The sequence below is a fragment of the Chrysemys picta genome, chromosome 1 (genome assembly GCF_011386835.1).
Source record: "Chrysemys picta bellii isolate R12L10 chromosome 1, ASM1138683v2, whole genome shotgun sequence".
NCBI lineage: Eukaryota > Metazoa > Chordata > Testudines > Emydidae > Chrysemys > Chrysemys picta.
This window is the reverse complement of record NC_088791.1, coordinates 149,671,798-149,815,976: the sequence shown is the minus strand read 5'-3', so window position 1 is coordinate 149,815,976 and position 144,179 is coordinate 149,671,798. Positions and strand designations below refer to the sequence as shown.

Below are 144,179 nucleotides of genomic sequence, written 5' to 3'. Positions count from 1 at the left end.
TCACCTGGTGCTACGGAGTCTCAAAATTTATTACTATTTTCGAAATATTCCTTCATCTGTCTTTTCGTCTGAATTACTTCCTAATTGTCCAAATAGCTTGTCCTTAATTTTTTTTCTTAAAGACAGGGTTTTAAAAATTGAGGTCAGTATTTCAGCCAGTTTTCAGTCATCATTAATTTTCTCCTACTTTGCACTTATTTAAGGACCTACTTGCAGGGCCGGCTCCAGGCACCAGCCGAGCAAGCTGGTGCTTGGGGCGCCAGCTTGTAGGAGGCGGCATTCCGCCCAATCCTAGGGGGCACGGCCGCTTTTTTTTTTTTTGTGTGGTGGTGTTCTGCTCTGGCCGCCCTGTAGGGGGCGGTGGCGCGGAGGACGGGAGCGCCCTGCAGCAAGCCCGGCAGGGCAGCCCGCGTCCTTCCTGCCCAGCCAACCAGAGCAGCGCAGAGCCCTCCCGGCAGGTGGCGGGGCCGCCCCCCTTTTCTCTCTCTCCCCCCTCGCTCGCCTGGGCACATCTGCAGCGCAGGGAGTCTCCCTGCACCCTGGCTCTGGCCACGCTGCAGTTTTTTTTTTTTTTTTTTTTTTGCTTTGCCATTCTGGCCGCCCCGTTTTTGTTTTTTTTTGCTTGGGGCGGCTAAAAAGCCAGAGCCGGCCCTGCCTACTTGATCCCTAGTCTTTCTTTCTTTCCATCCTGTTCACTACAGTTTCAGAGGCCCTGGCCCTCAAAAGTATGAAGGTACCTAGCGCTCATTGAAATCAGTGGGAGTTAGGTGGCTGAACACTTGAAGATCTGAGGTTGAGTACATACATTTGTGTGTTCTTATTGGCTTGCCTCCTCTCTTTTCCAGCACAGATTTTATTTTGTTTCGCCCTCAGAGAAATTCAGAAAAACAAAAGTTTTCCCTTGGCGGTGAAGAGAATCAAAGCAAGCATTGGGCTTGAAACTTCTGCAACGAGATATTCCACCCCCTGGAGAAATCAGTTTAAAATGAGGGGATCCATTTGCCAAAATAAGAGGGGTAGTTGGCAGGCTAAGTAAGTCTAGCTAGCCAGGGCAGGATCAGGTGACCTGCGGCTGCTGCTGCAGTCCAGTAGAACAAGATGGAATTAGCATGATCTTCTGGAAATGTGGAACGATGATATGAAACAAGACTGTTTTGTCTGTATCTGCTTGTTGCTATCCGGATGAGCTCTGGATTTCAGGATGTGATTCAAATAACACGCAAGGGGCTTGAGGACCTAGGGCACTGGGGATGGACTTCACAGTCTGTCCTGTCCAGTTCAAACCAAGCCCAGGCAGGTAGTGACAGGGCCGGCTCCAGGCACCAGCTTGGCAAGCAGGTACTTGGGGCGGCCACTCGGGAGAGGGGCGGCACCTCCAGCTATTCGGCGGCAATTCTGTGGACGGTCCCTCACTCCCGCTCGGAGCGAAGGACCTTCCGCTGAATTGCCGCCACAGATCGCAATCACAGCTTTTTTTTTTTGGCTGCTTGGGGCGACCAAAACCCTGGAGCCGGCCCTGGGTAGTGACTGAATTGTAATAATTTGCCTGACCTACCACCTTCTCTCCAAGGATTTCATTACAAACAGTTAACAAAACATTTCTCTATCCTTGGGTCTGCTAACGCTGCTACTACCTACACCTAACTCCCACTGAAAATCCTACTGAGCCCACTCCGTGATGTACACTAGTATTATTCTCATCTCATCGATAAGGAAACTGAGGAAGGGTGCTCAAATCCCTGAGTCATTGACAGCTCAGGGAAGAGGGCTCAAATCTCCCAATTCCTAGATCTGTGCCTTAGCCATAAATTCATCCTTCCCAGGATAAGATCCTCATTTCTTTCTAGGAGCTGCTTGCAATGGCTGACGTGTAATGAGCTGTTAGTCCTCCTCCGTCCATTTTTCTGGCAGACAGGTGCCCACATCACAAAAGCACAAGTATAACTACACATTAGGAACTCCATTGGGAGGGACAAACCTGCCATAGCAGGGGGGCAGATTAGATGCAATTTAACAGGCTATTTCCAACTCTAATTTCTGTTATTCTTATCGGGCTTCTTGTAATCAGTCTCAGTGGAGAAGCCAAGGAGCTTGAACTTGTTATATTCATGGCATACTTACAGAGAAATTACATAAATAAATACTTTCAATGGAAGGGTGCAAGACTATTCTGTCTTAGAGTTCAGAATGCTAACACACAAGAAAACAGAGAGAGACCAAGCAGGCTGCCCCCTAAGGCAAAATTCACCCCACCTTGCTTTAAGCTGGCTCTGTCCAGGCTGATTCTGATTGCACTCTTTGCTACAGAGCCTCCTAGCAGGACCAGGAAGCCCTCCACTCTTAGCGTGATAATGTGTAATCCCAGCACAGTCCTCAATATACCACAGAACTCCCCTTTCACGGTCTCTTTAGTACATGGCTACAGATATACCTGGATACGTTAGTTATTTATATGGACCCCATCACCATCATACCGGGAGCACCACGCCGTCATTAATGTATTTGCCCTCACAACATCCCTGTTGCAGTGCTATTACCCCCACACTCCAGATGTGGAACCATGGTACAGAGAAACTGAGAGACTTCCATTAGGACTTAGGTGCCTAAATACCTTTTTGGATCTGGGCCCAAGGGATGTGGCAGAGCATGGAATTAAAGCCAGGCCTCCTATGACCCAGACTAGTGCCCTAGCCACTGGACCATTCTTCCTCTCTACTTACAGATCTAATCTGTATGGGAGCACCCCATCCTCAGAAGGCTCTCGAATGTATTCCCACAAGGGGTTAGGTGTAACACAGAGCAAGCCCAAATCACTGTCCCACTCCATCAGCAATGGGATCTGAGCAGGAAACCAGAAGAAACAGGCCCTGGAGAGAATACAGCCTGTTTGAGAGCTGACAGCAGATCTAAGGAGCCGAAACAATTGGCAGGCGCGCCCTCCCCAAATACATCCCGTGGACCCTCCCACTTTGCATTGCCCGTTGGTCCCAACCCAAGTTCTTAGCTGCAGTGAGCTGAAGAATTAATCCCTCCTGCCCACCCCCACTTTCCTGGGGGGAGGCACCTGGTGGTTGCATTAAGCAGATTAAAAACTCTTCCTCCTAATGTTTTGCGCCCATTTAGTGCTAATGTTTTTTGTGAGAGCGAGGCAATTGGCAGGGGAAAGCAGCACTTTCCAAAGCACTCGGGAGAAGCAGGGGCGGCTCTAACTTTTTTGCCGCCCCAAGCACGACAGTCAGGCTGCCTTCAGCGGCATGCCTGCGGGAGGTCCGCCGGTTCCGCGGCTCCGGCGTACCCGCCGCCGAATTGCCACTGAAGCCGCGGTATCGGCGGACCTCCCGCAGGCAAGCCGCTGAAAGCAGCCTGACTGCCGCCCTCATGGCGACCGGCAGGCCGCCCCCCCCCGTCGCTTGCCGCCCCAGGCACGCGCTTGGTGCGCTGGTGCCTGGAGCCACCGCTGGGGAGAAGGGGAGATTGTTAACACCAAACCTAGGCCTGGGCTACACCTAAAACTTAAGTCGACCTAGCCACATTGCTCAAGGCTGTGAAACTGAGGTTGACCTAACCTCCCCTGTAGATTCAACTTGGTTGATGGAAGAATTCTACTACTCCTCTCAAGGGGGTGGATTTTCTATAGCTACAGAAAAAACCCTTCCCTCGCTGTAGCAAGTGTCTGTGCTACAGTGAGATAGCAGAAGTGTTGCAGCCATGCCACTGTAGGGCTTGCAGTGTAGACGTACCCCTAGCTTCCCATTTACAGTGACAGTGTGAAGAGGGAGTGAGTATGAGGAGTCCATGCCCTGACTAGTCCCTTAGTACTGGGCCTGGGCAGCAAGGACTGGATATGGATTTGATAGGGTTACCATTCATCCGGATTTACCCGGACATGTCCTCCTTTTTGTTCTAAAAATAGCGTCCGGGGGGAATTTGTAAAGCACTCAAAATGTCCGGGATTTCCCCCCTCCCCCGGCAGAGCAGAGCGAGCAGCTGGGAGGGCTGCAGGAAAGTCCCGGGCTGGACTCCGGAGCAGCTGTAGAGGAGCCGGATCCGCCCTGCATTCTGAGCCGGCAGCTCTCCCCTGCAGCCCGGTCCAGCAGCACTGTGCAGGGCCAGGGACCGGGTTTTGTTGTGCTGGGGAGCGCAGCCACGTGTCCGGCTCGGCTCGCACAGACCCCAACACCCTGTTCTGAGCAGCAGGGTAAGGGGGCCAGGGGGCAGGAGAAGGGGCAGGGAGGTTCTGGAGGGGGCAGTCAAGAAAGGGGGGGGGTCGGAAGTTCAGGGGGGGGCTTTTGGGGGGGAGTGGAGAAAGTTTTGGGCAGTCAGGGTACAGGTAGGGGGTAGGGTCCTGGGGGGCAGTTGTGGGGGGTCTTAGGAGGGGGCAGTTAGGGGACAAGGAACAGGGAGTCTTAATGGCTCTCTTAATGGCTCTCCATGCGTCTCTGGACCCTCTCAGCTGTCGGGCTTGGACGGAAACATTGCCTGAGGGTAGTGAGAGAATGGGTTATCGGTGAGGTGGGGGTGGGCGTGAGCCCGGTCAATAGGGGCAACCCCTACCAAGATCTGAGCCTTTTCTCACACGCCCGTTAGAGCTCGACATTATGCTGTTTGGGACCCCTCTTTGAGGAAAGCCTCTGGATTGCAAGTCCAACCGCTACCTCCTCGTGGTGAGAGTCGGTAACTGGCTTGGATAGCCAGGCGGATTGCGGAGGACGAACCCACATCCCACATTCAGTGGGGTGTGGGACGGGGTTGGGCAGCCCCATATGGTGCCACATGGATGCCCCCCTGGTAAGGGTAGCCTCCCCCAGGTACGGGTTGACTCCCCCTGGTAAGGGTTAGATTCCCCCTGGTAAGGGTAGTCTCCCCCAGGCACGGGTTAGTTTCCCCCTGGAAAGGGTAAGTTTCCCCCAGGTACGGGTTAGTTTCCCCCTGGAAAGGGTTAGTTTCCCCCTGAGAAGGGTAAATCTTTTAGCTATGGAAAAAAGTAATTTATATTTTTATACCGGATTGGCGCTGGACCGGGTTAATAACGCCCCCGCTGTTGGCTTTGATGCCCCGGCTGACAGTGTTAAATATATTAGGGGTGTGATCAGGGTCGCTGGACCAATGGATAAAATGGTGTGGACTATAATGAAGTCTCATGAGAATGAGAGTGAGAATCAAGTCCTCCCAGTGGAGCATGGAGAGGAGGTAGAGGAGAATGTTTGTGATGATCATGGTGAGGAGATTTTATCTATCTTACCGATGGTTTTTACAAGGGACACTTTTAATGATTTAACTATGGACAGTTTTAATCCAGATTTTAAGTATTTAAGTACATTTGATGATCCATATGTTAGGGAATCAAGTACTGATTTTAATAGGGATCGTAATAAGGATCTTAACAGTATTGGTAGTAATATAAATATATTAGAAAGTAGTTCGTGGAAGGATGGGGTTTTTTATTTAGAGTATCCCGTTGATAGTTTTAATTGTCCAATATGTCCCCAGATATTACCAACATTTGGTAAATGGGCCAAACATATTAATGTGGTTCATAAAAGTAAAGCCATACGAGTTGTATGTAGTAAATGTGGAAAATCTTCTCAATATCATAATATAGCTTGCCACTACCCCAAGTGCATACCCAAGAAGGCGGATACCCCAATGAAGAGCCATACGTGCTCGGTCTGTGGGCTTGGTTTTCATACTAGATCTGGATTGAGCCAACACTGTAGACATAGACACCCTGCTGTGAGGAATGAGCAAAGAAAAGAAGATATGGCTGCTAAAAGTAAGATCAAAGAGGGATCGACTAGATCTCGTATATGGACTAAAGATGAGGTTGCGCAGCTTATACAGTTGGAAAGGAAATATATTGGGAAAAGGAATATAAATAAATGTATTGAGAACGAGATGAGGACCAAAACGAATAAACAAATATCAGATAAAAGACGAGAATTAGCAAAGAAGAAGTTAGTGGTAACAGGAGATAGGGAGGAAGTGACTGAGGTAGAGGACATTAGAGTAAATATATTAGAAATTCCGCCCCCAAGAGAGAGGATTTTCCCACTAAAAGGACATCCAGAAGTGGATTTAGTGGAGAAAATATGTAAACGGGGAAAACAAAGTAGGGAGGGAAGAGAAATAATAAATAGTTTAGGGGAAATTGAAGGATTATTAAAGGAGGATTTAACAAAAGCTCTCGGATGGGCAATGTTGGAAAAATTATGTTATTCATTAGTAGAGGGACAGGACCCTAGAAATGAAAGTCAAATAGAGTTGAGGAATAAAGGAAAAGGGAAGATTAGAAAGGAGGGGAGAAGGAAGCAATTTAATGCAATTAGGAGATATGCTACAAAGAAAGCTAAGTATAAATTCTATCAACAATTATTTGATAAGGATAGAAGAAGATTGACTCGCATTATAATGGGAGATCCAGATAAGGCTAAGTGTGCTATCCCTATGAAAGAAATTGAGGAATACTATGTAAATATTTTGGGAACAATTGGACATGGTAATCTGATAGGGTGGCCATCATCCACAGAGAATGCGGATAATGATATATTAATGAGTCCGATCTCTGTGGATGAGATTAGAATAGCTTTAACAGAAATAAGAAAAGATAGTGCTCCTGGCCCAGATAAAGTAAAAGTGAGCAATTTGTGGGATATTTTTAATTTAGACTCCTTAATACTTACAACAATTTTTAATATATGGTTTCTAAATAGACAGGTACCAGATGAATTTAAGAAAAATAGAACGATTTTAATACCAAAGACACAAGATGAGGAGGAAATGAAGAAGTTAACATCTTGGAGACCATTGACAATTGGGTCAGTTTGGATTAGAATCTATACCAAAATATTAGCAAAAAGACTGGTGGAAACAGTTAAGATATGTAGTAGACAAAAAGGGTTTATATCCGCCCCTGGGTGTGAGGAAAATATTGCTATATTAGATAATGTGATTAAAGGGGCTAAACGAAATGGGAATGAAATTGCAATAGTGTTCGTAGATCTGGCTAAAGCATTTGATTCTGTGGGACACGGACATATAATAGCCGGGTTGAGAAGATTTGGTATAGATGAACATTTTATAGATATTATTAGGGACCTTTATGATAATTGCACAACTAGGGTATGGGTGGGTGATGAAGCTACTGAGTCTATTTTAATTAGGAGGGGGGTCAAGCAGGGTGACCCGTTGTCCCCAATTTTGTTTAATATTGCTATGGATCCCCTTTTAACTAGATTAGAAGTAGAAGGAAGTGGTTTTTATGTTAAGGGTAATAGTGTCACGTCATTGGCTTTTGCCGATGATGTGGCAATTTTAAGTAGCTCATATAAAGGAATGATCAAAAATTTGGGTATCTTAGAGGAGTTTTGTAAAAATACTAATCTCTCTGTTAATGTGAAGAAAACGAAAGGCTTTCATATTTTAACTAAACATAAAACCTATGTAGTTAATCCTAAGGATAATTGGCAGATAGGGTCAGAGAAGATTGAATATGTTCAACCAGGGGATTTTGAAAAATATTTAGGGGCTAGAATAGATCCCTGGATAGGTGTAGGGGGACCAGTACTTAAAGAAAAATTGAAAGAATGGAGTGAGAATTTAATTAAGGCCCCATTAAAACCGGCCCAAAAAATATTAATTTTACAGACCTACATCTTACCGAAGCTATTTTATAATCTTCTTTTAATAGAACCCCCTTTTAATCTTTTAGACGATCTTGATGTGTTAGTTAGAAAAATAGTTAAAGAGATTTTACATTTACCTCAGTGTACCACAGATGGGATATTTTATTCTAGAGGTAGGGATGGTGGTTTAGCTCTCACTAAGTTTAGTGTGCAAATCCCAAATATGTTAATTCGTAAATGGAGGAGACATATTGTCTCGAGAGATGATTGGATGGACCTATCTTATCTATATGCAGGAGAAAATCTTGTGGATAAAATATTGTCATTTAGTGCAGTAACATCTCATCCCAAGAAATGGAGGGAAGAGGAATTTTTAAGATGGTCGGAACTGAGATGTCAGGGAATAGGGATAAAATATTTTAAAAATGATTTAATTAGTAATTCGATTTTTAGAAACTCTAGTAAAGTTAAATCGTCAGCGTATATCGCAGCATTGCAGCTTAGGGCAAATATTTATCCTACTAGGGAGACATTAGCAAGAGGAAGAGGAGGTGTGAATGCTCTTTGTAGATGGTGCGGTAAAGTGCGGGAGACTGTTCCCCATATCTCAGGACAATGTTATAAGACTAAGAATGTTAGGATAAAAAGGCATAATAGAGTAGTGTCTGCAGTTGTGGATAAGGTTGGTAAATTAGGGTGGAAGGCAATGATAGAGCCCCATTTGAGAAATAGTAAGGGTGAGTTAAGAAAGCCGGATATTATATTTATAAAAGGAGATACAGCAGTGGTGGTTGATGTTACAGTGCGATGGGAGGATAATGCCGGAAGTTTGGAACAAGCCCACAGTGAGAAGGTGGCTTATTATCTTGAGTTAGAGGAAGAAATTAAAAACTTAACGGGAGGTAAAAATATCCACTTCTTTGGTTTTGTGCTTGGGGCACGTGGCAAGTGGAGTGAAGGTAATAATGATTTGTTACAATTATTGGGAATGGACAGAAGTAAAAATTTTAAGGAGAGTATATGTAGACTTGTTTTATATTCCACTATTGGTATGATGGCTATATTCAGTGACAGGTAAAGATCCCGGAGTTTCCATTCCGTGTATCTTGCCAAAACTAAATTTTAGCTATTTTGGTTTCCATGCTCTAAATTTTCAAATTTTTAATATTGTTTTGAACATTAACATATTTAGTGTTATTTAATATCTGCCCTTCAATAGAATGGTTTTAACTATATAATAAATACTTATTAATGGATGAAATTCCAATTTAAATTATTAGTTTATTTATTTAATTTATTTTAACTACTGGATGTGGATGCGGACTGGCCGCGTATAGTAACCAGGAAAGGGCAGGTAGTCACGCCTGTACATAAATAGGGGGTGGGGTTCTGGAGGGCAGTTAGGAGCAGGGGTCCCAGGAGGGGGCAGTCAGGGGACAAGGAGCGGGGGGTAGGGGGCTGGGAGTTCTGGGGGGGGCTGTCAGGGGGCAGGAGTGTGGAGAGGGATCGGAGCAGTCAGGGGACAGGGAGCAGAGGGGTTTAGATGGGTTGGGAGTTCTGGGGGGGGCTGTCAGGGGGCAGGAGTGGGGAGAGGGATCGGAGCAGTCAGGGGACAGGGAGCAGAGGGGTTTAGATGTGTTGGGAGTTCTGGGGGGGGCTATCAGGGGGTGGGGAGTGGTTGGATGGGGCGTGGGAGTCCCAGGGGTCTGTCTGGGGGTGGGGGTGTGGATAAGGGTTGGGGCAGTCAGGGGACAAGAGGCAGGGAGGCTTAGATAGGGAGTGGAGTCCTGGGGGGCAGTTAGGGGCAGGGGTCCCAGGAGGGGGCAGTCAGGGGACAAGGAACGGGGGGAGGGTTGGGGGTTCTGGGGGGGCGGGAAGTGGGAGGGGCGGGGCTAGGGCGGGGCTCCTCCCGTCCTCTTTTTTGCTTGCTGAAATATGGTAACCCTAGATTTGAATGTTCCTAAATCTGCACTGCTCTTCTGGGCAGGGGCGCTGGACCGGGGTGTGGAGGCAGGGGGCCATGGCCACATCGCTTTTTACTGGCCGTAAGGGAGAGTGATGGAGGGGGAAGGGGCGGAGAGGAGTGGGCGGGGGGGGGGGGGGCAGGGGCTTGGTGGGAAGGGGCGTCACAGGGGAGGACCTCAGGGGAAGGGGCAGTTTGAGGGCGGGGGCTCAGGGAGACAGGGCAGCATGGCGGCGGGGACTCAGGGGGCATCAAAGGGCCTCGGGGATGTGGTGGCGCAGGGGCGGGGCCATGGTTCAGGCGCCGGTGGGCCCTCCATTTTTAAGGAGCTTCCGCCACTCCTGCTTCTGGGCCCAGCTCTATAATTCATTCCTACTTGTTCAGCACATCCAGACCCTTATCCCATGTCTGCAAACATAACGACTCATGTGCATTGTCTGTGTTCTGATGGTGTTAAGTCTCCTGGGCTTCCCCCTTACCATCTATGAATCTAGTCACACAACCCTGCATGTTGTAGGTCAGGATTGTTAGCAGATCTCAGAGCCAGGGCTTTTTGCTTACACTAATTAAAGAGATGCTCCCTTGAGCACCGCAAAGCGCTCACTGTCTAAATGAGACAAAGACCCAACATGACAGCTCAGGACAGAGGAGAGGCTGGGCTCCTAAGGATAAGGGGGAGACAGGACAGGAGTGCTTGAAGGAGGAGAGAGGGGGCACTTGGTCTCTTGCCCCTTTCACGGCATGCGCGGGCAGAGAGCGCGCAACGAAGGTGCTTGTTGTGGTCCCTACTACAACAGGCTCTAATTTAATTAGGGGGATGCATCCTGCATTAGAGTCTCATATGAGGCAAGCCATTTGGCCTCCTTGCGTTCCAGTCGCTCCACCTATAAACCTAGCAGTGCTACACTGCAGCGATCTACCCAGGCTCCATCTACCCATGGAGCTTTTGTGCTCACCATGTATTGTTGAATCCTTCTAATACTTCCCAAGTGTCCACAGGCCCCTTGGACACTGGCCAGCCTGCAGCAGTTAAAGCAGAGCCCACCTACCCAAGCGGACAGATGAAGAAGGAACTGATAAGGATCGCAATGGAAAGAGCTTGAGCCAGGACTAGTCGCTTGCCTGAAGGCTTTACACTGTCTGCAGCACCTTTCATGTGCAAAGCGCTGCCGAGGGCCAGTCAGCGGGGATGGCTGGACAGGGCCGCCCAGAGGATTCAGGGGGCCAGGGGCAAAGCAATTTCAGGGGCACCTTCCATAAAAAAAAGTTGCAATACTACAGAATACTATATTCTCATGGGGGTCCCAGCGGGGCACAGGGCCTGGGGCAAATTGCCCCACTTGCCCCCCCCCCCCCCTTTGGGCGGCCCCGTGGCTGGATTAGATCAGATTACTACCATCATTACATGGATTCTTTATTTCTACCTGCTATGCTCACTCACCCTTTGTACTACTTGTGGAGAGAGCCACAACACAGTTTTCCTCTGGGACCCAGGCACGACTAGCTGTAAATCATGCCCCCACTGCCTGACAACTTTTAGCTGGCCAGTTCCTGCCACCTCCAGCTGCTGCAGGGTTCCTGCATTTTTCACTCTTGGCTCCTCCCCCAAAACTCTTTGGGAAGGTTGGTATCACTTCTGCTATGGGTCCCACTGGCTTCCGGGCCCTCTGCTGTGACTCATCCCATGGAACTCTTGAGAGCAGCCATGGGCTTTGTTCTTGCCATAAATGGCCTTGCCCTGCTGCTCCAAATGCCTTGTCATCATCTAGGCTGCGCATGGGGGCTCGAGCGATCAGATGGGCTCTCAGAGAGAAGTCTTTGTAGACACGGGAGGTCAATAGAGAAGCGATTGATGAGAGACGCGTTAGACAGAGGGGAAGGCAGCCGACTGTTCTGTTACTGACTTCCCCGGCAGAGCGCCGGCCGTCAGGTGAAAGGGGTGCATGGCACAGAGTGTTCTCGGCATTTTGCTTCAGTCTGTGGCAGTTCAGCCCTTATCAGATCTCTCCATGGCAAATGATTTTCACGATGCAGAACATTGCCAAGCCATACAGAAAAGACTCATAAACTGAACTAATGGGCAGCCAAGCAGAATGTTCCCTGCCTGGTACACGGGGTGTGGTTTTGCTTTTTTAACAATTCTCCCTGGAACATGTTTGCTGTCCTCTACATTGACTGATGTGACCTGCTGTGAACTTCATACTGCACCTGAAGAGGAGTAAACTCAGTCTGTGTCCCTCTAATAGTCGTACTCCATGCACTGAAGCTCATTCTAAACCCTGCCCCCACGAACCTTTCTCAAGCCTTCTTGCAACCTGCCCCCACGCTTCACAAAGAACCCCAGTCTGACCCCTTCTCCCTGGGCTTAGTCCTTCCCTTTCCTTGCCCACCTTGTACCTGCTTTAGCCAAGCACAAGTTATTGAGGTGTCAAGTCATGGGTAACTGGGTGAAATGTAATGGCCTGTGACATACAGGCGATCAGACTAGATGAGCTAATGATCCTTTCCGGCCTATAACTATGAATCTATGATTTTGCCACCAGCCTGTCTCTTGGGGAACGTTGACAGTGCAATCAGAGGTGTGACTCACCCCAAGGAACACTTGAGAGCAGCCCACGGGCTTTGTCCTTGCCATAAATGGCCTTGCACTGCTGCTCCAAATGCCCTGTCATCATCCAGGCTGCGCATGGGGGCTCAAGTGATCAGATGGGCTCTCAGAGAGAAGTCTTTGCAGACACAGGAGGTCAATAGAGACGCAACTGATGGGAGGAGCGTTAGACAGAGGGGAAGGCAGCCGACTGTTCTGTTACTAACTTCCCCGGCTGAGGGCCTGCCATCTGGTGAAAGGGGTGCATGGCACAGAGCATTCTTGGCATTTTGCTCCAGTCTGTGGCAGTTCAGCCCTTATCAGATCTCTCCATGGCAAATGATTTTTCACGGCGCAGAACGTTGCCAAGCCATACAAACAAGACTCATAAACTGAACTAATGGGCAGCCGAACAGAATGTTCCCTGCCTGGTACACGGGGTGTGGTTTTGCTTTTTTAACAATTCTCCCTGGAACATGTTTGCTGTCCTCTACATTGACTGATGTGACCTGCTGTGAACTTCACGCTGCACCTGAAGAGGAGTAAACTCAGTCTGTGTCCCTCTAACATTTCTCCTCCATGCACTGAAGCTCATTGTAAACCCTGTCCCCACGAACCTTTCTCAAGCCTTCGTGCAACCTGCCCCCATGCTCCACAAAGAACCCCAGTCTGACCCCTTCTCCCTGGGCTCAGTCCTTCCCTCTCCTTGCCCACCTTGTACCTGCTTTAGCCAAGCACAAGTTATTGGATTCCATACAGGGCTAAATGGGTGAAATATAGGGGCCTGTGACAAACAGGAGGTCAGACTAGATGACCCAATGGTCACTGCTGGCCTAAAACTCTATAAAGCTATGAATAAGCCACCAGCCTGCCTCTTGGAGACATCTACACTGCTGTTGGAGATGTGATTGCAGCGTGGGTTGGCATAGCTTTAATCTAGCTAACATGGCTAAAAATAACAGTGAAGACATGGCAGCACGGGTCTCAGCACAGGCTGGGAAGAAGAGTACATACCCAGAGGAATGGGGTGGACTTGTACAGCCCAAATCTCTGCAGGTTCATTTAGCTACTTTTAGCCACGCTTGCTAGATTAAAGCTAGCGCAGGTATGGCTCCCCAGGGTACAACCACACCTCCGATTGCAGTGTAGATGCACTCTTCCTTGACACCCGCAGATGTGTGCTCCTGGTTTCCACACTTCAATGGCAGGAAATAGAAAAGTTAAGGCTGAACATGTGATCTTAATGCTTCCTGTAGGTGTGCATACCTTGTGACAATCTTTCAGTATGAACAACGAAGAGTCGTTGTGGCACTTTAGAGACTAACAAATTTATTTGGGCATAAGCTTTTGTGAGCTATAACCCACTTCATCAGATGCATGGAGTGAAAAATACAGTAGGTAAGTAAGCTTATGCCCAAATAAATTTGCTAGTCTCTAAAGTGCCACAAGGACTCCTCATTGTTTTTGCTGATACAGACTAACAGGGCTACCCCTCTGAAATCTTTCAGTATGCAATCACACTTTAAAAAAAAAAAAAAAAAAAAAAAAAAAAAAAAACTTTACTGCAGCTAGGATCTAAAATAATTGGTGATCTCTTAATTAGAGCCAGCAGGCTACTGCCTGGTCACCCACTGGCAGACACAACAAACATCCCAGGGGAGATTCTGTTTGAGTTCCCTGGGATCAGTGCTCTCAGCTGGCAGCCATTCTAATTCCACAAAGAAAATCTGATTAAAACTCTCTAGGCAGCACCAGCCACAACCTGCTCCTTTCATCTCAGTAGGGAGAGGCAAGGGGGGTAGCCAAGTTTCACACCCCTGCCAAAACTCCCTCTTGGATCAGTGTCCCCAAGACCCAGCGTTCCCACAGGTGCACTGAGCGTTGGAGATGAAAGGACTGCAAAATGCAGACAGCAGTCCCTTCCATGATTGCTGACAGTAGGCCAGGATTTAGGGTGACAGCACAGGCTGTGTTAGTCAATCTGGGAGCTAAAGAGCTAGAAAGATCTGCAGGGTCTGTCTGTGTCCAGTGGCCTCAGTGAAGGATCTCCTCTGTATTCATCACACCCAAGTTCTGCCTCTTCTCTACCCCACAGGATGCTACCACACTAAACAACATCAGGGAAGCTGCTGCCTCCTGAAACTGGGCAGGTCAAGATCTTGAGGAGTCTGGGGAGATGCTCCCTGGGAGCTGGCTAGCAATTTTTGATCCCCCATCCCTTATTTCATAATTGTGTGATTAGTTTTTTATGGAAAGAAACAGTCCATAAACCAGACAACAAGGGACAATGTCTCATGGCTTGTGTATATTCTCAAATACACACCCGCATTGCTAAGACTACTCGTGACAAAACAGTGCCCTTATTTTTAATAGTGCTCCCCTCTTGCCTAAGCACTTGTGTCTTTTTAGTTCCTCCCCGTGCTTTCCATAGCCTGATTCTCTCAGATTAGGCTTGTGTGAGCCTTTATTCCAAGCTGACCTTGTAGAGAGGGCTTTGCTGCTCCCCAGGCCTTCCCTGGTACATGGGAGGTGCCCTGTGCTGCTGCAGGTGGTTCTGCAACCAGTGCATGGTCAGAGGCAAAACAGGACCAGGATCAGGTTGTGGGCTTTCCTCCTGGACACATGAAAAAACCCAGGGCACAGAGCGCATAAGAGGTTAGTGGTCTATTACAGGAGTGAGTGACGTTCTGTGGCCTGCGATGTGATGTGCAGGAGGTCAGACTAGATGATCATGATGGTCCCTTCTGGCTTTAAAGTCTATGAGTCTGAGAAAGAGAAAGCAGGGCAGTGCTGCTTTAGAGAGCACCCCTTGCAGTTCAGGCACAGAAACCGTAGCTCCAGGGAAAGTCGCTATGGAGACACCCAGGGATGTTGTCTGCACAGTGGCCTGTTGCTTCTGGAAATCAGTTTATATGTCTGCAGGGGCCAGCTGGGGCAGTTAAGCTTGGCACAGAGAATTACACAACCCCTATACTATCTGGATAGAGAGGGGTCTTGGCATTGGTGTCTCACCTTGAACCAGCCTGTTGGGGAGTCTCTTTCATTCAGTAGGAGGTACAAGCACCCATCCCACCTGTTCATCCAGCTATTGCAAACTCGCCAGACCTCCTACACCACAGTCGTTCTGTGGGCCACCATCTCAGACTAGAAATAGTGTTATGACAACACCTTCACTAGTCATATGCGTGGGAAATAGGGTTGTGGGGGGTGCTGCAGCACCCCCAGGTTTCATGCAGGGCTCCGCTCCCAACTCTCAGGAGGGGTCCTGGCTGCCGGCCCCGCACCTGGGCTCCACTTATGGCCCCCCATATGGGTTTCCAGCTGCCGGCCCCACGCCCACCCCAAGCTGTGGCCCCAGCCTCGGCCGCCTTACTCCTGTCTGGGTACCCCCCTCCTGGAGACATGGCCCTGCTCCTTTCAGCCACTCTTAACACCCTGCATAGCCCAATGTCACCCTGTGCTTCCTCTCACCCCAGGCTCTGCCATTAAGGATCTGATTTGATAGCTATTCAGTTCCTACAGCCCAGATGTCAATGGGGAAATCAATGGAAAATGAATCAGGCACATAATCCTATAATTCAGTTCCTACAGCCTCTGATGTCAATGGGGAAGTCAATGGAAAATGAATCAGGCACATAATCCTTATCTGCACCCAGAGAGTGCTCTGCTAACTCTATGCAATGCAGCTTCTGCTCATGAATCTGCACATCCAGACCAGATTAAGGCATGTGCATTACAGGCCCAGACCTAGAGCACCAGCTGCTGGAGTCATGTGATGAGATCAGGATCTCAGGTCTCAGTTAAAAATACAATTATGTTTCTATCCCTGCAAAGAAAATCTTGAAAATGTGACCCAAGTGTGTATAATTCCTGCCTGAGTCTGTCCACAGCCTGAAGCAATGTCTCCAAGAGGTGTGAACTTCCCAATTCATCTTATTCACCAGGAAACCTTCTGCCACCACAAGGTGGGGCAGGATAACAGTACGGGGAAGGGTCATAAGATGAGGGTACAACCATGGTGCCACCATCTGGGGAGTGCCTGGTGCCCCACGTTATCTTAATTCAGCCCTGTGAGCAGCATAGTTTCGGATGGGAATGGAGAACAGGCAGCAGAAATGATCTCATGCTGCTTTGCTGCAACACACTGTGGGGTGCATCTTGTTTCCTGTCCTGTCTTCAGGCCTAATGGGTGAGAGCCTGGAGATGCACCATGCTGGCAGTTCTCCACCAGCCCCTGAATTAAACCTTCTGGAAGGGGCCTATCTGCCCAAGTCTACAGCTTGACGGCTTGAAGCACTAGCACAGAGAGAGGCAAAAGCTGCCCCATTCATCTCAATGGGCATCACCTCCGAAGCTTAACGATGACCATGTGAACCATTTAATGTCAACGTTGCTTCGGGACTGTGGCCGGTTCAGGTTGAAGAGAGGCCACTGCTTTTTTCTGCCACTTTGACCCCTGCAAGTAAGGAACAGTGGATGAGAAGGAGAGAAAAAGAGAGAATGAGGATGAGCCTAAGTGCAAAATGGGGGAAGCAGAAGCAAACGAAACAAAACACAGACATCACCCCCGTTGAAAGGGACTCAAGTGCAGCATCTCGGCTGCCACTTGCTGAGCGTACGGTGTCATTGAATCCCGTGCCCGGCCGGGGGAAAGCAGCCCTGTAACTGTGCATTGTGATGGTGAAGGAGGATAGAAGGGCAGCTGATCCCGGTTGGGTCAGTATTGCCCAAACGCTCACAGGCAGGCCATTGTTCCCGCCGCTGGGACAAAGAGCTCTGTTCTTGCCTTACTGGAGTCAAGTTGTTCATTGACATGCCGTCACAGCACATTGCCAAAGAATAAATCAATTACAGCTCAGATGACATGGCCTTTCCCCTCCTGCCCCCACCTCATCTCCTGCCCCCTTTGAAGCATGCTTGTACTGTGCTGGAAAGTCATGGATCCCAGCTCTGACCTCCCTGGAGAGTCTCAGGCTAAGGTGTATCTTGTTATCGTGGAGTAAGGCTGCTCTGTGTTTGGAGCCCATTGTTACTAAAAGGCAGGTTGCAAACCCTGCACTGACACTGGATCCCCTATAAGGGTTTCATGCGCCGAGCTCTGAGCATATAAAATGTTAATCCAGACACACTGCAATTTCTTGTTTCTCTGCTTTCTCCTCTATGATCTCCTACATCAGCTCTCTAGATAAGTGGATTTACTTGCCCCTACCAGCAGGTGGCTATGAAGAAGGGAGGGGGAATCACAGACTTCTGCTGATGTGAGCCCTTCTTCCCACATAAGACTTTACAAAGCTACAGCATTGCCTCTGCCAGCAAGGGAGCCAGCGTTGCAGCTACTTATTAACTCCAGTTTAAAGTGCTCACCTTTCAAGATGGCATCAGAAGAGGCAGCTATGTCCAACCTCAGGAAGATGTTTGTGCGAATGAGTGTAGGGGAGACCCAGGTGGCTGCTCCAGCCCTCTGCTCTCTCTGCCCACAAAACGGCAACTGCCTGGCTGAAATGCACATTCACCACCGTGTGGGGGAGCGTGGTGACTCGTGTCTAAGCTGGCCTGTGTAATGTAATTGCCTTCTTCCAGCCAGAGAGAGGCCATGCCCTTCCATGGCCCCTGAGTCCATCTTGGAAGTCCTCAAAGAGGACAAATAGGTGGCTCAGTCCTTCAGAGCCTCTCACATCAAGCTGCTTCTCCTCATTCTGGGCATCTGGGACTGACCACAGAGGAGCTTGCTAAGTGGGCCCAGTTAAGGTGGCACAGAGATCCGGACCTGACCTGTGGGGTGGAGGCTGGTTCTAATGGCTAAGCGGCCCTGTAACCCACCTAAGGGAGCTCCTGAAGGACAATGCCTGAGTTTGCTCCCTACTTCTGGCAGAAGAACAGGCTATTCGGGAGGCAGTATATTCTTGTGCTTAGGGCACATGACTGAAAGTCAGCATTCCAGAGTCCTGGCTTGTTCTTTGGCCTTGGAAAAGTCACCTAACTCTTGTTGCCTCAGTTACCTCGTCTGTATTAAGGGACACCTATTTCAGGAGCAGTGTGTTGAAGCTTATTTCAATAAATGCTTGTAAGAAGTGCTTTGAGAGCCCCAGAGGAGAGGTGCCATGAATTACTGTCATTATTTCAGAGTCTGACATATCCTCATGGCACAAGATTAGAGCCTGAAGTGAACACTGTACTGAAGGCCAGCCACCTCCCTGGCACCACCTTCAAATCCTCTTTTGGCACATCTGCTAAAGGAGACTATCATAAAGTGAGAGCGGCTGCCCTGCTGTGGGGGCGCCATGGCAACAGAGCCAGAATCCAAGGCCTGGCATGAGAGCTCTTCATTTCCTTGTGGCTCACAGCTGAGGCTTCGCATCCTGCATTGTGAACCCTGCTGGGACCCACAGTCAACACACAAGTGTGAACCTGGAATTTTGGTCATTTGCCAACAGCTGAGTGGAATGATTTTCTCAGGAAGGCAATAGCAGAAGAGGGGAGTAAATGTTATTGCTGCACTATGGGGACCTTGCTGGGATCTGGTATTCAGACCAAACCTTGGAACAGGGAGATTTTGCTGCTTGATTGAGGTTGGCAGCTAATGAACCCATCGCTGCACATACAGTTACATGGAGAACATGGTCAATGTGTCAAAATTTGACTAATTAAAGGAACATTTACAGACCTATTTTATATTATCCCAGCCATTTTACAAGTACCATTGTTTTGTGCTTAGGGGAGGAAGGGAAACTGCACAGCTCTGATTCGTCTGAGGACAGACAGGATTGTTCCAGCCACATTTGTCATAGTCTTAAATTTGGCAGATTGATGGCGTGGAATCAAAGAGGAAGGAGGAATAGAAGAATTAAAACTATTTATTACACTTAGCTGTATAATACAGATCTGCAAACACATGTGCCCCCAAATGCACACAGGAACCAAAGTATACATGCCCAGAAAGACTGCTCAGAGATGCATATACAGAGGCACACAAAGTTGCCTGCTCAGAGATGCATATGCAGCATGTATGCACAGACACATGTGTACACAGGCCCACACATACATGTACCCGCACAGCAAGAGGCATACATACACACACACAGACCCACCCATACAGAGCGGCACTTGCACCAAAACACATACTCATATGGGGTCACACTGACAGAGACAGACAGGCACACATGGCGCTCACTGGGATCTCAAAGAAGTCTTGGGTCTGTTGTTACTCCAGGGTGGAATGGTATGAGTGCAGTCCAGAATGTTAGGCAGCGCATTTCAGGATTTTGCCAAGACTTCCTGGAAAGGGACAGCCCCTTTTAAAATATTTGAAAGCAGCGGAGGGACTGCCATGGTGGACTGGTCTGAGTGTGCCATTTGGGGGGTGGCATGTGTTTGGACAAGCTTAGAACAGACATTAAGCCGAGCCTGCTCTGGCCTTGAACCCTGACCAGCACTCAGTGCTAACACCACACCCAAGAGATATTCAATCAAGACAAACCACCATCAATGCGTGAGACTGGTTTCCCCTCTGAAATGCACCCAGACCCATCCCCGGAACCTGCATCTCCATGCCCCAGTCCAGTCAGAGACATTACGACACCAATGCAAGGAGTCTCCTGTCCCGAATAGAGTAGGAAGCTTAAGGGACAGAGGCAGGACAGGCCACATTCCCTGGTTGCCAGCAGGAAACAGCTGCTGCCGACTTGACCACATCATACAGACCCAGAGCTCCGAGCCCCTCCTCTCTCTAGAGCTGCCTCAGAACCATCATTTTTCTTGGGTTGTATCTGTGAGGCCAGAAGACCCAACCCACTTTAAGTGCTGCAGGCACATGCATGTGCATAGCAGGATGACTCAGCTTCTGCCCTGAAGCCTTTGTAGGAAACCCTGGCACCCATGGCACAATAGCTCCTTCTCTCCTCCTCCCAAGGTTATAGTGGGGGCCAGGAGGAGAGAAGGAGCTCCCTTTTCCCTGTCCTTTGAGTCACCGGTCTGGGGATGGGCAAGGTGTATATGTACAGAGCATTTTGTCCAAAAAGCAAACCTGGGAGAACATTGAGAGAGAGAGGCAGAAAGGAGGGAGAGAAGGTATTTAGTGAAGCAATAGCTCCTGCTCTGGAAATTACCCAGGCATGTTCATTTCACCCACCTCTGTTATGCTGGCAGGCTGGGCTGGCCAGCGCCTCATCAGAAGCTGTAATAACATGTCCACTTGCATCCAAGAATGCACAGATGTGCCAGCTGCAACTGGCGGTGCTGAAAGGATATGTTTCCTGGAGGGATCTGCCATAGCCTGCAGAATTTACTGGTCCAGGAAGAGCAAGAGAAGCCTCCACTTCTTGTTTACTCTCCTTCTAGACATAGGTCTGAACCAAGCTAGAACTCCAGAAATAGTCAGACCAGGGTCTGTATTCTGCAGCACTGTCTGCACCAGGCCAAACAAAAATCAGCAATCTGCCCCTCCCCACCATATCGTGGGGAGTTTGGATCTGGAGCCTGTCTGGGATGGAGGATCATCTACAGCATGGCTGGGCTAATTTAGTTGTCTGCAAGGAGTGCTGTAAAGCTGGTTGTAATCTCAGTGAGGACGAGGGGTACAGGTATGGGGGAAAGGTATGTTTTGGGGGTGGTTACTGGGAGATGGGCCGGAGGAGATACAGGTGTGACCCAGAGAGGGTATTTATAGCAATGGGCTGGGGAGAGTTTACACAGCTCCAGGTCGTCCTCTTACTAGTGAAAAGGTGCAGGAAGGGAGAATTTACTTGCCTGCCTCCGTTCTGCCATATTGTCCCCTCTCAGAGGCTGTGGCAGTGCAGATCTGAGAAGGATCTTGGGCTGCCGATTGCACAGAGACCAAGAATCTGTGGGATTAAGAAGGCTAAAGCTTATGGATCTTGCCCCGTCCACCTGCTAGGAGCCTGACTCCATACATGCACCCTGGCCTGTCAGAAGTGCCTACCAGCTGCAGCACATACAAGCCCACCGAGTCTCCCCAGCTAGGTACTGGCATTTCTAGCCCATGCTGACCTCTGTGCCACCCCAGCTTCACTGCTATTTTGAGCTGTGCTAGCTGGATTAAAGCTAGGGTGGGTGTTCCGCCCCAGGCTGCAATCCCATCGCCAACTGCAGTGTAGATGTACCCAGAGACAAGGCTGGGAACAGAACCCAGGAGTGTTAGCTCCCAGTCTTCTGTCCTAGCCTACGTGACATCCCCCCTCCTACCTTCCAACCTAGGAATGGAATCCTATCTCCCAGTGCCCTCCTCTAGCCAATACCCACAAAATCCATCCAAACAGCCATAACATCTAGCATTAGGTACAACTAAGACCGGCTCTTAGGTGGTTCTAGCTGTATAGCTCAGGTTTTCACACCCCCGAGAGACATAGTTAAACTGACCTAAGCCCCAATATAGGCACTGTGAGGTTGCAGAAGAGTTTTTTCATTTGTGACCCTGGCAGACCAGGTGCCAGCTCATGCCAAAGCCACTGGGCCTTTCTGAACACTGACAAATTCATAGCTGGAAACCAGTCTGGCTCACCTGTGTGTTAGTGTTGTTAAAATAGATTTTAGAGTTATAAGAATGTGTTTAGACTTTATGAAATGCTTGTAGGATGCTGCATGTATTGATCTTACTTCCAATACCTGTATCCCATGGTATAAGGTATAAGGGTTTGCTCTGTAACTATTAAAGTGTTTGCTAAAACTCTAAAACCACCCCCAGCAAGGAGAAAAGCATTACCAAGTGTAAAATACTAGTTTACCACAAGAGGCATCATCTCCTCCCCAACAAAAGAAGGCCTACAGCCACCAGACAAACCACTGTGGAACATCAGTGGATAAAAGACGTTGTGGATTGGTCCCCACACACCTATGAAGAAGGGACCTGCACAAGCGCTCATCCCGTCACAGCTTGAATGCTGGGGGAAGGGAATAAAAATCCCTGATAAGGAGAAATTGTATCCCGATGCTGCTTGAACTCAGAGGGGTGAAGATTTCTAAGCATAAGCAAGGGGTCCCTAGAGGTTTAGCTTGGATTATCTTTAAAGGACATATAAAGCATATATACCAGCTACTATCATCTTTTGGAACCTAAGACTGTAAATCATTTGTGTGTGTATGTTTACCTGCTTTAACCTTGTAAATAACTCTAGTTCTTCTTCCTAGTTAATAAACCTTTAGTTAGTTTATTATAGGATTGTCTTTGGCGAGAGATCTAGGTTGCACTTGACTGGGGTAAGCGACTGGTCCTTTGGGACTGGGAGTAACCTGAATATTAGTGTGCTTTTTGGTGTAAGGGACTCTCTATTACAAAGGCAGGCTCACCTGGGTGTCAAGACAGACTGGACTGTCTCTGACTCCATGTTAATGCTGTTATAGCCCTTGAGAAGTTCACAGACGATACTTGGTTGGTGAAATCTAAATAGAGAACTCACAACCAGTTTGGGGTTCATGCCCTGTTTCTTAACAGTCTGCCTGGAGGTTGGCACTCATGGTCATGAGCCATTCCAGACAGTGTGACACCATTGACCTAGCTACCGCCTCTTAAGTGGGTGGATTTACTACAGTGATGAAAAAAAAAAACCCTCCATCACTATCACAGGTTTCTAGATGACAGCAGCATAACTGCAGCTGTCTAGACATAGCCTTAGTCCAAGCACAGGTTAACAGTCACAATAAAACCCACAGCTAAATTTACACTAGACAGCTCAAGGTGCCAGCGCTACATATTAAAGCCCTGGGGACATGCCATGCTGTAAACCCCAGAGTCCCATTCACGTGCTTTTCTACTCCTTCAGTGTAAAACTGTCAGTTCCTTTTCATGAATGCAAATCACAGTAGCAAGGAACATGCTGCAGACTGACCGTATTCCAGCTACATCAGGAGAACAAAGCCCAACTAGACGGACAGTGCCCAGATTGGATTATTACCTAACCCATTTATAAACACTGCGACAAGCCCGTATGTGTGTCTCTCTGTATGTTCTATGTCTCTAGCACAGCTGAAAGGCTTCCTATATTGACAGCCTGGAAGATTAGCAACCTGCCCTTAGCCACAGAAAGGGGACAGAATGGGCAGTAGCAAGGCAATCTCCCCATACACACCATCCCCGCCCCGCAGCGAGCCTCCCTGGAGGGGATCCTCTGTCGGGTGAGGGGGAGCTCACTCTCCACAGCCCTTTTCAGTCCTGGTTGGAGACCTGATTCCTGGGGGGGCTATTGGTTGTAGGGTGTTTTTGTGATGTGGATCCCTGGCCACTGGGTATTGAACTGATTTTATTTCATTCAATCCAGTGAAACAGGCTATACTCAGAGTGCCATTGGCTAATTAGGAATGTGTCAGGGCACTGAGTCAGTCCCTGATCTCTCCTACTAACGAGTGACAGAAGGTCGCTTTGTCCTCAGAGAGGGCAAAGACCACTGAGCCTGCCCGCCTGGAAGCATTTATTTTTAATCTTTGCTGGTCCAGGGGTGTATCCGTGCCTTATTCATTGCCCAGGAGCCTGCCTGGCCCCTGGTGCTAGTCAGTTTTTTTTCATTTGAAGAAAATAAAAAGATGAAAAAGGGCTATTTTATGGAAATGAATTTTTTTTAATAGAAAATCATCATTTTGGCCCACATTTTCCAGGTTTTTGACAAAAAATAAACAAATTTTATCTGTTTTTCCAACAACAACCCAAAAAATTGCCATGAAAATGTTAAGGGGAATAAAACCTCCACACATTTTTAAAAAATAATTTCTTATAGATATTTTCGAGGAAAATAGTTACCATTTTCCAACCATGCTCTGACGGCCCATATCGGCGCTGACTTTCACCGGTGTAAGTTCCGTGTCAATTGATTGACCTCAGTGGATTTAGTCCAGGGTTATATGATGGTAATTACAAACAGAATTTGCCCCAAACTAAGGCAGGGCTGATGCTGTGTCAACAGGCCTGGGTGCCAGCAGAGAAGCTGTTTACATATGCAGATTCCCACTGGGACTTATTTACAGCGTGCTACCAAGAGCCATCCAACTAGCTCTACAGCTCTGGAGACCATCCATATCCACCTCCCCAGACCAGCAATTAACGGATTATGGAGAGAATAAAATACTGAGCTTTCAAAACAAGGGCCTCTGATCTTGAGCTGAACAAACAATTCCCCTTGTCTATGTCAGCTCCTCCTCCACTTTGATTTCTACCACAGGGGCCGATGGCTCTAGTAACGACACCCACACTGCTAAATTGTCTTCCTGCTTGCCAGCAGCAGCTCCCCAATGCTTGCAGTCCTGCCCTCTCAGTCAAGTCACAGTGAAAGTGCCTTTGGCAAGTAGTAAACACAGAGAGAACTCAGAGGTGGGTCTCCCTGCTCCGATCTCATAACCTCACAATTAATCCTTACATACACACAATGATACATCTTCGTGGTTGGAACGTGTGATCGGAAGGAAGGGCGCTGACCGTCGAGGCAGCTGACCGGAACTCAGTTGCGTAATGTGACAGCAATGTTTAAAACACCACAGAAGCCAGAACTGGGTTTTCTCACAATGGGAAAGGGCCTCTAGATGGAGGCAGGTTAGTTGCATTTATCTGTACGTTTTTCAGGCTTCTTCATGAGTCAACCATGCAACTGCTGCCCACGCAAGCAGCACACAGGGATCTCATGATATACCAGCTGTAGGGGCATTCTGTATGGAGTGCCCTCTAGTGGTAGTTCTAATTACAGTACTTCTTAGTACAGGAAATGCCTACTGCACTATGAACAAGGAGTACTTGTGGCACCTTAGAGACTAACAAATTTATCTGAGCATAAGCTTTTGTGGGCTAAAGCCCACTTCATCAGATGCATGCAGTGAAAAATACAGAAGGAAGATATATATATATATAGATATATATATATACAGAGAACATGAAAAAATGGGTGTTGCCATACCAACTCTAATGAGACTAATTGATTAAGGTGGGCTATTATCAGCAGGAGAAAAAAAAACTTTTGTAGTGATAATCAGGGTGGCCCATTTCAAACAGCTGACAAGAAGGTGTAAGTAACAGTAGGGGGAAAATTAACATGGGGAAATAGTTTTTATTTGTGCACTATGTCACCCAGAATCCTGGGAGTGCAGCTGGGCGCGTCCGTAGACTGAAAGCATAAAGCACAGTGGATGGTTAAAACTCTGTGTCTTTCTCTATACAAATAAAATCGCACCCATAGCCAATATATATCACTCCATGCAGCCCCCAACCCCACCCCCAGGGCTCCATTCACAAATGATGAAATCTCGCTGAAAAGCCTTCTCAGCGGAGCCCTTAATTTGGGTGCATTCTTGCGTAGCTGAGTTCACCAGAGCCCGTATGCCACTCCAGCCTCTGCAGCGGCCGGTGGTTCATAAGCTCCCTGCCGTTGGGAGAGCAAAGTCCTGTTGAGCGGGGCACTGGCTCTTTCTTCCTTCGCTGATAGCAAGAGATCGACAGGAGCGAAACTTGGCAGCCCTCCAGGAGCCAGCAGGAAGCTGGAACGGCAGGGCTCTGAGCCTGTGAGGCATGGCATTGTTGCAAGTACAGTGCACTGCTCACAGTGAGATGAAGACATTCATAATCAGCTCAAACTAATATTTGTTCCTGTCCTTTCTGGCTAGTGAAAGAACCACATTAGAGGGTCACTGGGCAGGATTCATCACTGCAGTGACCTCAAAGATGTCACGGGAGTAACACTGTGGCTAACTTTGGCCCATTATATTTGCAAGCCAGAACAAACCACTGTTCCCATCGCCCATTCAGGGTATGTCTATACTGTGACAAAACCCATGGCACGGGAGTCTCAGAGCCCAAGCCCCACCCCGAGCCTGAACATCCACACTGCAATTTGATAGCCCACAGCTCGAGCCCTGCACGCCCGAGTCAGCTGACCAGGGTCAGCCAAGGCCGTGCTGCGGGTCTTTTATTGCAGTGTAGATGTTTCCTGTCTACTTGGGCTGAATCAACAGGGCGCGTACAGTGCCCGAAGCTAAGGAATTCTAGAGACCATAAATAAAGAGGAAGGGGAGCCCAAGTGCACACAGTTTTATTCCACTCTGTTCCGTTTGCATACTGAATAGCATCACTGCATCCCAACGCAATGTCCAACATTTGCCATATGAAACCTTATGGGGCCCCTGGATCCACTACAGCTGGGAGGATTAGAGGCCAGATCTGTTAAGCTCTCCTCTCTCTCTCACGCTCTGGGGATGTCTACACTTGAATTCCCAGCTCGAGGAGACATACCCCAACGAGCCAGCGCATTAAAAATAGAGCGCAGCCATGAGGAGTGAGCGGTGAGAGCGGCTAACCACCCTGACTATCTACCTGGTGTTTTGGAATTTACATCTCCAGCTTGGAATGTAGACATACAATGGTTAGTGGACAGAGGTAATATTACTACTGGCTTGTCTACTCCTCAGTCCCGTTCCTGGACTCCACCATGGTGCAGCATTTAGGAAAGGCAGGCTCATTCACTCTCCTTTGCTTCTGCCGTTTCCACTCTTTGGTGAGAGTCATAGCTCTGGTCAAATGCCCCGATAAAGCTAAGAACCTTGCCCTGGCGAGCAGGGAAACAGGGCACGTACAGTGCTTTGTGCCCGGGCTCACTCCATCATACTGCTGGGGAAGGAGAAACAAAAGGAGGAACAGATGAACAGAACAGGTGACTCCGCAGAGCCTGGAAAAGCCTGTGTAGTCTGCCATGCTCCAGGCCCTGTTCCATACCTTCCTTCTACACTCCCCCCCCCCACCCAATCTGTGACCCAGCATAGCCCATCCAGTCTTGCAGATGGGCCCCGGGTCAGTAACGCCATCAGCTAATTTGCTCTGTACACTCCCCTTTGCTCGTATCATCTACTGTCTGCTCAGCCTTTTTCATTGCTTCTGTGCAGTGGATTGGTAGTTTCAGTGTCCACACTGTAATAACTCCGTCAACCATTGAGGCATACAGCTTGTACCCAAAGCACTACTCAAACTTACCATGTGCTGTATTGTATTCACCACATATCCCCTAGACATTAATCCCTTGCCCACAGGCTATTTACTTACTATTGGTCTAGGCTGAACTGTATTTTTCATATGCTGCTTAATCCTCCAAACAGCCCAAATCCTTTGGAATCCGATTGTAGTGTCTGTCCCTCATTATGTGCTTTGTCACCAAGTTTAGCATTACCTCCGGGCCTTGTTTTTAATATCTCCCTATACTCCCATTTCCAGCATAAACAATTTGGTTTTCCTCTGCCCTGTGCTCGTAAAACAGTTCTCTCTCCAAACTAGGGTGACCAGACAGTAAATGTGAAAAATCGGGATGGGGGTGGGAGGCCTATATAAGAAAAAGGCCCAAAAATCGGGACTGGCCTTATGAAATCGGGACATCTGGTCACCCTACCCCAAACCAACACCCTGTCCCATCCAAGGCTCTTCACCTCAGCTGCTGATCTCATTTACCTGTCATTCGCTTGTGGAAATTCTAAGTCTACAAGATTCATCAAATTGAGTTTATAACCTCACAGCAGGCGTATCTTTGAAGCCACGGGGAGGTGTAGTTCCCAGCTTGGGTAGACATATACACGCTAGGTGCTAGCTAGCACAGGGCTAAAAATACCCACGTGTCTGCGGCGGCACAGGCAGTGGTTTGGGCAGGCAGCCAGAGGACAATCCTGCTCAGCTTCCTGGGTATGTAGTCAGGTGGCTAGCCCAGCCCACCGTCGGGCTGGCTTGGCCACATGGCTATTTTTATGTGCTAGCTAGAGCAGAGGTAAAGCAGGTACATCTACTTGAGATGGGAATGACACCTCCCAGAGGCTGTGTAGACATATCCCTGAAGTTCTGGCCCTCCCATCTCTAACCACCAACCAGCACTCCCTCCTTTTAGACAGTGTGTTAAATGTCCATTAAAGATTAACCGATTTTGTTATTCTCCTTTTGTGGGTGGGGGTTACCAGGACGTGGTGCTTTGTCCACTTTCAGTGCAGCGAACCTGTTTAGAACCAGCTCGGGTGTTTGTTCACTGCTGAGCTTGCCAGTTAGTGACTTCCCTGAGGAAGCGCTCCACTGCTGCCTCCTTAAAGACGGGAACAAGGTAACCATTGAATAACTCATCCCCCAGTATAAACTCTCTGCACTCATTTTCAAGAGGCCCAATGGGCTTCCTTTGAACCTGTAGGGGTGCCCGGCTAGCTGAGCAGTAGGTCAGTACCTGCGAATTAGATCTGTATCCAACACTAGCGGTTGAAATTCACATTGAACAAAGGCTGGTTCTTAATGGCAGCCGAGCCGTCGTGAAGGCGCTGTGGGGCACCAATGAATCAGTGGGGAACACTTTCAATCAAGGTTCACAGAAAGCCCTCAGAGCCAAACACAGCCCAGACTTAGTGTCCCCAGAGCTCTCCTCCCAGCATCGATAAAAACCAGCTTCAAGCGCATGCTGTGTATTGGCTATTTCCATAACATTCAGAGAAGCAGCCAGTCTCGTGGTTAGATCAAGGGACTTGGGAGTCAGGACTCCTGGGTTCCATGCTGAGTTCTGCCACTGGCTCACTGTGTGACCTTGCCCAAGTAACATCGCCTCTCTGTGCTTCTGTTTCCCTTCTGTGACACCAGGCTGGTAGTAACCCCGGCCCAGCTCAGAAGGCACTCGTGAGGTTTGCTATACAGAAGCGCAGTGTCAGTCGGGATATAATTGAGGTTACCTCCATGACCCTCCCAGCCTCACAACACAGAGTCTCTTCAGTTTGGCATCACCCATAGGATATCCCTCTGCTTTGAGAACACCAGCACAGGGCCACTTCAGTTTGGCATTAGTCAACTCGGTATCCTGGGGATCTCAGTTTTGTGTCACTCATCTATGATTCTTCCACCCACCTCAGATTATAGGCACAGGGCTAGTTAAGCTTGGCATTATCTACCAAAAAAAAACCCCAGGAAGCCCAGCACAATAATTCTGCAGGTGCAAAGAGCCGGTCATCCAAGGATCTCATAACACAAGCCCTAAGGAATTAAATCCTCCCCAGAAAGGGCCACCCTAGGTGGGTATCTCCCATCTGTGACCTCTCACCCCTGCCGACACAGAGAAAAGAAAATGCCCAAGACCTTAAACTGGATTGAAAGCTGCTGGCCCCTGTGCAGCCTCTCCCTTTCTCCACCCTGCAGCCAGGCTTCTCATTCTCCCTGCAAGGTTGCTGCTTTACAGCCTGCCGGGGCCTTTGTACCCAATACAGAAGTTAATATTTCATCTTGAGACTAGGAGAAATTGAGTTAGCCTTGAAATGCCAAAGGTAGGTTTAAAATATTCCCTGGTTGGCTCATAAAGGCTCCTATTAGGAATGTACTTTCTGATAAGGAAATGGCTCTGTACCCGGAATAACAGCTCGGGAGGCTAGTTGTGAAAATCAATGTCATTTGCATATCTGTATCATTTTCATCTGGCTGCTCCAGTCTCTGCTTTTATGGAGAGTAATCTGGTTACTCAATCAGATGCAGGGAGCGGCAAAGTGCAAACTGTCCCAGCTCAGGGCAGCTTCCCAGCAGGAGGAAATCAGGTCACGGTAAATGGACTTGCTTGTTCCTATTGCACACGGATCCCATCTCTGCTCCCCAGCAGATTTATACGGAGATCAAATTATAAGGATGGGATGAATAATTAAATCTCCCTGTAAAATAATTAAGCACAACCTGTTCATTTACCGAGCAGCGTTCATTCAGGAGAACCCGGAAGGACTCTACTGAGTATTAGGCAGTGGGAGTTAGAAAGGTAAGCACAGAACAGGGAGTCAGGAAGTCCCAGCTTCTAATCCTGGCTCTTCGGCTGACTTGCTGCGTGCCCTTGGCCAAGACACTTTGCCCCTGCCTCAGTTTCTCCATCAATAACATTGGATTGATAGTAACACCTGCCTGCCTCGTGAAGAAATATTTGTACAGTGCTTTGAACGTGTAAAGCACTACATATGTTCGGAGTATTATCTTACAGAACCACTCAGCATCCAAATGCAGCCACCTTTGGGCTGCGTCTGTATCCAGAGGACTCCACAGGAGGAGTTTTAGAGAAGAATTCAATCAGCCAAATAGGAATCTTGCAAGAAAACCAGGACTAAATACCCCTACTCTTGCCCAAAACTCCATAGCACCTTTAATGACCCTTGTGACCATTGTCTTAGTATCTTATCTTATCTGAACGAATGTGCTTCCAGCGGCACCAGCACCCCTGGGGGCCACCAGTTTTCTACTGAATTAGAGTGACCACCATGGGGTCTTCCAGCAAAGTACTAACCAGGCCCAGGCCTGTTTAGCTTACAAAATCAGAGATGATTACACATCCAGAGGAACAACCTAGCAGCAAGGCCCTATGCTACAAGTACTGCAGGCAATTCCTCCAGCTGCGGTGATGCTCTCTGGTTAAGGAGAGCGGATGTGTTTGACCTCTGTCATCTGCACATCTCCCCATCACCACCCTCACCAAAAATATAGTCTGACAGCCCATCCTGCCAGTAATGTAATTCCACATGGGAATTGTCCATTCAGTCCAACAGATTTTCTACTGAGTTACTGCCACTGGGAAACAAAGAAACAATCCAAGCAGATACCAACTGGCACCTCTGTCAATACTGCTCACGTATCACAAGCAGGGTGTGCTATAGGGGCATCATTGATCGTGCTGATTCTAAACCCACCCCAAACCCGGGTGTATTTGTAGTTCTGTGGCAACCTCAAAACTCAACCCAGATCAATGAATGTGGAATGAACTTGGGCTGATGCTGCTCACACAGCCCGCACCCGATCTCATTCTCCAAGCACTGGTTCCCCCAGCCAACCCCTGCCACTTACATTTTTTTCTCTTTCGTGGGGCCTACTAGCTAGATCCCTCATCTCTGCTAATTCCCTGGCCCTTGGGTCCCCCTCACTGTTTGTCAGGGGTGCCGGATAGCTGGTCCCTATATCTTGAGGCTTCTGGGGTGCAGCCAGGTAAACATCACGGCCCTACCAAACAAGCTCAATAGACTGAAGCAGGTTATTCTGTGTCTAGGTTTGGAAGCCTGGTGGATGAATGGTAAAAAGTGAAAGTGAAATTGGGACTGTTTGGGGTTCATTCTGCTAAACCTCATCAGCTGGGGTTTCGTTTCACACCCCCCCAAACCAGGAATGATGTAAAGCCAGGACCCAAAATTCCAGTGTTTTTTGGAGAGGTCAGAGAAATGATTCCAGTTCAGGCTCAGATAAGGAGGGACAGAACCAAAGATCAGTTTGATTCTGTTACTGCAAAATGTCTTTGGTGGGGGGTTTAGTTTTGGGGCCAGATCAGGATCCTACTTTCACTAAACTACAGGGGGAGCGGTGGCAGCCGGAATGAGAAGAGAACTGCAGGAAGTGCCCTAGAAAAGAAGGACCCCCCTAAGCCTCACCCCCAACCCACTGGCCTGCTGCAGGTTTTATTCTCCATGTGACTGCTGCATATTGCCAAAGAGCCGCCTCTATTTATCAACCATGTAACCTTCCAAGGCCAATCCATAAAGCTGACACCGCAGGCCCACGCACTACTGGCAGGGCATTAAGGTTTTATGGCTAAACCTTTTCTGGTTAAGTCCTAGAACAAGCAAAGGTTTCAGGACCTTTTTCTCCCAGGCCCGTCAAGTTCAGTGATGCGCGTCTAACCCCTTCATTGAGTGAAGGCCGCCCGCATTCCTGCCTCCCTCATGGGACCCTTACATAACTGCCATCTCTTTAGTTAATGAGTGGCGCTTGAGAAATTTCCACTGCCTGGGGCCCTGGGAAGCTCACGTGAGCACAGTCTCCGCCTCTCGTGTGCTGGCGTGGGATTGGCCTGAGGATTAGCACAGCACAATGGAATATATTTTTGCTGCTCAAGAAGTTAATAAATGAAATTCTATTGTGGCAGCGCAAGGAATAAAAGAGAGCCGGAGGACACAGGAAAATCACCTGGCTGCCTATTAAGAATGAGGAGAGAGCAGACTGGTTTGATCAGGCTGGGCTCTCATCTGCGCCTACGAGCGGAGCAGGCTCAGGCTCATTCAGCCCTTGGACGTGAGGTTGCTCTGAGAAGCCCAGGGGGTTACAAAAAGTGACGCTGGTTACTCAGTAAGTTCATAGAATGATGATTCTATGATAAACACCTGTACCATGTCTACCTTAGGCCTTCAGTAGCTATGCTGGGGCTAGTGCAACAGTCAGAGATGTCCTACACAAAGTGCTTTTGCAAGCACTGGGTTTGTGGAAGCTGGAAATGCCAGATTACTAGGAATGCAGCACTTGCTGGTCCTTGAAAATGTACATTGGAACCAAGGTGTTTGCATGGGGTGCCAAGGTGAGCGTCTTAAAGGAGGAACCAGAAAGCTTATAGATTTGGGGCCAGATCCTCATCTGGTGTGAATTGGTGCAGTTCCAGTGAAGTAATGGCACTATGCTGATTTACACTAGCTGACGATCTTGCCCTTGGGCTATCATGGCAGACAGAGTTTGGAGGTTAATATTTGCTGGGCACCCTCCAGTGCCTGGCTGCAGCTGGTTTGTGGTGTCATTTTTACTTGTGTTTGATGTGAGAGAAAATCCAGTTTACATGCACCGGTAGCCTGGCTGGCTGTCATTGCTATTCTGTATGCAATGGGGAGTGAATATTTAACCGCTGGAGGAACATTTCCTTCCAGGGATGGAAGCTGCCAAGTTAATCAGTTTCCACAATACAGTAAAGACGCAGATTACAGGAGGATAAAAGTTCAAAACCTTGAGGATGTTCAAAGTCTTCCACCACCACGTCTGGAGCAGTGATGGGTATGACAGCTGAGCGCTAAAAGAAGGCACAAACCACTGGTATAGAAATGATGACGATTGACTGTCCCAGCGGTACATGTCAGAGAATGGAGGGGCAGGAAAAGGACTCACCTGATGGCCAGTTCAAAAGTCCTCCCTGCCACCCTCACTGGTCACTCATCACATCCCACTGGATCCCTATGACAACCAGTGAGGTTCTTCTGATCCCATGACATATACAATGAGGGTTATTAGCCACTGGGACTGTTTGCCAAGGGTCGGGGTGGATTCTCCATCACTGACGTGCACTAGTAAATAGGGAATTATTTGGGGGAAGTTCTATGGCCTATGTTCTACAGGAGGTCAGACTAGATGCTCAGAATGGTCCCTTCTGGCCTTGGAAGATTCAGTCTTCGGTTCCTCGCCAGGACTTTGGACAATCTAAAGTAGAGAGAGATGCTGAAGAAGCAACAAGTTGGGACAGGCCACTTTGACAGCACTTAGCCAGTTCTGTGTAGGCATCCAGCCAGGCAGTTCTTTACCTTAATATATATTCAAGATCTCCTATAGTCATTGAGATCCTTGGGCAGAAGGTATGATTGGCTGCAGATCTCTTTGCATGTGCAGGGGTGTTCAACTTCTTTTGTTACACAATCGCGTATTTATTATTTAGATCCAATATTATTAAATTGTCTGTGTCTTTCTTTAGCTCACAGAGCTGATCTAATTCCCATTAAACACCATGAAACAGATGGGAGCAGGCCAGGGTTATATATGTCAGACATTTACATTGAATCAGACTCCTCCAGGGAGATATCCTGGACCCACAGGAAGGCCTATGGCACAGAAGTCTGCTTTAGATGGTGTACTTAGTGTCTAGCATTTATATAAGTCTGTGTTGGGGTCTGCTCCCTAGCAGCTCCAGTTTGGAGAAGGGTTGTACCACTGAGTATGAGATGCCCTGCTTCAACTTGAGGAACGGGTTGACTTGCCAACCTGAAAGGGGCACCACTTAAGTGATATTTGGATAGAAGAAATTACATGATTTAGGAATTATGCTGCCCATGGCCCTTCTGTCAAACCACACTCCATTCCCTAACGCACGTGTCCTTTGGAAGTATGGGAGAAACATGCAGCTGCACTTAAGCATATTTGGATTGCGATTCGTCAGTAATGAGCATCACTTAAATGTTTCAGCCGAGAACACTGCATTTACTGTAAGTCATTTTTACAGGTAGGAAGGTAAAGATTTTGCTACCTCCTAGCGTATTGGCCGAGGCTAAACCCCTCATCCAGCAAGGACAGACTGGAAACCATGGCATGGATACCATAGACAGAAATCGCTGTTGTTACTATTTCTCTTTAGATTTAGGTACATAAGATACTATGGACAGAACAGTCATAGGCAGGGTCAGAGCAAGATGCTCAGGTGCTGTGTAAAGTTGTTCCTGAAATAAGAGGAGTGAGGTCAAAGGCCCAAGATAATCTGACTGACATGGAGTTGCTGCTTTACACTGCTACAATGGGAACGTATGGGTGATCAGTGAGGCTTCCTGCAGGGGAATGGGGATGGGGGAATGACCGGAGAAGCCAGACAAAGTAGGTTAGCATTGATGCAACCAAAGGAAGAATTTTAACTCCTGGAGCTGCACTGGATGCTTCTAGTGGAGATACAAGATCAAATACAATTTTAATTCAGTATTTCTCCTCGAACACCATTTTCAGTCGGCTCCACCCATAAATACATTCTGGGCCACTGATCCAGCTGGTTCACCACTTCGGAGGGAGTTCTGGCCACCTTCAGAGCTCATAGCACTTCCTTAACGAGGTGCTAATGGGCAATCTTATCTTCACTGAGCCTGTTATCTTCCTGAAATTGAGGGCATGTTTACACTACAATCTTAAATCAAGTTACGTTATTATATTAGGTAATTACTGCGGTGGCAGATGTCCACTCTACCCTCCTGTCAGTGGTGTGTGTCCTCACTAAGAGTTCAGAGTGGTAGCCGTGTTAGTCTGTATCAGCAAAAAGAACGAGGAGTCCTTATGGCACCTTAGAGACTCACATATGTATTTGGGCATAAGCTTTCGTGGGCTAAAACCCTTCACTAAGAGCTTCCACAGACTGAAGAGGGGCAGTGTGGGGTGCTGAGTGTCAGGGCTTTCAGTTCCGTGCAGCTCCCCACCAGGAGCCCAGCTACACCCCGGGCTTCTGACCTTCCCCCTCCCAGCCAGGAGCTGGGGGAAGCCACTCTCTGGTGGGGAGATCTGCACCTGGAGTCCTGTCAGCTGCCGTGCTCCTGGTGGGGAGTGGGGAGCCAAGAGCTCAGGGGTGCAGCCAGGGACGGTGCAAGGAAGTTTCGCGCCTTACCCCCCCCCCCCGCCCTGCGGCAGCTCCCCGCCCCCCCCGCCATGAGGCCCCCCCCCATGGCAGCTCCCCCTCCCCCGGGGAGCTGTGCGGCAGCTCCCCACCCCAGTTCACCTCTGCTCCGCCTCCTCCCCGAGCACGCCGCCCCCGCTCTAATTCTCCTCCCCTCCCAGGCTTGTGGCGCCAAACAGCTGATTGGCGCTGCAAGCCTGGGAGGCGGGAGAATTGAAGCGGCGACCACGCGCTCGGGAGGGGGCGTAGGAACGCGGTAAAAAAAAATTGGGGGCATCACTTTTTGGCACCCCCAAATCTTGTGCCCTAGGCAACCGCCTAGTTTGTCTTAATGGTAGAACCGGCCCTGGGTGCAGCTGGGCTCCCAGCCAGGAGTCCAGAACCTCAGTGCAGCAGGACTCCCAGCATAGAGCCAGGACCCTGGGAGGCAGCAGGATTCCCTGTGGGGAGCCTGGGTGGCAGCCAGGCTTGGAGTGGAGACCTGGCAGCAGCCCAGATGGGGAGCTGGGAGCCGATGTAAGGATCCCAGTGTCTACACAGACACTGCGTTGCCCTAACTATGCCAACATAAGCCCTATGCCTCTCGTGGAGGTGGAGTTATTATGTCAGAGTAGTGGGGCACTTACATAGGCGGGAGGAAGGCTGTAGTGCAGACACTGATGTAATTAGGTTGACATAAGCGGCCTTATGTCAACCTAACTGTGTAGTGTAGACCAGGCCTGAATACCACTATCTCAGGCCTGGTCTACCAGTATAATTAAAGTGGTACAACTCTCCTAGTGAAGATGCAGTTACATAGGAATAAAGGTGCTTATGTTGGTAGAGCTATTCCTGTAAGGGAAGGAGAATCACTACTGGTAGAAAGCACCTTGATACCTGTATAACTGCACCCATATTAAGGCTTTTACCAGTATAATTGTATGAGTAAAAACCACCCCCTCAGGGGACACAGATATACTGGTGTAACTTAAGTGCAGACCAGCCCGCAGAAATTACATCCAACCTGCCTCAAATCAACCGAACACTGGATTCTGGTAACTCATTCAGAGGATTCATCTGGCATCTGGCTGCTCAATTCACTCAACCAGCTTCTGTGATTTTCAGCTCCACGTGGTTATTCAGCAGACAGCAACTGCATCAGTTCAAATAGCAATCCCGCCCTTGTCCTAATCCATCTAGTGACCTTAGGGCCCTGCCTCAAGCCTCCTGGCTGTGACGCTCAGCATGATAAGAGTGCAGAGCCACGGGCTAAGGTACATTCCCCTACCCGTGCAGCGTGAGTTAGGAAGGATGTTAACAATACTACACAAGCAAACATGCCTCATGCACACGGGAAGCACAACTCATTCTACATAGTCGTGTGCCTGCATTAGACTCTCTCAGGAAACCTGCTGGGGATGCAGCTGCACCAGTGGTAGCTATGGTGGAGGAACTAATCGTACACAGACATTTTGTGCCATCATGTCACCAGAGCAGGGTTAGGCACTGGTGATGCTGGTAAAAACATCAATGGCTGCAAATGTCTGGTCTACAGTGACCCTCTACAACTGGGGCTGCATCAGATAGGCCGTGAAAAAGGCTAGTGCAGACAAGGGCGGCCTCTGGGACGTCCAGCTACTGACTGCGGCAGGAAAGCAGGAGTGGCCGACCTGAGTGACTGGCCCAGCTGATGGAAGTGTTTCTAAAAAAAGCCATCGTCTCATCGGTGGACAAGGCTCACAGTTACACAGCTTGTGTGTATAGTTAGCTGGTGAACAGAGACAAGGCTGGCTTTGTTGATGTTTCCTCACTCCTGTGCCAAAGCAATGGGAAAGCCACAGTGTCAGCAGGTCCCACAGGCGTAAACTGCACTGGGCTGCTCAGTGGCTAGTCTCCCTTCCAGTGCGTTGCTAAGGACTTTGCCCAGCTAAAGCCCTTCCCCGCTGAGGGTCTGACGGCAGGACAGGCTTTAATTAAACTTCACAACCTCCTGTAGAGGGAGGTTGTTATTGTTTCCTGTTAGCAGCTGGGGAACCCAAAGCAGAGAGAAGTGATGTGATTTGCTCTAGGTCACACAGCAAGACAGCTAAGGATCAAACCGAGAAGCCTGTGATCCCACTCTCTTTGCTCTAACTACCAGACTGCACTCCTTCCCAGAGCCAGAAAACAAGATCTGGATTCCTAGTCCTAATCCCTTAGATATTCTGCATCTACCTGCCACCAGGGTGGCTAGTCTCCTTCTCTAACCACTAGGCCACATTTCCTTGTGCCAAGAGAAGGGAAAGAGAAAACTAACCAGGATTCCAGCAGGACCCTCTGTCTGGGCCTGTTATTTATGATCCTCAGCTCCCAGTTGCAAGGTTAAACCATAAAGGGACCATCAGCACAGAGGTGGGAGGGATGACAGCAGCTCCAGCCCACTTTAATCTCACAGCCTCATTTTTCCACCCCCTCCCCTGATTCACTGATCTCATCGGGGCAGAGAGCACGTGACAGGGACTGGGCTCTGACTCAGTTGCTAATCTGGGAGGACAGAAATGGTATTGTTCACACAAAGATTCAGGCAGCCAAGCATCCGTGGTGAGGTATGTGGCTGGCTGATGGCCCTCTCTAGCAAACTAACTAACGGGGTCACTTGATAATCACAAAGTACTGGTCAAGAACCCAGAGAATCAACTAAGGCCTGGGAGGCAGAACTGGTTTCTATTCCTAGCTCTGCCACTGATTCGCAGTGAGCTTGAGGGAGTGCAGCAGGGCGGACTCACCCCCGGGGCACCTCCTGCTGGTCTCTCAGGGAATTAGCTCGATTTCCAGCCCAGAGCACCCTCTGCAGGCCAGTGATCCACTACCGCTTGCCCCCCGTGCCCTTCCCTGGACTCCGGTGCCCTGTTAGCTGGGGTGCTGCCCCCTAGCAGTAACCCCTCAGCCTCAGGGTTTCCCCACCCAGGGGAACCCCCACCCCCTATCACCACCTTGCCTCAGTGTAAGGCTACTGCCAGTCACAACAGTCACCCTGTTCCCTGGGGCAGATGGCAGTGTACAAGCCACTCATCACTGGCAAGGGGGGTTTGGCCTGCTGCCTTCTTCCACCCTCAGTACCTCTATGGGCCTAGAACCCGGCCCTACAGCCTGGGGAGTCACCAGCCTGGAGCTCCCCTGCTCCTCTGGCTTTTCCCCAGCCCTGCCTCACTCCCAGGTACCTCTCAACCAGCAGCCAGGCCTGTCTCCCTCCACAGCTAGAGGAGAGACTGCTGAGCATCTGGTTGCCCTGGCCTTCTTATAAGGCCCGGTCAGTCTGTTTGGGGCATGGCCCCAGCTGCAGCCACTTCCCCCAATCTGCCGGGGTTTCGCTCCCTTCCCCAGCCCCAGCCCTCTGCAGGGCTTTTCCAACCCCTTCCGGGCTACAGCAGGTGCCCACTTCCCGGAACCCAGTAGGTACAGGGAGTCATTGTAATCTGTCTGTGCCTCTGTTTCCCCATCTGTGAGTGCTAGCAGTCTGTGCTTTACCTACCCATGGGCTGTAGAAATGATGTAAATCAGTGTCAGCTCAGCCACTGTAATGAGACTGATAGGCCCTGTTCATCCACTGGAAAGTGGCTCTGGGCTTGTCTTCACAGCAACAGTTAGCTTGAGTTAATTACACTTGAATTAGCTCAAGTGGGAATGAAAACACTGCAGAGCAACATTCCAGCTTGGCAGGCTGACTAGCTTAGAGGCTGACCAGTTGTAATCTGAGCTGCAGCATCCCCACTGCATCACTAGCTCCAGGATCAACAACAGCTGAGGTCCAACCCAGCCTCTCCCGACAGGCCAGCTAGCTGCCGTTTAAAGCAGCAACTTAACTCGAGGTAGAGATTTCGGCAAGTACATTTACACTGCAGCTGAGAACGTGCTTCCCTGCTCAGACAGACAGACAGGCACTAGAGTGCTAAAACTAGGGTTACCATATTTAAACAATCTAAAAAGAGGACAGGAGGAGCCCCGCCCCATCCTGCCCTAGCCCCACCCCTGCCCCTTCCACTCCCTCCCACTTCCCCGCCCCTCAGAAACCCCAACCCTCCCCCCCACTCCTTGTCCCCTGACTGCCCCCTCCTGAGACCCTCCCCCCATCCTAACTGCCCCCCTAGGACCCTACCCCCTACCTGTCCCATGACTGCCTCAACCCTTATCCACACCCCCACCCCCAGACAGACACCATGGACTCCCACGCCCCAACCACTCCCCACCCCCGACAGCCCCCCCTCAGAACTCCCAACCCATCTAAACCCCTCTGCTCCCTGTCTCCTGACTGCCCCCTCCTGGGACCCCTGCTCCTAACTGCCCTCCAGAACCCCACCCCCTACCTAAGCCTCCCTGTTCCTTGTCCCCTAACTGCCCCGTCCTGAGACCCCCCCCACCCTAACTGCCCCTCTAGGACCCTACCCCCTATCTGTCCCTTGACTGCCCAAAACCTTAAACCCCCAACCCCCAGACAGCCCCCCCAACTCCCGACCCATCCAACCCTGCTCCCTGTCTCTTGACTGCCCCCTCCAGAACCTCCCTGCCCCTTCTCCGACCCCCTGGTCCCCTTACCGTGCCGCTCAGAACAGAGTGCTGCGGAGCGGCGCACTGGGCAGCAGGGGAGGGGGAGCAGGGGGAGGAGCTCCAGACTGCCGGAGGCCCGAGGCGAACGGCCCCGGCGATCTGCGAATGCAGGGAGGGGGAGGGAGGGAGAGAGAGGAGGGGAGTGGTCTCAAGTTGCAGGGGAGAGGAGGGGAAAGCGGAGGAGTGGCTCTGGCTGCTGGAGCTCCGTGTGAGTGGCAGGATCCGGCCCCATGGAATTGGGCCTCATAAACGAGATTGTTCTCTGGGGCTTCAAAAGGGCAGGGTAACCATCAAGTGATCCATCCCCTGTCGTCCAGTTCCCGCATCCATCAAGTGATCCATCCCCTGCCATCTAGTTTAATATCAAAGAACAGAGATTCAAGAGACAATGAGTAAGAATACTGGAAACAAATGGTTATCTATATATAAAAATCATAACACACTTTCTAGAGACTAAACTAACAGGTTAACCTCCTGTCTAAAGAAGCTTATCTGAGCCAAAGTGCTCTGCAGCGTTTTCAACCAACCCCAGTTGAGGGGCCCTTTTTCAAAAAGCAAACTGGCTGTTCATTTACTTCCGCAGTGAAGAATGACGGGGCGTCTTCTTTGTCTCCCAAATATATGACAGCCAGCCTTTGATGTGCACCTCAAGCTAGGGCTCTCCCCTGCTGTTTGCTTCTGCCTGTTACTTTTTTTTTCTCTTTGAAGTTATCACAATCTTTCAGTAGAATTCAGTTCAGACTGGTGAGCTAGACAATACTTAATTTACATGTCAACACCCAGCCAGATAAACATTGCTAGTCTGACAGGAAACCTGTTTTTCACCTTTGCCCATGATCAGTCCCTAGAAACAGACTTTAAGAACATAAGTTTCAGTGTAGACACACAACTCCTTACACAAGGTATGTAATGTGTGTTTTGTGAGGATATCGATGACCAGTGTGACACCAGCTTTTATTAGAGACCTCACACAATGCTTTAGTGAGCTTGAAAGTACGTACTAGACCTGGGAGACCCCTGTAACCCCTCTGCACCCCCATGTGGTTGTCACTATGAGGTTCTTGGGTCACAAGAGGCATAGGTGCTGTCAAGGCTGATACCCCACTCTAGCACTTCGAGTGCGGAAGGTGGGGGCCTGCAAGGATTCTAAAAATTAATACTGGCCACTCCAGGCTTGTATTAAACTCCCAAGGTTACAGCTTCTCTCTGACCTCGGATGGGTAGATGCTGCCACCACCCAAGTGCAGAACCCCTTTGAGAGCCCAGGAAGGTGCACTTGGGAATTCCTTCATGTGGGGTACCCTCAAGCCCTTTCACCCCCCCTCGGGGAAGAGCTGGGGGGGTGGGGGGGGGGAGGAAAATCAGCTGTTGCCACCAGCTTATTAAACATGTGCACAAACCTCTTAAGACACAAAAATCCAATTCTGTTCTTAAAAAGGGTAAATTTTATTAATTAAAAAAAAGAAAGAAAATACATCTGGGAACTCAGGCTGTTGCTAGATTTTAAAAGAGCAACTACAAGGATTAAGCATCAAGAATAGCTTTCTTGAGGCCCAGCTTAAAGGTTTCAAACAAAACAAAAGCACCTGAGGTTAGCACAGGGGAATCCACAAGCTATAATGAAATAAAAGGGGTAAACCTAATTGCGTCTTCCTAGACATTTCCTGGTCTACTTACATATCTGGGGTTTTAAATGAGTAGTTTCTAGGTATGATTCTGATGATTTTTTCATACCTGGCCCAAGTTTCTTACAGCACAGTTCTGCCCTGTCCGTCTCTCCTGGGGAGAACAACAACAGACCGACAAAAGGGGAGTCTTGTTTCAATTTTAAACAGCTCTAGCCTTCCCATTGGCTCTTTTGGCCGGGTGCCCATTCACTTGCTTTTACCTATGCATAGCAGTGAGATTTTTTAACCCTTTACAGGTAGAGCAATTAGAGAACAGCTACTAAGAGGGATTTTATAGCTACTGGCTGGCTTGATGTCCATAAAAGGGAGCGACCTCCCCCACCCCCCTTTCCATTTATCACAGGCACCTAGGGAACTTTTACCCTGAAAACTGAGTTTAAGTGCCTACAGGGTTCAGCAGGAGTTTTTAACTGGGATTTAGGCACCTAAGCCCCTGATTTAGGTGCCTAGGTATCTTTGTGGATCTGCCAAAGTGACGTGCCAAAGGTCACACAGTTTGTGGCAGAGTTGGGATTAGAATCCAGGAATCCTGACTCCCTGCTTTAATGAGCTATGCTTCCTCATGGGTTAATCCACTCATGTTTGTAAAACACTATAAGGCCCATGGAAGAATACTCTGGCAGTGTAATAGTATCCAGTGTTTCTCGAAGCATCAGTGTCTCTTTAGTGCCTGTTCATGGCTGCATGAAGGCAGTTTCAAATTGCGGCTCACAGCCATCCTCATAATGCAGAGATGCAAGCTGCAGAGACGAAAGACCCAGCATGCAATGCTCCACCTTCATATGAGTGCTGCTTATCACTTTGTTTTGTGAAAGAAGAGAAACTCCCAGGCTCCTGGCAAGTGGCCAATGCCCCCCTCAGTTGAGCAAAGTTTGTGCATCATCCCAGAGCTAAAAGGAGGGGGTGATCTGAAGAGGGGATATGAGAAAGGACTAAAGTGCTGTAGTTTGGGAGCTGGGAAGCTGAGATTGGAGGCCAGTGTTCAGGGCTGGATTAAGTCTCATGAGGGCAGGGCCGGTGCTACCATTAAGGCAAAGTAGGCGGTTGCCTAGGGTGCCAAGATTTTTTTTTTTTAACCACGTTCCTACGCCCCCTCCCCGAGCACGCCGTCGCTGCTCCACTTCTCCCGCCTCCCAGGCTTGTGGCGCCAATCAGCTGTTTGGCGCCACAAGACTGGGAGGGGAGGAGAATTAGAGCGGGGGTGGCGTGCTCGGGGAGGAGGCGGAGCAGAGGTGAGCTGGGGTGGGGAGCTGCCACACAGCTCCCCGGGGGGGGAGCTGCCACGGGAGGGGGGCACCTCAGGGCACGGGGGGGGAGCTGTCGTGGGAGGGGTGCTTCATGGCGGGGGGGGGGGGGGGGGCGCAAGGTGGAAGTTTTGCCTAGGGCGCGAAACTTCCTTGCACCGGCCCTGCATGAGGGCCTGGGGCTGTCATAGTTTTGGGAACCCCTTTTTGCACATTCATTTCCTTCCCTTCGCTGTTTTACTGCCGCCCATGCCCAATGTCAAACCCACTATTGTTGAATTATTGCTTATTTCAATTCTGGTTTTTAAATGTGATGTGCCATTTGTAAAGCTGGATGCAAGTAAAACAAAGAACAGCATTTTAATTTGGGCACATAACTCGCGGTAATACACATAGTGATGGCATAGCTTTACATTTGCTGTCAGGCTGGATAAGGGAATGCCCAAATCTTAGCTCTCTCTAGGGCCAAAGGGGTGTTTGCTCTCTCGTGAGCCTGCCCCTGGTCAAAGGTCACAACCTTTCAAGAGTGGCGTGCTGGATTCTATTTATTAATCTAAAATAAGAAGTTGAGCGTGCCAGCAGACAACATTCCAGCAAATCTTGCAAACAAGTAATTATACAAATACACAGCACTGCTATTAAAACAGCATGCCATTAATATTAATCTAATAAAACTACATTAATGTCAGAAGTTAAACTCCCAGGAAATGAACAGACATCTAATTTCCCTTTCTAATTGTCTGAAATTTTGACTCTTGCTCACACTGCCTTTCCCCCCACCCCCACCGAAAAGTATTGCGCAGAACACAGTCAAGTTAACTAATGAAATCACTTCAATTGCTCATCGCTTTATGTTGCGTAAGCATGTGACTAAGTACCTGATTCAAAGGTTACCACTAGGGTGACCAGACAGCAAATGTGAAAAATCGGGACGGGAGTGGGGGGAATAGAAGCCTATATAAGAAAAAGACCCCAAAATCGGGACTGTCGCTATAAAATCAGGACATCTGGTCACCCTAGGTACCACTGTCAGTTGAAATGTACTCACACAGTCTAGCGCAGAGGTTCTCACAACAAAGTTTTTGGTGGCCTCAGAGGGCGGCCATCAACTCTTGCTGGTGGCCACGCTCACAATTTTTCCTAAAATACTTAATGAACTTTTGGAAAAACAAACACATATGCACATCTACATGTCCAAATCATTGTAATTTATTTATGTAGGGGTTTTTTTTTTGCAGACTCAATATTAAAAATAATGTACAGTTGTCTTCATTCTTTACTGGACCTAAACAGCATAGAAACACAAATAAGGTGCTTCGCACGTTCTTGCCTTTTTTCTTGTTTCTTTTTCTTTTTTGGTTGCTTTTTTAAAGACTTGCTAATGTGTAAGTCTCTTGTGAAAAGTGCTATTAACAAACACACAAATATCACTTTTCACAGCAGACTTTTCACAGCAGTCTCGGCAAGCCTGGGGACAAATTAAGCCTGCCACCCAAGAGCTGAAGCCTGACCCCACTGCCCTGGGGAAGGTGAGGAACTCACTGGCTGCCTGCTTCTCCAGCTTTTGTCTCCAGAGGGGGGCAGGGCCCAACCACTACTGACGGCCCATGTGTCCCCCTCCCCCATCACTGTCCAGGAGGCTGTGGCCGCAAGAAAAGCCCCCGGTGGTCGTGTGCGGCCATGGTGGCTGCATTTTGAGAAACACTTTGTCAATGTAATTGAAGAGTTCCCAACTTAAATACGCAGTATGATGGAAACAGAAGGCAAATAAACTGCAGTTCTTCTGCCCAGCCCCCATCAATCCAGCCCCGCATCTGCCCAGCTCCCAGCCCCCCTTATCTGTGCCCTGCCCAGCCTCATATCTGCTCCTACAGAGGTTCTTCACCCCTGTCAGACTAGGGGGGTGGATCCCCTATCTCCCTTCCAGACAGGAGGGGGGAACCTCCAGGGGTTCTTCATTCCCCCCCCCCCCCCCCCCGCAGCCAGGTGTTACAGGGAGGGGTGGAGGGGGGAGGTGCCATCTCTGCTCACAGGAGGGGGGTGGGGAAGAGGGAATGGAGCCACCCTGAGCTCTTGGGCTCTTTCTGCTCCCTCCTCCCCTCTTGTGAGCAGGGACAGCTCCTCTGCTCCTCCCTCCTGCTGAGAACAGGCTGGACTTCCAAGGGGAGGGGAGAAAGCGCTGCTGCTTCCTGGACAGCTCTGATTGCCTGCTGCATCCCAGGAGTCAGGAAGGAAGAGCTGATGCCTAGCAGTGGGTCATGGCCTTTGCATGGGATCTGGCCCATGGGCGCCAAATGAAGAACATTGCAGTCATTTATATATGTATATATATATATATTATATATAAAATAAATGACTGCATTTTATATATATTGTGTATATATATATATATTGGCTGTCAAGCTATTAAAAAATTAATCACAGTTAATCGCACAATTAAAAAAAATTAATTGCACTATTAAACAATAATAGAATACCATTTATTTAAATATTTTTGGATGTTTTTTACATTTTCAAATATATTGATTTCAATTACAACTCAGAATACAAAGTGTACAGTGCTCACTTTATATTTATTTTTTATTACGAGTATTTGCACTGTAAAAAAACAAAAGAAATAGTATTTTTCAATTCACCGAATGCAAGTACTGTAGTGCAATCTCTTTATCATGAAAGTTGAAATTATAAATGTAGAATTATGTACAAAAAAACCTCTGTATTCAAAAATAAAACAGTGTAAAATTTTAGAGCCTGCAAGTCCACTCAGTCCTACTTCTTGTTCAGCCAATCAAGTTTGTTTACATTTCCAGGAGATAATGCTGCCTGCTTCTTGTTTACAATGTTACCTGAGAGTGAGAACAGGCGTTCTCACAGTACTGTTGTAGCTGGCATCGTAAGATATTTATGTGCCAGATGCGCTAAAGATTCATCTGTCCCTTCATGCTTCAACCACCATTCCAGAATACATGCGTCCATGCTGATGACGGGTTCTGCTCGATAACAGTCCAAAGCAGTACGGACCGATGCATGTTCATTTTAATCATCTCAGTCAGATGCCACCAGCAGAAGGTTGATTTTCTTTTTTGGTGATTCGGGTTCTGTAGTTTCTGCATCTGAGTGTTGCTCTTTTAAGACTGCTGAAAGCATGCTCCACACCTCATCCCTCTCAGATTTTGGAAGGCACTTCAGATTCAGAAATCTTGCGTTGAGTGCTGTAGCTATCTTTAGTATCAGAGGGGTAGCTGTGTTAGTCTGGATCTGTAAAAAGCAAGAGAGAGTCCTGTGGCACCTTTAAGACTAACAGATGCTATCTTTAGAAATCTCACATTGGTACCTTCTTTGCGTTTTGTCAAATCTGCAGAGAAAGTGTTCTTAAAACAAACAACATGTGCTAGGTCTTCATCCAAAACTACTATAACATGAAATATATGGCAGAATGCGGGTAAAACAGAGCAGGGGGCACACAATTCTCCTCCGAGTTCAGTCACAAATTTAATTAACGCAATATTCTTTTAATGAATGTCATCAGCATGGAAGCATGTCCTCTGGAGTGGGGCGAGTTATAGTCTGCACAGTTTTAGAGGCAGGCTGTGCACTTGTGTTGAGTATGGAGGTGCAGCCCTAAGCCACTACAGGTGCGAGATGCAATACTCTAGGCTGCATTGCATGCTGGAATCTGGAATCTTCCATAGCAAAACCTCTCTATTAAAGCCGAAGGGCTGCCACACTATTGGGCTGTGTGCAGCCTGTTGGCCATGCTCTGGGCACCTTTGCTTTAGCACTGTCAGGGTGTAAATCCCAGGTGATGCTCTGCTCTCAGTGCAACCCCACTGCACTCAGGAGGAATTGCACAAGCACAGCCCAGGGCAGACGGTGGCCCCGCATCTGTTGCTTGGCTGCACTGTTTTTCCATTGCGAGCACAGCGCCAGTCTGCCATTACCTGATGCTCCAGGCCTGCCAGATCCACCCAAGCCAATGCTTTTCCTGTATTGTGAAACACTCTAATGATGTCCCCTAGAATTGAAACAATGCTTATTTTGTTCAGCGGAGAGAACCTGGGGCCAATTAACTCTGCTATCAACAGCAAGTGTCTCAGATGGCAACAAAAAAACAGCATCAATAATGGATAGGACAGGGAATGAGATGCAATGAAGTGGGGAGAGGGAAGCCAATCAACTTAATGAAATAAGGAGCATGGGTAACGAAGGGCTATTTATAGACGGCCACTTGTTCAGCCTTGTGCACTTAGATTCTAGCTCAAACTGGCTCCTTAACAGCACTAATAATCATTAAAGAAAAGAAAGGGGGGGGCGGGGCGGTGAAAGCTTGGAAAAATTTACTGCCGGAGGTAAATCTTTAGAGCCAGGGCTGGCTGGAGTCAGCAGTAACTGCATTACAGAAAGATTGAAAGGTTAATAGGAAACCAGCTGACACTGAAAGAGAACAATTAGAGAGGTTAAGGGGCTTAATATTAGATTAATGGCTGCCTGGAGGAGAAAAATCAGAGATTCCAAGAAAATGGAGCTTGCGCAGAGAAAGCTTCTCATAGACAACCCTGTGTCTGCTGCTGTCACCACTCCGCAGGGCTGAGGTGGTTCTCCTCCTCTTATTCAGTCTCCCCAGTCCTCTTTCTCTCCTTTTCCTTCTGTCTCTCTCTGTCTCCCTCTGGGTTTCTTCTTCTCTCCTGCTCACTCTCCATCTTACTTTGCTTTCCTCTCTCTATCTTTCCCTTGTATTTTTCCCCATCTCTCAGTTTCTCACTCTTTCTTAGATAGGAATAAATAACAAAGTAACACTTAGCCCTTCTGTAACTCTTTCCATCCAGAGATCAGAGTGTCACTCTTCCAGGTGGGTCAGTATCACTCATCTCATATTACAGATGGGGGAAACTGAGGCACAGAGAGCAGGAGTGAATGGCCCAAGGTCAGTCAGTGGCAGGGCCAGGTCTCATCTCCCAGTTCTGTGTCCTAGCCTCTGCCTCCCTCTGTCTGGCTGTGCAGTACTGACATCATGCATCTCCAGAAGCCCTGAGTGTTGGGCTACCTGTAGTTGTTTCCGAAGGACCCTTAGCGGGAATGTGTTTGCCTATGGCCTGGGGCACTGCCTTAGGAGAGGAGAGGGAGAGAAGAAACCAGATAGCATATCCACACCAGGGGACGTTGGGATACTAAGGGGGGAACCTCAGTGCAGGGGTGGATGCAGAGAAGAGAGAGACCATGGGGCAGCCAGGGAAGCGATCACCAGGACAGGATTCAGATGGGGTATGCTCACATAAAAGGACAGAGTCTTGCTAGAGATGGGCCTATCTGCGTGCTGTCACTTGGCCCTAGCAGAGACACAAAGGAGACAAGGTGTTTAAATGGGCCTCATGGAGGCAGACAGCAATCTGAGGAGGGATTTTCATAAGGCTTCAAGATTTACTTTGGCAGCTTCTCTGAGACCCCCTCGTATCCCTTTGCTGTAGGAACCCTGGCTGACAACCTCATGGTAGATTTTGGTGTCTCTAGCACAGTCAGTCTTGCAGACAGTCTCTCTCCTAGTTTTGCATTACTGGTGCCATTGGTATTGTTAGCACCTAGGTGATTGGCGCTTTTCCTGAAGAAGGTTAACTTGGGCTTTTTCTAACGTCAAAAAAGGTTCAGACTCAGTTAAGTTCCCAGTGATGGGTAAGGCTCAGCCAACTCTTGCTAAACCCACTGTTCCTTTCTATATCGAACTTCAGACAGCTCAGGGCCTCTGCTCAGCTATCGCTGCCTGAAAACTCCGGTCCTCTCTCTTACCCAGGGCTCCGGCTGGATTTCACTCTCAGGGTCAAACCCTCGGGAACGGAGCAAAGCCAAGAGAAAGTGCTTTGCTGTATGGGTAGTTGTTCTGGAGCCAGGCTGTGGGCGCGGCTACCAGTTGTAAGGGCTTGGGTAGCAGATGGGCTTTGCTGCTTTCCCTGCCCTATGCAGGGGTTTGGCCTGGCAGATCTGTACTGTTCAGAGACCCACCGGCCATGCTCCTGGCTTGCCCATGTTCTCTCCATCAACAAGAAGCAATGGAGCATTACTGTGGCAATCTCCCCTCAGCTGCTTTGCCCTGCCCCCTCTGCCCATCCTGACACAGCGTTTAAGATGTTACTGGGTCTTAACTGCCCACAGAGGGCACCCCAGGATTCGGTTCAAGTTTTGGGCACATCAAAGGGAGAGTAGTGTCCTAGGGAAGCACCTCCAGACCTATAGCATTCATCCCATCCCAGGGTTGGATTTTACACAGAGCTCAGTCTATGCTGGGCAGGGCTTTAGGGGAGCTCAGCCAGGTGCTGCAGGGATGCCCCTGCAGTGTAGATAAGACCAATAATGCGGATAACTCTGTATTTCACGGGTGACTCTCAGCCTTGGTTCAAGGAGGTCCCAGTCACTTGGCACAAACCACCCACTTCTGCTCTGTATTCTCAGGGTGATGTTCAAAGCCCCACAGAGAGTCCCCCCCACCCCCCTCGTGTTTCAACTCCCAGGAATTCTTGAAGGACAATGTGAAATTCTTTCCCACTCTGCCACCCCCAGCCATTGTGTTTAAGAATCTCTTGGGTTGCTTGTGCTCCTCCCACACAGCAGAAACCTTGCCCGAGTGCCTAGTACTTGTCTGCCACTAGCAGATTCAAACAAGCGCAAGCTGGCTGAATCCAACTAGTTCCTAAGCAGATTCCTGAGGCGTACAGCCTCACCTACAGAAAATCCTGCATGCAGATTAGAGAGCAGTGCCGTGCAGGCGGCAGGTCCTTCCTTGACTGCTGAATCCAGGGCAGAATTTACACACTGTAACTACACAAGATTTTTTCCCCCTAAAATTTCCCACTCAGTGAGGAAATCAAGGTTCTGAGACGTACCAGAGCTTTAGTGTAAACAGGCTGCAGGTTATTGTTGGCATGTCAGCCACCATGTCATCTAGGCTTCCTGGGTGCAGGCTTAAATGACATGGTGCTTCAAATGCTGCTGGCTGGTCAACATGGCTGCTATCCACTGTTGCCACTAGTGCTGGAGCTGTACAAGTGGTGGACTATTTTAAGAAGAAAAGGCTAGATACAGCTAAGGAGACCCTATGTGGGGCACTGCTGGGCAGCACAGGCTGTGTTAGTCTGGGAGCTCAGCTAGAGAACCCGAGGGTCTGTCTGTGTCCAGTGCCCCACTGAAGAATCTCCTTTATATTTGTTGCTTCTGAATTATGTCTCTTCTCTACCACATGTGACACGACAAGAAGAAATATTGTTGCTCTTCTCTCTCCAACATCTTTCAGGGATTCCTGCTTAGCCTCCACATCTTCATAGGGACAGAAGAAGGCACCTGAAAGGATAGAATTTCCTCCATTTGTTATTTTCTATTTTGCATAAAATCATTTTCCAATTGTAAGACCTGACACCAAATAGAAGGTTGTTTTCATTTACATTGTTACATTGGCACTGCGCCTGAGTTAGACGTTTCAGATCCAGAGATGATCTTCCCCAAAGCTGGGGTGGGTTGGGGGGGAGAGTGAGCAGGATGGGGGGTGTTGACTCATCCCCATCCTGATTAATTAATAATGTTCTTGCCCTGGAGACCACCTTTCACTTGAGGATCTGAGTGCCTTGCAAACATCCATTAATCCTCAAATCATCCCCAGGAGGCAGACAAATATTTCTTTCTTGTATATATTTTGCACTTTATCCTATGCACCCATCACACTGTCTTTTGGGGCAGATACAAAATGTAAAACAATACACACTAGTTCATAACATATGGTAACAAGTGACTCCAGCCCAACCATTAAGCATGTTACGTTCCCTGTAATCACCCCCTTTAGGCAAAAACCTGAGAAAAATCCTAACAGCAGCAGTTATTATTTTACCGATGGGTAAGTAGTAGTGGCACTGAGAGGTTACGGGACTTTCCGAAGGCCACACAGCAAATGACCAAAGAAAACTGAGATGAGAACCCAGGAGTTCTGGCTCTTGATCTCATGATACTAGATATTCTCCCTCCCTTCAAGGCAGCCTCCAAAGAAAAAGAAATTGAGCTTGTTCCCTTGTGTTTTTTTAGAATGGTCTGAAAGTGGTTTGTTTAAAAAAATAAGTTGCATTTTTCTGTTTGCTTTCTTCCATGAGAAATGCAGGACTTAAGGAGCCCGGAAGACTTAAGTCTATCTAGCCTAGAAAACTCCTGAAATTGTATCAAAATGAGAGAAGAGTGAAAGCCAAGCAACAGCGAGGAGAGGGAATTTTTGTACTCTGCCAAACTCTTATTTTTGTTTTGTTTTGTAAATGGCACTTTAACCCCAATGCCTAAGCAACACTGGTGAGAAAGGAGGTCTTCATTAAAAGACTCGACACTACCTTCCTTTCAGATAAGGTATGAGGGCTCCCAATATTTAAGTCCTCCTGAAAACGCCAATAGATCTCCCAGAAAAACATGGGAATGTCAGATATCCCTGATATTTCTAAGATAAAAATAAAGCGGACACCTCCCCTCTCCCTTCCCCCCACCGCCCCATGTAGCCTCCTTTTATCCACTACACAGAAGCCAAAAACCATTTTTTTTCAAGCTCTTTGCAAATTGCGTTTAATTCATCCCACGGTTTGATCTGTGGAGAAAAGGGGACAGTTTTCAAGGTCCATTTCTTTGCTTATCATCACTCTGGCAATTGGGGCTCTGGCAGCGCATTCGGTTTGCTCTGTTGGCCAAAGCAATGCATTAGTTGCCTTTTGTGATCCAGACAGTCAGCAATAATTCAGCTGAACTATAAAGCCTGAAGCAGGTCTTTTCTTTATGTAATGGGGGATTTGGCAGAGTACATCTCCATCGTGTGCAATTAGTTTCTTTTGCACATGGCCGTTTTCCAGCCTGGCTCCGTGGGCAGTTATCTTACTGAAAGCAGAGCCTAAAATGAAAGAGGTGGCAATGGCAAACAGTGAGTGGCTAGCAGTTAGAACAGGAAAGTAGGACTTGGTGCTATCTCTGGCTGTACCTCAGATTCATTGTGGGGTGTTGGCCATGTCATGTACCCTTGATGGGCCTCAGTTTTCCCACCTGTAAAATGGGGATGATACTGACTAAACTATCAAACAGGAGACAGATATTATTATTATTAAATATACAATATAAAGTGGAACACCACCTGTGTGTAGACATGTAAAGCATGGTGGGATCTTAGGATTGAAGGCGCTATAGAAGCACAAATATTATTGTTTACATGAAAGGGCCTTCTCCAGCAAATGTACTGCCATAGTTCTCTGACCGATCCATTACCGGGGCCTTTTAGCAGGAAACCTTTAAAAACTGGTCTGTAAAATTAAATCCATCCCCACCCCACCTCTCCTAAAATCCCAGGTGTTATTTTTATCTCCTGAAATACAAAAGTGCAGGAATCTTCAATGACATTTGTATTTAATCCCCCACAAACACCTGTCTTCAGAGCAGCACCTGATAGACACACACCCCAGAGCTGCCCAGGTTTGCTCTCATTGTGAGCTAAGAAGGAGCTTAGCACAATAGAAAATCAAAGTTTGTGTGGCCGAGTAATTATATGAAAAACAGCACCACTCCCTGTCCTGAGAAACTACAGCAGGCAGCCTCTCACATCAGAGAGATGTCTTTTGCCAGCTACGATATGGCTGCAAAATAATCACTGATACCAGTGAGACCCCTCGTGGACAGTTGTATTATAGGCATCACACAACATCGGCACACAGAAGTGCACAAACTCCTGGTTGAATTTATGAACAAATTCCATTTAATTTGGCAAAAAAAATTGCAAGAGTTGCAAAGGCCGATTTCTAGCTGACACCAATTCAGTCCTTGCCAGAGATCAGCTCATTAGAGTTCCTACCTGCTCAAAGGGAGGAGGACCTGGGCTCAGACCAACTCAGCATGGTTTCGATTTACTCAGCCAGGGGGATGCTCCCAGCTCAAATCTCTGCTGTGGTAACTTACTGGTGATCTTTGTTCTAGGGGTCTGTCTAGCAGATGCTAGGTGCCCAACCAGATGATGTACTTAAGTATTATTCCTATTTTAGAGATGGGAAAAGTGAGTAAGAGAAGTTAAGCCCCTCACCCAAGGCTACAGAGAGCTACATTCAGAACTGGATAGTCCTGGAATTAAGACTAAGTTGGACTCAGAAAACCTGGGTTCAATTTCCAACTAACACAAATGCCCTGTGTGACATTGGGGGCAACTTAGTTAAACTCTCTGGGGCTGATTTACACATCTATAAAATGGGGTTGATAATACTGCCTTTGTCCATTTATACTATAAACTCTTAAGGGCAGGGACAATCTCTTACTATGTGTACATACCCCTCTAATTTCCCCCCCACATGTGCAGAATTAATTTTGTTATGTGCACCAATATGGAGGTGAGCTGTGACACATCACCTTCGTAGTGGTGCACATAACAAAATTCACGGGGTGGGGGTGGGGTTCGGACTGTGGGAGTGGGCTCAGGGCTGGGGCAGAGGGTTGGAGTGCAGAGGTGTGAGGGCTGCGGCTAGGGGTGCGGGCTCTGGGCTGGGGATGAGGGGCTCAAGCAGAGGGTTGGGGGGGATGTATGCGGGGGTGAGGGCTCCAGCTGGGGGTGCGGGCTCTGGGGTGGGGCTAGGGATGAGGAGTTTGGGGTGCAGGAGGGTGCTTTGGGGCTACAGCAGGGAGAGAGGTCTCCCCCCAGCTCTCTCTTCTCACAGCAGCATCTGTGCTGGGGGGGGGGGGGGCGCCCTCTCCCCGCCACAGCAGCTCCGGGGCTGGGGCTGCGGAATAGGCACCCCTCCCCCGGGAGGTTTGGGCCAAGGAGCTGGCTGCGGGCCACCCCTGCCCTGGCTGCGGCAGGTCCGAGGCTGAGTTGGGGCCGGGGGAGGGGTGCCCTTCCCCCAGCCGCGGCAGGTCAGGTCCAGGCAGGTTCCCTGAACACCTGCATGGCACTAAATAGGCTGCTGCGTGACTGCGTGGCCGCGCAGCTGCGCAGCTTATAGGGAACTTAGCATACAATGCCTTGTGGTAGGGCCCTGATCTCATCTAGGACGTCTGGGTGCTACCATGAAACAAAGGCCTGGTCTACACTACGAGTTTATCTCGAATTTAGCAGCGTTAAACCGAATTAACTCTGCACCCATCCACACAATGAAGCCCTTTACTTCAATATAAAGGGCTCTTAATATCGATATCTATACTCCTCCCCGACGAGGAGAGTAGCGCTGAAATCAGTATTGCCATTTTGAATTAGGGTTAGTGTGGCCGCAATTCGACGGTATTGGCCTTCAGGAGCTATCCCACAGTGCACCATTGTGACCGCTCTGGACAGCAATCTGAACTCGGATGCACTGGCCAAGTAGACAAGAAAAGCCCCGCGAACTTTTGAATTTCATTTCCTGTTTGCCCAGCGTGGAGAGCACAGGTGACCACGCAGAGCTCATCAGTAAAGGTAACCATGCAGTCCGAGAATCGAAAAAGAGCACCAGCATGGGCCGTACGGGAGGTACTGGATCTGATCGTTATATGGGGAGAGGATTCCGTGCTAGCAGAACTACGTTCCAAAAGACAAAATGCCAAAACATTTAAAAAAATCTCCAAGGGCATGATGGAGAGAGGCCACAATAGGGACTCACTACAGTGCCACGTGAAAGTTAAGGAGCTCAGACAAGCCTACCAGAAAACCAAAGAAGCAAACAGAAGGTCCGGGGCAGAGCCACAGACATGCCGCTTCTACGCTGAGCTACATGCAATTCTCGGGGGGGCCGCCACCACTACCCTACCTCTGACCGTGGATTCCGAGGCAGGGGTAATCTCAGCCATACCTGAGGATTCTGCAGACGGGGAAGATGATGAGGAGGAGGATGACGACGAGCTGGGGGAGAGCACACAGCACTACGTCCTCCCCAACAGGCAGGATCTTTTTCTCAGCCTGACTGAAGTATCCTCCCAATCCCCAGACAATGAGGCCATGGAAGGGACTTCCAGTGAGCGTACCTTTGTAAATATAAAACACGGTTTAAAAGCAAGCGTTTTTTAATGATTAATTTGCCAAGGACTTGGGATGCATTTGCGGCCAGTACAGCTACTGGAAAAGTCTTTTAACGTGTCTGGGGATGGAGCGGAAATCCTCCAGGGACATCTCCATGAAGCTCTCCTGGAGGTACTCCAAAAGCCTTTCCACAAGGTTTCTGGGCAGTGCAGCCTTATTCCGTCCTCCATGGTAGGACACTTGACCATGCAATGCTAGTAGCAAGTAATCTGGTATCATTGCATGACAAAGCCTAGCAGCGTATGGTCCCGGGGTTTGCTGGCATTCAAGCAACATCCGTTCTTTATCTCGCTGTGTTATCCTCAGGAGAGTGATATCGCTCATGGTAACCTGGTTGAAATACGGGAATTTAATTAAGGGGACAGAGGTGGCCATTCCTACTGAGCTGTTTGCCTGTGGCTGCAAAGAAATCCTTCCCTGCAGTTAGCCAAGCGGGGGGAGAGGGGGATCATTGGTGCTGAGCTTTTCACGTTTGGCTAGCAGGGATCTTCCCTGATACCAGCCACGCAGTGGAGGGAGGGGTAAAGCAATGGGGGGGGGGATTAGTTGGTTTCTGCAGGGATCTTCCCTGATACCAGCCACATGGTGGTGGGGGGGGGGAGGGATAAAGCTATCATCCCAGAGAATTGGATGGGTGGGGGGGGGCGTTAGTTTGGTTTCTGCTGCTGCACGTTAACAGGAAAACCACAGCACTCAATGGGCTTTGCTTGGTATGTGGGAAAGCAGGGCGCTGCTTTTCTGAAGGCTACAGAAGCCGAAAGACAATGGCTTACCATGGCCACATGCAAGCTGAATTCTGTTGCCCGGACCTGCATCTGTGCTCTCGAACACCAAAGCCGCAGGCACTCAATATTAAGATGCAAAAAGTGACCTTGTACAGAAAACACGTGCTATGTAATGTGAATAGTGTTGTTCACTGTGAAAGAGTATAAGCATTATTCTATAAAATGTATCTTTTAAAATACTTCTCTACCTTTTTTCCCTCCCTTCCGCAGCTGCAAATTTTTCAAGCCTCCCTCCTCCGTCCCGAAGGTTATCTCCGATAGGGCAGCAAAAAAAAAAAGGACAAGAGACTAAATGTTCTCTGAAATCATGGAATGGACCCGCAATGAAAGAGCTCATCTGAATGTGTGGAAGGACACGGTATCAAAGTACAGGAAAGATGCCAGTGAACGTGAGGACATGAGGGATCAACGTGAGGAAAGGAGAGATGCTCGAGATGAGAAGTGGTGGCAGGAAGATCAGAGGAGGCAGGATGCAACGCTGGGGCTGCTGCGTGAGCAAACGGACATGCTCCAGCGTCTGGTGGAGCTTCAGGAACGACAGCAGGATCACAGAGCGCCGCGGCAGCCCCTGTATAACCACCCTCCTCCATCACCATGTTCCATAGCCTCCTCACCCAGACGTGTAAGAATGCGGGGGGGGGGGGGAACTCCGCGCACCCTCCCACTCCACCCCAGTGGACAGCCCAACCAAAAGGCTGTCATTATTTTAAACTTTTTCAGTGGCCTTTTACTTCCCTCCTATCCTCCTCCCAAACCTCATCCGGGTTACCTTGTCGGTTCTCTCCCTATGTTTATAATCAATTAATAAAGAATAAATGATTTTTAAATGATAGTGACTTTATTTCCTTTGAAAGCAAGCTGTGATCGAAGGGGGAGATGGGTTGCTTACAGAGAATGAGTCAATCAAGGGGGCGGGTTTTCATCAAGGAGAAACAAACAGAACTTTCACACCGTAGCCTGGCCAGTCATCCCCAACAGTTATTTTCTGGTCCGGGAAGTAAGTCCCTTGCTGCAGCCGTTTAAACACAGTAGTGTTCCTGAAGATGCGAGCATCATGAACCCTTCCCGGCCAGCCCACGTTGATGTTGGTGAAACATCCCTTGTGATCCACCAGTGCTTGCAGCACCATTGAAAAGTACCCCTTGCAGTTTATGTACTCAGAGCCCAAGACCTCACTTCCCTCTGGTTGAGAAACTGAGATATTTAGACTAATAGTGTTAAAAGTTAGTCTGCACGACTGGTTTATGCACAGGTCAGTTAGAATAAAGAAATTATGGTATCTACTTACAACAGTCTGTGCCTGCAATGAGGATCGTTAAGCATTAGTGTACACTGTGCACATGTGGGATTTTATTTTTTGTATAAGAACCCCCCAGAATTTAAGATTTGCTACTAACAATCTCCCGTGTTTATACTTTCAAACTCCTGGCACACGCCCATATGGTGCGAGCAGCTCTCACACTTTTAGTGCCAGGGTCATGGTATTTTTCTTAAAGCCTCAGCTCCTGGAGTCCTGCACAAGGATCTCAGCTTTCCTGTAAGAAGACTAAACATGTTTCTAGCTCCAGTACTTGCAGACAAAAGGTTGGAAACAAACACTAAAGGCTCAAACACCAGAATGTAAATAAGCCCCATCCCCAACATTTAAAAGAAAATCTAGTGATTTTTAAGCCAGTCGCATGATTTTAGAAGGCGTTGGCAACACAACTTCCTGTGAAAGATTCTAGGTAGTGTAGTCCAACAGGCATTCAGTTTGAGGGCTGTAATTGCACCTGTCACCAGGGGGCACTAGATACATTATGTGTGCATATTACTACAGCACACACACTGCCACCCAATAGCTATGAAAGCGACATTGCCAACTAGCCAGCCCCGCAGCTGGTGTCAATTGGGGTAATTCCGCTGATTGTGCTGGAACACTGATGGTTTACAGCAGCGGAGGAGCAGGCCTGGCATTTCAATACTGTTCTGAGATCTTTTTTAACGCTTTACAAACCCAAACACAACAGCAGCTGCTATTGCAGGGCAGGAGTTATGAAAATCAGAAAGTGAAACTGAGCCATTGCACTGTCCAAACAGAGTGAGAACACACCCTAGAAACAGCACAAGTGGTGAAACGTATACTGCATTTTACAATGCTTTAAATTGTAATGATTTTGGACGTCACTAACAACAAAGACAGGAAGACTTGTGTGTTCAAGTCATGTTGGCTCTCTGTGCCTCTGTTTCCCCATTTGTAAAGTGGAAATAATAATATTTACCTGGATTAATCAGTGAATGTTTTTAAAGTGTTTTGGTGATAGAAGGCACTATATAAAATGTTAAGTAATCAATAATACAGTCTTATTTTGTATTAGGTTATTTTTGCGGTGTCCCTTTACTAGCCATTTACAAAACCGCTGATCATTTTGTTTGGCTTTGGACCCCTCCCTGCAAGGGAAGCAGCATAGGGCAGCCAGGCCAGTGGAGAGGGCACTAGATAGGAAGTCGTGATGAGAGATTAATTCTGTTCTTGGCTCACTCATTGCATGATCTTGGGCAAGTTACTTCACCTTTCTGTGGGTTAGTTTCCCCATCTCCATTAATGCATGTCATGTGATTATATGCTATAAAACATCTAGTGTACATGACACTAAGGAAATTGGCAAAAATCAGTGGAGGAAACTCTAAATACTGTCCCAAATGCTATATACAGGTGGATGCATCTTTCCATGGATATGCAATGCAAACATAACCACAAATATGACCAAGAATTTAAAAAATGACTAGTGATTTTGGGCATTCCACTTGAAACACCTTAAAGGGGCTTGATTTTCAGAGAGTTGGTGCTCAGCTGTTTCTGGAACTCCAGCCCTTTTAAAAAGTCTCAAGCTGAGCACCCAGAATCACTAGTCACTTTTGAAAATCTTGACCAAGATTTTTGCCACATTAACAAAAGATGACAGGTATTGAAATGCCAGCCACACCAGAGCTACGTATACTAACCGTGATGGCTGGGAAATGTTTGGATGTTGGAGCCTTTGCATCTCTCTCCCTCTGTTAACAACCAAATGAGGACTTGCTATGCACCTGATGAGAATAAATGGAACAGGTGACATACAAGAAAAGAACTAGTATGGGAAGATACCCTCAAATATGGCCCAAGTTCACAAACTATCTTATGAGAGAGAACAAAAAATAATTATTATGACTGGTATGGGGAACAACAATGGAGCCTGGCTCGGGATTTAAAATGCACTTTGATCTAAACCTGAGAACACTGGGATAATTTAAATATGGACAACTGAAGAAACACAATGTGTGGTCTAATTCGTGACATTATAAAAGAACAGGACAAAAACGGATGAAGATCAGTGTATAGTACCGTAGCACCAAGAGGTCCCAACATGCTGGGTGATGAACAGACACATAGAAAGAGACAGTCACGGTCCCCAAAGAGCTTACACTCTAAATAGACAAGACAGACATAGCGAGGAGGGAAATAGAAGCCTGTGAGGGACAGAACCAGGAACAGAATTCATCTCTCCTGATTCCCACTCCAGTGCCTTATCATTGGATGATGCTGCCTCATTTTATGTTATAGGCAGTGCGGGTAGCGATGCCTGTAGTAAAAGGCACCTGACACTTTTCATTATAAGTAAGGCTACGATTCTGTCACAGATTCCATGACTTTCTGGGACCTCTGTGACTTCTTCTGGGGCAGGGCTGGAGCAGTTGTCAGCCCCAGGAACAGCTGACTGGCGGCCAGCCAGGGTGTCGCAGGTCAGCTGTTTCTGCGATCCAGGGGCTGGCTTCTGGTCAGCTGTTCTGTGCCCTGGGCTGGCTGCCAGTCAGTTGTTCCTACGGGCAGCCAGAACAGTTGACAGGCGGCCAGCCCCAGGGCCACCAGAACAGCAGTCCCTGGCCTGCCAGAGAAGCCACTGGTTTTGGGTCAGCCCCCCCCCCCCCCAGGGCTGCAGCAGCAGTCATCAGCCCCTGCCACAGAAGCAGCGGTGGGGCTGGAGCAGCGCTGTTTGCCCCCTCTCCCAGGCATTGTAGTAAAAGTCAGGGAGAGGTCCCAGGCTTCAGTGAATTTTTGTTTGACTTTTACTAAAAAGACCTGTGACAGAATCATAGCCTTAATTAAAACACCCTGTTTTCAATTGCTTATAATTTTAACAACCTTTAACATCAAGCTGAAATGTTCCATGCTGGGTGTCTGCCTCTGCCTGGTTAGGGGCAGGAAGGAAGGGTAGGGGAATAGAGACAGACTTAAGGGGTGTAAGGGGGACAGGGACAGAAGGGTCTATAACCTCTTGAGCACACTGCCCTACAGACCCTGGAACAGAACCCAGTAGGCCTGAGTCTCTGCAACCCTCTGCTGTCAGCAAATAGTTGTGAAACTCAGCCTACTGCTACTACCAGATACGCTGACAGCTCAAGTGGGCAAGGTCTATGTTGTGGCTCTAAAGGTCTGAACCCCCCCAATGACCCAAAATGGGGGTCAATATGTTTCCATGTGATGGAATTTCTGTTTTGAAAAACTTCAGAAATTACATCCTAAAGACACCTACATTACAAGAGCACTAAGGTTGCATTGTCAAAGAATCCAAAGTTAGGAAATGCCAGCACTGAGATTGCCCGTGAAACTTTAATTCAGCCCCCGTGTTAGAGTGCATTATGATAGTCTTAACTGCACGACCACAAGCTATTTTTTCCCACAGGAAACCCTGACTCATTCAGTGCACAGGATGGACAGCGATAAGGGTTGGGTAGTGGCTGTTGTCTGCAGAACTTGCTGTATTAATTGAGATGGAATATAGGGCCCAAAGACGTTAAAATAACCCAGTCACTGTCCAACATTAAACAATGTTAAACTAGGTTTGGGATTTTATAAACCGAGACCTCAGCCTGCTTCATACCACACGTCATTAACAATTCTTGTAGCCTTTTATTAAAGATAAAAATAAGGAAAAAAGCAACAAAGCATTTGAAACGTAATTTTAAATAAGGCTTTCATTTAACAACATCCTTTGTTCCCTTTAGCTGGAAAGGGATTTTAGAAGAAAAAAACCCGCCGTCTCTTAGATGGTATCAAAAATAGTAATAACTGTCTTTCTGGGGAAAAGAGAATAAGTTAGCTGAGATGGGCTGGAATTGTTATTAAAGTCTGATCTTGTTTCATCAAAGCTGATGTTTGGGATTCAGCTGGAGGTAGGAGAGGTGGTGATGCCTGTCTCTGTGGCAGACGTGTAAAACTCATTCACTGCTCTAAAGGTGCGTCTGTGCAGTATACATATAAACAAAATCTACTGCATTTCAGCAAGCCCTTTGCTGGGATGAGAGTACTCACGTGACTACCATCTCTGTGACATAATACATCGTCCAGTGCTTTTCCTTGCAAATGAAAAAGGGATGTTACCGTGGTAGTTGCGTCTGGGTCAGGCTTTGGGGTGCGAGACTGTGGCAGAAAACTGGAAAACTTGTGAAACTTTGAGCTTGTGAAACTTTGGATGCTGGCAAAGTTTGTATGAAACTGGCAAAAGCCTTCCTCTCAGGTAGACAGACCCTGCAAGTGGCTGGAGGCCAGGTAGTATGGTTCTCACCCACAGGGTCAGATGACCTGAGTTCAAATCCTGCAGGTGTTGGTCTCCAGAGAGTTATCCAGGAAAAGCAAAGATGTTCCTTTGCAGACAGCTGTACGGTTCCAGCCTGGGAGGTGATGTGTTTTATTTCTTGTGCCTGTTGTGAAAATGTCTGTCAAACTATCAACTGATAGAGTGTGTCTGATTTCCAAATGCCTAAAAAGTAGTTCTCAACTGCTTCCCAACAGCAAGCAATGTCTGTGTGGAACACACATAGAACTCATCCACTTCTGTACAGACATGTCTGGGTGGTACACATGAAAATCAAATCCACTGCATGTCAACAAGCCCTCAGCTGGGATGAGAGCATTCACATGACTTGAAATAGTACGTAGTATGAAATAGTACATCAGACACACTTTTCCTTGCAAAGACCAAGCACCATGCCTCCATGTATATAGGTCAAATTCAGGCTGTGGTGGTGTGAGAATCTGCCAGAATGCATTCTTATGCAGCCAAACTTGGGGTGCTGCTCAGTTTTTAAAGGGCACTTTCTACCTAACTGGCGAAGGCCTTCCCTGGAGTAAGAAAGTCCTGCCATAAAATATCCAAATGGCCTAGCTCTCCCCTACAGTGCATTTTTTCATTCATAATTTGCCACTCAATTTTCCACTGCATATTTCTGACAAGTTTACATTCTTGATTTTTGACACTTAGGTTTATAGATTCAATTTTACATACTCCCATTTTTGACATTTAATTTTACATTTTTGATTTTCCACACACAATTTTTCACCTTTGATTGTTCGGTCTCCATTTAGAACATTCAATTTTTGACCATCCATTTTCCATCTCAATTTTTGACATTCCACCTGCACACTGTAGATCATAAGCTCAAGGGGATGTTTCCGAGGAAGCCCCTTATTAAAATAATGACAGCATATCACTAAAAATAGTCAATGGGTAAGGAAGAAATGTGGTGCAGTGTTAGCGTGCTAACCTATGAGTCAGAAGATGTGGGTTCTGTTTCCAGCTCTGCCACCAATTTGCTGTGGGACCTTTGGTAAGTCATTTGTGCAAGAATCCCTTAAAGCAGAGGTTCTCAAACTGTGGTCCGTGGGCCACCAGTGGTCTGCGAGCCACCAGTGGTCTGCGAGCTCCATTCAGGTGGTCTGTGGATAGTTCCCTCTAAGGTGCACGCCTGGGCAGCCACACATGAGAAAACAAAGGGCCACCCACCTAATTAGTGACTAATTGGGTGCCTGAGACCCTGGAGAAGACGCACATGTAAGGTGATGTGGTGGCTTGTGGGGAATAGGGGTAGGTGGGAGGGGGCAGTGGGGTGAGAAGAGGAGTGGGGGGAATTTGGGACATGCAGGGCTGCAGCGGCCAGAGAAAGAGGCAACTTTCCCCAGCTCCAGGGCTTCAGCTGCCAGGAGAGGCAGCCCTCCTTCCCAGTCCCAGCTTGAGGGCGAGAGGGCACATCCATTGCATTAGAAAGGTAAAAGACTACTGATATTAAAATATGAGTTGTGTGCTTTTATTTGTAGAACAAAAAAACACCTTATTAATTTTTTTTATATAGTTCTTTTAGCCAAAGCACTTTACAATAGTTAGCTAATGGTACAAACAACATTTGGAAAGATCATTAAGTGGTCCGCTGAGACCCTCAGCAATTAACAAGTGGTCTGTGGGAAAAAAAAAAAAAAGTTTGAGAACCACTGCCCAAAAGTACGTAGATTTTTTGGGTCCCTAACTTCATACATCAAAGCCCTGACAGGCAGAGATGCTGAAGTGAGAGTTGTGGGTGCTCAGCATGTCTGAAATATTAAGCCCCACGTATCTCAAAAGGGCACCCTAAATTTGTGGGGTCTTTGGAAAATACAGAATTTTAACTTTTTTGCCTCTCTTTTCCCATCTGTAAAAGGGGGATAATATCTAATTCCTGTATAGCATCTATAGATTTTCAAGTGTCGTGCAAAAATGGGTGAGCATTAAGTAAGTAACCAGCTCTATAATCACAAAGGAGTGCATCAAACAATCTCGTTATTAAACTTGGGCACCTTAATGGCATGAAAGGTAAGATGTGTACTTTTCCTAGAACGTTAGCAGTTGAAAGTCTTGCTTATAGGAAAGGATAACCTAGGTCTGCACTATGAGTTTGACTTTCTCTTATGACTTCAATATCATATCAATTTGGACACTAATTTGGTTCGTTGTCAAGTTAAAGCTCATGGGCTATAATGCAAAGCAGCTGGAACATACCAATAAATCTGGCCTTATTTATAAAAATTCTTTATCGGTGTTACTAAAAACATTTTAGAGTAATAAAATGAAACAATATTAAATGCATTTCTCCCGGTCAGTTGCTGTTTCTTTACTTTTTGCACAACATCCAGTTGGAGGGACCAATGCAAGTGGGTGCCACTATTTCTTAAGAAAGTGACTGTTAATGGTTTCCTTCTTTGGGAAGAAGATTACAAAGGGAAAAATGAACAGGAGTACTTGTGGCACCTTAGAGACTAACAAATTTATTAGAGCATAAGCTTTCGTGGGCTACATCCCACTTCTTCGGATGCATATAGAGTGGAACATATATTGAGGAGATGGAGTCCTCCAATTGCCTTGACTCTGGTCACACCAGTTTGAGACCTGGGTTTGGCACAGAGACTGTAGTGATTTCATTGGTTGATAATCTCCTTCTGATAGTGAATGAAGTGTCTGTGCTGATGCTTTTAAATCAGCTGTTTTGACACAATTGTGGGTGCCACAGATGCAATTGCTCGACACTTACCCTAGAATCTGAGGATACATTGTTTGTCTAACAGGGGTTCTCAAACGTCATTGCATCGCGACCCCCTTCTGACAACAAAAACCGAAGCCTGAGCCCTGCCTCCTTGGGTGTGTGTGTGGGGTGGGGGGAGAGACACTGTAACTTGAGCCCTGCTGCCCAGGGCCGAAGCCCTCGGGCTTTGGCTTCAGCCCCCCTCCTGGGCGGAGGGGCGCAGACTTTGGCTTCAGCCCTGGGCCCCAGCAAGTCTAACGCCAGCCCTGGCGACCCCATTAAAATAGGGTCGTGACCCACTTCTGAGCCCAACCGACAGTTTGAGAACCGCTGGGCTAGAGTACATAGCAGAGTTGATACCATCTCCATTGAGCAAGAAGGTGTGCCTGCCTTTTGCTATTCAAAAAAAATCAGAATTTGGTGGTGGTGGTGGAGTGTGATGGTGGTGCTTTCTGGAAGGACAGATAGAAACAAGAGCCAGGAAAGCTGTTGCTGATCTATTCATGGACAGTGTTGTTATGGCCTTTTCTTTCAGATAGGGAGGTGGAGAAAATGAGAGTTGCCCTTGAACGCTCTTCTCTTCTGAATTTAAATAATGTTACAGTTAGAGTTTTATATCATGTCCATTAGTTTTTGATTTGTCCACATTCACGTCTGTTAGTTAATGTCTGGAAATATTGGCATAAATAAACCTGGCTCCTATGTTTCATGTTTGCTTGCTTGTAAAACAAAAGTACAAAAAGGAGCACGGATGCAAAAGGATTTGCTCCTTGACTCACTCTGTCCATTTTCAAAATAACTGACATCGAAGAAAGAGGACATCTGACCTGGAAAGATAAAAGTGGGCATTGGTGGAAGGGATAGTTCAGTGGTTTGAGCATTGGCCTGCTGAACCCAGGGTTGTGAGCTCAATCCTTGAGTGGGCGATTTGGGGATGGGTCCTGCTTTGAGCACGGGGTTGGACTAGATGATCTTCTGCCGTCCCTTCCAACTGTGATAGTCAATGAAGCTTGAGAACAAATAAATGAATCTTCAAAACACATCTGTTAGGGAGAACTCCAGCACTCGTGGGCGACAGCCACAAGATATTTCTTCTCCCAGGGTCTTTTGTCACTCCGCAATGGAATTTAGTCCATAGCATTGTTAGTCTGTCTCACTTTCCAGTTTAAGATCTGGAATAAAAGATGAATTCATTATATTTTTTATTTTAGTTTGCAATGTTTTATCAGTTACCCAAGACCACTGCAGATTATAAACACTAGCAAACAATAAATATGAATTAAGAAGATACTGTAGCATTTTGCTATGTCATCTTTGGTTTATGTTAGTAGCAGCATCAGCTGATACTCGGTGTCGCTCCTGGGTATAATGCTGCAGGATTTTTTTCCCTATGGTAACATTATGCATTTCTGAAGCGTCTTTCATCTGAGGATCTCAGAGCTTTCCTAAGGCAGGTAAATATCATCATTTTACAGACAAGGAAATTGAGGGACAGAGAAATTATAATGAAAAAGTGTCAAGACAGAATATCTAAAGTATTTACGTCATGTGATGGGCATCTAAATAAAACCAGGCTGATTTTCAGAAGGGATACTTCACTGCCACTTAAGTCAACACTTCCTTCTTAGTGCACCGGACACCAGCAACACGGGGAGACCAGTCTGTAGGCACCAAGGCAGACTGTGCCTCTCCTCCCAGGGCACCATTCCTCCCACCCCAAATCTCAGCCCAGTACCATTTCCACCCACTCCAGACCCCAGCAGGGGAGCTAGTCTAGAGACCTGAAGCAGCTGGCACAACTCTACAGTTGCACTGGTACTTTTTTGTTGAGCTCAGTTACGCTACATTGAATAAGGGGAAGTAACTCCTGTGTTTGTTACATTTCCAAAGTAGCCTGTGTCTGAGATGTTATCCGACTGTATGGGTGGGTGGTTTGGCATTGGTGGGGACTGTGGTTATTTAGATAAGGGAAATTCCCCCCCTTCCCCCCGGAAAGGTGAGACCGCCAGGGCAAAATTTCAAAAGGGAACATTTTAAATTATTTTCTTTGCAAAAGTTTGTATCCCAGATCCATAGCAGCTTTGTCTGCTCTTGTCATGTCCAATGAGGCCAGTCTGAACACAGGACAAAAGAAGGTGACAGAGCAAAGTAACAAAACAACAACGTGGGAACCTCAGACTTGGTGTTTCTGGTGTCGGATGTTTTCTCAAGGCCCAAATGGTAGGGTGAAGATCCCCTCCAAACATGGAACTAATGCACGTCTCCTGCCTACAGCTGTGACAGACAGGGTCAGTTCTTACACTCCCCTAGGTAGTTCTGACAGGTCACACAGCCTGTGAACAGCACTGAATCAAATGCTGCTGCTACTGATTCGTTCCTCTGTGGTGAGATGTAACAATAATGCAAATACAAATAATGCAATTGTATATTACAAATCCCCAAACCCCTGAACATGGCTCAAACACCATGGCAAACCCCAATGGCCAAATAGAGCATCCTGTATAGAAAAGAAAATCATAATAGCCCATGATCTAGCAATAGCCAGCAAACCTCACAAAAACTTACGGCTTCAGCCTCACACATCAGGCTCACTGACAGCCTCTGGGTCCCCGTCTAGCTGATCCAAAATGCCACTGCTTAGATCAGCTTCCCCTTCCAGCCACTTGGACCATGTCACTGGCCTGCCTCAGAGTGTCACACTGCTGCCTCTCTTCGTGTGCATCAAATTCAGGTTTCTCACCCTGTCCCTCACTTAGGCCTGGTCTACACTCAAATGTAGTTCAACTTCCAGGCCTCTGTTTCAGCCCTGCCTACACCTTCACTCTCATTTCTCTCTATTCCCCCTCACTAGCTATCCTCCTAAGCCTCCCTTTTGACTGCTCCCTCGGTCTCCAGCAAACACGGCTTGGTTGGTATTAAATAGAAGAGAAAACTCTGCATATTTCTGATAGCCCCTCCACCCAGATTCCTGTGGAGCCTAGGAAGCTTTAATGTACTATCAATGTCATGGGAAGGGAGAAACCCTTATAAAAAAAACATACCACAGTACTCAAGGCTTGTACACACACACACTTGAACTATACCAATACAATAAAAACAGTGCAACCCTCTACTATGAACTCAGCAACACCTTTTTAAACCTCAGTGTTTTTGATCCACTCCCAGACTATTCCCATCTAGTACCTGATCTTTAACTGTTTGCACCGTTTCTGTCGAAAATGCAGCAGAGCCCTTTTCTTCCCATGTTTTTGGAGAGCCCCATGTATCTATATGGTGCTATATAAATACGACTCAAGGGCTAAATACTGAGCAACTTATTCAGATTTTTACTCAGGTCTCATTGAGACAGAGTCAATGGGAGTTCACCTGAGTAAGAGCAGAGTTACATGTTCTGGGACACTGTCAGGCTGTTTAGAGCTCACATTTAGGCTTTAGTTGTAGCTATTACAAAACCTAGTGTTAATACAAATACTTTGTGAAATAACTTGCATCTCCCCCTTATATACACTAGAAAGGGTTTGCTAGCATAGCTGGACAGATCTACCAATATTGGCAAATCCTACTAGTGGAGACGCAGCTTATAACAAGTCCCTGAATGAAACAAGCTATACAGGCAAAAGGAACGTGCCAGTATAACCGCATCTACACTAGGGTTTTTGCCAGCAGAGTTATGTCATTTAGGGTGTGTGATTTTCTCACCTTCCTGCCAGCCAGCAAAACTTGTGCGTGTGGACCAGGGCTCAGTGTTTTCAGCCCCAAGCACTGTGGCTTTGGATTGGTGCCTGACCATCAGAATGTGATACTAATTAGATATATGAGTGAAACTCATTAGTTTGTTCTTGGACATGTTCTACACTAGAAAAGTTTTACTGGAATAACTATTGATTAGGAGGCTGATTCTTTACTAATATAGTAGACCCAGTATAAGCCTGTTCGTGGATGCAGTTATGCACAGATAAAGGTGCCTGATACCAATATCATTTATTTTGCTTTGTGAACCAGAATAAACTATACCAGTATGAGCTCTTTTATACGGGTATAAGTGAATCCACATAAAGGATCTGTTTTGGTTTTTTGCCCACTTTAACTATGCCAGTATAGTTAAAGCATGAAGGCTTTCTAATGGAGACAAGCCCTTGTCCAAATGGAGTAAAATGCAAAAAACAAACCACCAACGTAAATGGAGAAGAGAACCTTGATTACTAAAACCTGAAACTCTGAAGTGTTCTTAATAAGACTGGGAAGGCAATTTTTTTTTTTTTTTTTAATGGTATACTCTTTCTTTACTCTCAGGAACTCCTGCGTAAAAAGGGATAAAAAATGTGACACATGGGATAGCATCCCACGGAAACCTGGTTTAGTAGCAACCTAAACAGCGATTTTGTGATGTGTGGGACATGTTTGTTTCGGTGCACTGCTACATAGCTCACTTGCATTGAGTGGAAAGGCAGGGCAGTAAATTAACCAGCCCTGACTCATTAGTGCTCTACATTAATGTAACCTGACTGCACAAAAACCCGAACCCATCAGAGTTGATGCCCAGGTGTAAGACACTGACTGAAGAGGCCAGCATTCAGGAAGGCTGGGGGGTGGGGGGGTGCTACTCTACCCAAAGGAAAAAGAGATGAGACTTTGAAGGAGGTTCGTGAAAACAAGCTACTCATAACAAGAGCATGTGACTGGCTTAACAAAAGATAGAGTCACAGAGACAGGAGATTCCAACTGCCCTTTAAGGACCCATCCAACTATCACCGGTGACAGCAGGAATCTTTCCAATGACTTTACTAAGAGTTGGATCAGCCCCTGAAGGAGTATTAAAATGTGCAAGACAATGCACGACCACAACCTCAACTATTATGCACAGCACTGGCAGGATAGTTCTTGGAACATACCACTGGTCTGCCCTGTTACATCCCCATCATACCTTCAGGTGCAGCTCCCTCTAGTCAGGGCAGGATCCCAGCAGCTGGGCCAGACACTCCCTGATGGCTTCAGTAGAACTGTGCTGATTTATACCAAACTGAGATCTGGCCCATTGCTTTTAAAGCGGTTTCATTCAATTTATGTGCTTGTTACACTTTCTTGTTACCTAGTTTGTATAGTCAGATGTGTCATTCAATGAATGCTAAGGGATTGGTATCCAATATCAAAAGAGGAAAGCAAGTTTTGTGGTTATGGGTGTCAAGAAATCTGGATTCTGTTTCTGGGTCTGTCACAGACTTTACATGTAACTTTGGCAAGTCACTTTGGCTTACATTTTAAAAAGTGGCCACTAAGTTTAGATGCTTCAATTTTTAGGTTCCCAACTAGGGCCAGATTTTCAGAAGTGCTGATTACCAGCAACTCAACCAACATTCAATGGGAGCTGAGGTGCTCAGCACATCTGAAAAGAAAAAAAATCAGGCCCGAAGTGTGTCAAAGTGCATGAAAGTAGAACTGAAGGGAAGAGATTTTACTGGATTATTGACATGCCTTATTTAGGTGATGTCATATTGCTTATGGTACAGATTTGGTTTTTGATTCATGCTTTGCAAAAAACAAGGAAAATAAATACATTCCTTTCTAAGTCTGCTTGGCAACTTTCATGGAGCTCACCAGCACCCCTTTTCCAGCAATGTTCTCAAGCCATCACTTAGTGTGGTGAAGATGAGATTTCTCTTTCTAAAACTTCTAAGGTGATGTCTCCACTGCAGCTGGCGATGTATCTTTCCAGCTCGGGGAGATATGATTGAGCTCAAGAGCTCCGATTGACCTAGCACACTAAAAAATAGCAACACAGCTGTGGCCATGTAGGCGGAGAGACGGGTTAGCTGCCCCGAGTACGTAGGTAGGCTCTCAGACAGGACTGTACTCAGGAGTCTAGTCCAGGCCACCGCCCAGGCCACCGCAGGTGCACTCTATTTTTAGCTAGCTAAATCGATCAAAGCAAGTGAACGCATGTTTATCCGAGCTGGAAATTACACCTCCAGCTGCACCATAGATGTACCCAAAGAAAAGGGAGAGTATAGCATGGCTAATGCACTGGACTAGGAGCCAGGATCTATCATAATACTTTATATTTATATTTCCTCTTTCACTGGAGGTTCTCTAAGCATTTCATAAAGATCATTTTATTATCCCCATTTTACAGACTGGGAGTGTGAGGCACACATAGAAGTAGTAACCTACCTAATAAGATCACACAGTGAGCAAGTGATAGTCAGGAAGAGAACCCAGGTCTCCTGATTCCCAGTTCTGTGCACTGATTCCCAGACACACTGTCTGCCTCATCTGAGTCTAATCTAAGGTGCCACAGAATTGTAAAGAGCTGTTATTAAACTTTTGGAATGCTGCTTTATGAAGCACCACACATTTATAACAGATTGCACATAAAAAAAAAAAAAAAACACCAATAACCCTTAAACCTCCTCTCATTCCTGTTTCTCCACTCCTTGCTGAAACCCAGGTTATTGGTATGGATAAAGAGTAACTGCTCTTTCTTTGCTAAGCAGCCTACCCTTCTCTTTGATTCGCCTGGGAACAATCTTCAGCAATTGCACAGAAATAAACAGGCTGTAGAAAAGAATTACAGTGAAAGTACATGCCAGTTACTTGGTAGTTTCATAATCTTTTAAAATAATTACTTTCCAGAGTGTGTAACAAGTTTGTGCCCTTTCTCACTTCATTATGATGTATAATGGGGGCCTGATTTTTTTTTTTAATTCCACATGTTAATTTACATGGCACATTCAGGTGGAAGAATTTGTAGGATTATGGCATCATAGACACCATGGAAGTGAAACCCAATCATTAGAAGAGTGCTTTTTCCCCCCAGACTGTTTAAAATTGGTTGCTGTTTGTATTAACTAAAACATTTTGGCACAAAGCTCTCATGTCCTAATATCACATCACGCCATGCCCCTTTCCCAGGGCAGGTTTTCAGTCTGCACTCTTTAGAGGGAGAACAATATTGTTACCAAATTGAGCCAGCCCAACAATGCAATGCAACATGTTCAAGCACTGAAAGAACTTCTAGTGAATTCAATACCTGAGTCACCTCATCCCCTCCCAACACTTCACAACCATTTCACTCCACTGGCCACTTCACAGCCATGCACATCTTCTTCCTTGGCAAGCAGCTAGTCATTGCCAGGCAGCACATGTGCCTCACTTCCCCCACTTAACTCTGGCCTGAGTGTGATGGCCACAAACCTGGATTCTCTTGATTGGAGCGAGGATCAGGCAGGTTCATTGATTTAGGCTCGAGTTCTTCTCTTCCTCTACAAGGGGGAGAGATAATTGTATAAACTTCAGGTGTACATAACATGATACATTTCAACAGGATTAAGTAATTTCTGCCAGGCCATTTGCTGTGCATTATATATCATCTGGGATTATTGAACCCATCAGCTTCTCCCAGGTGGTTTAAGTCCCCAACAAACACCCCCAACCAGCACTGATTCACTTGGATGTTCTCTGTACAGTTCACATGAAATTATCTGGCTAAAAAGAGCTGTGAATATTTTCACATTTTACAACTTCCATGCCCGATAGTCCCTGAATAGCTTCACAAAGGATCTCTGTGCAGAGCTGCTGAAACGCAGCCACCTCTGGGGTGGACAACAGCAACCCACCAGCATACAGACAGTTGTACAACAGTGGAGTAAGGAGGGGAAATTTTGAGCTGGGCTGGGAGGAGAGGGAGTAGTGCAGGCTGCCGCCCCAGCCAGGCTCTCAGGGAGCAGCCGCACTGCACAGAGTCAGCGACTCAGAGTAGCCAGCTTCAGCTGGCGTGAGAAGCGTCTCCCCCCCGCACCCTGCCCAGGCCCAGCTGCCAGGGAGAGCGGCTGAACATGCTGGGGGACTGAGAGAGGCGGAGACGCAGTGAGAGGACAGAGTCCCCTCTCCCTCGCAGGTAACACTGGTGGGGTAGGGAGAACGCAGCGGCCTCGGGCTGGGCACAGGGCAGGCGAGGGCGGAGGTTGTTGGGCAAAGGAGACATGTGGGGTGGTCACGTGTCCCCCCCCCCCTTTTAGATTTGTGTCCCCATCCCGCCCCCCAGTATCAGGAGGTACGAGTCATCTATGGCTAGAGCAATACTGTTACCAAACTGAGCCAGCCTAACCGTGAAACACAACATGGTCAAGTACTGAAAGGTGCAACTTTTAGTGAATTCCATCCCTGATTCATGATTTAATCTGGAATTGGAACCTGAGAAGCCGAGGTTTAACCACTTCATCTACAACCACTGATTTGCCAACCAATCCCAGTCCTTATATGGATATCTGTGTTAATCTGCTATCTACAGCTCCAACATTTAGGGCTATTTGGCACCTATGAGACACGCCTCCATCAGACAGCATTTACCACTGAAAAGCCACGCCAACCGTGAGTACTATAACCTGAGGAGATATGTGCACATGTCACATGTATGGTCTTGAACGTTCAGGGATGTTTGGAGCTTTTAGCTGTGGACCGACTCTAGCAACCCAACGTACTTTCCCCACACGTGATCATACTGGGGTCTAAAACGTTCCTGTACTTTTCCATACCTGGCTTCTGATTCTCCTTTGAGATATTTTCATAGTCTGAAAAATAAGATGCGAGCGAATTGGAGTTAGCACCAATTATTACACACATCATTCATGGTCATCATTTAGGGGGTAAAATGCTTTCCTAACCTATCCAAGGAGCACTGGGGGAACAGAGGGGTAGTGGCTAGTTGGCGTCTTCCTGGTACAGAGCAGGATGGGTCATGGGAGAGCTGAAGCATAGTGTGCTAAAATGCACCCCTTACTGCTACTCCAAAAGGTAGCAGTGCTCCTCTTCCCCCTCAGCCCTTTTCCCAGGGCTTGTTGCTTACTGCAGCTTCCAGCCGGGGGCCTAGCGGCTTGCTGTGTCCCCCAGCCAGCTGTTCAAAACCCTTGTGACTCTTTCAGTGTGAACAGCACAACCACCAACCCCCCACTTAGCCTTCAAGAGAGCACCAAGGCCCACATCCTGAAAGGTATTTATGCTCCCAACTGCCACTGAAATAGGTGCCTAAATACCTTTGAAGATCTGGGCACAGGAGTCTGTCCTGGCTGAGGATGTTATAGGTATAAGAGGGCTTAACCGAGCACTGCTCTAGTCACCCTCATTTTTACATTTTGCCTGAAATTTGCAGGGCAGCAATCATACATCTAGTCCGACATGGTGTCTGGGAAGTGCGGTATTGTCATAAGATGACTGAGACAGAGAGGGGTAGGCTAGTATTCTGAGCACAAGACTGGGAATCAGGACTCCTGGGTTCTATTCTCTCGGTGATACTCTGTGGCTGATTCTCTACCCATTTTCACCCTTGTAGCTTTCATGGAACCACTAGGGTGATTCCTGATTGACAGCAATGTGAGTGGAGACTCGGGTCCTGTGTGGCTCTGGACAAACCATTTCACCACTCCGTGCCTCAGTTTTCCCAGGTGTAAGGAGGAGATAACACCCACTCTGAAAGGGCATAACGAGGTTTATGCAGTAATGTTTGGATGGTGTTTGAGGATGGACGTGCTGATGATTAGAAATGGAACGGTAAAACAGAGGCTGATGGGCAGAGAAGTGGCGCTCTACAAGTGCCCTGTGTGCACAGAGGAGGAGCACATCAGCAAGTAACCAAGTCATTACGCGAGAGTAGAGGGCAACCCGAGGCAGGCTGGACAATAAAGATCTAAAATTGTTCTGTAGGAGCCTCACAGAGAATTCTCTTTATTCTCCTTTTGCAGAAAATCTGTCTCCAGTCCTCACCCAAAGTCCTCACTTCCAGCTACATCAGCAACCTTCAGGCTCCCTTCATTTCCCCTGTGAACAACAAGCGACTCTCCAGCCAGAGACCCCTCCCTCCTTCCCCCAGCTCCTGTGACAGTGTCTCTGTCCTACTCTCCTGTGTGTGCAATGGGCACCTCATCCCGTCCCAACACTTTACAACCATTTCCCTCCACTGGCCACTTCACGGCCATGCACGTCTTCCTCCCTGGCAAGCACCTAGTCACTGCCAGGCAACACATGTGCCTTGCTTCCCCCACTTAACTCTGGCCTGAGTGTGATGGCCACACACCTGGATTCTCTTGATTGGAGGAGTTGTCAGCCTGGCTCTTTGATAAAGTCTCTTCTGAGTTCTTCTCCTCCTCTACAAGGGGGAGAGAGAATTGTATAATCTTCAGGTATACATAACACGATACATTTAAACAGGAATAAATAATTTCTGCCAGGCCATTTGCTGTGCATTATTTATCATCCGGGATTATTGAACCCATCAGCTTCTCCCAGGTGGTTTCAGTCCCCAATAAACGCCCCCAACCAGCACTGATTCACTTGGATGTTCTCTGGACAGTTCATATGAAATTATCTGGCTAAAAGGACCTGTGACTATTTTCACATTTTACAACTTCCATGCCTGATAGTCACCGAAGAGCTTCACAAACGATCTCTGTGCAGAGTTGCTGAAATCCAGCCACCTCTGAGGTGGACAACAGCAACCCACCAGCATACAGCCAGTTGTACAACAGTGGAGTAAGGAGGGGAAATTTTGAGCTGGGCTGGGAAGAGAGGGAGTAGTGCAGGCTGCCGCCCCAGCCAGGCTCTCAGGGAGCGGCCGCACTGCACAGAGTCGGTGACTCAGAGAGGCCAGCTTCAACTGGCGTGAGAAGTGTCTCCCTTCCGTGCCCCGCCCAGGCCCGGCTGCCAGGGAGAGCGGCTGAACATGCCAGGGGGCGGGAGAGAGGGTCGCAGTAGGACGACAGACTCCCCTCTCCCCAGCAGGTAACTCTGGTGGGCTGGGGAGAGTGCGGCAGCCCCGGGCTGGGCACAGGACAGCAGAGGGCAGAGGTCGCTGGGCAAAGGAGACATGTGGGGCAGTCACGTGTCCTCCCCTTTAGATTTGTGTCCCCACCCCGCCCCCAGGATCGGGAGACATGAGTCATCTATGGCTAGAGCAGTGAAATTATCTGGCTAAAAGGAACTGAGAATATTTTCACATTTTACAATTTCTATGCCTGATAGTTACCGAAGAGCTTCACAAACGATCTCTGTGCAGAGTTGCTGAAATCCAGCCACCTCTGAGGTGGACAACAGCAACCCACCAGCATACAGACAGTTGTACAACAGTGGAATAAGGAGAGGAAATTTTGAACTAGGGCACCCAGGAAATACATGCATCTGCTGCAGCAGTTACAGCAGGATTGTAACTGCCTTTGTGGAAGGAAATTCTCAGTATATTTTTGAAGTTTAGAGTTTTACCTCTTTCCCTGATTTAGTCCGTTTTCTGACATATGCCTTTAGTTCCACCAGAGTTCAACAGGAGTTGAAATTCTGCTTCAGATTAGTCCAAACACCCTTATGTCATATATAGCAGTCTTTTTGCTCTCAAAGTGACCGTTTTTAAACTTAAATATTCTTAAAGGAAGTCTTTAAATTTAAACAGTCATCCAATAAAACACTGTCTCTTCTTAACAATTCTTGAAGATGTGACTCTTGTCCTTCTGACTTCTATAAGGAGTTGCTTAAGTATTGCCAGATACTATTTAGTTCCCCAATATCACTATTCTATACCCAAATGGCTTCTTATTTAATAACCAGCTCTAGCATTAGATGACCCTGCTATATTGTACATAAACATCTTTCCATTCACATAGCAATGATATTAGGAAATTACATTAGATGCTTTACAAAACATTTGCAATAAACATTACAAAAAGAGCTTTGACCATCTTAAGCATTTAAGGAATAAACAAAGGTTTTCACCTATGAGTGGATACATGAATTTAGAAGTAGCAAAGATCTTCTATAAAACATTTTCCAACTGTAAATGTTCTCCTTAACAGTTGAAGGATAAAGACTTTGAGCATTTATAAAAAAATTAAACTAACAGGAAGTTTTCTAGAATCCTTTGTGAGATGGAGGCTTTGAAGCAAGGCTTTTACATGCAAAGGGGGGTGGTTTAAAAAAAGCCCACTTTATGATGTAGTTTTTGGCTCTTGGTAACACATCCCTGAACATTACTTCTCTGAAGTATTCTGAATACAGCATCCTTACTTTTTTTTTTTTTTTTTTTTTTTTAAAGTCAGGACTCTTTCTAAAATAAATATCCTACAAAGTTTGTTCGCCTGGGATAGTCTTATCTCTATGTCAGACCTGTAGCTCATACCAGAGGGATGTGCCTTGGTCTTTGATAAGACAATCTTGTTAGAGTGGTTTGCCTTTTTGACCAAAAGGTCCTTAGATTTAACATCTACCATTAGGAGTACATTTACAACTTGAAATTAAAGATTTCTATCAAATATTCTGTACAAAGCATGAAACACTTATATACATATTTCAAAAATACAGTATAAAAAGTATAGTGTGTTAAAACAAAATAGAAGTTATAAGCGACATTTCAAAGCCTGAGTAAACACATTTGAGGTAAAAAACACCATGTTATTTTCCCTTGACACTCTGGGATCCTGTTACTAGTTCACAGAAAGCAGATTTCCTAGGAATCTCCTTAGTGTGAACATTTCACATAATTAAATAAGCAAACAAACAAACAAACATGGAAGTTGTCATATTCTCCAAGAATAATGTGTATAAAAATAATTGTACATCTCTCTCAAAATTCAGTAAAGGTACTGGGAAGTTTGTAATGACCTGACATAAGAATAAATTATAATTTTATTAATTTTGCAGTCTCCTATCTACTGCCTCTAGAAAGCCTAAGCAGCCAGTCTACTCTGGGACCTGATTCTCTGCACCTTGTGCTACCACTTACACCTGTGCACAGTGGGTGTAAAGTACTATTCGTTCTGATAGATTGTGTTTTACAGGCACTTTGCACAGATGCAAATGACTACACTAAGGGGCAAGACAGCGAAGAATCAAGCCCATTACCTTCCACATGACTCTGGATCTAACAACCACCACAGAGAATAACTTCTCTAAAGACAGAGGCGATCTCCATGCCTGGCAGCACAAACCAAGCAGCTTTCCCCTCCTTCCCCCTAAGCATTCTGGCTAGGGCACAGCAGGCTTTATCCCTGCTCAGCAGTTCCTAGTCCCCTCCCTGTATCTTCAACTCCTCAGCAAGTGATAAGAGCCCACAGCTGATGGAGGAAGTTAAAGGAGCCATCAAGCAGCCAGGAAGTGCAGTAGGCTGAAAGATCCTTGGTTGCCTTAAAGCAGAGAAAGTTTTGTGCTGACATGACGGCTCAGATTCAGCTGCCAGTGCATCTGTGGGGGCAGGTGAGTGTCCAGCAGAGAGACACACCACATCATCTCTTTGCATTTCAGCCAGCCTGAGCTCATGACAGGTGCTGGGCTGCTGCCTGCTAACTGTACCCTGTACACCTCACGGATAGTGAAATCAAGAGGGGAGGTACTGGATCCATTGTTGGGGCCTCCATACCTGAGTGTAGGGGGCTAGATTCCCTCAAACACAAACGTGACATTTGGGGTACACAAGACAAATCAGACTCCTGAACGGGGTCCAGTAATCTGGAAAGGTTGGGAACCACTGCTTTACCTCCATCTGTGGAACGGATGGTGAAAGCGACAGGGTAACGAGCAGAGTAATAATGCTCCAGAAATGCCCTGTACACCCAGAGCAGAAGCACATCAGCAAGTAACCACATGAACACACCAGAGCAGAGAGGGGAGCAGAGACAGGCTGAAGAAATCAAAGAAAGTGCAGCACTGTACGATAGGCACCTCCTGTAGAATTGTCTTGTTTCTTGTTTTGCAACTTGCCTTCAAACCTCCTCTCCTAGTCCCCACACCCAGCTTCACCATCACTGACCTTCATGCTCCCTTCCCCTCATTCCCTTGCTGAGCAACAGGCCACTTCTCTCCCAGAAATGGAAACCCCCTCTCCTCCCCTTCTCCGATCTGCAAGGACTGGAGCCACAAAGGGACAGAGGGGTGGCAACACGCAGCTGTGCAACCATTAACTTTTAGGGGCCTAGAAAAATCACTGAAACAACGACGGGCTCAATAGAGGCTGAGTTAGGCACCCAGGCATCGTACACAATGCGTGGGGAGAATTCAAGAACAGGAGCCACAAAAACCAGCATGCCAGGTGGGGAGGGGCTTAAGCTAGCCAATGGGAGATGGGGAGAGAGGGCTGTATCCTAAGCCACACCCTTCTCAACCAATTTGGCACCTACATCCAGGCAGCAGGGAGGCCGCCTCTCCCTGCTTGCAATCCACAGACAGGAACCCCTCTTCTAGTGTCAGAGGGCTTAGGTGCCCTATAGGTGGCAGACAGAGGCGGGCAGTGAACCAGTGAGTACCTTAACCACTGGGCTAAAGTTTATGAGGACGGACACTGCCACTTCCTCCCCACACCCATTCTGAGTAGAGCTTGGATGCTCAGAGGCAGAGGCAGCTAAAACCAGGACTTTGGTGGCTAAACCCTAGTTACAGGCACCTAAGCCCCTTTGTGGATCTAGCCCAAACCCTCCCTCCCACTCTGCTTTGCAACAGTGATAGTTTCATCCCCTCCCATCCCTTCACAAGGACCCTATTTCTATCTCTACAACCCTGGGCTTCTCTCCCTGGCTGCTCATTCCCCCACTTCTGGCCAAAATTTGACAGCCACACACACCTTTCTCAGCTTGGCTTTCGTTACTGTCTTGGAGGCTCGTTCGCACACCTTGTTGTATCTCCTCCGACTTTGCTGCTTCACCTGAAAGGGGAAAGACAATGATATAAACTTCAGAAGTACAGAACACTAACAGTTTCAATGGCAACTATGATTTCTACCTCGGCCACCTGCTGGGGACTGGTTACCAGTTGGGATTAATGAACCCACTAATCTCTCCTACTTTTCAGGCCCCAGGAAATGGCCTTGATCATTGCTGCTGCACTTGGCCATTTCTTCACAGTTCATATGAAGTAATTTGGACAAAGGAAGCTGTTACTATTTTACATTTACATTCAAATGTTGTATTTGACATGCCTGAAAGTTCCGGAAACCCTTCACAAATTACACATGTACTGAAATGTAGCCACCTCTGCGGTGGAGAGTGGCAATTAGTTAGCACACATCATCTTGCATGAGTTGTGGAAGGAGGGGACATTTTGGCCTATTGTACCTGAGCTAACCCGTTCTTACCAGAATTGCCAGGTGATCTTTTAAAGTGTAGTTCTATTCTACAGAGCAGCTAACAATGGCATTTTGGGTTCCATGTTTTAAAGATTCCTAATCAAATCCTCTCATTTTACATGACAAGGGCTCTGGGTGAGATCCTGATACTCGCACCAGCCCCCCTTTAGCAGGGCTACAGTGGTGTAAAGGAGTACTACCCCGCCACCCCCTATTCTGAATCGAGGAGAATTCTCCTGATTTAGGTACTGCAGAGTGCAGCCGTTCGGCTGTCCTTCAATCATGTTCTCTCAGGCCAGAAGCCTGAAAGCCCTGGGAGAGTCGACTAATGGGGGGGCTCGGCTCCCAGTTCTGTGTGCCCTCACAATGAGCGGCGGGGGACACCTGCCAGCTCATAACAGAACCGGATGCACGAAGTGATCCGGTTGGAAAGCTTCTAGGTGGAGATCGTCTGGCCCCTCGCGCGCTCAGCCGAGGCGACAAACAGTTCCTGAATGGCTTAGTCCACTCGAGGTAGAAAGCCAAAGCCCGCTGCACGTCGAGCATGTGGAAGCAGCGCTCCTCACTGGATGCGTGAGGCTTGGGGCAAGGACCTGTAGAAAAATGTTCTGACCCATGTGGTATGCGGAGACCACCTTAGGGAGGAATGTGAGGTGCAGGAGGAGCTGGATGTTGTCCTTGTGAAAGACCAGGTACAGGGGTTCGGAGCTCAGAGCCCTGAGCTCCGAGACTCGTCTAGCCAACATGATAACAACCAGATATGCCACCTTCTATGAGAGGCGAGACCAGGAGCACATGGCCAATGGTTCAAACGGGGGCCCCATGAGACGAGCTAAGACCAGGTTTAAGTCCCACTGTGGAACCGGGGGTCTAGAATATGGGAAGAGGCGTTCCAGACCTTTAAGGAACCGGCCAGTCATAGCGTGGGAGAACACCGTGTGATGGAAGGCGATATGGCTGCCAGGTGCACCTTGACCAATGAGGGCGCCAGGCCCTCAGGTGGAGGAGGTAATCAAGGATAAGCTGGATGGGGCGCACACCGGGGAGACTCCCTGGTCCGTCACTTAGAAAATCGTGACCACTTAGCCAAGTAAGCGCGGCGAGTGGAGGGACGTCTACTTTCGAGGAGGACGCACTGAACCTGTTCTGAGAACGCCCTCTCCTCTCCCCCTAACCATTGAGCAGCCACACCATGAGATGGAGAGCAGTTAGGTTGGGACAGAGGAGGCGGCCCTGGTCCTGTGAGAGCAGGTCCGGGCGGAGCGGTAACAGCCACGGCGGAGCTACCACCAGGCTCCTGAGGGTCCCGTGCCAGTACTGCCTGGGCCACGCCGGGGCAATCAGGAGGACCTGGGCCTTGTCCAACTTTATCTTTTCCAGGACCCTGCTGATTAGAGGGAATGGGGGAAAAGGCGTAGAGAAGCCTGCCTGACCAGGACAGGAGAAAGGCATCGGAGATAGTGCCCCTCCCCAGGCCCCCGGGAGCAGAACCGGTTCTGTCGAGTCGTGAACAGGTCCACCTGGGGAGTTCCCCATCTTTGGAAGAGCTGGTGGGCCACTTCCGGGTGGAGGGACCACTTGTGTTGCGAGGAGAAGTCCCTGCTTAGGTGATCTGCCTTCTCGTTCCGGGTGCCCAGTAAATGGAAGGCCTTCAGGTGGATATTGTGGGCTATACAGAAGTCCCACAGCCTGAGGACTTCGTGGCAGAGGATCGGGCCTTGCCTTGCCTGTTGATATAGAACATGGAGGCTGTGTTGTCCATGAGGACCTTGACTACCTTGCCCTCCAGACATGAGCGGAAGGCCATACACGCCAGCCGCACCGCCCTGAGTTCTTTGACATTTATGTGTAGGGTCAGGTCTTGAGCTGACCACAGACCTTGGGTCTGAACGCTCCCCACGTGGGCTCCCCAACCCAGGTCCGACGCATTGGACACCAGCTCCAATGACAGGGCCTTGTCCCTGAACTGGACCCCTTGGAGCATCTTGCTTGGGGTGGACCACCACCTCAGGGAGGTGATCACCAAGTCTGGCACTGTGAGGACCTTGTCCATCCCGTCCCTGGCTTGGGAGAAATTCGCGGCCAGCCAGAGCTGGAGGAGCCTCATCCTGAGTCTGGCATGACGGACCACGTATGTGCATGCTGACGTATGACCGAAGAGCTGCAGGCAAACCCTGGCTGTTGTAACCGGGAACCTCATAACTGAGTCGATGAGACCCTTTAGGGTCTCGAACCTGTCTGGCGGGAGAGAGACCCTGGCCGACTCTGCGTCCAGGAGCACCCCAATAAACTCTATGCATTGGACCACGACTAACGTGGACTTGGTGTTGTTTACCAGCAGGCCCAAGGCGGTGCACATGGACAGGAGGAGCGCCACATGATCCCTCACCTGCGACCAGGAGGTGCCCTTGACTAACCAATCGTCCGGATAAGGAAATATCTGGACCCCCCGCCGTCTGTAGTAGGCTGCTACCACCGACATGCATTTTGTAAACACCTTGGGGACAGAGGGCAGTCCAAACTGGAGGACAGTAAATTGGTAATGATTGTGTCCCACCACAAACTGGAGGAAGCGCCTGTGCCCCTCGAATATGTGCATGTGGAAGTACGTGTTCTGTAGATAGAGGGCAGCATACCACTCCCCGGGATCCAGGGAGGGGACGATGGAGGCCAGGGAGACCATGCGGAATCTGAGCTTCTCCATGTGCTGGTTTAGGCCCCGTAGGTCCAGAAGCTCCGGCCACCGAGTGAGCTCCCACCGGGGGCTGCGTCGGAGGCCATGGTGCCCCCTGGTACCACTGAGCCGGCCACTACACTCAGTGCCACTGCACTTGCTGTGGCACCGGCAGGGCCGGCTGTCCAGGTTCGCCAGTTTGGCTCGTCGAAGGGCGGCTACGAACGGAGACCTGGCTGGTGTAGGATCTGCTGCTGTCACTCGACCGAGAGGTGCGGCGGTGCCGGGATCTGCGAAGGTCACGGGACTGCGATCTCCACGTGGAGGACCAGTACCGACAGTAATAGCTGCTCCACAAACGGCCTTGACTGGCATACCCATGACAGCGAGACACCAGCGATCGACGCCTGAGGCTGCCATGTCTCAGCGGAGACTCGGAGCTGGAGTCCGAGCAGGAACGGCATCGACAACCGTGCCATGACCATGGTACCCTCTCCTGGATGAGGACTGACGATGACGTCCGCTGTGGTCTCGTCGATATCCGCTCTCTGAGGAGGACTGATGAAGCAAGTCCCGGCCGGCCGGAACCCAGCCGACAGTCTAGCCACTGTTGGGGGAGATCCACATGTACTCTGCCCCGAGCGGACACTGGGCGATGATCGGTGTCGGAAACGTTCCCTCCACCAAGACCAGTACCGAGCCAGGGGCAACATCGGTGGAGATCCAGGCACCGGCATGGACATGACGTCCTGGACCGCCTGGAGGGCTTCAGGTGTAGAAGGAATCCGGACAGGCCTGTTACTAGTTAGCACACAACATACTGCACAAGTTGTGGAAGGAGGGGACATTTTGGACTCGCGTACCTGAGCTAACCCTTGTTCTTACCAGAAGTGCCAGAGGATCTTTTAAAGTGTAGTTCTAGTCTACAGAGCAGCTAACAATGGCATTTGGGTTCCCTGTTTTAAAGATTCCTAATCAAATACTCTCCTGACATCGGCAGGACTCCGGGCACCGGCATGGACATGACGTCCTGGGCGACTTCAGTTGTAGAAGGCATCCAGACATCCGGACAGGCCTGTTACGAAGGGGCCGGGCTACTCCACTCTATGTGAGTCGGAGGTCTGGGGCCCGATGGGGATCGAGGACTGCCGAACATGGGCCTAGCCTCTTTCCCAGACTTCCCTCAGTGCCGTTGCGAGGAGGGACTCTTCTTGGCGTGTCCCGTGGACGGGGAGCGGTGCCGACAGGTTGATGGCACCGGCTGATCGCCGCGTACCGACACCGCAGTGTACGGTACTGGCTCGGAGTGGCGTGCCGGGGTCAGCGCCGACTCCAGCAGAATGGCCTGGAGCCTCAAGTATCTTTCCCTTTTGGACTGGGGCTTAAACGATTTGCCAATTTTGCACCTTTCGCTGTTTCTCCCAAACAGCGCAAACAGTCTGTGTGCAGGTCGCTTCTTAGCATACAACACTGACAAGAAACGCATGACTTAAATCCCGGGGCTCGGGGCATGCCCTGGCCCGGGCTCACTGACTAACTAAACTAACTACTCAGCTAACTAACTACAGGTACTAAACAAACGACCAGTTCTGGTGACGAGCTTCAGTGAAGTTGGAGCAGGGCAGTTCCAAAGCACCTTCACTGGCGGTAAGAAGGAACTGAGGGTGCGGGGAGTGCACAGCTCCCCTTATACCGTGCCCGGCAGGCACCACTCCAGGGGCAGGGGACACTCCCCGGGCAGGGGACACTCCCCCCCTATGGGTACTCCTATGGGAAAAACTTCCAGCACAGGTGCACGTGGCGAGCACGCACACCTACCGTGGAATACACATGAGCAATCACTCGAAGAAGAACCACTGCTTTAGTGGACAGGCTAATGAACAGTAATGTTCCAGAAATGCCCTGTACACACAGAGCAGAAGCACATCAGCAAGTAACCACGTGAACACACCAGAGCAGAGAGGGGAGCAGGGACAGGCTGAAGAAATCAAAGAAAGTGAAGCACTGTACGATAGGCACCTCCTGTAGAATTGTCTTGTTTCTTGTTTTCCAACTTGCCTTCAAACCTCCTCTCCTAGTCCCCACACCCAGCTTCACCATCACTGACCTTCATGCTCCCTTCCCCTCATTCCCTTGCTGAGCAACAGGCCACTTCTCTCCCAGCAATGGAAACCCCCTCTCCTCCCCTTTTTCCGTCTGCAAGGACTGGAGCCACAAAGGGATGAAGGGGTGGCAACATGCAGCTGTGAAACCATTAACTTTTAGGGGCCTAGAAAAATCACTGAAACAACGATTGAATCAACAGAGGCTGAGTTAGGCACCCTGGCATCGTACACAATGAACGGGGAGAATCCAAGAATGGGATTCACAAAAACCAGCATGCCAGGTGGAGGGGGGAGGCTTAAGCTAGCCAATGGGAGATGGGGAGAGAAGGGTGTATCCTAAGCCACACCCTTCTCATGGATTTGGCACCTACATCCAGGCAGCAGGGAGGCGGCCTCTCCCTGATTGCAACCCACGGCCAGGAACCCCTCTTCTACTGTCAGATGGCTTAGGTGCCCTATAGATAGCAGGCAGAGGCAGGCATTGACCCAGGGTCTCCTACGTTCTGGGTAAGTACCCTAACCACTGGGCTAAAGCTTCTGAGGATGGACACTGCCACTTCCTTCCCACACCCGTTCTGAGTAGAGCTTGGCATGCTCAGAGGCAGTGGCAGCTAAAACCAGGACATTGGTGCCTAAACCCTAGTTACAGGCACCTAAGCCCCTTTGTGGATCTAGCCCAAACCCTCCCTCCCACTCCGCTTCGCAACAGTGATAGTTTCATCCCCTCTTATCCCTTCATAAGGACCCTGTTTCTATATCTACAACCCTGGGCTTCTCTCTCTGGCTGCTCATTCCCTCACTTCTGTGCCTCAATTCTGGCCAAAATTTGACAGCCACACACACCTTCCTCAGCTTGGCTTTCGTTACTGTCTTGGAGGCTCATTCGCACTCCTTGTTTTTTCTCCTCCGACTTTGCTGCTTCATCTGAAAGGGGAAAGACAATGATATAAACTTCAGAAGTACAGAACACTAACAGTTTCAATGGCAACTGTGATTTCTACCCCGGCCACCTGCTGGGGACTGGTTACCAGTTGGGATTAATGAATCCACCAACCTCTCGTACTTTTCAGGCCCCAGCAAATGCCCTTGATCATCGCCGCTGCACTTGGCCATTTCCTCCATAGTTCATATGAAGTAATTTGGACAAAGGAAGCTGTTACTATTTTACATTTACATTCAAATGTTGTATTTGACATGCTTGAAAGATCCGGAAACCTTTCACAAATTACAGTAGCAACTAGTTAGCACACAACATATTGCACAAGTTGTGGAAGGAGGGGACATTTTGGACTCGCGTACCTGAGCTAACCCTTGTTCTTACCAGAAGTGCCAGAGGATCTTTTAAAGTGTAGTTCTAGTCTACAGAGCAGCTAACAATGGCATTTGGGTTTCCTGTTTTAAAGATTCCTAATCAAATACTCTCCTGACATCGGCGGGACTCCGGGCACCGGCCTAGACATGACGTCCTGGGCGACTTCAGTTGTAGAAGGCATCCGGACAGGCCTGTTACGAAGGGGCCGGGCTACTCCACTCTATGTGAGTCGGAGGCCTGGGGCCCGATGGGGATCGAGGACTGCCCGACATGGGACTAGCCTCTTTCCCAGACTTCCCTCAGTGCCGTTGTGAGGAGGGACTCTTCTTGGTCCTCTTGGCATTTCCCATGGACAGGGAGCAGTGCCGACAGGTCGATGGCACCGGCTGATTGCCGTGTACCGACACCGCCTGTGTGCAGGTCGCTTCTTAGCATACAACACAGTCTGTGTGCAGGTCGCTTCTTAGCATACAACACTGACAAGAAACGCATGACTTAAATCCCGGGGCTCGGGGCATGCCCTGGCCCGGGCTCACTGACTAACTAAACTACCTATGCAGCTAACTAACTACAGGTACTAAACGAACGACCAGTTCTGGGGACGAGCTACAGCGAAGTTGGAGCAGGGCAAGGGCAGTTCCAACGCACCTTCACTGGCGGTAAGAAGGAACTGAGGTGGGGGGGGGGAGGGAAGAGTGCGTAGCACCCATTATACGCCGCCAGGCAGGCGCCACTCAAGGGGTCATGGGGGATGCTCCCCCCCCCTACGGGTACTGCTAGGGACAAACTTCCGGCACCGGTGCACGTGGCGAGCACGCACACCTACCGTTGAATATATATGAGCAATCACTCGAAGAAGAACTAGTAGGATTAGGGCATCACAGACACCATGGAAGTGAAACACGATCATTAGAAGTGAGTATTTTCCCCAGACTGTTTAAAATTGGTTGTTGTTTTTATTAACTAAAACATTTTGGCACAAATCTCTCATGTCCTAATATCACATCACGCCATGCCCTTTTCCCAGGGCAGGTTTTCAGTCTGCTATCTTTAGAGTGAGAGCAATACTGTTACCAAACTGAGCCAGCTCAACAATGAAATGCAAAATGTTCAAGTACTGAAAGATACAACTTTTAGTGAATTCAATACCTGAGTCACCTTGTCCCCTCCCAACACTTCACAACCATTTCCCTCCACTGGCCACTTTACAGCCATGCACGTCTTCCTCCTTCACAAGCAGCTAGTCATTGCCATCAGCATATGTGCCTCACTTCCCCCACTTAACTCTGGCAGAGTGTGATGGCCACACACCTGTTTTCTCTTGATTGGAGGAATTGTCAGCCTGGCTCGTTGATTCAGTCTCTTTTGACTTCTTCTCTTCCTCTACAAGGGGGAGAGAGAATTATATAAACTTCAGGGGTACATAACACAATACAATACAAATTTCTGCCAGGCCATTTACTGCTCATTATTTATCATCTGGGATTACTGAACCCATCAGCTTCTCCCAGGTGGTTTCAGTCCCCAACAAACGCCCCCAACCAACACTGATTCATTTGGATGTTCTCTGGACAGTTCATATGAAATTATCTGGCTAAAAGGAGCTGTGACTATTTTCACATTTTACAACTTCCATGCCCGATAGTCCCCGAAGAGCTTCACAAACGATCCCTGTGCAGAGCTGCTGAAACGCAGCCACCTCTGGGGTGGAGGGCAGCAACCCACCAGCATACGGCTAGTTGTATAACAGTGGAGTAAGGAGAGGAAATATTGAGCTAGGGTGGGGAGGAGAAGGGGCGGAGCTGGCTGCCACCCCAGCCAGGCTCTCTCAGGCAACTGCTGCACTGCACAGAACCCAGAGTGGCCAGCTTCAGCTGGCGTGAGAAACATTTCCATCCCTCACCCTGCCCAGGCCTGCCTGCCAGGAGAAGAAGCTGAACATGCTGCGGGGGGGAGGGGAGCGGGAGGCACAGTAGGACAGAGTCCCCTCTCCCCCACAGGTAACTCTGGTGGGGTGGGGACAGCGCAGCGGCCCAGGGCCGGGGAGGGCAGAGGTCACTGGGCAAAGGAGACATGTGGGGCGGTCACGTGTCCTCCCCTTTACACGTGTCGCCTCCCCACCCCGCCCCCCAGGATCGGGAGGCACAAGTCGTCTATGGCTAGAGCAATACGGTTACCAAACTGAGCCAGCCTAACCGTGAAACACAACATGTTCAAGCACTGAAAGGTGCAACTTTTAGTGGATTCCATCCCTGATTCATGATTTAATCTGGAATTGGAACCTGAGAAGCCGAGGATAATTAGACACATTAACCACTTCATCTACAACCACTGGATATCTGTTAATCTGCTATCTACAACTCCAGCATCTAGGGCCATTCAGCATCTTTGAGATACCCCCCACCATCAGACAGCATTAAACACCGAAAGCCACGCCAACCGTTAGTACGATAACCTGAGGAGCTATGTGCTTATTGCAGCTTCCAGCCGGGGGCCGAGGGGCTTGCTGTGTCCCACAGCCAGGTGTTCAAAACCCTTGTGACTCTTGCAGTGTGAACAAGAACAACCACCAATCCCCCCCTTAGCCTTCAAGAGAGCACCAAGGCCCAGGTCCTGAAAGGTATTTAGGCTTCCAAATGCCACTGAAATAGGTGTCTAAATACCTTTGAGGATCTGGGACAAAGAGTCTGTCCTGGCTGGGGGTGCCATAGGTATAAGAGGGCTTAACCAGACACTGCTCTAGTCACCCTCATATTAACATTTTGCCTGAAATTTGCAGGGCAGCAATCATACATCTAGTCTGACATTGTGTCTGGGAAGTGCGGTATTGTCATAAGATGACTGAGACGGAGAGGGGTAGGCTAGTATTCTGAGCACAAGACTGGGAATCAGGACTCCTGGGTTCTATTCCCTCTGTGATACTCTGTGGCTGATTCTCTACCATTTCACCCTTGTAGCTTACTTGAAACCTCTAGGGTGATTCCTGATTGACAGCAATGTGAGTGGAGACTCGGGTCCTGTGTGGCTTGGACAAACCATTTCACCTCTCCGTGCCTCAGTTTCCCCATGCGTAAGTAGGAGATAACACCCACTCTCAAAGGGGCACGAGGATTTATGCAGTAATGTTTGGATGGCGTTTGAAGATGGACGTGCTGATTATTACAAACGGAACGGTAAAACACAGGCTGATGGGCAGGGCAATAGTGCTCTACAAGTGCCCAGTGTGCACGGAGTAGGAGCACATCAGCAAGTAACCAGGTCATTACGCCAAAGCAGAGAGGGCAAGCCAAGGCAGGCTGGAGAATAAAGAAGTTCTAAAATTGTTCTGTAGGAGCCTCACAGAGAATTCTCTTTATTCTCCTTTTGCAGGAAAGCTGCCTCCAGTCCCCACCCAAAGTCCTCACATCCAGCTACATCAGCAACGTTCATGCTCCCTTCATTTCCCCTGTGAACAACAAGTGACTCTCCAGCCAGAGACCCTCCCTCCTTCCCCCAACTCCCGTAACAGTGTCTTTGTCCTACCCTCCTGTGTGTGCAATGGGCACCTCATCCCCTCCCAACACTTCACAACCATTTCCCTCCACTGGCCACTTCACAGCCATGCACGTCTTCCTCCCTGGCAAGCAGCTAGGTCACTGCCATACAGCACATGTGTCTCACTTCCCCCACTTAATTCTGGCCTGAGTGTGATGGGCACACACCTGTTTTCTCTTGACTGGAGGGAAGGTCAGACTGGTTCATTGATTTAGTCTCTTTTGAGCTCTTCTCTTCATCTACAAGGAGGAGAGATAATTATATAAACTTCAGGTGTACATAACACAATACATTTTAATAGGAACAAAAATTTCTGCCAGGCCATTTGCTGCGCATTATTTATCACCTGGGATAAATGAAGCCATCAGTTTCTCCCAGGTGGTTTCAGACCCCAGCAAATGCCCCCAACCAGCACTGGTTCACTTGGATGTTCTCTATACAGTTCATATGAAATTATCTGGCTAACAGGAGCAGTTAAAATTTTTACGTTTTATAACTTCCATGCCTGATAGTTCCCAAAGAGCTTCACAAACGATCTCTGTGCAGAGTTGCTGAAATCCAGCCACCTCTGAGGTGGACAACAGCAACCCACCAGCATACAGCTAATTGTACAACAGTGGAATAAGGAGAGGAAATTTTGAACTAGGGCACCCAGGAAATACATGCATCTGCTGCAGCAGTTACAGCAGGATCGTAACTGCCTTTGTGGAAGGAAATTCTCAGTATATTTTTGAAGTTTAGAGTTTTACCTCTTTCCCTGATTTAGTCCGTTTTCTGACATATGCCTTTAGTTCCACCAGAGTTCAACAAGAGTTGAATTTCTGCTCCAGATGAGTCCAAACACCCTTATGTCATATATAGCAGTCTTTTAGCTCTCAAAGTGACCATTTTTAAACTTAATGTTATTAAAGAAAGTCTTTAAATTTAAACAGTCATCTAATAAAACACTGTCTCTTCTTAACAATTCCTGAAGAGGTGACTCTTGTCTTTCTGACTTCAATAAGGAGTTGCTTAAGCATTGCCAGATACTATTTAGTTCCGCAATATCACTATTCTATACCGAAATGACTTATTTATGTGAGAGTTTGAAACCAAGGCTTTTACCATGCAAAGGGGGGTGGTTTAAAAAAAAGCCCACTTTATGATGTAGTTTTTGGCTCTTGGTAACACATCCCTGAACATTACTTCTCTGAAGTATTCTGAATACAATATCCTTACTTTTTTTTATAAGTCAGGACTCTTTCTAAAATAATTATCCTACAAAGTTTGTTTGCCTGAGATTGTCTTATCGAAGACCAAGGCACATCCCTCTGGTATGAGCTACAAGTCTGGCATAGAGATAAGACTACCTTGTTAGAGTGGTTTGCCTTTTTGACCAAAAGGTCCTTAGATTTAAGATCTACCATTAGTAGTACATTTACCACTTGAAATTAAAGATTTTTATCAAATATTCTGTACAAAGCATGAATCACAACAGTTATATACATCTTTCAAAAATATAGTATAAAAAGTATAGCGTGTTAAAACAAAACAGAAGTTCTAAGCGGCATTTCAAAGCCTGAGTAAACACATTTGAGGTAAAAAACACCATGTTATTTTCCCTTGACACTCTGGGATCCTGTTACTAGTTCACAGAAAGCAGATTTCCTAAGAATCTCCTTAGCATGAACATTTGACATAATTAAATAAGCAACAAACAAACATATAAATTCTCATATTCTCCAAGAATAATGTGTATAAAAATAATTGTACATATCTGTTAAGATTCAGTAAAGGTACTGGGAAGTTTGTAATGACCTGACATAAGAATAAATTATAATTTTATTAATTTTGCAGTCTCCTATCTACTGCCTCTAGAAAGCCTAAGCAGCCAGTCTACTCTGGGACCTGATTCTCTGCTGCTCTGCACCTTGTGCTACCACTTACACCTGTGCACAGTGGGTGTAAAGTACTATTCGTTCTGATTGATTGTGTATTACAGGCATTTTGCACAGATGCAAATGACTACACTAAGGGGCAAGACAGTGAAAAATCAAGCCCATTACCTTCCACATGACTCTGGATCTAACAACCACCACAGAGAATAACTTCTCTAAAGACAGAGGCGATCTCCATGCTTGGCAGCACAAACCAAGCAGCTTTCCCCTCCTTCCCCCTAAGCATTCTGGCTAGGGCACAGCAGGCTTTATCCCTGCTCAGCAGTTCCTAGTCCCCTCCCTGTATCTTCAACTCCTCAGCAAGTGATAAGAGCCCACCGCTGATGGAGGAAGTTAAAGGAGCCATCAAGCAGCCGGGAAGTGCAGTAGGCTGGAAGGTCCTTGGTTGCCTTAAAGCAGAGAAAGTTTTGTGCTGACAGGATGGCTCAGATTCGGCTGCCAGTGCATCTGTGGGGGCAGGTGAGTGTCCAGCAGAGAGACACACCACATCATCTCTTTGCATTTCAGCCAGCCTGAGCTCATGACAGGTGCTGGGCTGCTGCCTGCTAACTGTACCCTGTACACCTCATGGATAGTGAAATCAAGAGGGGAGGTACTGGATCCATTGTTGGTGCCTCCATACCTGAGAGTAGGGGGCTAGATTCCCTCAAACACAAACACGCTAAAAAAAAAAAAAAAAACCTCGCTTAATGTTGATAGTGTTGCTAATTATCATCCTTTCTCTAAGGTGGTGTTTGGGGCAAGGTTGTGTTAATGGTGACAGCAAGGCAACTTCGGCGCCATCTGGAATCCTCTCGTGGCTTTGTTCAGGATCCGGTTGGGTCTCCTCCCAGCAATAGACAAAGCTCAGTGTCTATGCTGTAACTTTGATGCTGTTGACCACAAGGTTTTGTCTCAACTGTGGAGCCTGGCTGAGGTAGACTGTATGGTAACTCACCTTCCCTTTAGGTTGTACGCAACATTCCCTTTAATTTGGTACCTACCGCGCATCTCACATGGCTAGGAGCACAGCCAGCACCTAGAACAGCTCCTCTTGGTGCTGGGGACCAGCAGAAAGCCTTGAGCAAGCAGGGAGGAGGGATAAGGAGCAGAGGTGAGGGAGGAGCCAGCACCTGGGTCCCATTCTGTTTGACAGGCCCCATGACAGAACCTCTCAGAGCTGCTGGAAGCTTCAAGCCAACAGGGAAGGGTGAGGGACTGAGTGCCTGTCTGTCTAACCCCAGTGTGTTCTGAAGAGAGGTAGAGGAGCACCTGTCTTGTGTGTCCGGCCCGATCTGACCCGATCAATGTTCCCTCTAATTTTTTTCGTCCATGTGTGGAATAAATTTCCCTCTTTCTTGTGGCTTCCTGTGAAAAAATAAAAATTAAATATAATCAGAATTTATTCCACTCAAGTACTAGTTCAATTGATGGTTCTATAGAAGTGACAATGTAAAAAAAAGTTAGGGTGTGATTTGAAAGGGGACAACCATTTGAGCTGTTTTTGACCAAAAGCTACACACATCTGTTTTTAACTAGTGGTGCTTCCATTGTTCAACCCATTTTCATAAGCCTTCATGGAGCTTCCATGCACATGAGCAAGAATTCAGACTGACCTTTCCACCCCCCTTGGGATTACAGGGATTGAATTTTGCCCTCCATCCTCACACTGAAGAATTATGTAAGCCCCATAACGGATATGATTGGTAGGCCTGGCACTAAAGAGAAGACTACATTTGGGAGTCTGCTCATCTCATCTAGTGGTACCAGAAGCCTCCAAAATCTCATGCGTTAAGAGAGTCTACAGAGACTCCTGTGTCATCTCCCCATCTAAAAATAGGGGATAATAATAATGACCTCTGACCAAGGAAAGTGATGGTCATTAATGAGACATTAGTATTTTGACCATGCTTTCAGGATGTAAGTACTGATTAGTTCTTTCGTTCAGTGGTTCCAAACAAGGGGTACGCATCTTCCAGGGGCTACATCAACTCATATAGATATTTGCTGAGTTTTACAACAGGCTACATAGAGAGCACTAGCAAAGCCAGTAAAAACTAACAAACATTTCATACAGACAAAATGAGACAGTAAGTAATTTTTCAGTAAAAGCGTGCTGTGACATTTTTGTATATTTATGTCTGATTTTGTAACTAAGTACTTTTTAAGGGAGGTGACATTTGGGGTACACAAGACAAATCAGACTCCTGAACGGGGTCCAGTAATCTGGAAAGGTTGGGAACCACTGCTTTACCTCCATCTGTGGAACGGATGGTGAAAGCGACAGGGTAACGAGCAGGGTAATAATGCTCCAGAAATGCCCTGTACACCCAGAGCAGAAGCACATCAGCAAGTAACCACATGAACACACCAGAGCAGAGAGGGAAGCAGAGACAGGCTGAAGAAATCAAAGAAAGTGCAGCACTGTACGATAGGCACCTCCTGTAGAATTGTCTTGTTTCTTGTTTTGCAAGAAACTTGCCTTCAAACCTCCTCTCCTAGTCCCCACACCCAGCTTCACCATCACTGACCTTCATGCTCCCTTCCCCTCATTCCCTTGCTGAGCAACAGGCCACTTCTCTCTCAGCAATAGAAACCCCCTCTCCTCCCCTTCTCACGTCTGCAAGGGCCAGAGCCACAAAGGAACGGAGAGGTGGCAACATGCAGCGGTGCAAACATTAACTTTTAGGGGGCCTATAAAAATCACTGAAACAAGGATGGGATCAAAGGAGGCTGAGTTAGGCACCCAGGGGTCCTATACAATGAATGGGGAGAATTCAAGAATGGGATTGACAAAAACCAGCAAGCTAGGTGTGGAGGGGCTTAAGCTAGCCAATGGGAGATGGGGAGAGAGGGCTGTATCCTAAGCCACACCCTTCTCATGGATTTGGCACCTACATCCAGGCAGCAGGGAGGCCGCCTCTCCCAGCTTGCAATCCACAGCCAGGAACCCCTCTTCTAGTGTCAGAGGGCTTAGGTGCCCTACAGGTGGCAGACAGAGGCAGGCACTGAAGCAGGGTCTCCCACATCCTGGGTGAGTACCCTAACCACTGGGCTAAAGCTTCTGATGATGGCACTGCGATTGGGAGCGGTGCCGCAAGTATGACCAGCGCTGCGATGGGGAATGGTGCCAGGACTCCGAGCAGTGCCAGGACCAGGAGCAGTACCAAGGCTCGTCCAACAGAGCCTGTGGTGCCGAAGGCCAGATGAACGCCAGCTTGCCTCGAGATGGTGCCATCTGCTGAGGCGCCGGAGACTTGGCATGGAGCAGAGGAGACCCCGGTGCCGTCATGGTGACGAGGTCCCTCACAGCCGCAGAGGTGTCCGGGGTGGAAGGCAGCTGGATTTCCACAATGCTGTGGGATGGGGAGTCAAGCAGCACCTGACTCAACGGGTCACCCAGCGGGGCCGAAGTCGACGGTGCCGCATCCATGACCTTCGCTCCCGGGAGCTCCCCTCCGGGACACACCAGTGTCTTGGCCAGGGGGGCGAGTCTCTGCGAAGCAGAGCCACACTTCTCCGGCTTCCAGTGCCGGGTTGATGTTGCCGGCTTTGGTGCTGGGGACTGGCAGTGCCGTGGGTCTCACCCAGAGTCCATCCAAGGTGCCGCCTTGGTGCTGTGCACCGAAGAGCTTGGTGCCGGGTCCTGCCGCGCTGAAGGAGGCTGGGGCCTAAGAGCCGCCTCCATAAGGAGTTGCTTCGGGCAAAAGTCCCACTCCATTTTAGTCCGAGGACGAAACCCATTGCAGATCCTGCACTTCTCGGCTTGGTGAGCCTCCTCCAGACACTTTAGACAAGAGTGATGGGAGTTGCCCATAGGCATGGGCATAGAGCAGGACGTGCTGGGCTTGAATCCCGGGGACTTGGACAAGAAAACAGTCGAGGTGGAGGGTAAACCCCCCAACCCAACTACCACTAACTACAACAAAAACAAAGAACTACCAACAAAAGCAAAATCTACAACGCTAGGAAAACGTGGAGAACTTGCAGAGCAAGACGCCACAGTTCCAACGACCGTCACGGGTGGTAAGAAGGAAATGAGGGGGCACCAGGTCGGCAGAGTCATATATTGAGCACCATGGAAGCGCCACTCCAGGGGGCTCCACAGCCAACCCGACGGATGCTGCTAGGGGAAAAACTTTCCAACGGCCGTGCACGCGGCGCGCACACCTAATTGGAATAGATATGAGCAAGCACTAGAAGAACCACCCCCTCTTCTAGTGTCAGAAGGGGTAGGTGCTCTATAGGTGGCAGACAGAGGCGGGCAATGAACCAGGGTCTCCTACGTTCTGGGTGAGTACCCTAACCACTGGGCTAAAGGTTATCAGGAAGGACACTGCCACTTCCTCCCCACACCCATTCTGAGTGGAGCTTGGCATACTCATAGGTATTATACCTAAAATCAGGACTTAGGTGCCTAAACCCTAGTTACAGGCACCTAAGCCCCTTTTTAGGTCTAGCCCAAACCCTCCTTCCCACTCCGCTTTGAAACAGTGATAGTTTCATCCCCTCCCATGGACCCTGTATCTATCTTTACAACCCTGGGCTTCTCTCTCTCTCTGGCGGCTCATTCCCTCACTTCTGTGCCTCAATTCTGGCCAAAATTTGACAGTTACACACACCTTTCTCAGCTTGGCTTTCGTTACTGTCTTGGAGGCTCACTGGTGCATCTTGTTGTATCTCCTCCAACTTTGCTGCTTCACCTGAAAGGGGAAAGACAATGATATAAACTTCAGAAGTACAAAACACTAACAGTTTCAATGGCAACTATGATTTCTATCCCGGCCACCTGCTGGGGACTGGTTACCAGTTGGAATTAATGAACCCACCAACCTCTCGTACTTTTCAGGCCCCAGCAAATGCCCTTGATCATCGCCGCTGCACTTGGCCATTTCCACCATAGTTCATATGAAGTAATTTGGACAAAGGAAGCTGTTACTATTTTACATTTACATTCAAATGTTGTATTTGACATGCTTGAAAGATCCGGAAACCTTTCACAAATTACAGTAGCAACTAGTTAGCACACAACATATTGCACAAGTTGTGGAAGGACTCGCGTACCTGAGCTAACCCTTGTTCTTACCAGAAGATCTTTTAAAGTGTAGTTCTATTCTACAGAGCAGCTAACAATGGCATTTGGGTTTCCTGTTTTAAAGATTCCTAATCAAATACTCTCCTGACATCGGCGGGACTCCGGGCACCGGCCTAGACATGACGTCCTGGGCGACTTCAGTTGTAGAAGGCATCCGGACAGGCCTGTTACGAAGGGGCCGGGCTACTCCACTCTATGTGAGTCGGAGGCCTGGGGCCCGATGGGGATCGAGGACTGCCCGACATGGGACTAGCCTCTTTCCCAGACTTCCCTCAGTGCCGTTGTGAGGAGGGACTCTTCTTGGTCCTCTTGGCATTTCCCATGGACAGGGAGCAGTGCCGACAGGTCGATGGCACCGGCTGATTGCCGTGTACCGACACCGCGGTGCCCGGTACTGGCTCGGAGTGGTGTGCCGGGGTCAGCGCCGACTCCAGCAGAATGGCCTGGAGCCTAATTTCTCTTTCCCTTTTGGTCCGGAGCTTAAACCATTTGCCAATTTTGCACCTTTCGCTGTTTCTCCCAAACAGCGCAAACAGTCTGTGTGCTGGTCGCTCCTTGGCATACAACACTGACAAGAACTGCACAACTTAAATCCCGGGGCTCAGGGCATTCCCTGGCCCGGGCTCACTGACTAACTAAACTACCTATGCAGCTAACTAACTACAGGTACTAAACGAACGACCAGTTCTGGGGACGAGCTACAGCGAAGTTGGAGCAGGGCAAGGGCAGTTCCAACGCACCTTCACTGGCGGTAAGAAGGAACTGAGGGGGCGGGGGGAAGTGCGTAGCTCCCTTTATACCCCGCCAGGCAGGCGCCACTCCAGGGGTCACGGGGGATGCTCCCCCGCTACGGGTACTGCTAGGGAAAAACTTCCGGCACCGGTGCACGTGGCGAGCACGCACACCTACCGTTGAATATATATGAGCAATCACTCGAAGAAGAACTAGTAGGATTAGGGCATCACAGACACCATGGAAGTGAAACACGATCATTAGAAGTGAGTATTTTCCCCAGACTGTTTAAAATTGGTTGTTGTTTTTATTAACTAAAACATTTTGGCACAAAGCTCTCATGTCCTAATATCACATCACGCCATGCCCTTTTCCCAGGGCAGGTTTTCAGTCTGCAATCTTTAGAGTGAGAGCAATACTGTTACCAAACTAAGCCAGCTCAACAATGAAATGCAAAATGTTCAAGTACTGAAAGATACAACTTTTAGTGAATTCAAAACCTGAGTCACCTTGTCCCCTCCCAACACTTCACAACCATTTCCCTCCACTGGCCACTTTACAGCCATGCACGTCTTCCTCCTTCAAAAGCAGCTAGTCATTGCCATCAGCATATGTGCCTCATTTCCCCCACTTAACTCTGGCAGAGTGTGATGGCCACACACCTGTTTTCTCTTGATTGGAGGAATTGTCAGCCTGGCTCGTTGATTCAGTCTCTTTTGACTTCTTCTCTTCCTCTACAAGGGGGAGAGAGAATTATATAAACTTCAGGGGTACATAACACAATACAATACAAATTTCTGCCAGGCCATTTACTGCTCATTATTTATCATCTGGGATTATTGAACCCATCAGCTTCTCCCAGGTGGTTTCAGTCCCCAACAAACGACCCCAACCAACACTGATTCATTTGGATGTTCTCTGGACAGTTCATATGAAATTATCTGGCTAAAAGGAGCGGTGACTATTTTCACATTTTACAACTTCCATGCCCGATAGTCCCCGAAGAGCTTCACAAACGATCCCTGTGCAGAGCTGCTGAAACGCAGCCACCTCTGGGGTGGAGAGCGGCAACCCACCAGCATACAGCTAGTTGTGTAACAGTGGAGTAAGGAGAGGAAATATTGAGCTAGGGTGGGGAGGAGAAGGGGCGGGGCAGGCTGCCACCCCAGCCAGGCTCTCACAGGCAACTGCTGCACTGCACAGAACCCAGAGTGGCCAGCTTCAGCTGGCGTGAGAAACATTTCCATCCCTCACCCTGCCCAGGCCTGGCTGCCAGGGGAAGAAGCTGAACATGCTGGGGGGGGGGGGGGGGGGGAGCGGGAGGCACAGTAGGACAGAGTCCCCTCTCCCCCGCAGGTAACTCTGGTGGGGTGGGGACAGCGCAGCGGCCCAGGGCCGGGGAGGGCAGAGGTCACTGGGCAAAGGAGACATGTGGGGCGGTCACATGTCCTCCCCTTTACACGTGTCCCCACCCCACCCCGCCCCCCAGGATCAGGAGGCACAAGTCGTCTATGGCTAGAGCAATACGGTTACCAAACTGAGCCAGTCTAACCGTGAAACACAACATGTTCAAGCACTGAAAGGTGCAACTTTTAGTGGATTCCATCCCTGATTCATGATTTAATCTGGAATTGGAACCTGAGAAGCTGAGGATAATTAGACACATTAACCACTTCATCTACAACCACTGATTTGCTACCAGAAGTGCTGCCAACCAATCCCAGTCCTTATATGGATATCTGTTAATCTGCTATCTACAACTCCAACATCTAGGGCCATTCAGCACCTTTGAGATAACCCCCTCCCCCCCCCATCAGACAGCATTAAACACCGAAAGCCACGCCAACCGTGAGTACGATAACCTGAGGAGCTATGTGCCTATTGCAGCTTCCAGCCGGGGGCCGAGGGGCTTGCTGTGTCCCCCAGCCAGCTGTTCAAAACCCTTGTACTCTTACAGTGTGAACAGCACAACAACCAACCCCCCACTTGGCCTTCAAAAGAGCACCCAGGCCCAAGTCCTGAAAGGTATTTAGGCTCCCAAATTCCACTGAAATAGGTGCCTAAATACCTTTGAGAATCTGGGCATAGGAGTCTGTCCTGGCTGGGGGTGCCATAGGTATAAGAGGGCTTAACCAGACACTGCTCTAGTCACCCTCACCAAAATTTTAACATTTTGCCTGAAATTTGCAGGGCAGCAATCACACATCTAGTCTGACATGGCATCTGGGAAGTGCGGTATTGTCATAAGATGACTGAGACGGAGAGGGTAGGCTAGTATTCTAAGCACAAGACTGGGAATCAGGACTCCTGGGTTCTATTCCCTCTGTGATACTCTGTGGCTGATTCTCTACCCATTTTCACCCTTGTAGCTTACTTGAAACCACTAGCGTGATTCCTGATTGACAGCAATGTGAGTGGAGACTCAGGTCCTGTGTGGCTTGGACAAACCATTTCACCTCTCCGTGCCTCAGTTTCCCCATGCGTAAGTAGGAGATAACACCCACTCTCAAAGGGGCACGAGGATTTATGCAGTAATGTTTGGATGGCGTTTGAAGATGGACGTGCTGATTATTACAAACGGAACGGTAAAACACAGGCTGATGGGCAGGGCAGTAGCGTTCTACAAGTGCCCAGTGTGCACGGAGTAGGAGCACATCAGCAAGTAACCAGGTCATTACACCAAAGCAGAGAGGGCAAGCCAAGGCAGGCTGGAGAATAAAGAAGTTCTAAAATTGTTCTGTAGGAGCCTCACAGAGAATTCTCTTTATTCTCCTTTTGCAGGAAAGCTGCCTCCAGTCCCCACCCAAAGTCCTCACATCCAGCTACATCAGCAACGTTCATGCTCCCTTCATTTCCCCTGTGAACAACAAGTGACTCTCCAGCCAGAGACCCTCCCTCCTTCCCCCAACTCCCGTAACAGTGTCTTTGTCCTACCCTCCTGTGTGTGCAATGGGCACCTCATCCCCTCCCAACACTTCACAACCATTTCCCTCCACTGGCCACTTCACAGCCATGCACGTCTTCCTCCCTGGCAAGCAGCTAGTCACTACCATACAGCACATGTGTCTCACTTCCCCCACTTAATTCTGGCCTGAGTGTGATGGGCACACACCTGTTTTCTCTTGACTGGAGGGAAGGTCAGACTGGTTCATTGATTTAGTCTCTTTTGAGCTCTTCTCTTCATCTACAAGGAGGAGAGATAATTATATAAACTTCAGGTGTACATAACACAATACATTTTAATAGGAACAAATATTTCTGCCAGGCCATTTGCTGCGCATTACACTGCTCTACAACCAAAATGCTTCTGAAATAAATGTAGTCAAACTTTACTAATTCTGCGTCACTGAGAGCGAAAATGATGCTTAAAATTGTTGATTGGCTCTAGTTTTCAAGATACGCTATTGGGTCAGTATATACGACCCTTGACTTGGGAATGGCGGAGGATAAGGGAGTTATAAAGGGACGGGATCTCAATTTAAACCAGAAATGACTAAAATACATCTTTGACTGGATCTATGAATAAATCTATGACTGGGTTTGGACAGTACTTGCTTTTTAGGCAAAACAATGAATGATGCAATCTAAAGCTGGTATTGCATCATACATGATATGAATTGCATCATGTTATTCCTAGAAGTCATGGATGATGCAATCATAACGAAGCTTACATCACTCTGCTGAACAAATTGCCCTATATCAGCTCTAGAAATCATACAGTGTCGTACTCACTTATTTGTCAGTGTTTGATTTTGCAAAGGGACACATTTCTGTTTAGCCAAAGTGAGCAGAGATGCCTCGTACTTGTGTGAACAGTGCAGATAACTTCTGCTATGTTTGTGGTGAAGTGACTTTTGCATCACAAAAGCGCAGTATAACCACTATGGTTAAGAAAGCCTATCACCTTTATTTTGGCTGCAAAATTGGAGATCAGGACAAGAGGTGGGCCCCACACATATGCTGCAACACTTGTGTAACAAATCTTCGCCAGTGGTTGAACAGGAAAAGGAAATCTATGCCTTTTAAAGTGCCAGTGATTTGGAGAGAGCCAACAGATCGTACCAGCAATTGTTACTTCTGCATGGTGCCTCCAGTTGGGAAAGGTGTGTCAAAGAAGAAAAAGTGGACTGTGCATTATCCAAACATTCCATCAGCTATACGCCCAGTACCCCACGGAGAAGGACTGCCAGTTCCTGATGGACCAGAATCATTCTCACTTGAGTCAGACGAGGAAGAGGAAGAGGATGAAACTTCTGGTCCTGAACCATCAATGTCACAGGACCCACATTTTCTCCCATCCTCCTCCTCTGAACCACACCTCATAACACAAAAGGTGAACTGAATGACCTTGTCAGGGATTTGGAACTACCCAAGAGTAAGGCAGAGCTATTGGGCTCCAGACTACAGCAGTGGAATCTCCTGGCAGGTGATGTTAGGGTTTTCGTGTTCCGTGACTGTCAAAAGGATCTTGTCCCATTCTTCTTCATGGAAGGTGATCTTGTAGCCTGCAACGACATCGATGGTGTGATGGCAGCCCTCAACATCGTTCACGATCCAGATGAGTGGAGACTGTTCATTGATTCATCGAAGACGAGTCTTAAAGCTGTTTTACTGCATAATGGCAATGTTTTGCCATCAATTCCGGTTGGTCATGCAGTCCATATGAAGGAAACCTATGACAACATGAAACAAGTTTTGAGGTGCATAAACTACGACCAACATCAGTGGCAGCTTTGTGGCTATTTGAAGGTTGTTGCTCCTTGCTTGGTCTGCAGACTGGATACACAAAGTACTGCTGTTTTCTCTGAGAATGGGATAGTCGTGCAAGAGATTCCCACTACATCAAGAAAGATTGGCCACTCCGACAGTCATTGGAACCTGGGAGGAAAAGTGTTCAGCATCCACCACTTGTTGAATCAAGGAAGATTTTGTTACCACCCTTACACATCAAGCTGGGTCCGATGAAGAACTTTGTCAAGGCCATTGACAAAACACAAGCAGCTTTCAAGTACCTCCGTGGAAAATTTCCAAGGTTAAGTGAAGCTAAGATAAAGGAAGGTGTCTTTGTTGGTCCTCAGATTCGTGAACTTCTTCGAGATGATGCATTTGACCATGCACTGCGTGGCAAGGAAAAGACGGCATGGAAAGCCTTCCAGTTAGTGGCAATAAATGTTCTCGGAAACAACAAGGCAAACAACTACAGGTTGTTGGTGGAAAACCTCCTCAAGGCATACAAAAGCCTTGGTTGCAACATGTCACTAAAGATACATTTTTTGCACTCTCATCTAGATTTTTTTCCACCGAACTGCGGAGCAGTGAGCGACGAGCACGGCGAGCGATTTCACCAGGACATTGCACCAATGGAGAAACGCTATCAGGGCAAATGGAGCCCATTGATGCTTGCAAACTATTGCTGCACAGTGATAAGAGATGCTCCACTTAATGAATACAAGAGACAAGCCAAGAAGCGCCGAGTAGACACTGAATAGGACTAAACTATGTACATAATAGTTTTTTGCCTTTTGTTTCATAATAAATTTTATTTATATAACCCTTTTGCTGATTTTTAAAGTGTTACATAAACAGGACAGGTGAAATATTATCATGTAAAGCAACCATAAACACCGAGGTATACAATTTATGATTAAAACTCTACTATCTAAACAATATACATAGACATAAAATGTAAAAACTTAAATATCTTAGAAACAGTAGCCAATCAGTTGTTTTAATTGTCATATTTGAATTCAGCACATCAAAATACATAATAAATAGCACATTTTATCTCTGAAGCAGATGACTTCTCAAAAATTGTAGACCAGTGTTATTTATCATCTGGGTTAAATGAAGTCATCAGTTTCTCCCAGGTGGTTTCAGACCCCAACAAATGCCCCTAACCAGCACTGGTTCACTTGGATGTTCTCTGTACAGTTCACGTGAAATTATCTGGCTAACAGGAGCAGTTAAAATTTTTACATTTTATAACTTCCATGCCTGATAGTCCCCAAAGAGCTTCACAAACGATCTCTGTGCAGAGTTGCTGAAATCCAGCCACCTCTGAGGTGGAGAGCAGCAACCCACCAGCATACAGCCAGTTGTACAACAGTGGAGTAAAGAGAGAAAAAATTGAGCTAGGACATCCAGGAAATACATGCAATCTGCTGCAGCAGGTACAGCAGGATTCGAACTGCCTTTGTGGCAGGAAATTCTCAGTATATTTTTGAAGTTTAGAGTTTTACCTCTTTCCCGGATTTAGTCCGTTTTCTGACATGTGCCTTTAGTTCCTCCAGAGTTCAACAGGAGTTGAAATTCTGCTCCAGATGAGTCCAAACACTCTTATGTCATATATAGCTGTCTTTTTGCTCTCAAAGTGACCATTTTTAAACTTAAATGTTATTAAAAAAAGTCTTTACATTTAAACAGTCATCTAATAAAACACTGTCTCTTCTTAACAATTCTTGAAGAGGTGACTCTTGTCTTTCTGACTTCAGTAAGGAGTTGCTTAAGCATTGCCAGATACTATTTAGTTCCCCAATATCACTATTCTATACCGAAATGGCTTATCTATGTGACAGTTTGAAACCAAGGCTTTTACCATGCAAAGGGGGGTGGTTTAAAAAAAGCCCACTTTATGATGTCGTTTTTGGCTCTTGGTAACACATCCCTGAACATTACTTCTCTGAAGTATTCTGAATACAATATCCTTACTTTTTGATTTTTTTTTTTTTTTTTTTTTTTTTTTTTGAAGTCAGGACTCTTTCTAAAATAATTATTCTACAAAGTTTTTTTGCCTGAGATTGTCTTATCAAAGACGAAGGCACATCCCTCTGGTATGAGCTACAAGTCTGGCATAGAGATAAGACAATCTTGTTAGCGTGGTTTGCCTTTTTGACCAAAAGGTCCTTAGATTTAAGATCTACCATTAGGAGTACATTTACAACTTGAAATTAAAAATTTCTATCAAATATTCTGTACAAAGCATGAATCACAACAGTTATATACATCTTTCAAAAATATAGTATAAAAAGTATAGCGTGTTAAAACAAAACAGAAGTTATAAGCGACATTTCAAAGCCTGAGTAAACACATTTGAGGTAAAAAACACCATGTTATTTTCCCTTGACACTCTGGGATCCTGTTACTAGTTCACAGAAAGCAGATTTCCTAAGAATCTCCTTAGCATGAACATTTGACATAATTAAATAAGCAACAAACAAACATATAAGTTGTCATATTCTCCAAGAATAATGTGTATAAAAATAATTGTACATCTCTCTCAAAATTCAGTAAAGGTACTGGGAAGTTTGTAATGACCTGACATAAGAATAAATTATAATTTTATTAATTTTGCAGTCTCCTATCTACTGCCTCTAGAAAGCCTAAGCAGCCAGTCTACTCTGGGACCTGATTCTCTGCTGCTCTGCACCTTGTGCTACCACTTACACCTGTGCACAGTGGGTGTAAAGTACTATTCGTTCTGATTGATTGTGTTTTACAGGCACTTTGCACAGATGCAAATGACTACACTAAGGGGCAAGACAGCGAAGAATCAAGCCCATTACCTTCCACACGACTCTGGATCTGACAATCACCACAGAGAATAACTTCTCTAAAGACAGAGGCGATCTCCATGCCTGGCAGCACAAACCAAGCAGCTTTCCCCTCCTTCCCCCTAAGCATTCTGGCGAGGGCACAGCAGGCTTTATCCCTGCTCAGCAGTTCCTAGTCCCTTCCCTCTATCTTCAACTCCTCAGCAAGTGATAAGAGCCCACAGCTGATGGAGGAAGTTAAAGGAGCCATCAAGCAGCCGGGAAGTGCAGTAGGCTGAAAGGTCCTCGGTTGCCTTAAAGCAGAGAAATGTTTTATGCTGACATGATGGCTCAGATTCAGCTGCCAGTGCATCTGTGGGGGCAGGTGAGTGTCCAGCAGAGAGACACACCACATCATCTCTTTGCATTTCAGCCAGCCTGAGCTCATGACAGGTGCTGGGCTGCTGCCTGTACCCTGTACACCTCACGGATAGTGAAATCAAGAGGGGAGGTACTGGCTCCATTGTTGGTGCCTCCATACCTGAGTGTAGGGGGCTAGATTCCTTCAAACACAAACGTGCTAAAAAACAAAACAAAAAATCTCGCTTGATGCTGATAATTAGCAACACTATCATCCTTTCTCTAAGGTGGTGTTTGGGGCAAGGTTGTGTTAATGGTGTCAGCAAGGCAACTTCGGCGCCATCTGGAATCCTCTCGTGGCTTTGTTCAGGATCTAGTTTGGGTCTCCTCCCAGCAATAGACAAAGCTCAAGTGTCTATGCTGTAACTTTGATGCTGTTGACTTCAAGGTTTTGTCTCAACTGTGGAACCTGGCTGAGGCAGACTGTATGGTAACTCATCTTCCCTTTAGGTTGTGTGCAACATTCCCTTTAATTTGGTACCTACCGCGCATCTCACATGGCTAGGAGCACAGCCAGCACCTAGAATAGCTCCTCTTGGAGCCGGGGACCAGCAGAAAGCCTTGAGCAAGCAGGGAGGAGGGATAAGGAGCAGAGGTGGGGGAGGAGCCAGCACCTGGGTCCCATTCTGTTTGACAGGCCCCATGACAGATCCTCTCAGAGCTGCAGGAAGACTACATTTGGGAGTCTGCTCATCTCATCTAGTGGTACCAGAAGCCTCCAAAATCTCATGCGTTAAGAGAGTCTACAGAGACTCCTGTGTCATCTCCCCATCTAAAAATAGGGGATAATAATAATGACCTCTGACCAAGGAAAGTGATGGTCATTAATGAGACATTAGTATTTTGACCATGCTTTCAGGATGTAAGTACTGATTAGTTCTTTCGTTCAGTGGTTCCAAACAAGGGGTACGCATCTTCCAGGGGCTACATCAACTCATATAGATATTTGCTGAGTTTTACAACAGGCTACATAGAGAGCACTAGCAAAGCCAGTAAAAACTAACAAACATTTCATACAGACAAAATGAGACAGTAAGTAATTTTTCAGTAAAAGCGTGCTGTGACATTTTTGTATATTTATGTCTGATTTTGTAACTAAGTACTTTTTAAGGGAGGTGACATTTGGGGTACACAAGACAAATCAGACTCCTGAACGGGGTCCAGTAATCTGGAAAGGTTGGGAACCACTGCTTTACCTCCATCTGTGGAACGGATGGTGAAAGCGACAGGGTAACGAGCAGGGTAATAATGCTCCAGAAATGCCCTGTACACCCAGAGCAGAAGCACATCAGCAAGTAACCACATGAACACACCAGAGCAGAGAGGGAAGCAGAGACAGGCTGAAGAAATCAAAGAAAGTGCAGCACTGTACGATAGGCACCTCCTGTAGAATTGTCTTGTTTCTTGTTTTGCAAGAAACTTGCCTTCAAACCTCCTCTCCTAGTCCCCACACCCAGCTTCACCATCACTGACCTTCATGCTCCCTTCCCCTCATTCCCTTGCTGAGCAACAGGCCACTTCTCTCCCAGCAATAGAAACCCCCTCTCCTCCCCTTCTCACGTCTGCAAGGGCCAGAGCCACAAAGGAACGGAGAGGTGGCAACATGCAGCAGTGCAAACATTAACTTTTAGGGGCCTAGAAAAATCACTGAAACAACGATGGGATCAAAGGAGGCTGAGTTAGGCACCCAGGGATCCTATACAATGAATGGGGAGAATTCAAGAATGGGATAGACAAAAACCAACAAGCTAGGTGTGGAGGGGCTTAAGCTAGCCAATGGGAGATGGGGAGAGAGGGCTGTATCCTAAGCCAGACCCTTCTCATGGATTTGGCACCTACATCCAGGCAGCAGGGAGGCCGCCTCTCCCAGCTTGCAATCCCCAGCCAGGAACCCCTCTTCTAGTGTCAGATGGCTTAGGTGCCCTACAGGTGGCAGACAGAGGCGGGCACTGAAGCAGGGTCTCCCACATCCTGGGTGAGTACCCTAACCACTGGGCTAAAGCTTCTGAGGATGGACACTGCCTCTTCCTCCCACACCCATTCTGAGTAGAGCTTGGCATGCTCAGAGGCAGAGGCACTGCGATCAGGAGCGGTGCCACAAGTATGACCAGCGCTGCGATGGGGAATGGTGCCAGGACTCCGAGCAGTGCCAGGACCAGGAGCAGTACCAAGGCTCGTCCAACAGAGCCTGTGGTGCCGAAGGCCAGATGAACGCCAGCTTGCCTCGAGATGGTGCCATCTGCTGAGGGACCGGAGACTTGGCATGGAGCAGAGGAGACCCCGGTGCCGTCATGGTGATGAGGTCCCTCACAGCCGCAGAGGTGTCCGGGGTGGAAGGCAGCTGGATTTCCACAATGCTGTGGGATGGGGAGTAAAGCAGCACCTGACTCAATGGGTCACCCAGCGGGGCCGAAGTCGACGGGAGCTCCCCTCCGGGACACACCAGTGTCTTGGCCAGGGGGGCGAGTCTCTGCAAAGGAGAGCCACCCTTCTCCGGCTTCCAGTGCCGGGTTGATGTTGCCGGCTTTGGTGCTGGGGAGTGGCAGTGCCGTGGGTCTCGCCCAGAGTCCATCCAAGGTGCCGCCTTGGTGCTGTGCACCGAAGAGCTTGGTGCCGGGTCCTGTCACGCTGAAGGAGGCTGGGGCCTAAGAGCCGCCTCCATAAGGAGTTGCTTCAGGCAAAAGTCGCATTCCATTTTAGATCCTACACTTCTCGGCTTGGTGAGCCTCCTCCAGACACTTTAGACAAGAGTGATGGGGGTTGCCCGTAGGCATGGGTATAGAGCAGGACGTGCTGGGCTTGAATCCCATGGAAGCGCCACTCCAGGGCACCTAAGCCCCTTTGTAGGTCTAGCCCAAACCCTCCTTCCCACTCCGCTTTGAAACAGTGATAGTTTCATCCCCTCCCATGGACCCTGTTTCTATCTTTACAACCCTGGGCTTCTCTCTCTCTCTGGCGGCTCATTCCCTCACACACATTTACATTCAAACGTTAGATTTCTCATGCTTGAATGATCACAAAGCACCTCAGAAACTACATAGCTACTAAAATGTAGCCACCTCTGGGGTGGAGAGTGGCAACTAGTAAGCACACAACATGTTATACAAGTTGTGTAAGGAGGGGAAATTTTGGCCTATTGTACCTGAGCAAACCCCTGTTCTTACCAGAAGTGCCAGGGGATTTTTTAAAGTGTAGTTCTATTCTACAGAGCAGCTAACAATGGCATTGTGGGTTCCATGTTTTAAAGATTCCTAATCAAATCCTCTCATTTTACATGATCCTGATACTCGCACCAGCCCCTCTTTAGCAGGGCTAGAGTGGTGTAAAGGAGCACTACAGCCCCCTCCCCATTCTGAGTGGAGGAGAATTCTCCTGGCCTAGGCACTGCAGAGTGCAGCCTTTAGGCTGTCCTCCAATGACGATCTCTCAGGCCCCAGCATAGGGAACAAAGTGGTGAGATGGATGCTCTGGCGGAGGGGCCATTTTGGGCAGCGCTGTGGCACATAGGGCAGCCCCGGGATGCAGCCAGAATGGACGGGCTATCTCGGTTATGTCAGTTCCATTATGGGCACCTGCCCCAGGACAGGGGACTTCAGGCTCCTAGGGTCCATTGCCCTGGGGTAGCCCCACAACCCCAGAGTTTCCAGCCTCCCTGACATGGAGCCAGAGGCCTGAAAGCCCTGGGAGAGTCGACTAACTGGGGCTCGGCTCCTAGCTCTGCAGCAGGGAGCCTGAAAAACTTGTGGGCTCTCAGGGCTTCCAAGCTCCCTGCCTGCCACGCAGCTGGGAGCCTGGGGGTCCTCTGACAGCCACCCAGGGGCTGTGGCTCCAGGACACTGACTGCCCAGAGCTTCCAGAATCTTGGGCCAGCTGCTCCAGAGCATCAAACCCTTAGGGTACATCTACACATGGATAAAACACCCACGACTGGACCAAGTCAGCTGATTTAGGCCTGCAGGGCTCGGGGCTGAAACAGCTGTATAGACGTTCAGGCTCAGGCTGCAGCCTGAGCTATGGCACTCTGTGAGGGGGAAGGGTCTGAGAGCTCAGGCTCCAGCCTGAGCCAGAACATCTACACAGCAATTTTTTAGCTCTGCAGCCCAAGTCTGAGTCAGGTGACCTGGGCCGGCCACGGCCCTGCCGCAGGTCTCTTCGCCCAGTGTAGATGTGCCCTGGGAGACCTGGGAGCTGCTAATGGAAAAAGACATTCTTGTCAGTTTCACAACAGCTCTGAAGAATGTCAATTTCACTCTGCAGCTGCCATCCCAGAGAGCTAGTTTCATTTCGTATCTGAACTGAAATCATATCAGAATTCCTGATTCATGAGAAACTTCAAAATGCTGAGATTTCTCATGAACTGGAAATCCCAACTTCCAGCCAGCTCCAGTGTGGCATTTTGGAACCATGGTGATGGTGAGGCAACTTCAGAGCCATCAGAAATCCTCAGATTTCCTCAGTCTCTTGGGGCTTTGCGCTGGGTCCAGCACAGAGACTTGTCTTTTTCGTTTAGGATTCCCTCCTGGCAATGGACAAAGGTCAGGCATCTATGGTGATTAGTTTAGATCTGTCTGCAGCGACCATGACAATGCTGACTATGCAATTTTGTCATGACTGCACGGCCTGGCTGGGATAATCTGTGTGGAAACCGTTTTGAAAGCAGCTCTGTGGATTCCTCTCAGAGTTTACAGAGGGTGTCACTGGGAAATTGTTCATGTGTCACACAGAGTTTCTCATACAGTGTCTTAATGGTAATACTTTGCTCTTACGTGGCTTTGAGATCTAGGGATGCAAAGTGCTCTTTACAAAGAAGGGCAAGTATCATTATCCTCATCTTAAAGATAGAGCAATTGGGGAACGGAGAAGGGAAGGGATTTGCTCAGGGTCGTGTAGGAAGTCAATGGCAGCGCTGACAATAGAATGCAAGTCTCCCGACTCCCACTCCAAATGGAATTCTTTACACTTTAAGTCTCCAGATGCACAGTCTGACTGCCCTTGTTTTTCACTCCTCTATAGCAAAACCTCAGTACCTGATTGATGACCTGCAACTTCAAAATCAACTGTATTTTTACATCCAGGATCTGCAGGTGTGTAACCTGGAGAAAAAAATAAAAAGATACAATGGTTAGCAAGCTTTATCAGTGTTAAAGATATAGCCAGGTTCTTCAGAGCAAACTCTCTGGTTTGGAACACCAGGGAATGATCTCCACTGGCTTAAAACGCAGGTCTATCAACTTTGGTGATCCCACCAAAACAACCAAAGGCCTGCCCCTCAAACCATGTGTATGTAGTAACCCTGACCCGGGCACTAGTACCTGCAGCAGCTGTGATGCAGCAGCTCAGAATGCTGCCTGGAGGGGGACAGAGCCAGTGCCAGAAAGAGGGGGCCTGGAATCTGCCCAAAGAGGGTAGTTGGAAAATGTTGTGAGAGGGGGAGTAGGGAAGGAGAAGAATTGAGGTGCTGAGTTAGCAGGTGAACAGGAGCTGGGGTGAAAAATAAATGAAGGACAGGAGAATGTAAGTAGGGAACAGGGAAGTAAGAAGGAGAAAAGAAAGAAAACAGGAAAGGTTTCAGGTTAGGAGAAACAGAGAAAGCATAGATCCGGGTATGTAAGCAGGCACTATTAGAGAGGGGAAGCCGAGGGAAATAATATTTACAGATATACCATGGGGGAGGAGGGAAGAGAGGGAGAGAAGCAAAGCAGGGGAAAAACCAATTGGTGAAAAAGGGAATTGATCAAAAAGCTGTTAGATGAAAACAGATTCTGAAAACAGTTAATGAGAAGCGCACGCACAAAGGACAAAGTAAATGAACAGAGAGAATAACTGTGTGAACATCTATTGAAAGAACAGAGTTCAAAGACACCTAATGGACAGGTGAGGGCCCACTAGGTGAAGAAATCCTTCTTGTGGATAAACTGAAAAGAAATAAAGCCACAGGAACATCGAATGTAAGGAGCACTATACGCCGAAGAGAAGCAAAGAAAAGGACAGCAAGGGTGGAACAAGACTTACAGCCAAGTAGAGGACAAGTTGATTCTTCTCTGAAGTCACTTATATCTCCTTTGTTCTTTTCAATAACAATGCATTTGGTATTAACTGCACAGAGTAAGGAAGAGTAGTATGTACAAGCTTGCAATGGTTGTGTTGGTAATCTATAGTTTATTATTATTATTATTATCAGTAATAAGTACTTGGTAATGTTCTATATTATTTATACGCCTGGTACAATTTTGGGGTTTTCCTTTATAAAGTTCTAAACATTTAAAAATTATCCCTTCTGTCTTGGTTTGCCTCTGTCTCTCCTCACAGAGAACATAGCCTAGCCTAGTCAGGTCAGTGCATGTATATAACAGGTGTACATTTTTATCCACATACTATCAGTGGGGATTAAGACAGTAGAAGGAATAATGTTCTCAAACTCACAAAGGGGAAAATTTAGACATTAGGAGACAAAACTAACATTTTGTTACAAAGAAAGAGGAAACTTACTACTGATTAATACATGAATTAATGGAATTATCTAGGATGGGGCACCTAAATTGCTGTCTCAGAACCACACCTGGTCTGCAGGGCTCTGAAATGCAGCCCATGCCTGCCCTTTCCCCCTAATTTCTTCATGGAGAAATAAAATTCATTTTGGGCAGGAACATAAGTAATTTATAAAGGCAAGGTCATCCATTCAGGTAACAAACAGTACAAGGTGAATAGTGAGTAGCAAAAGACATTCAAAGGCAATAGTTATCAGGAATCCATTGGCAGAAAATAGTGTAATAAATTTAGCCCTGGTCTACACTACAGAATTACTTCGGTATAACTACGTCACCCAGGAGTGTGAATAATACGTACCCCTGAGTGACGTAGTTACACCAACCTATGTGCCAGTGCAGACAGCACTACGTCAGTGGGACAGCTTCTCGCACCAACATACGGTAGTTACACCTCTCACAGAGTTGCCATCTCTCCTGTCGGCTTAGAGCATCTTCATTAAAGCGCTACAGCGATGCAACTGCATCAGGCCTGCCCTCACTGTGCTGGCTGACACCTCCACACACACTCAGCTCCTAATAGGTGTGGCTCTGACCCAGACAGGAAGAACTCTGGAGTCTGGAAGGTGAAGGCAGGGGGTGTTTCCCGCCTGAAGGGGACAAAGTCAGCAGTCTTAGCAGGAGGGGATGGGAGTGGTCTCTGTACTCTCTTCCAGTAATGAGTACACCTGCTGTTACTGTGCTCATGCCAGTGTCATTGTTCCATGGACTCAGCCTGCCTGTGCTAATTCACATGAAGGAGACCACGAGGTCACATATCAATAGTTTGTAGGACCTACTCAAACAATTTTGAATAATGAGCAAATTTATAAAAATCCATGTCGACTCACAACTAATTTGCACACAGATTGTTCTAATACACTTTTCTGCAAACAGTTTAGCCAATCAGGCATAATTCCACTGAAGTCAATGAAGTTACACAGGTGAAAACCCAACAGAAGTGTGAGAAGAATAAGGTCCAATAATACTAGCCTCTTAACCCACCCACCTACTGTTTGCAGAAACAGAGAAGCAAATAATTACATCTTGACAGAGCAAAAACTGCATTTGAGTTATTGTTCAACTACCAGTGTGTGTGTGGGGGGGGGGGGGGGAGGAAAAGAGCAAAATCAGAGAAAGTTCTCTCCCTACAGTATTTTCTGTGATGCCTCTCTCTGTGTATGCTAGGCATTCAGTGGTAATTCATAGAGGAAATCTTGTTGCAAGTTACTGGGCCTTGGAGTCTAGCTACGATTGCAAACAAGCAACACATAATGGTGAACTGGAAAACTTGAAGTGATCTGTTTCACAAAATGGGCCAGGCATGTCACCTGAGTCTACAGTACTCCCGATTAGCCAGGGGTTTCAAGCATCTCCCAAGACCTGGTGCATATTAAGGCTATGCTGTAGTGTGTCTGTACCTCTTTTAATCTTAGTTGTCTTAAATGTTTATGATAGTATCAACAGTCGCCTCCTCATGTGGAAGAGAAAAACCGGTCTCTGGTTTAAACATTAATAGAGTTAAACTCTGTCCAATTATAGCATAAGACATTTCAGGAAATGACAAAGCTCATTGTGGTCCTGTACTTTTGTGCCTCATCACCCAATGTAGCTGTAAATATTTTTCTTATCTAATACTAATAATTATTAGAATTTTCAAAAGGGAGCGTTTGTATTTCTATGAATATATTTCTATGAATAATGAGACCATCTATAGTGGCATTAGGCAAGATAAAAATTAGAAGGGATATAAACCCTTATGCTTCAGGGCATTAGACAACCTGTGATTTATGAGGTCAGGAAGTAACTTTCCCCATGGGCAAGTATTCTGTAATCAATCATCCATTATGGGCTTTCTTCCCGTGAAGCATCTGGTACCAGCCATTGCCAGAGACGGCATTCTGAACTAGATCAGCACCAAAGCTGGGTCTGATCCAGCCTCGCAATTCCTGCGCCTACATTTCTATCTGTAGGCCGATTTATAACTCAAAATTCCAGTGGAGCAGATCTGTACGAATTTTTTTTTTTTTAAACTTTATTTGCTCCTCAGCTGAGACATTGGGACTGAACCTGCTCACAATGAAGTCAATTGTGACACGAAGCTTTGTATGTCAGGTTCCAGCCTGGAGCAGTTTTTACAGATGATTTATAAATCCCTAGACAAAAGGGTTTGTACGAGAAATGCTAACAGACCATTAACGATAGCAGTGTGGCCAGTACAAATATATTATACTTCAGCACTTTCTCCTTCTTTCTGGCCACTTTTATCTGTCATCTTCTGTAAGGTGTTGTTCCTCAGGCTTACATACAGCTAATGTAAGTACAAACTTGCATGTATAAAAAAAACCCCGAAGCACATCAGCATAAAAATGTCAAAAACCTCAAATCAAGAATTATTTAATTTTCCATTCACAAAATGAAACCAATTATATGAATCAAGGAGGAAACTCATAATTCAATAAAATACTATACTAATACAGAAAAAAAGACAAGATCCAAAAACAAAACAGAACGACCACCTCTAACCCACCCACCTCAACCTCCAAAAGCTGAGTAAAAAAATGGCTCTTGCACCAACAACCTTAGACTCTGTCAGACCAGCTGAAGTGAAGCTGAGGGCCCTTCACTGAGAACAAGCCACCTCCTCCCCAGAAAATTAAAGTCTACAGACTGTTAACTCATGTGCACTAGCTGATCTCAACTTCCATGATGATTCACAGAAAGAGGAGTGGGCATCCATTTAGTTATGTACTTATCACTGTAACACCTGAGTGCCTCATCAATATGGTTTTATCCTTGCAATACCTCTCTGAGGTAGGGCATAACTGTCTCCATTTCCCTGATGGGGAGCTGAGGACATCAGCGACTTTCAGACACAAGTTTGCCCCCTGAAAGCAACCCACCCAGTTTGAATCCAATCAAACTTGACTGTTCAGTAAATAGAAAATTCTTCACAGCATCTTAATGCAGGCAACCGAGAACCACGAGGCTTCAACCACCTGGGACAGTTACGCCAGATGAATGCAAAGGTTGAGAAAAAGTTCTGTCTCCATTCCAGCCTCAACATGGCAGCTCAGACATTCTCAGTGATGCAATGGAACAGTGTGCAGTTTCTGTGCCTGATGCTCAAACTCCTACTTCGTATATTTTATCTGGTGTAGGTCACATGTACACCAAGATGATCTGAGCATATGATGCAAACAAAGAGGATGCTTTGGAGACTCAGTACTAATGGGTGAGGGAAAAAGTGATTATGACACCCTATTGGCACATTGCTAGAATGAGCCACTAGATATGGAGTATTCTCCTGTAGAAAAACCTGAAGCAGGGTCCAACAGAGGCTGATGGATCTGAAGGGAACATGGACTGGCCCTGACCTCAAACTGCACATGGTCATGGTCTGATCCTAACAAAGGACTAGCTTTCACCCTCGGTCTCCAAACAGGATCCAAAGTGCCCAGCCCCATGTGCAGAGCCAAAATCTCGTGACAGAGGCCTATGATTGACATGCCAACCATCAGATTCCAGCAAAGCCCACAAAAGTCATCACCAATGTGGACAGCAAAGTCACCTAAGACATGTGCCTTGTTAGCTGCTCTCTCAAATCAATGGCAATACTGTGGCTTTCAGTATGATGGGTACTGCAGCAGCCAACATCACACAAGACGCTGCGGTTGTTTGGGAGTACAAGACCTTGGCCACTCCAGACCTGCTGATACACCAAGACCTCAATTCACTGCCACTCTCCTGACTCAACTCCAAGAAGCCCTTCTGGATCCATGCATCAACACTACAGGCCAATGAAAAGAACACTAGTTCTTGCTGGCTTGAATCACGAGCTGCTTGTGACATCGTAAAAAATATAAATAAATAAATAATTTAAAAAAGACCTGATTGAAGATCTAATGAACAAAGTCCTGGGGTTGTGTCTTCCCCAGAGGCAGTGGACTGCACCCAACCACATTCAGAAAACACCCACACCTTTTGTGTATCTCCTCCACAAATGGAAAATCAAAGAATAACCAAATTGTGACTGTGGTGAGGTACAAACCATGCGATACAGACAATGGTCCCACTCACGCACAGGGTGGCACAAGGGGGATCCATTTAGCTACCCCAGAAGCATTAGAATGGCTTTTGTATCTCAAGGTTCAATTATAATCCCAGCCCATTGCTTTTCAAATACAAAAGCAGCCTGGGCAATTCCAGGGCCAGAGCAGACAAGAACTCTTAGCTCAGGAAAAAGTTCAGAAGTCCAATGAGGCACCCTGTACACCTATTCCCAAATTAACCCCTCTCTCGTGTTTTACCCCAAACAACTCTCTCTCTTTCCTTCACGTCACTTAGGCTCACACCCACCAGTGACCCCGTGCCAACTTGAAACCCGATACAAACAAAACAGCGACACCCATTCCTACCATTCATTCCTAGCAGGCACTGAACGCCTGTTTGGGGAACTGAGCTAGCAGAGAGCTAGATGAATCATCCAGCCAGGGCTTGTGAAGGGCATTTATCAACCACAGACCACACATTAAATAGCATCAACCAAAGAGTAGGGTTCCTGCCAGCCAGTGTCCTGTCCTCCCAAGATGAAACCCTTTGATGGGCTCAATAGGGAAAATAAAAGTTCTCGAACTATAAGTCTATGTCTCAGGAATCTCTTAGCGTCTCTCTCCATGCTCTTCATAACAGGAACACAAGAGCCCAAGGGCCTATAAAGAAACCCACAACAGTGCATCAACACATTCTGTTCCCAGCAAGAATATTGTTGTGAAGCCTCAATTATGAAGAGCTGCACACAGTGTATAATGAGCCCATAAGGTTAGCAAAACATTTACCTGCGTGCTTTCTGGATATCTGACGGTGAATGTTGGCAAGCAAACCTTCAGGGGGAAAAGAAAGAAAGAAAGAAAGCTGATGTGTCATTTGTTATTATTCTTGACATTATTGTAGTGCCTAGAAGCCCTAGTCATGGAGCAGGACCCCATTGTGCTAGGTGCTGTACAAACACAGAACAACAAGGCAGCCCCTGCCCCAAAGAGCTCATAATCTAATTTTTTTTTGGCAGGGAGGGTGCTGTAAATGAGACAGACACACACAGTAGGGTAAATTCTGGCTTAATAAGTGCACATCAGATAAAATATAATTGACTGGAAGCAGCAGAGCAAATGATAACTGCCTTCATACTGGCTCAAGCTAGCAAACGTAGAGACATCTCCGTGGGGCTTCCACTTTTGTTATGAGAAAGGGCCCAAAATGGGCAGCGATCAAGAGAGAGAATACGGTCCATAAGCAATAAATATCTACATACTGTATTTGGAGATCCATACCTAGAGCTCCTGCTCCAAACACACACTGATCATTTGATTCCTCCTAGGAGTAAGTTGCACGGAGAGTGTCCTTGTTGAGGCCATTGTCAGACAGAATGAGAACGGCGCTCTGTGCTGCTTTTACAGCCAATGAGCTCAGCACTGGCGCTCCTCTGCATGCTGAAGTCCCGCTGAAGTCAATGAGCGCTCTCCACACAGAGCACCTCTAGGATCGGCGCCATGTCTGTGCTTGCTTCTGAGGGGTGGCCAGGGAATGGGCATCTCTTTTCCAAGCCAGTATTCAGCCCATAGTATTAATTAAAAAGTAATTAGCAGACAGGGGTGTGTGTGTGGCTAATGGCCAAGTCCTGCCTTTCCTGCTACAGACAGGTAATATTTAACTGGCAGCAAAACCAGTACAGTCTCTCTGCACAGGACTCAGGGAGCCTCTACCAAAAAGAGGAGTTCAACCCCCTGCACGTGAGGGTCCACACACAAACACCTGTAAGGACGATGGCGGTCAGAGACATAACAACTACCCGGATCTACAGGCTGACTCCCCAGACACGCATGCAGACAGGACACAGAGTGGCCACAGATTCTGGTAAAGCAGCAGCTCCAGAAGAACTGCACCTATTCACACACACACAGTCAGGATGTGCCTGTTGTGGGATGTGTACAGAGCCCAGAATTTAGCCCTAAGGAAGTTAAAGTAAATTTGTTCTCAAGTCCTCTAGCCCTATAGAGATATAAGAAGCTGGGCTTATTAATTACATAACTAAAATGCATTTTGATGCACAAAAGCTTATGTTCATCCTACTGAAACTTAGAATGCAGCAAAATAAAGTGCTACATACCTCTTTTCCACAGAACGACGAGTGCTCCCATGAATAGAAGGAGAATAATAATAATAACAAAAAATGCTATTAAACCAGCTCTACCCCTTGAAAGACTTTCAGGACCTTAAAGGAAAAAAATGAACAATTAGCTAATAAAAAACATTTCAATGTGCTGTAAACAACCCCATTAGAGTCAAAAGTCTATAGAGAAAGTGTGTTTAAAAGGCACATATAAATGTAAAACTTTTTAAAAAACGGAATAATTTGAAAACAGTATTGGGCCAAATTCAGTCACTGGTGTCACCCCCACTAGCTCCAGTGGAATTACATCAGGGATGACTTTGGCCCAATGATGATATGTTACATTATGCTTAAGCTATTTTAAAGGCTTCCTATCTTTAGAAAGTTAACAAAAGCTTCTATTTTTTAATGTAGGAATTGTCATGCCAGATCATAGTACACTGTCCAGCCTGCTGCTTTTACCAATGGCTTGTTCCTGATGCTTCAGAGGAAGGGACATAAATCAACATGCTGAACAGCCATGGAATAACCTCCCATAGAGGAAGTTTCTTCCTAACTCCTGTCAGTTAGTAATTGGCTTATGCCCCTAAAGCAGGAGTAGTTATGTTCTATATACATGTTTTATTCTATCCAATATAACTGTAGATATTCTTTTTATTCCCATAAATGTCTAATCCTGGCCTCAGGCCTAGTCAACATCCCTGAGAGACATAGTTAAGCTGACCATAAGCCCCGGTGTAGACACCGCTAGGCCAATCGAAGAATTCTTCCATTGACCGAGCAACCACCTCTGGAGGGGATGGGTTTACTACAGCAATGGGACAACCCTTTCCACTGCTGCAGCATGTGTCTGCACTACAACAGCATAGCTGCAGCACCATACCTGTGCCTCTGTAGTGTAGACAAACCCCGTGTGACACTCTGTGGCCCCGAGTTTCACGAGTTAATTAAAACACAGAATTTGCACATGCGACGATGAGAGAAAATATTTCCATCCCCAATTTTCTAAAACACCAGTGCAAATCCAGACCAGGTCAGTAGTGACTGAAATCATTAGCCTCTGATGACTGCTTGGCAGGTTATGTGAAATGATTTGATAGACTCAGTCCAGTTCTTACAGGACACAACACAAGACCACCATCATAATTGACATTAATAAACCCCCTTATTGGCAGGTTCAGCAGAGAGGCCAAGATTTACTCTGTCCACGGAGACTGAACTCATTCTTCTCCCTTAGCTGCTACTGGGAATGAACTACTGTCAGCTTACACTACTGCTACCCCTGCATTATATGTTCTGTGCAATGGGCTAACTATCAATCTGGCGCCTTTCACCAGCTCTAAAGTCACTTTTAACACCATACCGACTCTGCTACAGTGACTTTTGCATTTTGTTTCCTTTTATGCTCTATGCATAATTTCCTGAGACATCAAGGGGAACACTGCAGTCTGAATTAACATCCCATTTCCCAGCTCGGTCCCTGGTCCCCTCTCACGTTACATACACCTTTTTACCCACATACTTACTTTCTGGGATACATGTGCTCAGAGAGATTGAGTTGTTGATTTTTGTTTTGGAGACTTCTCTGACACACAAAACTTTCTCTGAAGGGTTGACATTTCCTTTAAGTTCGAGAACAGGACTATTAGCGTCAATTTTTCTGTCATCCCGATACCAACTGTAGCGCACAGCCTTTGAGAACTGTATCTCACATGATATTCTAATCTGACCATTAGTGATGTTGCAATTTAATACTGATGGTGGAGGAGGATCTGGATGGGGGAAAAAAAAAAATCTACATTAGTTTGACTTCACATTGTTTTGCATTTCAAGAGCACTTTTCCTAGCTGTTTGTGGGTGTAAAGTTTAAAACATAATCCAGCTGCATAGGGGATATTTGGTTCAGTCACGAAGCAGCAATAACAATACTTACAGTTCTGTAACACACACAACAAACTTAAGTGTTTAGACTATATTGGGGGCACAGCTCTTTTAACAGGACACCAGCTTTCAAAGTAGCAGGTTCAAGTGCAGATGTTGCTATTTTTTACTTCACAATAGGACCAATCCTACAAGTGTTTCCAACCTGTGGAAAGTGCAGCCTCCTGTACTATGCAGCATTCCCAATTATTTCCATGGGAATTCTTTTGTAGGGAGGCCTTGATGGATCAACCCTCCACTCTTTAAAGGCCTAAGGTGAGACTCTGCTTCTCTGCCCTATGGTGCTGCTTTCCCTTGTGAAAAGGTACAACAACATTCTATAGTAATGGTATACAGCATAGGTCCAAGACATCTTACAATAGAAATTACTATTATTATAAATTATTACCTCTACTGCCTCAATTCTGTAAGTTGATCCTTGGAGGTGGACCCCTGCATCTGCACAGCAGACACTAAAGTCAATGAGTTTTGCAAAGCTACAGAGAACCACCTACACGGAACTTGTAGGATATGGGCCTCCAGGCCCAAAGCATGCTAAGTATTTTACTAACCAATAAGGAGAAAACGCTGCTGCTGACTCTGCAGTTCTCAGATGCTAATGATCGAATACTATTTTTATAAGCTTTTTTTTTTTTTTAAATGCTGGAGCAGCACCATCAGATGCAAAATGTGGCACCCACCATTTTAAGCATGCAGCTGAGAACAGTAGGTACAAAAGTGCGTGGGTGCTGTTGCTGCCGCCCGCTAGTGACTGGGTCCACAAAAAGGATAAGGGATTGACTGCTATTAGCATCTAGAAAAGCTTTTCTTTAGTTCAAGTGGACCCGATGAACATGTGTGTATGATTTATTTATTAAATCAGGCCAATTTCTGTCTCAGTCACATCACTGTAAATACAGAGCAATTCCCTTCTGCTTAGTTGCTACAGATTTTCACCTGTGTATCTGAGATCACAAACTAGCTCAGTTTGTCTCTTGTCCAGTGTAAAGATTCACTACAATAACAAAGGTGTGATCACCACCAACCCAAGTCACAATAGTGGCACTGAAAAAAATCAGGTTGTGTATGTGAGTGCAAATACCCATCAGTAGATGCCTCAAGGAAGTGATCTTGAATATAGTCAGAGTCAAGATCACTCAGGACTTTAAAACAAAACAAACAAACAAACAAAAACAACCAATGGCAGTTCCATCACTTTCTAGACAGCTACCATAAAGAAACCAGGGTGGGAGCACTTTATGACCAGTGGTGCTCAAAATTCTGCCAGTTGCTGTTGTGAGGATGTCCTAGTTGCAGACTGCACAAATGGAGCAAGTGAGAAATCAGCAATCACAGAAACAGATTTCTTGGCAGTTTAAAAAAAAATTCGTACAAATCTGCTCCACTGGAATTTTGAGCTTTACATTTCTCATTTTCCCATCTGTCTCTTATCTATAGCTCTGTCACAATTTTTGTTGCAAAAAATAATCTGTTTCAAGTTGCTGGCTGCTGGGCCCAGAAAAGTTACTTATTACCTTTGTATCAAGTGGGTCAAGTTTCATAATCAGGCAGTCTTGACTGAGACACCCTGTCACTGGTGCTGGGGAGAGGTGTGACCAAAAGTGAAAGCAATTCCTCAAGCTAATCTCCAGAGAAACCTGGAGGAAGTGCCAGTCCGGTAGTAAATGATGCATTCCATGACAGGTGAGTACCATTTGGTCCTGGTAACTTACTATGGTTTAATTTATCAGTTTGTTCCAAAACCACCTCCAGATTGAGGTGTCAATAGAACAGTTCCTCAGATTTGTCACCTTAAAAGAATGGCTTGTGTGGGAATCTCCCTCTCATCCTCCACAGTGAATACGGAGGCAAAGAATTCATTTAGCTTCTCTGCAATGGCCTTGTCTTCATCAAAATGCTCCTTTAGCACCTCGATTGTCCAGTGGCCCCACTGACTGTTTGGCAGGCTTCTGAGATACTTAAATTTTTTGCTCTGAGTTTGTCTCTTTAGCTAGTTATTCTTAATTCTTTCTACACCTGCCTTATTACACTTTGACTTGCCAGAGTTTATTAATACTTTCTATTTTCCTCACTAGGATTTGACTTCCAATTCTTAAAGAATGCGTTTTTGCCTCTAACTGCCTCTTTTACTCTGTTAAACCATAGAGACATTTTTGGTCCTCTTACAGTTTTTTTTATTTGGGGTATACATTTAGTTTGAACCGCTCTTAGGGTGCTTTTAAATAGTCTCCAAGCAGTTTGCAGGCATTTCATGCCTTGTGACTTTTCTTTTTAATTTCCTTTTAACTAGCTTCCTCATTTTTGTGCAGTTCTCCTTTTGTAATGCCATTCTAGTCAGTTTCTTTGGTATTTCCTCCCCTACAAGGATGTTAGATTTAAGTACATTATGCTCATTATTACTGAGGACTTCAGCTATATTCACCTCTTGGGTCAAAGCCTGTGTTCCAGTTAGGATTAAATGAAGAATTGTCTCTTCCTTTGTGGGTTCCAGAACAAGCTGCCCCAAGAAACAGTCATTTAGTGTGTCTAGCAAACTTTCTCTCTGCATCCCCTCCTGAGAGGACATGTAGCAGTCAATATGAGTATAGCTGAAATCCCCCATTATTATTGCGTTTCCTGCATTCTTAGCCTCTCTAATCCCCAGAACATTTCACAATCACCATCACATCCTGGTCAGGTGGTTGGTAGCATATTCCTACTGCTATACACTTATTGTTCAAGCATGAAATTTCGCTCTATAGAGATACTATAGATAATTGTGTTGAGTATCTGGTCACCATCAACCTTTTTAGCGAAGACTGAAGCAAAATAGGCATTAAACACCTTGGCCTTTTTGATGTCATTAATTATTAGCTCTCTTTCTGTGCTAAATAGAGGATTACTCCTGGGGGAATTCTGTATTACTGCACATGTGCAGAATTCATCTCCCATGCAGAATTTTTTTTTCTCTGCGGAAAATACATTCTGCCAGAGAGTAGGGGCCATGGGCCAGGTCAGGAGGCATAGGATGGGAGGGACAGACAGCGTGGGGCATAAGGAGTTACTGAAGGGTCACAGACTGGGGTTCAGAAGGGCAAGTGGGGGCAACAGGGCCACAGGGGTAGGGGGTCCAGGGCCACATGGGGGAAGGACGGTGGCTGAGTGCAGGTGCAGGGAAACAGGAAGGTGCAAGGACGCATGGGGACGGGGGCAGATATGAGAGTGGTTAGGGGTCAGCCAGGGTCTGTATGGGAGAGGCTCCCTAACAATTCCCCCCACACACACACACACACAGACACCGAAAAAAGAACCATGTTCCATACTTCTCCCACTCACACCCAGTGACCAAGTTCATACCCAGGCTCCTTCCCAGCAATTGCTTCCCTCTCCCTCAACTCCTCTGTCAGACCTGACTCCCCCAAGCCTTACACTGCTTCTGAGGGGTGAGGGAAATAAGTTTATATAATGTAGTTTAATACAGAACTTTGAGTAATAATATATTTAATATGCTTAGTAAGGAATCTATTTGTCAAAAAACATTTGAATCTTTTTTGTTGTCTATATTGTTACAAACACACTTGCAGACAGGTATCTTGAAATAAAATTACCAAAATAATTGAAACTGGCGTGATTATATTTTGTTATTAGGACAATTAAAATATGAAGAATTTAATTTTTTGGTGCAGAATTCCCCCAAGAATAAGGGGACCTACATCAGGAGCAAGAGAAAGACGAACAAAAGGGTATTTCAAGAACCTCTTATTGCCTTTTATACTAGCCCTTGCTAGTATAATTCATTTTGTCTCTTAGCCTTTCTAATTTTGTCCCTCCGTGCTTATGCTATTCTTTCCTACTCCTCCTTAGCAGTTTGTCAAAATATCCTCTTCTTGTAGGATTCTTTTTTTTGATTTTCAGGTAATTAAAGAGCTCCTGCTGAAGCCACATTGGCCTCTTACTATTCTTATCTTTCCTTCACATTGTGATAGTTTGCAGTTGTCACCTTAAAAAGTGAAAAATTAACAGTTGCAAGTTGTTTTTGCTGCTTATCCACTACTTACCCAATACGGCAAGTAAAAATTTTGTGTATTGGAGCTGGTCAACGCCAACAGGCAGAACTTGTGCTTCATACCCTGCAGTATCACCAATGTTTAACTTTTTGATGGTCAAATTGCCAGACGATGTCTCAAGCACTCCTCTTTCTGCTAAGCTATAATAATACACAGGTGACTTAGTATCATGTTCCCATTCAGCCGCTTTATCTTTGTTTTTCATCCAGGTAATTTCTCTTATAGTTCCGTTTACTTTTGGTGAAAAAGTAAAATCTTCTCCCACAATGGCAAACACAGACTCATGATCTTGCGAGCAGGTGCATACTATGCCAAAAAAGAAAATACATTTAATCAGTCACAGTTATCTAAACTATTGTTCGAGTCATTCTGTATCCATTTTATATATCATATTACACACACAAACGATGGTAAAAGAACATTAAGACTGCAAAGTCAAGCACACAAAAGTTAGGAAGTCCTCAAATTAAGGTTGCCCAGGCCACCTTAATTCAGCCTCCTTGTGAAGGTGCATTACAAGACGGTCTCCATTTTCCTCCCCAACTCCCAGTCTCCTCCGCAGCCAGCCTTCAGTCCCCTGAGCTTCTTGTCCCAATCTACTCTTCTAAAGACAGACATGCAGTTCAGCTCTTCACCCTTCTACACTCAAATCAGGCATCTTACTCCTCCATGCTTCCTGGGTGCCAACAAGGGAGCATTGAGAGCACAGAAGGGACCCCTGCTCTCAATTCCAGTACCTAGATCTGGCCTGTTCTGGCCCAAGTACACAGCAGCAATTGCAAGGAAAGTCCTGCTCAGCCCCTGGCTGAAGCATGCTCAGCATGGATGGAATTTTCAGAGTTTTTAGTTGCAAAGCTCTACCAAGTTCGTACTGAGCATGTATGAATTGTGATTTTTTTCCCCCAAAGGCTTATAACTTGGCCAAATTCAAGCTGATTTTCACAAGGATGTAAAAAGCACATCCCTGACACAAAGGCCCCCCTCTCCCCTGCCAAATTTCAAGTCCCTGCTCCAAAAGCATGGGGCACCAGCACTGTTCAAAGAAAAGGTCACCAGAATTTAATATGGGCAAAACAATGCATTCTCCCCCGCCAGCCTTCTTCTCAGAAACATCTGAACCATTTTGGCTAAAATCTTCCAAAATTTTTCAGCCTGAAGCAGACACCCATGAGGTAATGTGGCATTCCTGAATTCTTAAAGTTTGGCCGAGTTTCAAGCAACTGAAAACAGGATCTTATAAGGGAAATGTGTGGCAACCTTAGTAATTGATGATGCTCTCAAACCTGCCTATAATTCTATTTAAATACTAAAAACAAAGAATCCTGGAACATGTTTGAATTAAAACAAGGCTGAAAGAGAGAGGATGGGAGATTTTCCCCATATGTTGCTGAAGTGTTACAAAAGAGACACAAAAACCTACCTTGTTCACCATTGTAACAAAATGAAGATGAGATGGCAGTGGTTACAAAACCGATTCTATAGCAGAGTTTGGTAAGACAGCTAGTGACAGTCACTCCTAGCCACGTGGCTAGAGCAGGTTCAAGGAGGGGCAGGAGGGAAGGCTACTGGAGGCAGGGCTGTCCCTAGGAGTGTGCAGGGCCTGTGACAACCCCCCCCCCCCCCCGGTGCCAAGGTCCTGCCCCCACTCCACTCCTGCCCCCGCCCCTTTCCACCCATGCTCTGCCCCCATTCCACTCCTTCCCCCAAACCCCTGCTCCACCTCTTTCTGGCTTCCGCCCCCTCCCGCAAGCAACGCCAACGGGGCAGGGCAGAGCGGTACAGGCTGGAGCCGAGTTATTCACTGCTGCTGGCACAAGGCCCCCGCTAGCCTCCCCCAGGCCACCCTGGACCCCATGTCCCAAAGCATGGGGGCCCCCAAAGCATGGGGCCCGGGGCAGTTGCTCCAATCTGTCCTATGGACAGGACAATTCTGACTGGAGGCATGCCGCCTTCTCCCACGTACAGGTTTTAACTTTACACACACAAGTAGTCCCACTGAGCCCACATGGAGAAGTGTTTGCAGGATCAGGGTGTGCATCCAGCTTCCTGCTACTCTCCTCCTCTCACCCCATTTAGAGGCATCTTAAATGTATTTAAATTGTTCCCAATGTGACCTCGGGGGCAAATATAACAATAAATAAAACAGTTACAAAAACAACAAACTGAGAAAACAAAAAATATTTGCCTCAGCAATAGCTACATGTTTACCTCTTCCTCTTCCCCACCTGTGACAGTAGCACTGACTACTAGGGTCACAGGAGTACCACAATAGCATATGTCTATATAAATGTTGATACTACATTCAAGTCCTGTGTGCATCAAGGACTTGATCCTGCTCCACTGTAGTCAACAAGAGTTTTGTTGTTGACTTCAAGATCTAAATGAGGATCTATTGCAACCAAATAACATTTATTTAAGACTCCCAGTGCACAACGGGGAAGTTTCCCCTTTAACTGTGATTATGGTTAGAACAAGTGACTCAGAATCTTAGAATTCTGCAGAGGACAATGTCTTTAAGCGTAGCATACTCCCAGCTCCCCCCACCCCTTCTGCCCATGGCATTACTGCCAAAACTCCACAAGCCCTTTCCATGCCATGTCCCATGGGCTGGCTACTGTGAAAGGCAAGGAATGGGAGACAGCCTGGAGAGGACCCTCTCAATGCTCAGTTCTGGCAGACAATTGTGGTTCCGGTAGTTGGTTTCCCTGTGCATTTCTGTTTCCCTTCTCTATGCCTCATATTTCCCCTATGCAGGGTGGATAAAAATCAATTATTTTTTTCATTTAAATCGGATTTTTTTGATAAAATGCTTTTAAAAGAAAAAAATCTAACTAAAGATAGTTGTAATTAAGAAACATTATAAGAACATAAGAACGGCCGTACCGGGTCAGACTAAAGGTCCATCTAGCCCAGTACCCTGTCTATTGACAGTGGTCAATGCCAGGTGCCCCAGAGGGAGTGGACCAACTGGCAATGATCAAGTGACCTCTCTCCTGCCATCCATCTCCATCCTCTGACAAACAGAGGCTAGGGACACTATTCCTTACCCATCCTGGCTAATAGCCATTAATGGACTTAATCACAATGAATTTATCCAGTTCTCTTTTAAACGCTGTTATAGTCCTAGCCTTCACAACCTCCTCACGTAAGAAGTTCCACAAGTTGACTGTGCGCTGGGTGAGGAAGAACTTCCTTGTATTTGTTTTAAACCTGCTGCCTATTAATTTCATTTGGTGACCCCTAGTTCTTGTATTATGGGAATAAGTAAATAACTTTTCCTTATCCACTTTCTCCACATCACTCATGATTTTATATACCTCTATCATATCCCCCTTAGTCTCCTCTTTTCCAAGCTGAAGAGTCGTAGCCTCTTTAATCTCTCCTCATATGGGACCCGTTCCAAACCCCTAATCATTTTAGTTGCCCTTTTCTGAACGTTTTCTAGTGCCAGTATATCTTTTTTGAGATGAGGAGACCACATCTGTATGCAGTGTTCAAGAGGTGGGCGTACCATCGATCTATATAAGGGCAATAATATATTCTCAGTCTTATTCTCTATCCCTTTTTAATGATCCCTAACATCCTGTTTGCTTTTTTGACCGCCTCTGCACACTGCACGGACATCTTCAGAGAACTATCCACGATGACTCCAAGATCTTTCCTGATTAGTTGTAGCTAAATTAGCCCCCATCATATTGTATGTATAGTTGGGGTTATTTTTTCCAATGTGCATTACTTTACATTTATCCACATTAAATTTCATTTGCCATTTTGTTGCCCAATCACTCCGTTTTGTGAGATCTTTTTGAAGTTCATCACAGTCTGCTTTGGTCTTAACTATCTTGAGCAGTTTAGTATCATCTGCAAACTTTGCCACCTCACTGTTTACCCCTTTCTCCAGATCATTTATAAATAAGTTGAATAGGATTGGTCCGAGGACTGACCCTTGGGGAACACCACTAGTTACCCTCTCCATTCTGAGAATTTACCATTAATTCCTACCCTTTGTTCCCGGTCTTTTAACCAGTTCTCAATCCATGAAAGGACCTTCCCTTTTATCCCTTGACAACTTAATTTACGTAAGAGCCTTTGGTGAGGGACCTTGTAAAAGGCTTTCTGGAAATCTAAGTACACTATGTCCACTGGATCCCCCTTGTCCACGTTTGTTGACCCCTTCAAAGAACTCTAATAGATTAGTAAAACACGATTTCCATTTACAGAAACCATGTTGACTATTGCTCAACAGTTTATGTTTTTCTATGTGTCTGACAATTTTATTCTTAACTATTGTTTCGACTAATTTGCCCGGTACCGACGTTAGACTTACTGGTCTGTAATTGCCGGGATCACCTCTAGAGCCCTTTTTAAATATTGGCATTACATTAGCTAACTTCCAGTCATTGGGTACAGAAGCCGATTTAAAGGACAGGTTACAAACCTTAGTTAATAGTTCCACAACTTCACATTTGAGTTCTTTCAGAACTCTTGGGTGAATGCCATCTGGTCCCGGTGACTTGTTAATGTTAAGTTTATCAATTAATTCCAAAACCTCCTCTAGTGACACTTCAATCTGTGACAGTTCCTCAGATTTGTCACCTACAAAAGCCGGCTCAGGTTTGGGAATCTCCCTAACATACTCAGCCGTGAAGACTGAAGCAAAGAATCCATTTAGTTTCTCCGCAATGACTTTATCATCTTTAAGCGCTCCTTTTGTATCTCGATCATCAAGGGGCCCCACTGGTTGTTTAACAGGCTTCCTGCTTCTGATATACTTAAAAAACATTTTGTTATTTACCTTTGGAGTTTTTAGCTAGCCGTTCTTCAAACTCCTCTTTGGCTTTTCTTACTACATTCTTGCACTTAATCTGGCAGCGTTTATGCTCCTTTCTATTTGCCTCACTAGGATTTGACTTCCACTTTTTAAAGGAAGTCTTTTTATCTCTCACTGCTTCTTTTACATGGTTGTTAAGCCATGGTGGCTCTTTTTTAGTTCTTTTACGGTGTTTCTTAATTTGGGGTATACATTGAAGTTGGGCCTCTATTATGGTGTCTTTAAAAAGCGCCCATGCAGCTTGCAGGGATTTCACTTTACTTTTTAACTTCTGTTTAACTAACCCCCTCATTTTTGCATAGTTCCCCCTTTTGAAATTAAATGCCACAGTGTTGGGCTGTTGAGATGTTCTTCCCACCACAGGGATGTTGAATGCTATTGTATTATGGTCACTATTTCCAAGCAGTCCTGTTATAGTTACCTCTTGGACCAGCTCCTGCGCTCCACTCAGGACTAAATCTAGAGTTGCCTCTCCCCTTGTGGGTTCCCGTACCAGCTGTCCATGAAGCAGCATTTAAAGTATCGAGAAATTTTCTCTCTGCATTTCGTCCTGAAGTGAAATGTTCCCAGTAGATATGGGGATAACTGAAATCCCCCACTATTATTGGGTTCTTAATTTTGATAGCCTCTCTAATTTCCCTTAGCATTTCATCATCACTATCACTGTCCTGGTCAGGTGGTCTATAATAGACCCCTAATGTTATATTCTTATTACAGCATGAAATTTCTATCCATAGAGATTCTATGGAACATGTGGATTCACTTAAGATTATAGCTCAAAGATATCTCATCATGGAATAGGGATTATAAATTCTAATTCTATAGTATGAGACAATATATACATGTAATGCTTAATAAAAGTTTTGTAAATGAGTTCCAATAGTTCATGGATTAGGGACACAATCTTATGGGGTTCCAGGGGCTTCTGTATAGATTGTTTAGGTTAATCTTTCTATCTACCCAATGGGACTCAGTGCTCAGTCTAGAAGATACCATCAGAGATGTTTTGTTTTGCAGTTCTCAAACTGTGGATTTGTGTCTCCGGAAATAATATGCTTGTTAACAGCAAAACAAAAAAAATTTTAATTCATAAATAAATAATATATAGAGGTGAGAAATAACAGACCTCAACCCTATTGTTCCTATGCAAATTTGTGTACACAGTCAATCCCTTACCTCACTCTAAAAGTGCAAAGTTTCAAAAAGTTCGATGAATAGAAGATTGTTGGGGGCAGAATAGATCTGGACAAGGAGAAGAAGTCTGGAGATAAATGTGAGAAGGGAGGGAGTAGAAACAAAAGTCAAACTGTTTGAGCAGCATATTCCAGAAGTCTTGAGGTCTTTCTGAGTGTAGCCATCATTGATTTGAGGTCAACCACACCATTCTCTCACTAGAAGGGAAAACCTACAATGGCAGCAGGCCGTAAAAGAGACCCAGTTTGGGAATATTTTAATGAAGTTCCTCTACCTGTGGGTAAGACAGGCATGCGTGCAAAATGCAAACGGTGCAACAAAGGAATGCAAGGCCTGGCTGCCCAAATGAAACATCATCTTGAGAAGTGTTCCTTCTCAGGAGGAAGCTGCGCTGAAGATGATGAAAGGAACATGTCTGAACATGCAGGATCTTCAGGTTGGTAAACTTTTTTTATTTCATACTTCTTTCTTAAAGACTGCCTGTCTTCCTTCTGGACTATTCTTGAATTCTCATGTTTTAGCAAAAAAATATAGCTGTTACTGTATGGTCCTATCATTTTATATGCAGTTGTGATAAAAAAAATAAATAGCTGAAATAGGCAGATCTTCCTTTTACAATTTCATCTTTAAAGTAGTACTGAGTATCAGTGAATGCAATGAGTAATACGAAATGAACACTATGGTAATAATAATTAAATAGCTGCATTGACTTATTTTGTTTAGAAGAATCCATCCTCAACATACAGGATTCTGAAGACTATCCACCTTCAAGATCACCATCATTTTCTATAGTTTCAGAGTTATCTGCCAATTATAGTGTTTCAGTCACATCATGTATGTCACACAGACACAGAGATCACCTGTAGCAAAAAGAAAAAAAAAGTCTATCATCCAGAAACAACCATAGATAAATTTGTGATAAGAACCAGCAGAATACAAAAAGAGGTAATTGATGAAAAAACTGCCCAGTTTGTTTATGCAACAAACTCTCCTTTCCATATGATTGAGAACCCCCACTTCATTAACATGGTTTAGTCATTAAGACCACGATACAGTCCACCCAACAGAGCAGATGTCACAGGCAAATTGCTGGATAAAGTGTCTGAAAGAGAAATTGAGCAGTGTGCAAAAGGTCTAGAGGGTAAAATTGTTAACCTGAGTCTTGATGGGTGGAGCAATGTCCACAATGATCCTGTTGTATGTGCTTGTGTGGCAACAGAAGAAGGGAATGTCTTCCTTACAGAAACAATTGATACACCAGGAAATGCACACACAACAGAATACTTACAAGAAGTAGTAGCAACAACAGCTATAACAAACTGAAAAAAATTTCAAATGTCTAGTATGCAGCTTGGTCACAGACAATACGGCAAATGTATCCAAGATGAGAAGAAATTATTTAGAAGAGAGTCCCAAGCTAACAACATACGTTTGGAGTGCTCATTTGATGCACCTCCTAGCCAAAGACTTCAGTGTTTCAGAAATAAAGGCTAATCTTGTTGAAATTGCAAAATTCTTCCGTAACAACCACTTTGCAGCAGCTGCCCTGAAAAAAGTGGGAGGAACCAAGCTAACTCTCCCACAAGACGTGCGATGGAACTCAGTAGTGGACTGTTTTGAGCACTATATCAAGAACTGGCCTAATCTGATGACAGTTTGTGAACAAAATTGTGAAAAAATAGATGGCACTGTCACAGCCAACGTTCTCAACATTGGGCTTAAGAGAAATGTTGAACACATGCTGAGTACCCTGAAGCCTATTTCTGTAGCCTTGAACAAAATGCAGGGAAATATCTGTTTTATTGCCGACGCTGTTGAAATTTGGAAGGAACTGAGTGAGATCTTAAAAAGAGAAATATGCAATGACAGAGTTAAATTACAAACATTAAAAAAAAATGAATGGGACAAGCACTATCTCCAGCTCATTTTCTTACAAATATTCTCAATACTCAGTACCAGGGTCAAACCTTAACTGCTGAAGAAGAGGAGTTGGCTATGACATGGACATCCAGCAATCATCCCTCCATAATAATAAACTTCAGAGCCAAGGGTGAACCATTCAAGAAATAGATGTTTGCTGATGACGTTTTAAAGAAAGTCACACCAGTGAACTGGTGGATGTTACTTAAGCACTTGGATTCAGAAACTGTTGAAGTGATAATCTCACTTTTAACAGCAGTAGCTTCTTCTGACAGTGTAAAAAGAATATTTTCTTCCTTTGGACTAATTCATTCCAAATGTAGAAATTGTTTGGGACCTGAAAAAGCAGGAAAGCTTGTTTTTCTTTTCCAGATTATGAACAAACAGGAAAATGAAGGTGAAGACGACTGAGTTAGCTGCAGAAGCCAATATTTTAAGTTTCTCATGTTGACCTGGCTGACATAATTGATTTAAATTTTTTTTTTAATTTCATTTAACTATATTAGTTAAAAACAATTTTAATAAAAACAAACCTGATTTCAAAAAACGTGAATGTTTAACTGAATTCAAAAATTCATATGCTTGTTTTGTTAAAATAGGATATGTTTGCTGTTGAAGAAAAAAATCCAGAATATATAAGGTTGTTGTTTTAGTTAAATAAAACAATTTAAATGTCTGTCTGGTGATGTTTTCCTCCTAATACAGCATGGCAAGAAAATCCTCCAAATATTAACAATTAACCTGTTGAATTGGAGATAGTTCACCTCCCATTGACTTCATAAATATCTGCTTCAATTACCTTAGGTAAATGAAATAACCAATCAATCATTCATTTTCTGATATAGCTGTAAAACTCATCTGAAAAGTTTTCAAAATAAATCACTGTTTAAAAATGTATAGTGTGTACCTTCTAAAAATGAAACCTACATCTATCTCGGAGTTGTGAAGAATATGTATTAAGGTTATAACAACCAACAAGAATGCACTTTTATGTAGAAATCCATGATTAAATTGAGTCTTCCTAATTCAATCAAATCCACCCTGCCCCTAAGGCCTTTTTAAGATGAGGTGACAAACTCTGAACACAGAGCTCAGGTAGAGTATATGCCATTGCTTAATCCCATGCCATTATAACATTTCCCATATTTTTCTCCATCCCCTTCATACGGTTGTCACATCCTATTTGTTTTCAAGGACCAATGCTGCCCATTGAGTCAAAATGGTCATTCAACCAAGGCATCTTACATCAGCCTAATTATGGCAGTGAACACACTACAGCCTTGCTCCTGCCCATGTAAGTGCTCTACTACACCGACATAATAACTCCACCTCCATGAGGTGCAGTCAGGGCAACACAGCGTCTGTGTAGACACTGCATTACTTGCATCCACTGTTGGCTGTCATTCTTGTCAATTTCATAGCTCCCCTCTTCAGCAGGGGGCTCACAGCTGGAGCTGTGAAATTGACAAGAAAGGCTGGTAAACGCTGTGCTGTGAACCCTGTGCCAAGCTCACAGTTCGGGCTGTCACCCAGGGTGGATGGGGGCTCCAGTTGAGTGCCCGGCTACCACCTAGGCTCTCAGCTTGCCGTGAAGCTAACCACCTGGAGTCCAGCTGCTGGGGGAGCTGAGAGCCCAAGCTCTCAGCCACCCACGCTCACCCACAAATCAGTGCAAGTGCTCCTGATGAGGACACGCACCACCAACAGAAGGGGGATAGAGTGGACATGAAAAACTACAGTCATTACTGTGGTGGCTGTATGTCAACCTAAGTTTGTAGTGTAGACATGCCCACAGAGTAGTAGACGCTCACGGCCCTGAAGAGTTTATGATTAAGCAGACAATACAGACAAAGGGTAGGGAAAAGCTCAGTAAATTGTATTTGCCAGCTCTCCTTTTGTCCAGAGTCCATCCCTGCCACGTAACTTCCTTCTCCTCCTTGAGACCCATTAAAGTAAAGGGGGAGAATGGGAGCAGGGGGAAGGGAGGGACTAAAAGCAGAGAGACAGTTTCTCTCCATGGCCTTTCCTTGGCTTGCAGGAGCTCAGCTCTCCTCACAGCTCCTTCTCCTCCTTTGCTGGTGAAAGGAAGACTCACCAGACAGGGGAATCTGAATGGGGAGGGACAGAGGGAGTGTCTGAGGCTCCAAACCTTTCCTGCCAACGGCTGAATTAGCAACAGGACCAAGCTGGGGAAGATGGCATCCTACCAGTGCTTCTATATCGTGATGCCAACTTTTTCCAACCTAGCGCTAAAAATTTCCCAAATCTGGTGAAAAATTCCCAACGTTTTTTTACAGTGCTTCTATATCCTGGGAAATTTCCCCAAACCTGGGAATTTGTGAGTAAAATGTTTCAACTTGGGAAATTGGGAATTTTCATTCAAAACATTTTACTCAAAAATTCCCAGATTCTGGGAAATTTCCCAGGATACAGAAGCACTGATACTAACTGGGAAATCTCTATTCACCCTCAGAGATCTCCCACTTCTGCCCCCCACCTCCCACTGCCTCTTTCATCCCTAAAGGGAGAGGGGCTAAGACCTGCCACTCACTCCTGCCAGCCCCCTTTCCAAAGACAAACAACATATAATACGGAGATGTTGCAGAAAATCCCTTTAGAAATGACTGATCTACTAAAATGCAGTACATGACATCAAGTATTTCAACATTTTCCACAGAAGAACAACCGCCCATCTCTATTTGTTTATACATCAGTAGAAATTTTCCATCCTGGTCAACTTCTCTATTACAGATGAAATGAAGCCACTAACTCTTTTTATAGACCTTCTAATGCAGAGATTTTCAAACAGTGGGGTGCACCCCCTAGCAGGACACAGAAGAACATTCAGGGTGGGAGGAGGGGAGTGGTGACACCAGGCAGCTTGGGCCAGCCCCACATGGCAGGGCTCAGGGAGGGAGCACCACCTCCACCACTGACTCACCTCAGCAGGCCACCTAGCCTGTGGGTCAGTCTCAACCTCCACTGAAGCCACCATTTTTGTCTGGGTTGGGCGGTGGGGGGACACAACCAAAATTGTAACTCAAAGACAGGGGCTCAGCTCAAAAAGTTTGAAAACTGCTATTCTAATGTGTGTGGTGGTGTGCCGTTTTTTTTACACACACACACACACACACACACATAGATTAATTTTTTTTCTGATGTATAATTTTGGGGGGAATGTTATCTAGACACCATTGAAACACACTTTTGGCTTTAACTTAAAAAAAACAAAACAAGGTGGGTGAGATACTTTTATTGGAACAACTTCTGTTGGTGAGAGAAACACGCTTTTGAGCTTACTCAGAGCTCCTCTTCAGGTCTTTAGAAAAACCCAGCAATTTTATTGTGAATTTCCCTGTTTATTTTAATGAGTACCAAAAGTTTAAATTGGATTGGTGTATAAAGGCAATCGGATGAGGATTCCTGCTCTGCAAACCTTACGAGATACAAAAACTGGGCTTTTATGCTTAGCAAGTCCACAGGAGGTGGTTGGGTGGTGGGGAGGTATGCCTTGGTAATAAGGGGCTCCATGCACACAGAGATCTACCTGCCAAAATTTGTCAGCTCGGGGTCTCACTGCCCAAAGTGTGCTAAATGCCTTACTAACAAATAAGGAGAAAAAGTTCCTGCTGACACTGCAGTTTTAGGACAATTTCTGTAGAATACTATTTTTATCAGCATTTTTTTAATGCCATAAATGTCAGCAGAGCATTGTCCCCATAGCAGCCTTCAACCAGGAGCTGGTAAACCGCAAAATTAATTTAAAAGAGAGCACAGAAAATAAAGGTTGCTTTTTTAAAAAAATATTAAAATTAGGAATGTATAAGAATACTAACTATTTTTTCATTAAATCTCTTGCAAAGACATTGGCGGTTACATGATGGGCTATTTTCCAGCCCAAACCATTTCAGTTTCAGTGGAAGTGGAGGGGGTGTGGTGGTAGGGATTTGTGCTTGGGTGATATGGAGTAGGGGATGGTAGAGGAGACTGGAGAGAGGGGCAGAGAAAGCTTTTATCCAAATTGAGAAGGCAACGTGCTTAACATTTTATATCTAGAACATTTTTAAAAATTTAAGTTTTTAACATAGATAATTGACTCCTTTTCCCTGTCCTCCATGTCTCCCCGTCTTCTGAACCACCCAGGCATCTCCAGCCTCCCCCTACGACCCCTCCCGCCATTCTCCTACATGCTCCCATCCATTCCTCCTTCAGTCTCCTGATACCCTATGCTCTCCTTAGTCCCCTCCACCCCCTTCCATGTTCATCGCTGCTTCTTCTTTTAATTAAAGATTGGTTATTAAAGAGGACTCATAACAACAAAGTCAGAAATCTTCTGTATTTCCATCTCCAAAATAAGAGACCAGTCTGATCCAAATTTTGCAGCTCACTACTAAAATGACCCCCAAACAAGACCTCTGAAGTCAGGACTCTGGGGCAGTTTGGATGTAGATCTGAACTTTGCAGCTTGAGCCACTTTCTATTAGTCTCTATATTTTTGGCTTTTTGTTCCTTAAACATTTTCTTAGTTTTCATTTCACATCTCCACTAGGCTGGATTTCCAGGTTTGAAAGGACGCTTTTTAAGATTAACTCTTGTGCCTTTGCCCTTTAACTCCACCTTTACTTCCTAGTTGTTCTAGCTGCCCTCGTTTTAAAAATCCCCTTCCTGATGCTCAGTGCTCTAGCCTACTCTCTGGGCATAACCACTGTTGGGTCTCGTGTACATTATGGATTTTTTAACCCTGACATTTCTCACTGTTACCACCGGTTTCACTCCAGCAGCGCTAGCAGTGTGAGACAAGGCACTTGGCAGCTGACAGCATTTAGCCACTGTGACGTCTAGACACTTGAGCAATGTTAGATGACACAGGGGCTAAAATGTTTGTCTACACTAGCACTCTCACTGTTGCTATCCCTGGAAGTGCTACCCCAGTGCTAGCCCCGCAGGGAATTCTAGGGAACAAAGGCAAGTGTGGACACAGCCTTATTGCCACAGCATCACCTACTTTCTGTGATAACTCTATTAATCAGAATTAAGCCAAAATTAGTATCTCCTTTGTTTGCCTTAGAACAAGCTACACTTCAAGTCACCCATTATTAAAGTTCTAACAGAGGCCTGATTGATCTAAACACCCTCACACTTATTATATTATTATTATTATTACATTGTATCTTTATGACCGGAGAGTTTTAGCCCTGCGTACTCCACCTCATGCTCTCACCACCCAGAAAAACTCTGTGTAAGGTGCTGCACCTCACCACAACCTTATTACTTGTTATTCATTCACAATTAATTAGAAATTATTGATGTAATAGTTCCCTCCCCCCACACTAGAGGGAGCTCTGTGAAACGCAGAATCTTGTCCTTTCCACCAACAGACAGTCCTACAAAAAGTATTACCTCACTCACCTTGTCTTATCCTGGGACCAGCACAGCTACCACAATGCTGCTAACATTTAAGCAGATAGGCAATGAGGTCCTGGGGAGTAGCTATCTTGTGTGTCTACACTGCATTTTGGAGTAAGCAGGAACAAGCCTCACAGACTGGCTAACAGACTCAGGCTAACGGGGCTCATGCCTGTAGCTATAGAGACAGCTCTTTTAAGCTATGGCTCAGGCTCGAGCTTGGGCTCTAGAGTCTAGGGAGGGGAGTGGGCTTCAGATCCCAAGCCACAGCTTCCAACGCTGTCTATACAGCTATTTTAGAGCACTAGCACACGTGCCAATAGCCCGATTCTGTCGACCCAGGCTGGGAGGCTCACTTTGCTCACTCCAAAATGAAAGTAGCAAGTGGCCAAAGCAGTGCTTTTGTGGCAAAGAGCTTTAGCCACACTGTGAACCGGAGGGGCCAAAGATCTATATGTGCAGCTCACAAAAGAATTTGGCCCAGAGCAACTTACTCCAGAAAGGCTGGGTTAGTTTGACAATAGACATATTAACCAAATAATTAGGTTTTTTTCCTCCCTTGTCATCCAGCAAAGGGGAAACAAGGATTTATGCCCCTTTTTGCTTATCTTTTAATCTATAAAGAAGGGCTGTAAAGGTTTGTGTTTGTTTAGGGTTTTTTGTTTTTTTCCTACATTTTTTACATTAACAATTCAGGTCTTGTCTGCTCTGTTTATCCTGGAGAACTCAATGGAGAATTGATGGTTATATGGGATTACTTCATCATAGATATGAAGCAATGAAACCCGAATAATTGAGAGGGAAAGGAATTTTCATTCAACTATGTAAAACTATTTGGTTTTGTTAACACCTATTTAATTCAGTTAGAAGAAAATATCTGTTTAATAAAGAGTCAATTTTCCTGCCCCTACAGTTAAAAACTGAAACAACTCCCAATAGATCTGAGTCACCCAAGAAAACATCCAACAAAATCAAAGACCAGATGTTCCTCATATTTGTAAGGTAAAAGCAAGTGGAACTAAAAAAAAACCTGGACGTTTTGTTTAAAAAATTACCAGGTTTTCCTTACCTAGCATAAAAGGGCAAAGGAGGGCAGAAGACTTTTTTTTCCCCAGGTCTCCTTTAAATTGTGGGGAAAGAAAGTGTGTTTCCTCTACCATGAGAGCTGCCCACCACTATCCTTCTGTCCACTTATCAACACAGAATAAAGTACCTCTCTATTTCATACAGGCTGCATCGATTTTAAGAACGTTCACATCTCCTCTTCTCCAAACTGGAAGAGAAACAAAAGGAAACCCTCCCTCCCACAACCTAAGTACTGAGAAAATATAGCAAAATTCAAATGATCTTAGGAAAAGACTAAGGTTTTAAATGTCAGGTAAAAGACAGGTAAAGACAGGTAAAATAGTCCAGGAACAATAGAGAAGAGTTTTCTAACTCTCGAGAGAGAATCCACCAGCCAATGTGTCCACATGTCACACTGTGAGTGTGTGGAAACATTATTTCTTCAACATGTCTATTTACTTCTCCTCTGTAATCTTGGCATGAAACTCTGGCCCTGTTGAAGTCAATGGGAGACTTCAATAAAGCCAGGATTTCACTCTTGGTATACTCATTTGAGCCCTGATCCTGCACCCATGCAGAGTAAAATTTATTCAGTGGGGTTCTGATAGTGTGCAACAGTCTGTAGATGAACAAGTGGCAGGAACGGGGCCTTATTTGCTCTAGAAATGCCAGTGTGCTTCTACTGTGTGTACTTGGCATTTCTAGAACGTTCTCACCTTGCCTATCAACTTGCTACTTTCATCATCAATGCCATTTTGGGCAAACACTGGCAAGAGCAGGGGACAAAAATAGACAGACTCAGGAAGACAAAGCAGAGATAGTGTGGCTTTAAATTCGTTTAAAGGAGGAGGCACTTAGATACTCTGGTGTGGTGGGCCATAGAGGTGGCAGCTGGTGAGCTGTGATTTCAGTTTGTGATTAGCTAAGAATTGTGCCCATCCTACTATTTTTGTTACCCTGTCGCCCCCACCCTGATCCCCTTATTTACCTCATCCACCTGTTATGTGCTCTTTTAAAATGTAAGCTCTTTGGGGCATGGAACGTCATTTGCTATATGTTTCTTCACGATCTAGCACAATGGGGCCCTGTCCTGGTTGGCCTGTACGTGCCACTGCAATTTATTTTAATTAATAAATACTTATTCAGATAATTTGCTATCTTTCAAAGAGTGAATAACTAAAAACAATATGATACTGGAATATAATTTATATGATGCTGACACACACCCAGATTTATATCACTGCCCAAAAAACTGCTGAACATCAAGTCAGCAGGTCTAGGGTACAGACACCAAGATCCCGACCCTGCAATTGGATTCCTGACTACATACAGAGCACCACTGACTTTATTTGGTGCAAGTGCAAGGGTCCATCCACATACTCCAGTTGCAGAATAGGAGCCCACAATGGTTATTAAATGAGAGAAGCTTATCTCCAGAGACCTTATATGGAGCCCAGGGAAGGTAATCTCAAGGGATGGTTTGAAAGTTAGTAATAGAGCAAAGACAACATCATAACAAAAGGTGACTTTGTTCTTATATCCCATTTTATATACTCAGGAAACTCCCAATTAAACACAAAAAGTCACAAGCAAGTCTCCTATGCTAAATAATTAAATTAATACATATCATGAATCAGAATTCATGTTTCAAAACATCTATTTTGGTCAAACTAGCTTAAAATGTTCTGATAGCAATGATCCCTTTTCTTTATCAGCTTATGAATCTTTTCAAATGGGTAATTTGCAGTACAGATAGGCTTTAACACTAATCAAGTAGAAATCTGAGAGGCACCCGATATATATTCCTTATCCTGACGAGTTATGTCAAAAGTTTGTATCTCTCCAGGCAGAGGGAGGAAAATGTCACCTGATATTTAATGAGAAATATTACTAGTTATTTAAGCACCTGCCAAAATTCCAAATCTTACTTTAAAGTAGGTAAACCAGACAGAACTCTTGTGACTGATCATTTGTTTTTCAAAGAAAAGTAAGAACCCAGAATACAAAACATTCACCATTTTATCAGTAACCAAATCTAACCAAAGTCAATGAGCCAGTGCCATAGAATGCATGAAGTATAGTTTGCCAGCCTCTGCAATGCTACTATGATCACAACAAACCTTCACCTGTTCCTAAAAGAAACCATGCAAGGTTGCCATCTGCCCCCAATTTTGTGGGGTCAACCTGAATTTACTAGAGCCATCCTGGAAATGCTGGTATCAAGCAGCCAGGAATAATTCTGTCACATTCAGTATTTTCATCCCACTCTGATTAAGAAATGCCAAATATGTCTAGAATTTCTATCAGCAAAATGCAAGGAAGTTCAACACTTCCCCAGAGTTATTACAGACAAAATGTAAAGTATACAACAACTCTGTGTAAAGGCTATTTTTACTGTCCCGAACGCAATTGCGGGAGGGGAGGATGTGAATGAACACCACCACATTACCTCATACTGATCATTTATGAGACATCACTACATTTAATCATAAGATCTGTGACATCACCACGTGTTTCTGATGCTGCACTGCAGCACCAATGTATTTCTTCTGCTGGAAAAAGCCCAAAAGCTTATAAACCTGTGCAATTATTTAAAGTGTGTTTCTGTCATGAAAACTGGCTCTGAAAAATTCACATCCTGGGGTCCTGTTGTCTCTCAGGGTATATCTACACTACAGCAGCACAGCTGCAGTGCTGTAGTGTAATTGCTCCCTACATCAACAGAAGGGGTTTTCTCATCAATGTAGGTAATATAGAAGGAAGCTTTCCGTCGCCTAGCCATGTCTACACTAGGAGTTAGATCAACCTAACTACTGTGCTCAGAGAGTGAAATATTTTACAGCCTTGAGCCACATAGCTAGGTCTACCACAGGGCCAGATTTATACCTTACCCACCCCTAGGCACAGCATCTTCAGCACCCCGATGCCTACAGCTGACCTTTGTGTTGCACACAGTTTTATAGAGATAAGGTGCCACTAGAACGGCATTCCTAGGCATGTGCCTAATGTTACTGGTTGGAAATCCGGCCCTGGTCGACCTAAATTTTAGGTCTAGACCAGGCCTTAGTGATTCCAGATTAAATATGCTCAATTTACAGGTCAAATTTTTTTTTTCCTCCTAAAGGTCAGCCCTGCAAAACCTCAGCTGGATTCTTTCTGCCACATTCATCATCACCAGCACCTAAAATTCTCTGAGCTAAGATAGTCCCTTAACGATATCTGTGTAATTCCATTTTCCTCAGTGGGTTTACAGAGATGTAATAGATAGAAACCTAGGCCGGAGTAGTCAATCAGCAGACAATGGGCCAAATCCGGACCTCCAGACACTTTTGAACAGACCCTGAAATCTGATTCATAGATTCTAGAACTGGAAGGGACCTTGAGAGGTCATCAAGTCTAGTCCCCTGCCCACATGGCACGACCAAATACTGTCTAGACCATCCCTAACAGACATTTATCTAACCTACTCTTAAATATCTCCAGAGATGGAGATTCCACAATCTCCCTAGGCAATTTATTCCAGTGTTTAACCACCCCGATGGGATGTTAGATGGGGTGGGATCTGAGTTACTACAGAGAATTCTTTCATGGGTGCGGGCTGGTGAGTCTTGACCACATGCTCAGGGTTTAACTGATCGCCATATTTGTTGTCGGGAAGGAATTTTCCGACAGGGAAGATTGGTAGAGGCCCTGGAGGTTTTTCGCCTTCCTCTGTAGCATGGGGCACGGGTCACTTGCTGGAGGATTCTCTGCACCTTGAGGTCTTTAAACCACGATTTGAGGACTTTAACTCAGACATAGGTTAGGGGTTTGTTCCAGGAGTGGGTGGGTGAGATTTTGTGGCCTGCATTGTGCAGGAGGTCAGACTAAATGACCATAATGGTCGCTTCTGACCTTAAGTCTATGAATCTGACAGTTAGGAACTTTTTCCTAACGTCCAACCTAAACCTCCCTTGCTGCAGTTTAAGCCCATTGCTTCTTGTTCTATCCTTAGAGGCTAAGATGAACAAGTTTTCTCCCTCCTCCTCCTGACAGCCTTTTAGATACCTGAAAACTGCTATCATGTCCCCTCTCAGTCTTCTCTTTTCCAAACTAAACAAACCCAATTCTTTCAGCCTTCCTTCATAGGTCATGTTCTCTAGACCTTTAATCATTCTTGTTGCTCTTCTCTGGACCCTCTCCAACTTCTCCACATCTTTCTTGAAATACAGTGCCCAGAACTGGATATAATACTCCAGTTGAGGCCTAACCAGCGCAGAGTAGAGCGAAAGAATGACTTCTCGTTTCTTGCTCACAACACACCTGTTATGCATCTCAGAATCATGTTTGCTTTTTTTGCAACAGGATCGCACTGTTGACTCATATTTAGCTTGTGGTCCACTATAACCCCTAGATCCCTTTCTGCCGTACTCCTTCCTAGACAGTCTCTTCCCATTCTGTATGTGTGAAACTGATTATTCCTTCCTAAGTGGAGCACTTTGCATTTGTCTTTATTAAACTTCATCTTGTTTACCTCAGACCATTTCTCCAATCTGTCCAGATCATTTTGAGTTATGACCCCATCCTCCAAAGCAGTTGCAATCCCTCCTAGTTTGGTATCATCTGCAAACTTAATAAGCGTACTTTCTATGCCAATATCTAAGTCGTTGATGAAGATATTAAACAGAGCCGGTCCCGAAACAGACCTCTGCAAAACCCTACTTTTTATACCTTTCCAGCAGGATTGGGAACCATTAATAACTACACTCTGAGTATGGTTATCCAGCCAGTTATGCACCCACCTTATAGTAGCCCCATGTAAGTTGTATTTGCCTAGTTTATTGATAAGAATATCATGCAAGACCCTCTCAAATGCCTTACTAAAGTCTAGGTATACCACATCCACCGATTCTCCCTTATCCACAAGACTCGTTATCCTATCAAAGAAAGCTATCGGATTGGTTTGACATGATTTGTTCTTACAAATCCATGCTGGCTGTTCCCTATCACCTTACCACCTTCCAAGTGTTTGCAAATGATTACCTTAATTGCTTGCTCCATTATCTTCCCTGGCTCAGAAGTTAAACTATTATTACTTTCTCTGGAGTCTGGACCTTGACTATACCCTGACCAAGAAATTTGGACCCTGTCAGAAAATAATTGACTACCCCTGACCTAGGCCTTCATCCTGCAAATGACTCCATGTGGGCACGCACCTGCACTGAGACCCAGTGAAGCTAGTGGGGTAATGCCTGGGTTTGCCCCCGTCAAGTCAATGCAGGTTTGAGAACTTAGCAAACCATTTTGCTCCTGAGACACAAGGAGGAACAGACTTCGGCTCGCAGTTGTGTCGCCTCTGTGGGACTGGCAAGCATCAAGAGCCATCAACTTTTTTTTTTTTCCCCCCCCACAACTGGCACCAGATAAGACACTGGCACGGATAGGGAGCAGCTAGGCAAAACAGGAAGAAGCCATTGTCACCCTCCCTTCTAATGGACGCAGCCCGGCTGTCCCTGTAATTGCAGTGGGAGCTGGCCCTACCCGTCACTTTGATTCAGCCTGAAAACAACTTCTCCTGGCTGAGAAAAGGCGTTTTAAAACAAACAATTCCAGGAAGACCCCATCCACCCACTCCCCTGAGAAACGGGGCCGGGGCGGGCTCGGCCTGTGGCTTCCCAGTCTCACCCCCCGGGACCCAGCGTCAGCATTTCCAGTTCTCTCGCACTGCCCGCCCCGGTGAAGCCCGGACCCCGGGGCAAAGCCCCCTTTGCGCAGCGCTGCCGCGGGTCGGGGCCCCGGGGTGCCCGGGTCTGCGGGGAGGTTCGCGCGCGGTCCCGGCGGCGCGGCGGGAGGGACGGAGGAGGGAGCCGCCCTTACCCAGCAGGGCGCTCAGCAGCAGCCCGAGCGCGGAGAGGCGGCAGGCGAGGCCCATGTCGGCTCGCGGGGCCGGACCGGGCTGCGCTGGCCCGGGGGGCGCGGCGGGCTCGCTCCACTCTGCTCCGGGGCCGCCGCGCTGCACAAACCCAGATGGCGCCGCTCAAGCGAGGTGCAGCCAGCGCCGCCCCGCGCCCCTCAGAACGAAACTGAAACTAGACAGCGATGCGCCGCCGCAGACGGGTTCCGCTCATGGTCCAGTCCAGTTTTCCCCCAGGAATTGAAATGGGGGGGCGGGGTGTTTGAATTTACAAGTGGGGTGTCAGAGCCAATGAGGGGTAAGACCGTCAGGGTGAAGGTGGGCTGTATGGCACCATAGTAAAAACTGAAAACTCGTTCATGACCATTTTATTAGATTTAACTCATGTTTTAAAATCATACAAATTAAAGTTGGCTACTCAAGCATTCTATAAAGTACGACATCTACATCCTTCTTGGTTCCTTTTTATAATTTTGCACAACTCTGTTAATGAACTTCTTGAATGCAGCACGTTCATCTTTGGTAGGGTTACCATATTTCCACAATCAAAAAAGAGGAGGGGGGGAAGCCCTGCCTTAGCCCCGCCCCATCCACGCCCTCCCACTTCCCACCCCCTGACTGCCCCCCTCAGAATCCCAACCCCCCCTGCTTCTTGTCCCCTGACTGCCCCCTGCTGAGAACCCCCCACCCTAACAGCCCCCCCAGGACCCTATCTGTCCCTTGACTGCTCCAACCCTTATCCACTTGCATGGGTGGTAGGGTTATAGAAATTTTGGTGGTGCCCAGAACCCCCCCCCCCCCACCACCACCACCACCACCACCTGCCTAAGGCTCTGGGAGGG

General features: G+C 46.8%; 1 protein-coding gene across 11 annotated transcripts; it reads right to left on the bottom strand.

Annotated features, from left to right (window-relative positions):
• Positions 1-60,504: 60,504 nt before the first annotated feature.
• On the bottom strand, positions 60,505-143,561 carry CD58 (CD58 molecule). 11 transcript variants are annotated; one of them, XM_065572834.1, is made up of 20 exons: positions 143,301-143,560; positions 129,798-129,913; positions 123,020-123,334; positions 118,568-118,813; positions 117,039-117,143; positions 115,711-115,755; positions 110,361-110,444; positions 109,376-109,441; positions 99,512-99,583; positions 97,062-97,133; positions 95,195-95,275; positions 91,845-91,940; positions 88,824-88,895; positions 86,434-86,505; positions 84,654-84,734; positions 78,531-78,611; positions 74,010-74,081; positions 72,475-72,510; positions 71,135-71,202; positions 60,505-65,115 (listed from the first exon to the last, which is right to left on the bottom strand). In XM_065572834.1, exons 3-19 carry the CDS (start codon positions 123,231-123,233, stop codon positions 71,171-71,173), a joined length of 1,527 nt encoding a protein of 508 aa, XP_065428906.1. In that variant the 5' UTR covers positions 123,234-123,334; positions 129,798-129,913; positions 143,301-143,560; the 3' UTR covers positions 60,505-65,115; positions 71,135-71,170. The 11 variants fall into 11 exon arrangements, with proteins under 11 accessions (XP_065428906.1, XP_065428875.1, XP_065428908.1 ...); XM_065572803.1 differs by lacking the exon at positions 129,798-129,913; XM_065572836.1 differs by lacking the exons at positions 129,798-129,913; positions 143,301-143,560 and adding an exon at positions 129,036-129,751.
• Positions 143,562-144,179: the final 618 nt, after the last annotated feature.

Bases quoted from the DNA above. Each gene is read 5' to 3' on its own strand.
- CD58 (XM_065572803.1), bottom strand. From the start codon at position 143,355: ATGGGCCTCGCCTGCCGCCTCTCCGCGCTCGGGCTGCTGCTGAGCGCC. The intron at 117,144-118,567 runs GTAAGTATGTGG...TTTTCCTTTAAG, and splicing joins GAGCACATGTATCCCAGAAA to GTCCTGAAAGTCTTTCAAGG. The intron at 99,584-109,375 runs GTACTGAGGTTT...TCCTCCTTGTAG, and splicing joins AGTTGCAGGTCATCAATCAG to ATGAAGAGAAGAGCTCAAAA.